The sequence below is a fragment of the Leptosomus discolor genome, chromosome 24 (assembly GCF_034619465.1).
Source record: "Leptosomus discolor isolate bLepDis1 chromosome 24, bLepDis1.hap2, whole genome shotgun sequence".
Classification (NCBI taxonomy): Eukaryota; Metazoa; Chordata; class Aves; order Leptosomiformes; family Leptosomidae; genus Leptosomus; species Leptosomus discolor.
The window spans coordinates 2834045-2969363 of NC_141414.1; the positions used below are offsets into that span (position 1 = coordinate 2834045).

General features: G+C 47.4%; 6 protein-coding genes across 7 annotated transcripts; 2 read left to right on the forward strand and 4 right to left on the reverse strand.

Moving 5' to 3' along the window:
* The first annotated feature begins 10359 nt into the window (after nucleotides 1-10359).
* Nucleotides 10360-24748, forward strand: TMPRSS9 (transmembrane serine protease 9). The gene is made up of 18 exons (XM_086477506.1): nucleotides 10360-10492; nucleotides 11365-11492; nucleotides 11947-12014; nucleotides 12424-12602; nucleotides 13830-13871; nucleotides 14867-15038; nucleotides 15282-15556; nucleotides 15733-15869; nucleotides 17056-17371; nucleotides 18214-18385; nucleotides 19800-20071; nucleotides 20762-20898; nucleotides 21471-21831; nucleotides 21921-22037; nucleotides 22683-22854; nucleotides 23181-23446; nucleotides 23965-24101; nucleotides 24587-24748. The coding sequence occupies exons 1-18, from the start codon at nucleotides 10369-10371 to the stop codon at nucleotides 24746-24748; spliced, it is 3237 nt and encodes a 1078-aa protein (XP_086333632.1). The 5' UTR covers nucleotides 10360-10368.
* Nucleotides 24749-27024: 2276 nt separating this feature from the next.
* Nucleotides 27025-27688, reverse strand: TIMM13 (translocase of inner mitochondrial membrane 13). Its single transcript, XM_086477617.1, has 3 exons — nucleotides 27535-27688; nucleotides 27338-27406; nucleotides 27025-27261 (listed from the first exon to the last, which is right to left on the reverse strand). The coding sequence occupies exons 1-3, from the start codon at nucleotides 27670-27672 to the stop codon at nucleotides 27163-27165; spliced, it is 306 nt and encodes a 101-aa protein (XP_086333743.1). The 5' UTR covers nucleotides 27673-27688; the 3' UTR covers nucleotides 27025-27162.
* Nucleotides 27689-35290: 7602 nt separating this feature from the next.
* On the reverse strand, nucleotides 35291-69262 carry LMNB2 (lamin B2). The gene is made up of 12 exons (XM_086477722.1): nucleotides 69062-69262; nucleotides 56544-56680; nucleotides 48359-48515; nucleotides 47523-47648; nucleotides 44957-45127; nucleotides 40349-40474; nucleotides 39929-40149; nucleotides 39095-39386; nucleotides 38476-38583; nucleotides 37489-37608; nucleotides 35971-36072; nucleotides 35291-35332 (listed from the first exon to the last, which is right to left on the reverse strand). The coding sequence occupies exons 1-12, from the start codon at nucleotides 69260-69262 to the stop codon at nucleotides 35291-35293; spliced, it is 1803 nt and encodes a 600-aa protein (XP_086333848.1).
* A 15855-nt stretch (nucleotides 69263-85117) lies between these two features.
* On the forward strand, nucleotides 85118-87736 carry RPL36 (ribosomal protein L36). Its single transcript, XM_086477532.1, has 3 exons — nucleotides 85118-85291; nucleotides 86902-87036; nucleotides 87606-87736. The coding sequence occupies exons 1-3, from the start codon at nucleotides 85199-85201 to the stop codon at nucleotides 87693-87695; spliced, it is 318 nt and encodes a 105-aa protein (XP_086333658.1). The 5' UTR covers nucleotides 85118-85198; the 3' UTR covers nucleotides 87696-87736.
* Nucleotides 87737-88911: 1175 nt separating this feature from the next.
* Nucleotides 88912-111342, reverse strand: LONP1 (lon peptidase 1, mitochondrial). 2 transcript variants are annotated; one of them, XM_086477388.1, is made up of 18 exons: nucleotides 110959-111342; nucleotides 108741-108829; nucleotides 108204-108323; nucleotides 105352-105580; nucleotides 104739-104800; nucleotides 104045-104174; nucleotides 103575-103658; nucleotides 101657-101877; nucleotides 99993-100131; nucleotides 97657-97835; nucleotides 96449-96536; nucleotides 94900-95022; nucleotides 94009-94125; nucleotides 93574-93714; nucleotides 93325-93490; nucleotides 92191-92399; nucleotides 90715-90879; nucleotides 88912-89251 (listed from the first exon to the last, which is right to left on the reverse strand). In XM_086477388.1, the coding sequence occupies exons 1-18, from the start codon at nucleotides 111340-111342 to the stop codon at nucleotides 89087-89089; spliced, it is 2811 nt and encodes a 936-aa protein (XP_086333514.1). In that variant the 3' UTR covers nucleotides 88912-89086. The 2 variants fall into 2 exon arrangements, with proteins under 2 accessions (XP_086333514.1, XP_086333515.1); XM_086477389.1 differs by lacking the exon at nucleotides 108741-108829 and having other exon boundaries at nucleotides 110959-110967.
* Nucleotides 111343-115225: 3883 nt separating this feature from the next.
* On the reverse strand, nucleotides 115226-129766 carry SLC1A6 (solute carrier family 1 member 6). The gene is made up of 10 exons (XM_086477723.1): nucleotides 129553-129766; nucleotides 128539-128676; nucleotides 127538-127742; nucleotides 126629-126671; nucleotides 125682-126022; nucleotides 123172-123405; nucleotides 121918-122112; nucleotides 121341-121475; nucleotides 118293-118396; nucleotides 115226-115257 (listed from the first exon to the last, which is right to left on the reverse strand). The coding sequence occupies exons 1-10, from the start codon at nucleotides 129764-129766 to the stop codon at nucleotides 115226-115228; spliced, it is 1641 nt and encodes a 546-aa protein (XP_086333849.1).
* Between the last annotated feature and the right edge of the window lie 5553 nt (nucleotides 129767-135319).

The window sequence follows — 135319 nt, forward strand, 5'->3', positions numbered from 1 at the left end:
TGTATGTATGGTGCACACAGTCTGTGAGTAAGGACAGGAGCTGTTTGTGGCATTCACTGGCTCACTCACAGCCAGATGTTTATGTTCAGAGATTGCTTCATTTTCCTGGCTCAGTGAACCTGCAGGAGGAATTTTAACCAGCCAGATCTTCATTGTTGGTGCTCAGGAAGAAACCTAAAACAGGTTTCAGTGGTCTGGGGAGATCTATGAGACAACTGGTGCCAGGAATGAAAGAATATGCTCTTACCAAAACCAACTTCAGGGAAGTCTCTATGATCATTTTAGAATTTAAAAATCTTATCTTTCCTTGCTTTGCTCTTTAAGCACACTGACTGCTAAAGTTTGCTGCTAATGCTGAAGCTCCTTGGGCTCAAAAGTGGCAATTTGGTGAGAGCAAGCAAAAATTCAGATTAAAGCAAAACGACTTCTCGGGTTTTCATGTGTTTTTTGTTTTTTCAAGGTGGCAGAAGGGTCAGTTGTGGGCTCAAATGTCAACTTCAGCACAAGGAGCCCTGTCCAGTTTTGGCCTCTGTCGTAGGTGTGTGTGTGTGTGTGTGTGATGCTAGATAGCCCCTGCCTCGCTTGGCCAGTCTCTTCACACAGGGATTGTTACCGTCATGGACTGGAAGGGCTATGGATGTCCGACTGAGGAAATGGGTGGGTTTTCGGAAAAGTGCTCCCTTCACTGTTTTCTGTGTGAGTGGGACGGTGCTAGTGAACTGCTCACCCACATGGTTTTACTGTGCGGGGCTGATAGGTTCTGGTGAGTGGGGAGAATCCAGTGCTGCTGGCGTGAATCACCAGCACCGCAGGCAGCGATTCTGTTTTCTGTTCTACTGGTGAAACGCTGCTGAAGCGAACGGGGGTTGTACCGCGAAGTGCAGGAACTGCCCCAGGGGCTGGGGAGAAGCAAGAGCCGGGTCGGCTCCGCGGGGCACCTGGTGGCGGGGGAAGGGGGCAAGCTGAAACCCAAAGTCCAGGGAAGAAACAAACCAGCTTGTCAAGGTGAATCGTTTTTGCTGCTCAGGCTGTGCCTTTAAGTGCCCCGTGTGCCGCCCCCTCCCCTCCAGCCTCCCCCGCGGCCGAGCGCCCGGGAGGCACCGCTGGGGCGGGAGGAGGTTTCGGGGCAGAGCGCCTGGTGGCAGAGGAGAAGCAGAGCAGGTGAGTCCTGCTCCTTCCTAACAGTCCTTTTGGGTTCCTTCCAGGGCTCGGGCTGCCTTGGCCCGGGAGCGAAGGGAAAATCTGCCCCGTCTCCGACACCCACACCCATGCGTGGGTGCTGCTACCCCGCGCTCCCCCCCCCTGCCGCGTCCAGCGCCGAGCGCGATCGCTCCCGGGGGCTCGGGCAGCCCCGGCTCCCCCGGCGGGCGGGGGGCGCTGCGGGTGGGAGGCTGGGAGGGCTTCACCCCCTGAATTTTACCCCCAGTGCTCGGGGAGTTCCTTTCGCTTTGCCGGCTCTAAGGAAACGGCTCGTTCCGGAGTTTATTGCCCGTTGGGGAAAACAGCTGATCCTTCATACAAAGTGATGTATGAAAATAACTGACCCTTCATACAAAGCGATAGGTGCAAATAACGTCACTGCTTCCTTTGTAGTTGCTACTGGCTAAATAATTTTCCTTACGTGATCCTGGAGGGCTTTTTAGTGTTTTTCGATGCCTTGTGACTCTCAAATGATTTGGAGGAAGTTGAGGGCACTTTGCACAAATGAATCGGTGATGCTGGAGGGGGTTTGTTCTGCTTGTCGTGCCGAAGGAGGCACACTGGCCATTGAGTGTCTCTGGAAGTTTGACACTTCTTCCAGTTGTACCCAACAGGTTCTATTTCTGTAGGACATTTCCATCTTTTGTCACCAGTGTGTCTTCAGCTGTACCAAGTGTGTGACCTAATGGATCAGCCTTGGTGGAAAGTGATCTCTGGACCCTCTTCTCTGAAAGTACTGGTTAAGGAGGAACATCTTATTTTCTTTAACACTCTGGAAACCAAACGCAGAGAATGGTGTATGTTATTTAAAAGCTATGACAAATTCTAGAAAGAAAGGTCAGGCTACTTAATAGGAAATGAAAAGTTCCACTTTAGCAATAATGTAGACCTAAACACTAAAATAAGCCACATTTATTGCTATGTGAAAAACGCTGGACACGGCTATGGGTGTGAGCAGTTTTGACCTTGGCATGGGACAAACGTAGCAACCTCCACGGGCTTGGAACAGCACCATCATTTGAGGTAGAGTAAGTGTTTCTGTAGCTGGATGGTGCTTTGTTCCCACGGTTGAAGGAAAGGGCTTGAGAGGCTGTCACGCTGCTTTGCACCCCCTTGTCTTCCAGCCTGAGCAGCCAGTCCAGGCATAGCCCCCCCCATATCCTGCCCAAGGGAGGTCCCGGTGGGTGAAGGGGCCACGCAGGGCAGCACCGGCCAGCGCAGGACCTGAGCAGTCCCTGTGTGCCAGCATCCTGCGGCCTGTGCTGGGGAGGGTCTCTTCAGGCAGGAGGGGCTGACCCAAGCTGTACGTGATCGCACAGCCTCAGCGCCTGAGTGTAGCAGGTGACGCAATTGCACATCCATACGTGGAGAGTTTCGTTCTGCAGCCTCTGAAGTCAATGACAAAAATCCCATTGACTCAGATGCTGTGAGTTCCCTGCTTGACTGGTATCTTTCACCATTGGCTGGTTTCTTTTCGTGAATTCTTTGTGGGAGCAAGCATTGTTGATGGCTGGTTTCAGGGCAGCCTGGGGGTTTTGCACCCATGAACGTTAATGCCTGCCTATCAAACTGTAATAAGGGCTGGAGCTAGGTACAAAAAAGTGTAATTTACACATCACTTCTAATGTATGTAAGCTGGTAAGAAAGAATAAAATGTGATTATCTGCAAAGTGAAGACATCTACTTTAGCCCCTGTTCCGCCAACAACTTCTGGTCCCAGGATTTCCACTAATTTCATCGGGACCAAGATTTTTCCCACAGCCTTTGTACTGGGCCAGACATAGCCTCCAAGGGAGGAGGGTGGTTGTCACTAATGGAAATGCCATGGATTAAGCATGTGAGTTTTCCTTGGCCATTCATGAGCTGAAAAGTATCAAATTATATAGTGTTCCTACTGTGAAAAGTAACTGGACAAAAATGGCATTTCCTTGCTTACTGGATACTTCCCATGTGTATTCAGTATTTACTATCAGTACCGAGCTGTCAAGCCAGCACAGTCAGGGGGGAGTAAGGCAGCCTTTATTTTACTGTGTGATCCACAGCTAAAAGTTTAAAAAGTAATTGCAGGTACAAATCTACCCAGTACTCTGTTACCAAAGGGAGAGCTCGGGGCTGAGCATCTCCAAGGTGGAAATGATGTTAGAGCCTTTGTTACCGGTGATAATACAAGCACCGGGGAGCTCAGCCTGTCTGTCATGTCCCAGCTGAGACCGCAGAGCTGGCAGGCAGGGAGAGGATCTTCTTACTTGTAAACTGAGAGGCACTTGAAGCCCAAGAGGGATAATAAACAAGGCCCACACAATGTCACTGGGCTTGCTGAGAGCAGGACTACAGCTGAACCAGATGCACCTCCAAGAGGAGTGCTGCAAGTTTGGGATAGTTACTGAACCGAATGGCAGAGCCTGGTAACAACTGGAGCAGGTTTGTTCACTTGCAGGCTGCTCCGGTTCAGGAGCTGACAGCGCTGGGTGCTCTTTGCTCACTTCCCTCGACAGAAAAGAGTGTCCTCAGCTGAGGGTCTGTAGCCTCTCAGGTGAGTGTTTCTTTCTGCGTAGAAATAGGGTGTAGCCTTTCAAATGCAGCACAGCCCCACTAAATGTGAACTACAGAGAGGTGGGAGACATGTCCAGCTCTACATGTCCAGTTACCAAAGCTGGAGATGGGTTAAAGCAAAAGCATTAAAGAAATAGAGTGTTGGGGGGTTCAAGGAACCAGTCTGGAGGCAGGAGATGCTCATGCTATGTGAAACAAAAAGGCTGTGTAAGTCAAACCTGGCTTAACTGTGTCTGCTGGTGATGTGGGCGGTTTGTTTTTGCTTGTGAAGGACAGTCTGCTCCAGCTGGGGTGATGCTGAGCAGCTCTGTCCTTTCTTTGTGTGTTCTACCAGGTGGCTGCTGTTTCTGCATGGGCTTTTTTTCATGGCACATTATCATCTTGTCAGAAGATTTAAGGGAAGACATATAGGCTCACCAGGAAGCAACAGTTTTATTCCAACACTCCCTTTTCCTTCTCTGGAGTCCCACTCACAATGCGGCCCTGGGGTGCCCTTGAGCCAGAAGGGGAACTGGAACAGGTTTCTCGGCCTCTCCGGGCTGACATGTCCTTGTGCTGCACCACCCCCCAACAGACACTTCTCGTTATAAATCCACTCCCCTAAGAAAATATTCTACCTTCTATCAGCAGCTGCTGCCACAAGTTGCTGAGCCCCATTTGCATACAACTAAATTCCCAACTGTAAGGAAAACATCACAAGGCTTGACCCCATTTTAACTGAGATAGTTGGGTTTCGCTGTTCTCGCCACCAGGCTCTGCCAGCAGACCTGTTTGCGCACCCACGTCTCTTCATGTCCCCTGGTCACGCTTCTGCTTTCACTTACCGCAAGTGACAGTCTTCTCTCTTCTGCTCAAGCTGGTGGTTTGGTGGCACAGATGTGGTTTGTTGTTCTGGTGCCTCTGAATTTGATTAGTGAACCCACCAAGTGAGGCACTTTCAAGTCTACTCTTTAGTTTTGGGCTTCCTCTTTCTGGAGAAAGGTAATTCTGCTTCTGCTGTTTGCCTACTCTGAAGCGCCACAAGTCTTATCTCAGTGATAAAGTCGTTAGTCCTTGACTCACCTTCGACCAAATGCTCATTACTTCCCGAGGTTGCAGGTGGATTTGCTGCTGATCTTGTTGTCTGCCTCAAGCAAGTCGCGTATTTTTCATACCACTGGCATCATTTCGCAAAGGCTCTGTCAGGGTGAGGGCTTAAAGGCATGACCTTAGACCATGAGATAATTTTACAACCCTTGCGTTTGAAGGCTCAGCAGACACTGTATTGCTGTGCTGAGAGCCAGACTACCCTGTAATGCGACCAACTTCATGTGGGGTACAGCAAATGTTTTACTAACGCTTGGTTATTCAAATGGCTGCAGCATTATCAGCTGCCCTTTGTAATCATAGTGTTGCAGAGAACCACCCACACATGCTAAAACACAGAAATGCAGCCCCAAGACTCCACAGCAGCCTGGGATCTGCCAGCTGGGTTCATTAGGGTTTTCTCACATTCGTGATCTGTAAATGAAGTGGACTTTTCAAAGCTACGGGTACCACTGTGTCTTTCCTGTGTTTTGTTCCCTGTTTCTTTCCTCTGATGAACAGAGTAAAGGAGAGGCTCGGCTGTCTCCTCGTGGTGGAGGGCTGCTGCTAGGGGCAGCAGTTTGAGAACTGGGGAGAGCAGGAGGGAGCCGGGGGCAAAGCAGTCTGAGACAGGGGTGTGAGCATTCCTGTTCTGAAGGGAGAGAGATTAAGTATGAAGAGCTGGAGAGGGCTGGGAAGGAGGAAGGAAAGGCCTCAGGAGGTGAAAACATGAAGGGAAAGACATAGCAGAGGCAAAGGAAGGGAAACATCAAGTAGTGGATTACAAGAGCCCGGGGAACCTGGAGGTAAATGAAATAAAAAACAAGCCCTTTTTCTGTGCAGTCATCAGCACAGTGCTGGGAGGTCACCATCACACTTCAACTTCAGGATCTGCCACATTTTGCACAAAGCCAATTTCTACCTAAAAACTGGAACCACCACAATTTGTGCTGAGTCGTGTGCTCTGGGCCAGTCTCACAGGTGGGCACACCACGGTGCTCGCCAGGCTGAAACAGAGACGCCTGCTGTGGGGAGGCTCTGATCTGTGCCCAGTGCACAGACAGACACCCAGGGTCTCCTGCCTTGTCCCCTTGTTGCTCCTGCGTGTCATGTGCCCCCAACCCACTGCAAGAGTGCACATGCATGTTCACACATGCACTCATGTGCTCACACATGCGTCCTCACACACACATAGGTGCTCACACACGTGCTACTTTCTTGTCCTCCTTGACAAGAAGAGCGGGTGTTAGTGACAGTTTGGCTAATTAGAAGAAATATTGCAGATAAATGGATATTTATACTATTGCACTTTATACTTTGAAGTTTCCCTGTCTGAACCAGTTGAGAAATAAAATACATCTTCCAAGAAAATCCTATGGAATGACTTAAGGCTGCTCTGGAGAAAAATTCAAGCTCCCATGGAGAAAACAAACCCTGAGCTGCCCAGAAGCAGAAGAGCAGAGTTGGTGGTCATCTCACAGGAATCTTGGCAGATCCTTTGGGAGAGATGGAGACAGTTATTTTAACAGGACAGTCCTTGCTGACTTCCTCTATAGCACATCTTACATGCCTTCTCTGCTACAATGGAGCAGGGAGAAGGAACCTCATAAGACAGGACTGGAAGGACTCTCTTAGATCACTGAGTGTCCCCCCCCCCCGCCCTGCTCTCAGGGGCATCGTATTTTATAACCACTCACAATATATAATCTGACAAAAAACCATAAATGTGCTTTTTCTTCTCAACATTACTGCTGGAAACTCATGCTCGTCTAACTCCCCTAATTTCTGCTCCCACCAACAAAATTTACTTTTTGCTCATCTGATTTTATTTAATGATGTTTTTCAATGTATGTAGCTCCTTGCTGCTCATCTCCATTATGCATTTATAGCTGGTCCTTATCTTCTTTCACTAAAAAAAAAAAAAAAAAAAAAAAAATTCTAGTCTCCATTTTGGTTTTGCAAGATGGGCTTTTCTATTCACAGGTCTGCTGTGTTTAACCCTGGCTGGCAGCTCGGCCCCACCCAGCCGCTCGCTCACTGCCCCCCATGGGATGGGGAGAGAGTGGGAAAAGTGAAAAAAGCTGTGGGTTGAGGTAAAGGCAGTTTAACAGGTGAAGCAACACAAGGAATTCGCTCGCTGCTCCCCATCGCAGGCAGGTGTGCAGTCCTTTCCAGGGGCCAGGGCTCCATCAGGCCTAACGGGAACTTGGGCGGACAAACGCCGTCACCCCAAACTTCTCCCCCTTTCTCCAGCTGCACATGCTGAGCATGACATGATAGGGTCTGGTGGAATATCCCTTGGGTCAGCTGGGGTCAGCTGTCCCGGCTGTGTCCCCTCTCAATTCCTTGTGCGCCCCCAGCCCCCTTGCTGGTGGGTGGTGTGAGGAGCAGAGCTCCTGTTCCTGTGGGAGCTCTGCCCAGCAGGGGCTGAAACATCCCGGAGTGACCAGCGCTGCTCCCAGCACATATCCAAAGCTCAGCCCCGACCAGCTCTTGTGAAGAAAACTGACTCGGTCCCAGACAAAACCAGCACAATGTCTTTTTAATTCTTTAACTCCCACCACTCACACAAAAAGAAAATAAACTTCCCTTATGCTAAGAGAGAGGGCAAAGAAGAAAAGTTTAGATTGTTTTGGGGAAGTAGAAGGCTTCTGCCTCTAAATATTCTATTTTTTCCAGTTAAAATGCCAGTGCAATCAATAATAGGAACTTCTTTCTAGGGTCCCATATTGCAGTATGACTTTTTATGTGCAGCCATGATTAGTTCAATCTAACCTGTATCATCAAAATAACACCCAGCCATAGCCAATTTTGTCTGTGATGTTAATTTTTTTCTCAGATGCATTTTTTCTACCTTTGAAGTGCATTGGTAGTAAGCCCACTATTGCACTGCCCAGCAGATCTGGACTAGATTTTTGATATTCCACATTCAGCATACTGCAAGAGAGCTGAGGACTCCCAAAACCTGTTGAAAGAGCGGAGGAGGGATTGCTCATGTGTATGTATTCAGATCACAAGGACCCCTGGAAAAAATGTTTCCTACCTGTCTCCTCTTAGCCAGAGTTGAATTGTCAAATGGGGATATTGTTAGCAAAGCACAGCGGCCCGAAGTGCCTATCCCTGCCAGGCTCAGTTGCAGCCGAAAAAGAAAAAAAAGAGGCATCTTGGACAGCCTCTCCCTACCTCTCCCCTTTCTCTCTGTCGCCTCACAGAGAAGTCACCTTTTAAAATCTCTTATCTGGAAGCTTCAGTTTAAAGAGCTGCTGACACCTCTTGGAAAACACTGAAAAGCTGTTCTGACACAGTGCTGCTGCTCCTTGTGTCCTGGGTCCCTTTCTGCCCTCTTTCTCTTTCATTGCTAGCTGCATTTGCATTAGAAAAGGCTGCTCCTCCCGGAGCCTCCCTGTTTGCTGAGGTCGCAGCCTGATTTATAGCATCAGTAAATAGCTGCTGCTGCAGCCCAACGAGCCACAGCATCTTCTGAACTGGTAGGAAGGGGCCAGTGCAGGTGTGACCAGTCAAGATGTCCCTCAGCAGGACAGAATTTGGGACTGATGAATGAAAAGCCAAGTGCATTTTATGTTCTTGAAGCTGTCAATATCTAGGCAGAGTATGAGAGATGAATTTGCCTTGCCAAGACTCTTCTGGTATGAGCTGCAAACCTGGTTTCCCAGCAGCTAGAGGCTGAGTCCTCAAAAACTCACTCTGAAGCCAAGGAACTTTGGACCTTTGGCCAAGGCAGCTGGACTTCCATCTGTTTCAACTCTCACCGCCCAGATCGTCTTAGATAGACTTTTGTGTGCCAGTCTGAAGGGAAGGGTTGTGTGTATTTGTCCTACCTGTGAGGAAGAATAGTAATCCAGAAATTTCATATATTTTAGGGCCAGAGGAGATCAGTGCCCTTTCTTGTCTCATTAGGCTTCTTGCAAAAACTAACATGACTGAAGTATGGCTGATCGAATAACTGTGGACAAAGCAGGATATCCCAGGCTGTTTCATTCCTACTGATACCCAGTTGTTGATGATGTGCAAAAGAAGGCCAACCACAGGCTGGCTTGTACTAGCAAAAGTGCAGACAGAAAAATGAGGTAAAAATGCTCTATTTTTGGCACTTTCAAGATCTTCTTTGGAGTACCATAACCCACCTGAACATCTTCAGTGTGTGACAAGCATTGACACACTGGAACAAGTCTAACAGAGTTCACTGAGTTGATCTCATGAGGCAGGAAAGATCACATGAAGGGACTTTGGTTCCTCTGCAGGAACCTTGTACCAGTTGAAGCAAAATACTGGAAGCTCCGGTGCCAGTGCTGACCACAGGGAAGGAGAAACTGCTCATCAAGATAGTAGTATAGCTGTAATTAAAGCACATATGAATTGCTCTGTATTACTAGGCACTGGGAACTCTCTGCTAAATACTGTGGTGAGTTTTGTCATCCATTGAATTTACTGACTGTGATTTTATATTTCCTTCACAGTTCTTGCAAAGATATGGAATAGCATTGAGCTATATATGAAACTTCATCCTTGAACCTGCCTTATAAACAGCTCCAGGATGAGGTTTATTACTTAGCCAGTTTTAATCCACATAGCAGATACCATGGGGACGTAAGTAGCCTAGTGTTAGGATTTCAGCAGCCAGGTCAGAATGGCCCAGTAGAAGCAGCCAAGGATTCTTGAGGTTTTCAATACCATTTGGCTTTGGTACATCCAGTAGCCAGAGTCCCAGGAAGGTCTGTCTCCAGAGCTCTGTTTAGACTGCAGAGTTTCCTGTTTAAGGATGTGGCTGCAGTCTAGTCTTGTTATTTGCAGGCCTGTAAGATGGCTCTGAGATAAATGTTGTACTTCCCAACTGAACTGTTCCACCTGCTGCTGCAGCGCCGTGACTCCTGAACAGCACCAAAGCATCTGCTGGTGACACTGGCTGGTTTCAGGGTCTTTACTAGGGGTGATGTCTGAGGCAGAAAGAGCAAGTCAAGATGTCAAGCCCAGTCCATACTCACAAACCCTCTTGCTGGGAGCTGACATATATATCATCATGCTATTATAGGTGGTAGGACCTTGAAACCCTGCTGCTAAAGCAAGCCTGGGGGCTGCCTGCTGAACAGCACGTACCGTGCGCTGTCCTGGTTGGACCCCAAGGCAGGGCCTGTGATGCTGGGACACTGGTTCAGCACTCACCCAGAGCTCATGTCACCAAAAGTGCCTGTGCAGAGCACAGAGATGGAGGCATCAGACTGGTTTGTACTCCCAACGGAGGCCATGCTCAGTGGTGGCCTCCTAGGAAGAAAGGGAAGGGGAACCAAGCAGGGAGGGGCCATGATGGTTAATGTGTTCAGGTCCTACAACCTGGATGTACTGGTAAAATCTGACTGCAGCCTGAGGCACATTCAGGGCATGCAGTGCGCGTCAATCCTTTTAATTCTTGTGATGATGCACTGGTTGGAGCTTCTGGGGCAACCATAGCTGGCATGTCACATTTCATCCCAGTGTTGCCCTTTTCCTCCTCTTTTTAATCACAGAGGCCATCTGTAGAGCTGCTCAGAAAGCATGGACCAGATAAAGCCAGTGCTAGGCACCCAGAGAAGGGGACTGAGGGCCAGCTGCTGGAAGGTAACCATTGCTGCTGCCGTGGTGGGCAGCGTGACAGCCCTCTACCTGGGGATCCTGCTGGGTGAGTGTGCATCTGGGTACATTCTTTCAATTTATCTGCACCAAAAAAAGAAATGGTCTGCACAGCTCACAGCCCTCATAGCAAAAGTTCTAAAGCCTTCTCCTGAGGACAAAATGCAGTCAACTCTCTCCACATACACACACAAACCCTAAGGCCTGTAGTCAACTCATGTTCTCAATATCTGACTTTAAAGCACTTTCTCTTCAGTGTTGCATGACATGTATGCTTTATTCTTTTCCTCTAATCTCACCCTGTGACCCCCAAATGTCCTGCACTGTACCTCACTGCCCCAGCCATCTCCTACCACAACCTCTTGCAGCCACTGACTATGGCCTGTTTCACTGTCCCACTCCAGAGCATGACCCACCATCTCCTTGTTTCTTCCACCTCCCTCCTGCTGCCTCTGGTGCCCCATGGCCAGATGCCACCTCAGGCCAGCGCCCTGGTGTGGACCCCAGCCTGACATGACTGACAGATCCCACCAGCACGGCTTTACTGTACAGCACCACTTTCTAAGCTGGCTTTGGTACCCAGCACGTCTTTCCCCAGCATGTTCCTGCCAGGATGGGGCCAATCTGGGATTGCACTGCCAGGTTGTACTCATCTGTTCATGAACTTTTGTCTCAAGCTTGACAAAATTCCACCATTTTCAAGTTCAAAATAGTTCAGTGCAAAATTCTCCTATTGCGTGTGTGCAGGGTAGCTCAGCACACTCATGGGGCACCCCCGAGGTAGCCAGGGGAGGCCAGGGACAGTGAAGCTGCTCATACCAGGGGGTCCAAAGCAGACAGCGAGGAAAGCTGGGTCCAGCCATGGCCCCAAATCTCCGTGTGTTCTTTGTGCCTCTGACAGACACTTTCCCTCTCTGGCAGCCTGTCACCCCGCGGGAGAGACCAGCTTTGAGCACACAGTGGAGCTGCGAGGAATCCCATTCAACAGCAGCTTACAGATGAAGAACTCGGACTACTACAGGGTGCTGACGCCCGCTCTTGAGAGGCTGGTGAGTTGATCTGGGCTTGCCAGGGCAAGACTGTGGTGGTTCCCCAGGGCCCAGCTTGACTGTTCCTCATTCAGCAGAATCTGGACAAGGGAAGGAGGAAAACAGGGATTTCTTCAACATCAGCAGGGTACACTGCAGGGCCGGGCTGCACTTCAAGAGGACCCACCAGGGCCCTAAGAGACATAGGCGGAGTGGGAAAAGTGTGCTCTAGTCTGTTCCTTGCAAAAGAGAGGTGGTAGGAAGGCATAAAAAGAGATGTGCTGCCTTGTGCCCTGAGCCAGGGTGGGAAGAGGGTTACACATGAGCTGGACACAGGTGCTCCTGCTGCCTACAGAGACTGGAGAAGGTGCTTCAGCCAGTTCCAGCTCCCTGCAAAATCCCAGGCGTTATCTAGTCCCATCTCCCTGGGGTCTTCTGCCTGGTAAGTGTGTGATCATCATTCTTTGCTTTGCAGTTTCTGTCCAGTTTCCAGGACTCTCAGCTGGACTGGAGCTGCACTGGTTGCACCATCCTGGGCTACAGGTGAGTGTAAGCAGCTCTCCCCGCAGACTGTGCAGCTCATGTTTTAAGGCATTTTGACAAGAAGGTGAGCTTACACTTAGTTCAAAACTAGTATAAAGAGAAACTGCTTTTTGGTCAAGGCTGCATTTTCTTCTGGGATCACACCAATGCTCTGGGTTCTTTCATTTGGAAATGGGGTCAGAAAGACACAGGAAAATGGCTGTGTTCGACCAAAGCTGAACTTTGGGCCAAAGAAGAAAAAAAAGCAAATTACCATTTCAGCCCAGGGCACATCTCCAGAGAAACCTGCGCCTTAAATTATTAAGAATTAGTTTTGTTTCCCTTGAGTTCCCTGTAGGCAGCTAGCACAAGAGCCTGTCCCTTGTACTGACCATGTAGCCAATCCACCCATTAATCCTCTGTCTTCCAGCAGGAATGGAAACTTGAGCGTGATCGTCCGTTTCCGCCTCCGCTTTGCCCCCCAGGATTCCCAGCCCCTGAGCTCTGCCGTGGAGGAGGAGGCTCTCCGGCATGGGCTGGTGGCTGCCCTGCAGAAGCAGGGTCTCTCCCTGGCTGCCTATGGGACTATATCCTCAGCTTCTCTTACAGGTATGCTCCTCCCGCAACTGCCAGAAGGTCAGAGCAAGGTGCCTTGTGATGGTCCTCCTAGCCACAAAGGTCACACTAGCAAAACCACAAACTGAGTCTCCGACAGCCAAACGTCTGCAGAGCTTTAGCTCTAGATGTTCAGTCAAGGCTTCATGGCCAGCAGCAGTGCTAGAAATGGGGGTGCTGCCAGGCACCCAAGCAAACCAACCAAAGATGCTCTGCCTGGCTCCCAGGTGCTACCAGCTTCACAAGACAGCGTCAGAAACGTGCCTAGATCTTGGCAGCTGGTCAGCAGATATTGGTAGGGAGTCCCCAGGTCCCCCTTCAAATCTAACACTGTCTGACTGCTCTCTGCCCTGCAAGAGCAGCTTTGGAGGCCTCAGCAGCAACAAAGCCTAAAGCATAAATTGCAGCTTCTTTGGCTTTTCTTGCAGCACCTGGAAACAGCCTGAGGGACAAGAGATCAAGCTTGAGGAGGTTAATTGCTGGGGTGTCTGTACCTACAAGTATGCAGCAGCCCTTAGGCAGTCCTCAGAACTGTAGCAATAATTTCTGCTTAGGTAGATATTTATGATACTTGAATTACTCTCTGAAACCACCTGACTAGAAGTTCTCCTTTCCTTTGGTGACTGTGGACTTGCCTGTGAGCGTAGGACTCGAGGTCAAGCGGATTTAAGAAAACATGGGCCTGGAAAACATAGACTCGTGGAATCATTTAGGTTGGAAAAGACCTTTAAGATCAAGTCCAATATCAAGGTCTGGGTTCTTCTGGAGCTTCCTCTGCACTCCCAGCGATGATGGGCAGGGTCCCTGTATCTTTGGGAGTCTTGTGCAGCCCAAATGGAGGGTGCACAGATGCCCCTTGGCTTTAGGCAACAGCCCTGCATAGCTTTAGCCTTGGAGACCGCTCCTGGGAGGCAGCTCACTGCCACAGCTCTTGGGAAATTTTCCTTGCACCCAGGATCACCCCAAAAGCCTGCAGGGCTGTAGATGGCCTCCCACACTATGCACTGTGCCCATGGGGGGGCAAACTGAGGAAGGGAACTGGGCCAGGAGCTCACCGCTGGCCGTGGGGCAGGGAAAGCAATTGCCCAGCAGGAGGAAAAGACAAAGCAAAGCCTCTGCCAGCCCTGGCCCGGGAGCAGCACAGCCCATGGGAGTACACAGCTCCTGTGCCCCCCGACTGGGTTGCCCTCACTGATCCTCATTCCTTCCACTTTGTCACAGGTCGCAGTGAGGTTTCCCCCCACAGACCTGGACTGAGAGCAGGTAAGAGCCAGGCAGCAGGATGAGCCACCTGCCCCAGCGTCCTCGGCTGCACTCCGCAGCCTGACCTGTAGCCTCCTCCTCACTGGTGGCCTGACTGCAGAGACAAGAGGTGTTTGTGGCCCAGCTTGTTCATAATGTAGTGGTCCAGGGCCCTTCACGCCTTTCCCCCTGCAAGCTCCGCTCTCAGCTCCAGCCCACAGGGGCTCTGGCACTGCCAAGGAGCAGAGTGACAAGGACACCGGGGTGGTTGCCCCTGGGGAAGCCAGAGGACGGTTGCTGGGAGGGCTGCAGGATACATGGGTGACTCAAGCCTTGCTGCCCCAGGGAGCTGCCCTGGAGACATGTTCACTTGCCAGAACACCCAGTGTGTGTGGAAAGAAAACCCTGACTGCGATGGCCAAAAAGATTGTGCTGATGCCTCTGATGAAAGGGGCTGTGGTCTCCTGCAGCAGGTCTTCTGGACATGGGGGACAGGCCACAACCCACTGCTGCAGCCCTTGATAGCTGTAACACCACTGGGCTTCCGGGCACTGAAGATGAGCCAAGGACACGGCACAACTTGTTGGGCCCATAGTAGATGTCTGCGTCAGGATGAGGGGGATTGTACCCTAGAAACACCTTGGTACCACCAACATCTGCAAAGGGTCATGACAAGGCCCACCTTCCTGGTGGGCTGACATGCTGGGCACGTGCCACATGCCCATGAGCTGCTGATGCAGTGTCTGAGCTTGTGAAACTAGCCAAGACACCTCTCTCCAGAATATTGTGCTTTAGAAGACTGTCAGGGAGGGCAATGGGCCAGTGCTTTGCAGTGCTCTTTTCCAAACCTGCAGGTTAAAGTCTGCCCTGTGACAGCCCTGGCACTGTTTTGCTGCTTGAGCATGTGCTGGGAGTGTGCACAAAGCTGAAGCAGCTTTTCCCACTTGCACCCGAGAGCCCTTCACTGGGGCACAGCTGGCAGGCTCCTGATGCACTGGCTCTCGCTTCCCTTTCAGGCTGCGGGAGCCGCCCTGCCATGCAGACTGCCAGCAGGATTGTGGGAGGCTCAGAGGCATCCAGAGGGGAGTTCCCATGGCAAGTCAGCCTGCGAGAGAACAACGAGCACTTCTGCGGTGCTGCAATCCTCACGGAGAAGTGGCTGGTGTCTGCTGCTCACTGCTTTACCGAGTAAGCTCCAGCCATGCTAGCTTGCCCCTCTGCCCCGCTTCCAAAAGCTGCCATATCTTCCGGCACAAACTCCCGCTGCACCACACTGCCTCATCATGCCCGGCTTCTTCCCCTACCTAAGCTCTTGTCCCGGAGCAGATGGCAGGATGGGCAGGAGGCAGCACCACCCACACCAGGCGGCTCTAGTTTGCAGGGCGGTGCTGTGGCCATAGGCTTATGCTGTCCCGGTTGTCTCTCTTCCAGATTTCAGGACCCAGCTATGTGGGCAGCCTACACGGGAACCACCTCACTCAGAGGCTCAGACAGCAGCACAGTGAAAATGGGCATTGCACGGATCATCCCGCACCCCTCCTACAACGCCGACACAGCTGACTACGACGTGGCCGTGCTGGAGCTGAAGAGACCTGTGACCTTCACGAAGTACATCCAGCCCGTGTGCCTGCCAGCCGCTGGGCACCACTTCCCCGCCAGCAAGAAGTGCCTTATCTCTGGCTGGGGCTACCTCAAGGAGGATTTCTGTAAGCAAAGCATGGCAGGTGGCAGAGGAGGCAGGGTGGGCTGTGAGCGGTGCAGCAGGCACCAGGGAAGGGAATGCAGGCCATGCTCTGGCCAGCCAGGGTGGGCTGTAACATGGGCAGCTGGTCCCATGCAAGGCTCCCTGTGGTGAGCTCATGATCACATCTGTCTCGTTTAGTGGTGAAACCCGATTTCCTACAGAAAGCAACAGTGGAGCTGCTGGACCAGAAGCTGTGCTCCAGCCTCTACAGCCACATCCTCACAGACAGGATGCTCTGCGCTGGCTACCTGGAGGGGAAAGTCGACTCCTGCCAGGTAAGATTTGCCCAAGGAAGCCAGCACACCTTCCTGCATGAGTCTTTTGCCCTTACAGTATGCACCAAGCAGCACTTCAAGAAGCAGTATCTGACCCCATGGTCATGGTCCATGTCCCCTCCGCAAGGTTTGAGGCCATGCCTTGGCCCCAAGCACAGATCAGGAACTGCAGAAGACAAAAATGAGAATGTGTTCTTTACTGCTTAGAGCAGGGCACTGGTGTTTAAGGGGCTCTTTAGCTATTTTAACTACTTTTCTCTACTTCCTGAGCTCTAACTGGGGCTGGTGCTACGAAAGTACCTGGCAGGTCCTCAGATCAAAATCCAGAAGGCAAAGGGCAGCAGCAGAAACTAAAACATACACAACGGTTTTTGGTGAACAACTTGGTGCTTTCCCTAGTTAGCCTTTATCTAGCCTGGAATTGCAAATGGCCAGCTGGAAAAAATTCTGACTATGAGAGGAGGACTATGATTTCCATGGCTGTCCCTGTGGTTTGGCAGGGCCCTTCATACCTGCAGCCACCACGGGTGCAAAACTGCACTTCTCTGGTGGTAGCACTTCATACTTCTGCACCAAATGCAGCACGAACACTGGAGAAGGGCCAAGAATGAATGATTTGAGGTTGGATGATGAACATAAGCCATCTGGTTATTCATTACTCACCTAGAGCAATCCAGCCTCTGGAAGGCGCTGCCAGCTTCACAGCCACAGGTCCTACATCAGTGACACTCACATGGCCCCACAGTACCAAAGCACTGACCAGGGAGCCACAGGCCAAATCAAGAAAACGTCATGTAAAGATTAGCATGGTCTCCCTGGGTTGCGTATCATGCAATGCAGACCCACCATCTGGCTGTTTAGGGGCTGCTGAGCTTAAACTTCAAGAGCAGCAGTTTAACAAATGATTAAACCAGTAGAAACGCTTATCCTAGATTTTATGGAGGATGTCCTTGTGCTTTTCTGGCATATCAAGGGCACAAGGCTACTGCTTAATAGCAGGACAGTGTGCCCACACGGAGGAGCACCCAGGAGATGCTTCACTTATTACTAGGTTGGAGTAAATAAGCAGAGGTGAGCTGGGATACACAGGGGCAGAGCACCCCAGTCTGGCAGAGGTACACTGAAGGTGGCCAGGGCGAGCTTGGCACATCCCCAGGGAAAGCTCACCATCTGGCTTCTCTTGCAGGGTGACTCCGGTGGGCCCCTGGTTTGCGAAGAACCATCTGGCAGATTTTTCCTGGCAGGAATCGTGAGTTGGGGAATTGGATGTGCTGAAGCCAGGCGGCCTGGGGTTTACACACGTGTTACCAAACTCAGAGACTGGATCTTGGATGCTATTTCTGCCTTCCCCACCTCCATAGCCCATCCTGGCCCTCTAATACACTCCAGTACTACCAGTAACGTGGTCAGCTCTCAAGAGCTCAACACCACCACCGGAGCAATCCCCACCACTTCACCAGCCCCAGCTGCCAGCGAGCCAGTGACTGCACTGAGACCACAAGGTATAAGCACCTTCAGGGTGGGTGCACCTTGACAGGAAGAGTGGCTGGTACAGGTCCAAATGTTGGGTTTGTTCTTCTGCTGAGCTGAAATGACCTTCAGTGGGGTGACCCACACAACCCATGCCTAAGTGCTAAGGGCCAAGGCACAAGTGACACTATCTGGCTGCCCTGTCTCAGCCCAGAGCAGCCTGGCAAAGCCACTCACTCCTGCGCAGAGGAGTTCCATGGCCTCCTTTGCTTCTGCAACTGCATGTGTAATTCCGTCTGCTGCCTGCTCCAGCAGGCCCAGGACAGGGTACTAGGGCACAGCAGCACCTGACACTGTTTAACCTGCTGACCACTCACTTTTGTTTGCCAGCTAAGGATCTCCTAGTGGTTCAACATTGATGGCTGCAACTTCACAGCAGCCACGCATCCTTCTCTCTGATGGGAAGGAGGGCCATTATCTATAAGGTGACCTGTCAGCTCCAAGGAGCCCTCCCAGCAGCTCTGCAGGGAAATATGAATGTAGGGAATTTTTCTGAATTTAGGATTAACTTTTTGTCTGGAATGGCAAGGCTAAGAGGCACAGAGCTGCTGGTTACCCTGCCTTCAAGAAAGGCACAGGATTAAGGATTTGCCAAGGGCAAGATGCAGAACAGCAGTTAGGGTGAAGCCCATGTATGGCTATGCATGGCCACCATCAAGGACCCTCTCCATCAGCAGGCAGGGTTTGGGTGGATGCCTCACACTTCAGCCCTGAACTGTCCCTGCTCAGACTTACTGGTTAGAGAGAGCAAAAGTCTCTCCCCACTTGTCATCTGCTAGGAGTACTCACAAATCATGCTTTGGCTTTTGTTCAGAGTGTGGAGGACGACCGGGATTCTCTAAACCCAGCAAGATCGTGGGAGGAACAGATGCTTCCAGAGGAGAGATCCCCTGGCAAGTCAGCCTGAAAGAAGATTCAAGGCATTTCTGTGGAGCCACCATAATTGGGGACCGCTGGCTGCTGTCAGCAGCTCACTGCTTCAATGAGTAAGAGTCCATCCCTGCTAGCACTGCTGTTCCAGCTTGCCTGCCCAGCGGCACATATTGGACATTAATTTTTGTTTCTGCTGGAGATTCATTGTAAAAGGGGTTTTGTGGGGAGGCTGGGATGAGGTAGGGAAAGGTTAAAGTAGCCTGGGCAGGGAGCAAGGACAACACATGTAGCAGGGGTGGAAAAGGACAGGTGCCACAAGAGAAGAGTTACTTAATGAAATTTAACCTTAAAAATGGGCTGTAATATAGGAAATAGAAACATGTGGTCAGCTGTTGAAGGGAAGATGGTCAGTTCAATCCTGCTTAGTTCTGTTAAACAGCAAGAGCCGAAGCCCAGATTTATAACTAACCTAGATAAAGAAACGAGTAGCAAGAGGATAATGCTTGATAAGAGTAAATATTCCTGCAAGCAGAAAAGGTGGGGACTAACTAGGATGAGTTTCAAGACAACCGCATGCATTAAATAGCTGGGCGATAAAGCAGCAAGTGAAACGCAAGGTAGCAAAGGCAAGCTGAAGTGAAGCACATCATAGCAAAAAAGCAGTGCTGTCTGTCTGCAGGGGATGGTGAGTCTCCATCGGCTTTTACCATTCACAAGAAGGTCAGAAATACTGTGGATATTGCTGTGAAAACAGCAGTTCTGTGGGCAGTGGCAATTAAGGAGCAAGTAAACGGTAGTAATTATTAGATAAACAACTGAGAGTACGTGGCTGGTAGCCCACAGCATACTGACTTCTCAACCATTGCATGCACTGCTAAGATAACATCATAAAAAGGCTAACATGAGACACAAGGATGAGCTGGGTGTGGAAGAGCATCCATAACAAGCACAACAAAACAGACCAGACTAGCCTTGGGTAAAGGGACAACTGAGTGGGAAGGGAGTATGTGATAGGGTCTACAGAAGGGTACAAAGCATTCCAGGAAAGCCTTCTTACTGTTTTTCTAAGATACCAAATAACCATGAAAAGCAGGTGGAAAACAATCAAAAGGAAGCAGTTCTTCATAAATGTCATTAAACTAAATGTTTTAAATTCACATGGGGTTAAAAAAAAAAAAAAAGGAATAAAACACAACTCTAGAAAAATACAAATAAACCCCCAAATCCATCAAGACCTACTGAATATAGACACACCATCTGTGTGCCTGAACACTCCTGAAATCACAAATTGCTGGAGGTGAGGAGAGGATTACTACATGTTTACTTGCTCTTCAGGAAACATCCAACATGTGCCACTGCTCATTGAGCCTGACTTAGCAGGGCTGCTCTTCGTGGGCTCTGCTCTGGTAAAGTTTCAAACATTGATAATTTAAAGTTGTCTGCAATTTAATTGTCTGCAATTTAAAAGTTAGAAATCATACTAGGCATATGTGTGTCAGCATGATGTTTAGGATTATGTATTTGTAGGACAAATCTAGAAGAGATTGAAGCCTACGTGGGAACAACATCACTAAATGGAACAGACGGGACTGCAGTGAAAGTCAATGTGATGAGAGTGATCCAGCATCCTCTCTTCAACCCTATTATTCTGGACTTTGATGTGGCTGTACTGAAGTTAGCAAGGCCTCTTGTCTTCAACAAATACATCCAGCCCGTCTGTCTCCCAGATGCTGTGCAGAACTTTTCTGTTGGAAAGAAATGCGTAATTTCTGGCTGGGGTGACCTCCAAGAAGGGAATGGTAAGCAGTGGTGCATTACCAGTTCATTTGCTCTGGAGCAGTGACAGGCTCAGCAGCAAAGCCTGTGCCACTGTGACCAAGACAGTCCTGGGAACATACAGAACAGGGGACAGTAACAGGGACAGTCAGGAACTAACAGAAACACAGGGCACTACCTTAAACGGCAGTTTAGAAGCCATCAGCAAACAAGAAAATTGAGAGCACAGCTTGGCAGGAACCAGGAGAAACCTGCTGGTCTCCCCTCAATAGTTCTCCCACGTTAAGCAAGAGGGGGCCGCTGCCTCAGTGGCCTGCTGTAGCTCTGGCAGGACAGTATGTCAGCCTCAGCAACCACGCTCAGTCACAAAGATACTCCAAGCAATTAGAAAAAGCAAAGATCCCACTGTAGGGAGAAGGCCTGAGCATGGCACGTGTGCTACCAAAGAAGCCCTACTGCCCCTTTAACAGTTGACCACAAGCTGTCAAGACAACAGAAACCTGCTGCCTGTGTGCAGTATCCTTTGCACAGATATGAAACTGCACCCTGGGGTGAGCCAGGAGCTTCAAGGCTGCTGACAGAGCAGCCTATATAGCACTCGATGCCTGTGGGGGATTAGAGCCCATTTTCCTGAAATACCTGTTGGGTCAGTCTAAAAGCCCTTAGTTCCCATTCCCTCTACTGCACTCGCAAATCCTGTGCTTTTCACACAGTTACCAAGCCTGAGATCCTGCAGAAAGCCTCTGTGGGCATCATAGACCAGAAGATCTGCAACTTCCTCTACAACTTCTCCCTCACTGACCGAATGATCTGTGCTGGCTTCCTGGAGGGGAAGATAGACTCATGCCAGGTAGGATCTAGGATTTCTCTACTCCTCTGTGGATTGTTCCAGAAGGGTGGGATAACTCACAGCATCTGCAAATCCTTGGGAAATACATGCTGAGCTGCTGTGGCCAGGCTGTAATCCACATGTACTTTAGCTCAAAAAACCCAGCCCACTGCCTTGAAGCTTTGGAAAAGTAAACAAAGCTCCATCAAGTTGAGCATGGCTTAATCCAACACCCTGCTGCTCTGTCTGGCCAGACTGGAGTCCTGGATGAAGCAGGTCTCCTCCTGGCAGTCAGACAGTGGTAGTTGGTGGTGGCTGTCCTTCACTTGTGGAAAGGTGCTGTCAGGAGCTATTAACTTTCATGACAAATGCTACGTGTGTCTGTGCAGCCAGGCTGAGCTATTGACCTTAGTTTCGGCCTCTGCACACTCATGTCTTGCACACGTACTGCATGTCAGCAGACGGCCCTGCAGGGCTGGAGAAAGAAGAGTTTGGGGCTTGCTAAGTCCTCGCAGTGTGGCTGAGAGGCAGCTCCATGGAGACCTGTCTTGGGGAGATTCGGCTGAGCAGCCATTGCCTTGCTTCTTCCTCAGGGAGATTCAGGTGGACCCTTGGCCTGTGAGGTGACCCCAGGAGTGTTTTATCTGGCCGGCATTGTGAGCTGGGGAATTGGTTGTGCCCAGGCTACGAAACCTGGTGTGTACTCCAGAATTACCAAACTCAAGGATTGGATCCTTGATACCATCTCACAGTTGCCCGGTCCTGGCACAGGCACGCCTTCCAGTTCAGCCATCACTAGAACTTCTACTGCAGCAATCTTCACCCGCCAGCCCAGCACAACAGCTGCAAGTCCAATCAACAGAACCACTCTGGGGATGAAGACAACCACAACCATGAAAGAAAACTCCACAGCTCTGAAAACCACTGAGCCTGCCAAACCCACCCAAACCCCAGGTAAAATTGATGACATTTGTTGGCATGTTGGTAGACCTCCAGCCCCAGCACATAGGGTACTGAGCAGGCCATGGGTTATTGCCTTCCAGTGGTGCCTTGTACCAGCCTCACCTTCAAGTGTTCCAGCAAGGTCTGTATTGGAAAAGAAAATCCTGAATGTGATGGCATTGTTGACTGCAGCAATGGCTTCGATGAGCGCAACTGCAGTGAGTACTGCTGTGCAGCCTGCCACTGCTGCCCAGACCTATTCTACATTACCTGGGCTCCCCAGTGCAACCCACCAACTTCACATGGGCTGTCTTGGGCCCCACATTGTGCACTGGGGGCTTGGGACAGCCCCTTGTGATCTAGGTCCTACTTGGTCTGCCAGAGCCTATAACGAGATAAAGCTGGATGAGCAAGGTCCAAACTTTCTGCCAGAAAACATGGCCTCATCTCCTATGCTACAATTATTAGAACCCATTTCCCAGCACACAGGCCTTGTGGCCGGTCAGTCTGCTAGTACAGGCTGGCAAGACAGCTCTGAACAACATGGCAGCCCAGAAGATGTCTTGACATCCCTGGGACTTCTTCTTGGACTGCACATTCCTTGCTGTGTGATAGCTCAGCCAGTCCATCCAAACATCCCCTCCTCATGTAGCATATCCCTGGAAGGTGTGATCTGTGACAACATGTGAAAGTTCCCAAACCACACCATGTCTACCAAGCCTTGCCTCAGACGGCTGAATTAAAGTTGTCACATCCTACTGCCCTGTGTATGTCTCCCCAGAAGGTACGGGCTGTGGAAAGACGGCAGACATCCTTTTCACTTATGGTTCCTTAAAATCACGGTGCCTCTTCTTCTGTCCCAGACTGTGGCCTAACAACTGCTCTGGCCTTCAGCAAGATTGTGGGTGGCAGCACTGCGGCTCAAGGAGAATGGCCCTGGCAAGTCAGCCTCTGGCTTCAGCAGAAAGAGCACAAGTGCGGGGCTGTCCTCATTGCCGACCGGTGGCTGCTCTCTGCAGCTCACTGCTTTGATATGTAAGTCTGAGATGGGCTAGTGAAGCCAGCTGGCTCTTGGCCTCACTCCTGTCAGCCTGCCTGCCCTTCCCCTTCCTCACAGCCCAGCACCGTGGCTGGGATGCTCTGCCCCACTGGAAGCACACGCTCCCTATTACAGATGTGCCCCTACAGTAAGCGTGAAGAGGAGTGAGTGGAGCAAAGCCTGGGTATGTCCACGGTGTGGTGGAGACAGGGGTCCTGGCCTCACAGGGTGTGGCCATAGTGCATCCCAGCCCCACAAGTGGAGGAACAGCCCTCCTTGTGAGACCATGCTCCTAACAGCCAGGTTTGCTGTCTTTCTGCAGTTACAGTGACCCCAAAATGTGGGTGGCCTTTCTAGGAACGCCCTTCCTGAGTGGCATCGATGGCAAAATGGAGAAAATACTCCGTATCCACAAGCACCCTTTTTACAACGTCTACAGCCTGGACTACGATGTAGCACTGCTAGAGCTGGACATGCCCGTCAAGTTCAGCAGCACCATCAAACCTGTATGTCTCCCAGACAATTCACACGTCTTCCATGAAGGAGCCAGATGCTTCATCACAGGCTGGGGCTCCACGAAGGAAGGAGGTACTGGCTGAGAGGGCTCCCTCACATCCATGGTGGCCAAGCTAAGTGCCACCTATCCTGCGAGCCCTACAATTCCCACTCCACTGCCCCAAGCACTCCCCATGCCAGGCCAGACCCTGCAGGACACACCAACCTGGGCAAGGCATGGTGTCACCACAATCTCATCCACAGCCACCATGCACTGTACTCCGCTATTTGGTGACACCTCTGCCCTCTTGCAGCCTTCCCAAGCTTTCTACATGGCAGCCATTGTGCTCCCCATCCCTGCAGCAGCTGCTCCAGCTGTGCTCCTGCAGTACAAGGACCACCGTGACACCATTTCTGTCTGGTCAGCCGAGCTGCCTGACAAACTACACACCCAAGGGACCTTCCTGTGCTTGCTCTGCTGGGGAGGAACCAGACCTGACTCAGGTCTCTCCCTTTGGCAAGCAAGTAAGGCTGCAGAGACCCCACTCCTACACATGCTGCTGCTTCTCACATACTATGCACCAAGCTAACAGTTATACTTGTCTCCTCAGGTCTCATGTCAAAGCATCTGCAAAAAGCAGCAGTGAACGTGATTGGAGACCAGGCCTGCAAAAAGTTCTATCCTGTCCAGATCAGCAGCAGGATGCTGTGCGCTGGTTTCCCACAGGGCACCGTCGACAGTTGTTCAGTGAGTGTGAGAACAGCAAATTATGTGGCTGGGACAGAGCAAACTTGTGCAAAGTCCCTGGGCTATATTCTCTCAGGAGGGTCTTGCCTTGCCTCCCCTAGCTCAGCTGTCTGTCCATCCATCTCCACTGGCTGTTGCCATTATCCAAGCCCATCCTGCATACACCTCATTCTGCTTGCCCCACCAACCTGTGGCAGAGGAGGGAAACATGCAGAAAGGTAATGCCAAGCAAGAGACCACAGGGATACCATGGAGCCCATTTCATGCCCCTGTTGTGCCTCTGAACATGCTCTTCCATGTTCCAGAACCCCAGCCTGCATTCAAGTACCTCACCGAGCAGTCCTCCAGCTCAGGAGCAGGCTCCTGGGGAGGTGGGGAACAGGACAGCAAATGCTTCTATGTCCCAGAAAGAAAGAACATCTCATAGCTGGGGGAGATGGGCTTCCTCTTTGGCTTCATACAGGACTGTTTTTCTCTCTCTGCAGGGTGATGCAGGTGGGCCCCTGGCATGTAAAGAACCCTCAGGGAAGTGGTTTCTAGCAGGAATCACAAGCTGGGGCTATGGCTGTGCCAGGCCATACTTCCCTGGTGTCTACACCAAAGTCACAGCTGTCCAGGGCTGGATTGCGCAGAACCTCAAGCTCTGAAGCTGCATTTCACCGCCCAGGGAAGACGACGAATGAGAGGAGTAACTGCCAGAGGATGCACTAACCCCTCAGCTGTTGTACATTTTTTTTTTGATGCTGCAACAGGGTGAAGATGGCCCGCAGGTACTAAGCAAATGCCAGTGTTGGGTGACCCACTGCAGTTGTGACACCGGGGCATTTGATAACTGCTTTGCATAGAATGGTACAATTCTAGACATTTTCTATAAATAAATGAGGCCTGTCCCATCTTAAGACCTGGCCAAACATCCTATGTATTAAAATGTGACCTTTCTCTTTGGAGGGGTGCCTGAAACATCTGCCAGAGACTCATGTAGTTGGGCTGACCTCTATCCATAAGCTGTCATCCCAAAGCCAAGCCAAGAGACAAGTGAACTTTGCCCCAGCCCACAGTTATGCCTGTGCAGAAGCCTCAGACCTCACTGCCTTGATGGAGCTGTGACATTGTACAACAGCTTTTGGAAAGGGCACGGTACTGTTCCCACTCAACGCTTGGTAGTAGTAAGCTCAGTGACGATCCCCTGGTCTCATCATTTCATCACAAGACAGGGCTAAAACACTTGGACTTAGGACTGCACAGGCCCTCACCTGTACTAGAGAATCAGGACAGGCTTCTCCTACACCCCCACACGCCCAGCTCCCTTTGCATAAGGGAACTGGTGATTTAATTGACAAAGATTACGGCATAGCAACACAGACCACTATGCTGGTTAAGCTAGGTGGGAAAAATTCAAAGTGCTGAGACAGTGGCCCAAGGATACAGCTCCCTCCGTGGGAAATCAGGTCCCCCTAGCCAGCACACGGCACTCAGACACTGTTCACAAGAAAAAACCGCTGCAGAGTTCACGTGTGAAGTCTTGGGCAGACTTGCAACATCTCATAGATTTGACCACCAAAACTGAACAACAGCTAGTACCCCAAACCCCTTCCTAGTCTTTGGCACTTAAGCTCTGCATTTGGGTCTAGCAAGAATTTTCTTCTTTCCCAACCCAACTGGCCATGAGATCCACCAGTTTCCCAGCTAGAGCACTAGCAAGGTAGAAGACCTGGCTTACAGGCACGGCTCAGCTCAAGATGGGTTCAAATCCATGGCTGGAACACTTGTGGGATGTTCCCATCAATGAAACAGGACTGCTGCACAGCCAGTACCAAGCATTCATACAGCCGTAAAGAAAAGCAAAAAGGCCCCTAAACAAATGTGGCTGGAAAGCACTTTATTTCCAAGTAGTCATTCTGCCGAATCTGGATGGGAAACTCAGTTCAGTTTCAATTAGTCCAAATATCCAGTTATGTCCTAATGGTTTACCTGGTGCGACAGCACTTTAGTCCCTTCATAGAAGTCACCACATTGGGAGATTAAATGAAATCAGGTTCTCCCACATCCCTCTGAATGTCCTAGTAGGGAAGGAGATGTCATCCTTCTATTCTGCCTCCCTGCCCCAGCAAACTGTGAAATATTTTATAAAAACCAGAACTTTCAAAGAAGGGATTTCAAAAATCTCACTAGAGGGGCATGGGCCCTTCTAATCTCCAACACCCTCTTCCACCTGCTGTGCACGCTGCTGACTACATGGCATCAACAACCTTTCCAGGAAAGGTCTGTAAGCTGAGAACAATACAGAGCACAGCCCCAAAGCAGATCTGAGTAGGCCGTTGTAGAAGTGCTCCTCCCTCAAAAAAAGGATGCCCAGAAGGCAGGCTCCAAGATGGAGTATCTGTGCCAAAGCCAAACCAGAAGTTACAGAACATCACAGCCACACAAGATGTCTTATTCTATAAAGACATCAATTTAAGTACTTCCCAGCCCTTTTTATCCCCAGCTGTGCTCACTCAACTAACTATTTGCAAAGCTGTGCTGCAAACCTAGGAAGAGCACCCCTGCTCCCCAACACACTGCTTGAGCTGAGTCAAAGCCTGAGCCCAAAAGCAAACTCCACATACAGCTATACAAATAAAAGTGAAGAAAGAGCCAAGTGTGGCACGAGGAACATCTTACGGCAGCTCTTCCACTAATGAAAAGGAACTGGGTCCATGCTTGCTTCCTGGGCAAGGGGACTGTGTTGCTGACTTGGCCCCCCTTTTCCACAAAAAGCTCCTTGCCCCTTGCAGCCCTTTCAGCAGGGATTAATCAGCTGCTATAGGCCTTTGCCAGTCTGGACCACTAAAAAGGGCATGAGGCAAACCAAGCAGCACACGTTGGCTCTCAAGGCTAGAAAATTCACTCGCTCCTGGGGATGGTGCTAATAAAAGCCAACGGATGCAAAAGGTTCAGCGAAGGTTTATTGCTCTGCCACGGCAGGGGCTGGAATGGCAGCAGGATTTCACCCCCAACCACATGGACTGGCTGCTCCTCCCTTCCCCACATGGTCCCTCCCCGGTCCAGGAGCCGGGGCGCTTCACATGTTGGCTCTCTCCCGCTGCAGCCGAGAGTTGTAGGCTCGGGAAACCGCGTTCCAGGCGTCCATGTACCGGTCCATGCACATGGCGATGCACTTCTGCGGGACAGAGGGCCCTCAGCGGTCGCCCCGGGGGGCGGCTCGCGGGTCCTCGCTTCTCCCCAACCACGCTCACCTGCTCCGAGTTGTCCAGCGCCCCGCCGGGCTTCCCGATGCACTTCCGAAAGCACTTGTCCGTCATGCGCTGCGGAGAGAGGCCGTGAGAGGGGCCGCGGCACGGCCGGGCTCCCCCGGGCCTTAGGGCAGCCCCTGCTGCCCGGCACAGAGCGGGGCCGGGGCGGCCGCCGCCCGCCCCCCTCAGCCCCTCCTGACCTGCAAGAGCTCCTGGGCATTGGCCACCGCGATCTGCACCTTCACCTGCTCCATGATGAGCCCCGGGTCCAGCTTCCCTCCACCACTTCCCCCGGAGCCGAAGTCGGAGCCGAAGTCGGAGCCGAAGCCGCTCTCCATGCCGCAGTCACCGCGGCCAGCGGCCCCCACGCTGCCGGCGAAATGGCGGCTCGCCGGGACTACGGCTCCCAGCGCGCAGCGCGGGCGGGGCGGCCGACGGATGGCCCCGCCGCTCCCAGAGCGCACCGCGCTGCGCGCCCGCTGCCGGGGCGGGGGCTCGGGCTCGGGGTGCTCCGCTCGGCGGCTGCGGGAGGCCGGGGTCGCGTCAGCGGAGCCGGATCTGGGGCAGTGCCCGGCGCGCCCCCCGCCATGCCCAGCGCGGGGCGGGAAGGGGCTGACCCTCCGCCTGAGGCTCCCGGGAGCGCCTGTCTGCTGCCGCGCCTCGTCGCCCCGCCGGGCAGCGGGGCGAGGCCGAGGCCGACATCCAGTGCCGGGATGAGGTTTGGCGTCCCCATCCACCGCGTCGCTTGCTATAGTGGGGCCGGGGGGGGGGGGGGGGCGGGGGGGCACACTGGTGTTTCCCGGGCCACCAGGTAGCCCCGGCCGCGCGTTCCCCAGCAGCATGGTGGCGGGCGAGCACCGGGCGAGCGAGCCGTCAGCCCAGCGCTGGGGTGCCGGTGACCAGGGCGGCCCCATACGCCGGGGCTCCAGGACGGGACTTGCCCCGGGTTCACCAGAGGCAGACACTGCCACAAATACGTCCTGACATGAGATATGAGCATTGGGATCTGAGCTCCCTACAGAGAGCAACTCCCCGGGGACTCTTCTCTGAAATGAAATCTGCTGTCCTTTGAGGATGATGGTGATTACCTCTGCCTTAGATGGCTTGGGTAAGAGATTTATACCCTTGAAGGCTGCATTAATTCTGCAATGGTATAGCCTCCATTGAGTAAGAAGACTATGGGAGTGGGTACAAGCAAAGGGAAGACACCACCAATACAGAGCTGCTTCAAGAGTAGATGTGATGCACGTGATGGCATTATGAGAGTGTCTTTACAAAATACAGCACCATTTACCCAGGCTAGTACAAGATACCACAGACCTAAACCGTGAATAGATAAGGAGGAAAGTGGTTTGCAAGTACATGGCACTGTTTATCCAGAGCAGCCATGTGTTTAGCTAGTAGTAAGACTAAGACTAGGAGATCTTGACAGAGATTCACCAGGCCTCGTAAAACAAAAGGTGCCATATATCTCAGCAAGTACAGACAATCGGGAGAACTTACCAGACTACAAAGCTCTGTTAGATAAGATAACTTAAAAGAAAAATCATTGAAAAATTTCCCTCAAAAAAGTCAAGGGAAGTCTGAACTTTTCAACTTTAGGAAACAGTGCGCAGGCTTAATAGCCTTATTAATATTAACTTTTCCATCCAGGAGATGCATAATGATATGATAATGAAACATACGGATGCATGATGCAGAGGGGGGTGCATGTTAAGGGGTAAAAATGGAGTATATGTAGTAGGCGGATCGGGAGGTCTGTGCCTTCCTAGTACCTGAGCCAATGGGGAACGGGAGAGGGTCCTACACAGCTGGGAAATTAGGATAAAAAACTTTTGAGACCCCACGGGATATGTCCAGTGGACTCTCCCTTTATTTGAATAAAGTTTATTTTTACAGGACTCCTCTTGTCTCCTTTGTGAACACTGAGCGCTGGTGCCAGGATTTTCCGCACGCAGAATGGAGAGCACTGCTATGTGAGACAAGAAACTGAGCATTACAGCAGAGCTAAAGCCAAAACTCTGCGCTAGCTAGAAGAGAGTATTGTAAACCTTATCATCCTGCCTGTGGGTCCGTCCACTTGAAAAAAAAAGAAGAGTCCTACACCTTTCAGAATTGCCAGCTCGTGCTAAAGAGGTAGTAGTTGCCTATGGCACAATTTGATTAGTACAGACTAATGAAGAGAAGCATGCTGGAAGCTGAGCTAGGCTAATGAACACGGGAGCTCACAGCAATGCTTCCCCCCGTTTCCTACTTCCCAAGAACAGACTGCTGCCAGGGCTCGGTGTCTGCTCTTGGTCCCTCACATCAGGATCAAGTGCACTAAATGGAAGTGACCCCTCCAGCGGGGGCTGCAGAAGTCAGCAGGGTGATGAGAAAGGATGGGGATGTTTATCTGCTCCAGCTACTCAAGTTCCCCCCTCTGTTTTTGTTGGGAGTGGTGCCATTGATCAGAGAGGACGGCACTCGCCCCGAGCACGGCATCTGCGTTCAGTCCGAAGGAAAGCGTTGGTTTGCTTTGTAGCAGGCCACGCCAGGCAGCTGATCTGGTTTAGGCGTGCCAACAGCTCAGTGTCTCCTCTGTCTCTACAGACGGGAAGGTCCCATGGGATGAATCACCTCAAACAGCCCATGTGGCCTCTGTGTTGGTTAAATGAAAGGAGGAAACAAATAAAATGCAAAACATTTATTTGAGTGTGTTGTACAAAAAGTTTCCAGTCATAAAATGTATATTACAAATCATTGAAAAAGACAAGACGTTTGGCATGCATATTCTAAAAAGGAAAAAAAACCACTTTGAAATGATAAAGTCTAGATCATTATGTAGTTTTCATAAGTTCCATGTGAACATTTTCATCATTTTGTATTTCAATTTGCAACCTCTCTCACAATTCCTTCTTTTAAAAACTCGAACCTTCCAAACACTCAGCTGCAGCAGCTGACCGGAGGTGGTCAGTTCGACTGACGAGTGACCTAGAACCACAGCTATCTAAATAAAGATTGTGTTAAAAAAAATTAAGAAAACAAAACACAATTTGAGTCACAAGGCATCACTGTTACGAAAATAGAGTTCAACTGTATTTTGTGCCCAAATGGAAAGCATTTTGGCTTAAATTTGTTTAAAATAGCTTATTGCTTGTAATTTTAGTGTAATGATGATTTGGGTAGCTGGAATACACAATAACATCTACCTTATCAACACAGAACACAGAATCATCACTTCATTAAAAGCTAACTAGAAAATTTGGAAGTTCAATAAAACGCCTTTTATTTTCCTGAACTCCGGGTCAATTCACTGCTTGTGCTATTCTGTACGGAGTCTTTCAATATTAAGCGTCCTTTTCACTCTCTAGACCTTAGCATTTCAAGAAAGGCATTATGTTTACAAATAATAATTGCATGTAAATATGGTCTTGTATAAAAAAAAACCTTTTAAATTATTTTAAACTGGTTTAAAGCTAAGCATATTGAAGGGCAAATAAAAATTCTGTTTCCCAGGCCATTTTAAGTGAGGAAAGAAAAATCCAATATAATTTGTCTTGACATTCAAACTAAAACAATGCTTTGAAAAATGCAATCACTATCACACCTTCCACTCACTGGTTCAAAACAAAGCTTTTTTTTCCTGCTAATACAGGGTTTGGACCCAACAGTGGCAATAAAATCCAGGATCAAATACAGATATACCTTTGTTTAGAAATAAGACTTTCAAAAGAAGATACAGAAAGAGAGAGAATGGCTTAACACTGAGGAAGTGAGAGAAGTGGCTACAAGAGACATAAAACATACAGCACACATGTTTTCCTACAGCATCAAAATGGTTCTGATGCGCACAAAAGAAACAGATTCTCAAATGTCTGGGGTGCAGGGAGGAGTTCTACAAGCCTCTTCTAACTAATCTCTGTTCAGGTTGCAGTTAAAGGGCCTTTATGCTGGATAAGCATTAAAAAGAAGAAAAAAGGGTGTATAAAAACAAAGATCCCTGAACTGAACATGAGGTGTCCTGTTGCTCAAGGATAAACATGCACACAACGTGATCTTTCACAGTACAGTCTGCTTCACGCTGCAATACAATTTTCATGATTAATGCAAGCTGCAGACAAGCTCATCTGGCTTTCACATTACAGGTCATGGGAAGCAAATGTTTCTTTTCTTCCTGAGACTTTTGATTCCTGCTACAAACACAAAGTATGCCAGCCAGCTTCCATCTAACAGCAAAACGGTGCTGAAGACAAGTGATCAGTGCATCAGTGTAAACTACTGGTTCTGTCAGGGCAAATCTAGAGCCCCAAACTAACCTCAGCCTGGAAATCAAGCTGTGCAGCAACAAAGGAATCATAGCCACTGCATTCCTTGGAATAAGTCACTGCAACCCAACAGCTAAAGCAAATACAGAAGCAAGGCAGCCAGAAATGGCATGAAGTGCCAGAGCCTCTCTGGAACCGTATCTCAGTCTGCAGGGCACCACGTTACCCCCGGCTCTGCAGATGGATGCACTTGTTCTGACACAAGCATTTTCACACTGTATGAACTTAGGAGTAGGTACTATGTGTTTATCGTATTTTATATGACAGTCTGTTATGATCGCTGATGAAAAGATGGGCTTAACTGTTCTGCTGCAGTTATGCTGTTATTCCTTCCCCCTCTTAACCAGTGAGAATACTTTAGGAATCACTTTTCCTATTTCATCCAGAACAAAGTTGTTTGCTTATTTTTCTGGAATAACAACATGGATAGTTACACTCAAGTAACTACTCTGAGAAAAGCTATACTGGTTCATCTCCCTATCAGAGAAGCCTTAAAATAATCTGTCTCCTGACAAGGCAAATCTATTTCTCCTTCAAGCTCTACACCTGATATCAGACACTGGAGTAGAAATGCTGACTATCCTCCACTTCAAGAGTTGTTCACATACAGGATCAAATAGGAAGAGAGGGCAAGAGGACACTGGATTTTATTTGAACCAAAAGCTTTAATTATCCTGAAAAAGGAGAAAAAAAAAATCCTTGAAAGACAGAAAAAAAAAAGAAAATGCCTTTTGGTTTGGTAAAGCCGAAAAACCTCCCAGTCTGGAGCACTGCCGTGACACTGAAGCTCAGCATCAAAAGCAAGAGAAAAGGACGGTGTCTGGAGCAGACACACACAGAAAAAAAGGTACGTGGAATACAGTAGATTTTCTGTCTTGTAATTTACAGCTAGGAATTATTTCTCATATTTTTCATAGCCTTTTAGAAAGCACTGCTGTGACAGAATCACCCCCATTTAGACTCTTGGTGTTCAGCTTTTCCCACCATGTCAATCACTGTTTTAGATGAACACTGGTATATACCTAAACATGGTACTGAAGAATAAACTCTTTCCAAAGTTAAAAGACACAGTTCCAAATTTAAGGACAAATTCTGCAGAGGTTACTGAAGGGCACAGTGCTCATCACAAGAGGTCTGCAAGCACCAGTCCTTAAGGCTACAAGAGACATTCCTAATACAGTAGCTGTTAAGAAAACTATGGCTCAGGTAGCAAAAGATTTTTGATCATTCAAGCTGCCTTTCCTAGCCCATTCTTTACAGAAAAAAAAAAATAAAAAAAAATTAAAAAATCACAGAAAAAATGCAAATAAACTACACACTCATCGCTTTAAGTGTTTAAGATCACAGAACAATCTTAAATTGTTCTTAAACAGGAATAAGCAATCTGAAAACTGGCCAATGTAAAAAAAAAATAAATACAGATCTTTAGGGAAAAAAAGCAAAAAGTCCTCAAACATTATGTAATTATAGAAGCTGTGGGTCAGAAAGGGAAATGCTGTCCAGTGGTTGGAAGGTGCATTGCAAAAATACTTTTAACATTGATTGCATTAATTTGCACAACAACAAATTTAGAAAAGGTAATCAATAACAGTATGTCTGAGAAACATAATTTCACTAGATACATTTTACAGAGAGATAGACATGATTTACTACATATTTAACCTTCTACTCAAGCAGAGTGGGAAAATTACATTAGAAAACCAGCCAAGTACATCAATGAAGTTATCCCATTAGCCCAAACAGCCAAATCTTCCCGCTGCCTTTTTGTAATGAATCTTCTGGTAACAGATTAAAACATAATTCTAAATTTCTGTTAGTTTAATTTCAGTAATTCAGTCATCCTGCTCAAATGAGAAAAGTAGCATCTGTGATTTATTTTTAAATGGCAAAATAAATCCATAAGCTTAAAAAAACCCCTTTTGTTCCCACCCTGCTTGCATTACAAAGCCATCAGTCGAAGCCACTAAACTGACTTTCTAGGTTATATCTGTCAGTCACAATACTGTTCAGAGAACATAATGTCCAAAAGCCACCGAAAACATCCAAACCTTGTAGCTTGTTTGAGGAGTCTAAACTACGTGAACGACAAGATCAGAGTTCAAGAGTGCAGGTAAAAACAGGATTCTATGCTGGCATCAAACGGTATCCAAATTCCGTATCCAAACAACTAGTGGAAAACTCATTTGCCTGTACAGTAGCCAATACATTCTTTGGAGCAGTCAAGTATTTTTCCTAGTGCTTAAACATGCACTACTGTATGAATACTAACCCTTACGGGAGTCAGAGTTATCTCCACAGAAACGCATCGGAAGAAACCTTAAGCTAAAGGGACACTGTCAGATTCAAAATTTCCTACTGAAATAAGAGTCACCTGCTACTCATACAAAGCATTTTTTCTAAAAAGCGTTATTCTCCCTCCACTTACTGTTAGGCTTTACTTTGAGCATTTGAACACTACAAAGCAATGCTTATGTCCTAAACAACAGCAGTTCCTTTTACTTTTTAAAAAAGTCATTAAACTATTTCTGTACTATTTTGCAAACACTGCTCCTTACGGTATCTGACAATGCCCCTTTGAATGTGAGCAAAGTATGAACAAGCTGCATCTAGGTCTGATTAAAAAAGTCAACATTTACACAGGGTAACCTTTAAAATCCCCAATATTTATCATTGCCAAAAGTAAAAATATTTTTAACATCTAAAATCTTAATCATTCTGTTTAATGTTGAATATGTCAGAAGCATTAAATGATGATGCTTAACATCATAAATACTGTACATCACAACTTGCGTCCATGACTTAACAAAGTCTCATTTATGACAATGTCAAAAGCCCCTGAAAAGAAAAGTTAAAACTCTGGTTTTGACACTTCCCTGCCTTAAGATGGCGTATGTATTCAGTGAGCAGAACCCACCATTCTCCATCTTCTGCAGTATCGATATGGAGCTGAGGTGCTGACAGACTCAGATGTTTTCACCACTGGGCTGTCAGACCCTGGAGCAGGACAAGACACCATGGTCCTGGGTTGAGAATGGCTAAAATGCTGCTTCCCTTTGTTACTCCCATTGGGGGAGCAGCATTCTCAACAAACCTGGGGTCTAATTTTCCTAAGCTAGGCACTGCGGAGGATACCAGGCAAGACACTACCATTTCCTAAAGTACGGAGAAAACACTACTGTGAATCTCTCCTGGGGCCCTGCAGATGAACACACTTTCTTAAACTTTTGGGTTTGGTTTTTTTGGTTTGGGTATTTTTGTTGTTTTTTTTACTTTATCCTGGTTATATATGCAAGTATAGATTTACCATACACTCAAGGAGTCTCATCCCATTTTAGCTAAAATTTTCTCTTTTTTGCTGCACATTGGTACGTAAGACTTTAAACTCTGTATGGGAAAAAATAACTGTATTCCAATATAGTGTTTCAACAAAGAGGGAAAAATTAAGAAATCTATTAAAAATTCTGGCAGTTTTGTTCAGTAAAGGTTTTTTTAAATTTTTTTTTTATAAAAATGTACCAAGGAGTAAACTTCAAAGAAATCAGATGATGCATATAAAAATAGTTTTCAGTGGCTCTGGAGGGAAAAAAATAGCAAAAATAAAAGGAAATAAATGAAAAAAATAGCAAATAATAGTTTCTTTTTACTTTCTTCACATCACTGAGCATCCTCTAGAGGTTGTTCTGGGATCCCCCTGAAATAAGACAGACAAAGTTGAACTCAGTTCTTACTAGCCTTTGATATTGTAAGCCTAGACTGGTTATTATCTCAATTGTTAAATGCATTTTTTTGTAGTTTAGTTATATTCAGGGAACTTCATAGCTATAGAGAAAGCATAGCACACGTCACAATCTTGCAGCAACAGAAACTCCCCCTTTCCTGGCTTTTAATAGTTGTATTTTCCAATGGTTATATTCTGCTGACAGCAAGAATGCCACGGACTCTTTCACAGGAATAGGAGGAACACCGACTGCTAAAACTAATCTTACGAACCCTAAAAATAGTTGACATCACTGCAGCACTGTAAAGCTGTGACCTGTCACATACTTCCATAGATACCCTGGCATCCTGACGCGACATTAGCCACTGCTTCAGCTGTGCCATTAGTGGCTCGTGCAGCAGCTCCTGGAAGGTCGCTCCGTTATACTCTGTGCACTGCAGTAATGCGGAGGGCTGCAAGGCATTCGGAGGCTGTCCTCTGCAGGCATCCGTCGGAAAAACGGATCAGGAAGCTTAGAGCTAGCAGAAGTTGAAGGGATCCCCCCTAAATCTTATGCCTGACTAATCCAACCAACAAGGCACAAGTTAAACATCTGGTCTGCATCTTATTACCTGTTGGTTGAAAAGGTCTTCCTCTCCAAACTCTGCTTCATCCTCTTCCTCTTCGTTCTCTCGCATGACTACTGATTTAGTAACGCTTCTCACCGCAACTTCCTACACAAAATGACAGATAAGGAGATGGCCAGTAGTCTACATCTATCTCAAGTTTTTGCTATACCATCAATGTAATACCCCTATTAAACTTCAGAAGGCTTAAAGCAACTTGCCCTAGATTGAATGTTCGCTATGTAAGCGAATGCTGATAATATCCTGCAAACCACAACAAAGGCATGGTAGTGTAATTTAACTTCAGGGATATTCTTTCATTACCTAGGGAGCTGAGGAAGCAGCCATGTTTCAGGTGGTCATTAGTCAATGTTATACAAGCTCACAGCAGACCCAGCTAGGAGCTGTCTGAAATATATCATAATGTGAGAAAAACTAAAGTTTCTCTGTATGGTTACACAGCATTAAGAATATGCCTAATTTCTACTAAATATTCTGTATCAATTGCATATATCAATTGTCAGGACAGTCTTTGAAACCAGGCATGAAAAAGAATTCTAAAACCCCAGAAAGCTTCCTTTATTACCAAATTATAACACTACTTCGTAGTAAGAAATTCTTCTGTGCAATTGCACCCTTGAAATCATAGGTACATAGTTCTACTTGTGAAAAAAGTCGACCTAAACATACACTTCTGAGCAGGGATACTAAAGGTAACCACCCTGGGAACAGATGTGGATTTGCACATTTTTCAGATACTAGTTTAACCACTTCTCTTTGAATACTAAGCCAGTTAGCTTGCTATTGGTACAAGTGACCTCCCTCCTACCTTGTCCTGTGCTGCTGTTCTGCACAAAGTATTTCCACAGAATTGGCACAAGAAAGGCAGCATGAAAACTGATACAGCTGTGGTTGTCTCACTTTCCTATTCCTATCAGATCGCTGGGATAATGGCACATTTATGAGTAACAGCCAAGCACAATCCTCCCTTACAGGAGTCTTCTGCAGGGACGGTTTTAGAAAAAAGTCAGTTGCAGGCAGATGTAAGACAACACAGAATACATAAAAACCTGTGCCAAATGAAAGCTTCTGATATACTTCCAGCACTGAAAGGACAGCTCTCTTCCTATGTTAGTATTTACATTGCACCCCAGAATATTGTAGGTGCTGTATAACATAACTTTGAATCGCCAGCAGCACTTGCTGTCTTTGTGGCATCTGAAAATACTCAAATTCCAAACAAGTTATCTGCTAGCAGGGTGCTTTTCTAAAACAGGAAAAAAAGAAGTCTATGGATATAATCAAGATGACCACCACAGTTTTCCAGAATTTCCCCAAAATCTCAGATACATACAGATATTTAATTATTTCAGTGTTATAAACGGTCTTATTTTAGAAGACAATAGGAGAGATCTTAAAATCAGGATTTAGTTGTGTGTCCCCTGCCCCACCCCCAAATTAAAGCATTTGGGAGATAACCCAGCCCACAGCTTTTTTTTTTCCCTCCCTACAGACACAGCCTACCTCTCCTTCAGCGTTTACGAGGTATGTGCGGATATTTCCTCCAGTGCCCCAGCTGCCTTGGTTCTTCCACACGAGAACAGAAGGGGGGCTATGAGATACGCCTGCATCTGCACCCCAGATCTAGCAAGAAAGATATTCTGTATCAATTTATGCACATTTTTAAATATACAAAACCCCCTAATTCTCCTACTTCTCTCTACATACCAGTTTTGTTTCTGAATTCCAACGGCAATTTTACCCTGCTTTTACCCACACTATCACTTGTAGTAAGATATTATTCTCAGTTTACAACAAAAAGTAACACTAGCCACAAAAAAATAAAGTTATCTAATACTGTAGTCATCATTTCTTTTTTGAAGATACATATTTCTCCTACCACTGTCTCAATGACTATACTGTATGGAGCCAAGACATAAAAATGCAGCTTGTAGAATATCAATTCAATCCTATATATGTATCTGAGCAATTGATGCTTAGGTAGAAATAGCTGGAACTAATAAAAATAAAGCCTTTTTTTTCTACTGAAAGAACATCTGTTGCAGACTGAAAACAGAATACAAAATTATAGAAAAGCAGCTGTTCTACTACAGATAAGTCTGAGAACATCTAGTCTTTAACTAAAGTCCACTAGACCAAACGGATGCTCTGAAATGTCCCTATTTCATTAAGAAGCTGAGCAGGATTAGTGTTCCCAACCTGGGCAACGGTGTTTGAAAAAAAAAAAAAACCAGCCCTTGACCCACCCCCCAAAATACCTTTTTCTTCAACTTTCTCTGTCCCTGAAATGGTCTTAAAATACTCAAGTGCTAATATAGAAATTCAATTTCTGTTCTACATTTTATAACTGAAATCCTGCTCTAGCTCTGAAGTGAAATCCATTAAACCAGAAGTTATACCCCAAATCAGGCTGTACCAAACGTCAAATTTGCAACTGCCACCCACCACTTCAACAAAAGATGTTGGTGACATACTGTAGGTTTAACTTACTGTTACAGTCTGCCCAGCTCTGAGGACATACTTCGGAGTAAATTTGTAAGCAATTTCTTCTCCATCTCCAATTTGTCTTTTCAGTCTCCAGTTACCCAAAGACTGATCCTAATGGAGAGAGTCATAGGTTATTTAGGGTGAGCAAAACAGAGCAAACAGGCATCAGAGCCTTCTCTAGGTCTCTTTGTTATTAAAATAATGTGAATATAAATTTATTTACATGGTGGTTAGACATCTGCATTCCAACTTGAAAGTATTTTTCTACACCCACCACTAGTCTGAAATGTAAATCCCCTAAGGTCATTCAGCAAAATTAAACAAGATACACATCACAAAAATAATTCTGCCTAGAGCTAGAAAAGCTATTTACATGAGCAAGGCACCAGCACACATGTTTAGACATCTGGGACACAAAATACGTTCTCTTCCTGCAGCAAACATCACACTCAGGCTAGCACACGCCAACATTCAACTTTCAAATGCCCCTGTTAATTATTGCAGGATGCTGCACTTTGCTCCTGCTCTCCAAGTGACTCCATCTACTTGTGCTACAAAAGGCTGCGTAACACTTCAATTTAGCTGCTCCTCCTTGTTTTCTGGGAGTTCTGCTGACACATACCTTCTCCGAGTTGTTCTTCAGTTGAACATATTTGCCCTCCAGGTCTATCTCTTCTATGCTGATGCTTCCTGTAGCTGAAGCTTGCTGGGACATTTGGAAGCTACTGCTACTACTGCTGCCACTAATACTTCCAGTGCCAATTCCACTGGTTCCACTGCCTGAAAGTTCCTCTGCTTCAAGACGTTTTCTCTTGCCTCGGGAAGAGCGAACAAGTGAAGTACTGCTACTGCTGCTGCTGGAGGTAGCCCGAGAGACTGTAACACGGGAGGAGGGACTTGGAGACAGCTTCAACCTTAACACAATCAAGCAAGCATTTTAATTAACTCACCCAGGGAACTACACACGAAGCAATAATGCTACAGCACACTCAGTAACCAGACTGTAATATGCCCCAAGCTGAAAGCAGCCTCGCTGTGTGTGTCAGAAGGACTGCGTATGAGAGAAGGGGGGGCGGCTATCCTTCCCTGAGAAATTTTCTGGTGGCATGATTAGGTGACAGGGAAAGCAGTGCTAGTGAGAGCAACACAGATCACTTACACTGGAGGCGGGGGTTATCTACTACTAAACACACTATTCTTGAACCACACCATTTAAAAACAGGAAAACACAGAACTATAAGCACTTAAATAAAAAGAGGAGATGAATGTCAAGCACAGAACAATAGTTCACTGTACTCTGAGATGAGAACACTTGCAAGTGTTCCATGCAACACACTGTGGTGTGAAGCTAATATGACTTCAGTGAAACAAAATCTGGGCAGTCCTGATAAAAAAATAAGCATAAGAAATGAAAATAACACCTGCTAATCCTAAGAAAAGTGGAATCTCTACGTACCTTTCCTCCTCTCCTTCCAGGAGTTTTCGGTAAGCACTGATCTCCATGTCCAGTGCTAACTTAACATCAAGCAGTTCCTGGTACTCTGTAAGCTGCAGCTGCATCTGGTCCCTCATTTCTGTCATTTCCCTCTCCTTTGCATCTAGCATCTTCCTAAACTTTTCCCGCTCACCAGCCATCATCTCCTCCAATTCACGGATGCGATCTTCCGCTGCACTAGCCTAGGTAGACAGCACAATGGAAAACCCAGTTGGCATCTATGTTGGTACAGCAAAAAAGTTAAAAATTCATCTCCCTCCCAAATGAACATAACAAAGATTTTTCTCCCTAAAATTCAGAAAATATGAAGGGACAGAAAATGTTAATATATCCAAACACAGTTGTCTGTACGATTGATGAAAGCAAATTTAGTCCCTTTACCTGTTTCTGAAGGCCAGAAAGCTGGTAGCTGAGCGTTTCTATTCTCATGCGAGCCTCCTTCAACTCCTCTCGAGCTGCACCAGCAGCTTTGTCATTTTGGTCAGAAGACAGTTTGGCATTCTCCAGCTGGAAGGCAAGTTTTATACAAGTCACTTGCATTGAGTTAGATAACCTGCAAATAGCCTTTTGGTAAAAAATAAAAGCTATTTAATCTTAAATAATTTTAAGTGGAAATATGGGAAGTTTATAACAAGGATTGCCTAATATTAAGGAAACGCCCTAAGGGCCAGGAAAATCCCTTTCAGTCCTATTCCTATAGGATTTGCTCATGCTATTAAAAAACCCCAGTCTATTAGCCCTTCCATTATATAAGCAGCCTTGTAGTTTCCAAAAACTGAGGTTCACGTGCTCACACTACCTGCCTGTTTGTTGAAGAACAATCACACTGGGTCCGAGCAAAGGCCGCCTAGTTCACGTCCTGGTCTAACAGCTCCCTGGATGCCCACAGACTAAGGTCAATAAAATATTCCATGGCTATTACGTCTCAGCTGGCCATCTGCAGCTCAGGGACTTCCCAAGCCAGAGACCGTATTTTGATGTTTACTGCCTCTCATGGATTTTTCAGGCAGGAATTTGTCTCTGCTTTTTGAATTTATGGGGCAAGGAGTTTAGCTATATATTAATGAAGAACAGCCTTCTTATGTGTCTTCCAAATTGGCCACTGGACATTCACTGTCCCTACTTCTACTGAAAAATAATAAACAATTACTCCTCATTCACCTTCTCCATGCTATTTATCATTGCACAGACATCCACTGCATCTTCCCCTTCTCTCATCTCTCTTCCCAGCTGAAGTTTTATTTTAAACTTCACTTTTAAAATTTATGCCGGACCTGTTTCATATTCTAGTGTTTGTTAGCCCTCTCTGTATTACTCTGTACTACCTTCTCAACAAGGACTAAAACTACCCACAGCACTCCAGGCAACATCCTGACCCAGAGGCAAAACAATGCTTTTGGTTGTATTCTCTTTTCCTAATAGTCACCAACATTCAATTTATTTTCAGGTTTTGTTCATTTCCCCTAACAAACAAGCTTCATTGCTAGTGGCTAATTTTAACCAAATCTGACTGAGCCACAAGGGAGCTCAAAGCTATTGCACAGCAAGGTTCATCAAAGCAGATAGCTCGAAAAAGCATCCTTTTCGTGCCTTACAGCTGGAGTTCAACCGTTCAGCTACACACCATGGAATCTACCCAGGAACTAAACTGCCCCAATTCTAAGAACTGTTACAGGTAGGACATGTTCTTTAGCCACACAGCACAAAGCTTTATAAAAATCAATCTTCATTAGCTCTGCTGTTCACAAGGTTCATACAGCCTTCTTCAGGCTACGGGTTTTGAAGGAACTTCGAGTCAACTACATACTCCATTACTTCTTATAAAGCTTAAAATTAAAAGTTATGTGAATGCTGACACCATTCCCTTCCTCACGCAGTGCCAAACCCTCAGATTTAGAATTTCTATTCCTTATTCTCAAAGGTCATGGTCAGAACAGAAAGTGAGCTTTTACCCAAGATCCTTTCGTCCTGGAGCAGCTCAGTAGCTACATTTAACAATCCACTTCCTTAACAGCTCAGGCTCTCTCTGAACAGGGACACATTTTTACCCAGAAATCCACAGAATGAAGCTCACAGCTATGCCCGTTTGTCCCTTCGCATTCCAACTTCATCCATAACCACCACGTGGGGAAAGAGCAGCTTAATTTGTTAATCCCCCTGTTCAAGTCTTGTCACTTTTTCATTCTCCAAGTCTGTATTTTGCAGACTTTTGTTTTTTGTTCTACTAGGCATCTTTTACCCTGGATCATCTTCAGACTGTGACAAGTCAATCCAAGTATCTCATTGCATAAAAATATCAGATGTTCCTAACTTCTGTGAATGCTGCCAAGACTACTAACTGTACTTCATTTTGTTTCTATTATCTATATCGTTGCTGCCATAAGAAATAGTTACATATTTTAGATCAATGTTTCTCAAACTGTAAATCATCAAACCGAAGACTTCAAAGGGACTCTCAGTGAAGGGTACAGGAGAACAACATTAGCAGCACCGTAATTTCTCCACCGCAAGAGAATTAGAAGTGGCTGCAATTGTCAGCAAGTATTTTCAATAAGCATAAAACTGGCAGCTGCCTAATTCCTTCGGGTAGGGCAATGAGTATTAAAAAACAACAAAGCAACAGACCTGTAACCAGCAATTATATCAATAACAAAGGTGCTTCTCCTCCTGTGTCTCCAGTGCTAGGTGAACTGGGATTTGCTAACTCAGGATTTGCCCAGGTGTGACAGATACACTTGACTCCTCACTGTACTTTGGTTCAGGCTGACTAAGGAGCAACAAGCCTCACATCCTGGGGGTGAACCGATGAGCTGGAAAGCCCCTGGCTCACGTACAAAGGATTGAAGGAGTCTTGAAAAATATTTCGAAAGGTGGTTTTGAAACCCAAAAGTGCAGGATAACCAAAGCACTGAACAAGATATCAGAGCTAAAACGAATACATCTATCTTATCTACACTACTGACTAGCAGCCAAGTACTTCACTCTATAAATATTACCAAGAGGATGGGCCCAACTGGACCTCTCCCTGAATGGCAGCTGGACCACAGGTGACTCCTCTTGAGCAGGGATGCCTCTCATAGGCTAAGATTCCTCACCTGAGACTAAGAGACTCTTCCTTACCTAAGGCAGAGATCCCTTACCCATGACAGATCCTCAGTAAGTGACTGGTAGCATGCTGAATTAACCCTAGGAAACATTACTAATCCTACTCAATAGGCTACTCAGTATTATTATAAACATTGCATGGATAATTCCATTAGACAAACTGTTGACCAGGTCTAACACTAAGGTTGAATCTAGTTGCACCTAGGCTCCAGAAGGAGTTTAGGAAGCAAGGGGGTCCACTCTGAACCTCACGACTCAATGGGAGAGTCCTTCCTTACTCTTCCTGTCTCTGGTCTCTGTGTAAATCATGCTAACTCAATTTTCTTTTGTATATTCCTTCCATGCAGTAATTAATAAGGTGAACCTTGCCACCAAACTTACTGAACCTTGTCAAACCACTGTTAAACTTTGTTAAGTTTCATCAAATTTATGGAACACTGTCAAATTATTGTTTTACCTCAATAAAACATACTGCTGCTTTGCTTCTCTCTTCAGTGAGGTGCATTCCACTCGTCCATGACAAAAGGCAGATAAACCAAAAGAGTGCAAATCTTTTTAAGAAGCCTAAGAAGGATTCTCCTGTATTGAATTATTCTTGTGTTCACATTTCTCCTCTACTCTGCTCTGGCGAGACCTCACCTGCAGTACTGCACCAAGCTTTGGAGCCTTCTGTAAAGGAAAGACACGGGCCTGCTCGAGCGGGTTCAGAGGAGGCCACAAAAATGATCAGAGGGATGGAACACCTCTCCTATGAGGATGGGCTGAGAGAGTTGGGGTTGTTCAGCCTGGAGAAGAGAAGGCTCCGGGGAGACCTTAGAGCAGCCTTCCAGTGCTTCAAGGGGGCCTCTAAGAAAGATGGGGCCAACCTTTTTAGCAGGGCCTGTTGTGATAAGACAAGGAGCAATGGTTTCAAACTAAAAAGGGGCAGATTTAGACTGGATATAAGGAAGAAGTTTTTTACACTGGCACAGGCTGGCCGGAGAGGTGGCAGACGCCCCATCCCTGGGAACATCCAAGGTCAAGCTGGACGGGGCTCTGAGCAACCTGATCCAGCTGAAGATGTCCCTGCTCGCTGCAGGGGGGTTGGACTAGATGGCCTTTAACGGTCCCTTCCAACCCCACCCAAATCATTCCGATTATATGATTTCCAATTTATGTACCATGGTTTTCATCACCAAAGCTGGTCAAAAAAGGTCCAATACCTTACCTGAAGTTTCCCTACCACCAATGAAACCACAACTGCATCTAGTAATTTTCCAATCCCGAACCAGCTTAGATCTTCAAAACATGTGAAGGCTTACATGCATTTAAAAGCGTATATGGGCTAGTAAGAGCATTGCAAAGGCCACAGTAAGAGTAAAGTGACAATACAACCTTGGACATGGAGCCCCTCTCAGTACGTCTTTATTGGTTTGCAAGCTCACTGCCTCCAGGCAAAGGCCCATATTGAAATGCACCCACTCCCCAAACTCTCCAGCTTCTTAGAGCCGACATATTGTGCCTATGGCAAGTCTCCACCACCTCCATTTTGTAGTAAGGATTTGATTTACTGACATGAACAAAAAAGCCCTTACAGAAAAGACATTGTCTAATGAGCTACTGCATGACATCCACTATTCCCCGTGTCCTCCGCAGTGACCCACAGATCCATGTGTTTTCTCACAAACTGGCCTCCCTTGGCTAAAGCCATTCCTAGCTACTACCTCTGGCTATAACCTCCCTGGAAATGCATCTGCACACAAGCACCAGAGGAGGCATCTGAAGACTAGGACAAAGCTTCGTCAAGTTATAATTACTTGTCTCCTTACAGATAGTAGGGCTGATAGAAATGGCTTTCTCTCAGCAGCTGGACTTCCTGTCAGTGCTGTGGAGAGCAGGAGTTACCTTGGCCTGATAGGTCTGCTCAAGCTCCATTTTGTAGAGTTTGACTTGTTCATCATGTTGATTTCGCAGATCCTCCAGGGCCTGAGTCATTTTGGATTCGTACTCCTGTTGGCGACTAGTGTCCACCTCGACCAAACGATGCTCATGTCGTTTTCTTGTTTCCCTTATTTCCTACGTGCACAATAAAAAAAGGGGACAATTTCCCAGCACTAGGGTAAACAGTACAAGCAATTATTCAGACAACAATTCATTACTTCAGTACTGATTATTTAGTATATAGGACCTACAATACTAAAGGCATTTAAGCCTAAAAAGTGCTGCAGGTACTAACCACTGCAAGTTACCGTTCTCATTTGGTAGGATATAATTCTTAAGAGTGATACAACTTAAAGACAGGTTTAATACTAGACATATACAGCTTAAGTAAGAAGCTATTTTATGCCACAAAAGTCAAAATGGGGGGATGGGAGGCAAAAGAAGAAAATGTGAATTTTTACATAGCAAAGAGAGATTCCATATGCTGCACTACAAACCCTTTCCTTCTTAATATACATCCCTACATCACAATAGCAGTATACAGGGAGTCAGATAAAAATAGACACCTTTTGTGAGCATTATATATACTGAAAAAATAATCATTATAGAGAAAGACTGCATCTTCAAATTTCACTTTTAAGCACATGCAAATGATGTCTCTTTTCCTACACACTGGAGGACCTCTACATGTTAGATTTTAATGATGTTAGCAATAAAGCAGCAACTCAAGCAACCCTGAAGACATAAATGTATTTTTTTTCTGGTCAGAGTTAGTATTAAGAAATTTTAATTTTTAGAGAAGTATGAGTTCTCTGTGCCTAGAACACTGGTCTCAAACTAGTGAGGTAAGACTTACTCATGCACTTATCCATGTTGAGCCCTGCAGAGACCTGGCCAGGCCTCAATGCATGGTATGACAAAGAAACAATTTCCCCCTTCAGGACAGGAACAACAAGCGAGTGGGGTTCTGAGTACTGGGAGGAGGCCTAAAGGTAGCAGCAGGGCCATGTGGAGGAACAGCAGGCAAGTGAAGCACTTTGCATGCCTAAACTGGAGTCATAGCAAGCTAACACAAATTCAGAGCGACTTTACTAGTTGTTTGCAGAAGTGCTCCACATCTAGAAACCGACTCTTAGAAACGTACCCTTCTACTCACAGCACTGTGCCCTGACGTGGTCTGGAAGAAGCTTTCCCTTCCGCAGTGAATTTTTATGCCGAGAAATCTAGCAAGCAGCAGTCTCAGTAACTGTAGGCAACGACCCCTCAGAGGCCACAAAAATATCGTGGGGGACTACAAAGTATGAGGTGAAGGGCTGAGCCGATCGAGGAGTTCAACACCACCAGAATTCGCAGGCTTCACTTGCCACAATCTCAGTCTCGATGTTCTAATGGAGCTTTGGAACCTTCACTGAGCCACATTAATTCACTAACCCAAAGGAAACCAATTCATTTTTCACACTGTGTATTGACTTGGTCCATACAAGGATCAAAGAGCTCCAAGGCTGGCTAAAGGAACAGCCCCACTTCAGCACAGTAAGCTTTAAGATTAGCTTCTGCTGTCTCATTTAGCTTCACCTTTAGTCAGCAGCAACACAATTCTCAAGAAGCAAAGACCGCGCAAGGGTCTGTCATCGCAGACATGTGCAGCAATTCAACTGCTCCAGTGCATGGAAGTGAGAGTGGTCAGCGCAACTCGGGGTGATTTACCCAGCTGGTTTCTTTGCCTGGCTCCAGCCCCTTTCCTTAGCTACACAGCCCTGCCCCATCCCTTAATCCAGTCTGGGCACTCATTTGATCCCATTTTAACTCAGCTACTAAGCTGGCAAAACTTAAACTCAACGAAAGTATGTTACTAGTTAACCAGGCTGAAGTGGTTTGGTGCATCGTGAGCCAAACATCACAAGTAGCCCAGGTGAGATGAAGGACAGAAGCATGGGGCAACTGCCCAGCAGCCACTGATTGAATGAGATTGCAGAAGAACCAAAGGTCAGAGTTGGTTTTCACAAGATGAAATAAACTGACATAAGATCGTGCTTCCCTTCCCCAGTCCCCACCTGTGCATTCCCACTACTTACTTTATAAAAGCTCTGGTCCTCACCAGAACCACTATGAGACAACTCAACTCACTGAACAGGCAGAAAACTACTGCTGCAAAAAGCAGGGTAATTGCATACTGTTCTCATCAAGGAAAACAAGTTATAGTCAGGTCCAACAACCACCAAAGCTGGTGCAAATAAGAAGTAGGGCCATGCAACCAGGTCCAGAGAGAGGGAACAAGACTTTCGCTTTCCCAGGGCTGTCAGCTGCTACATTAGCTCACCTGCCCATGGAATAATACCCTTGTTACTTAGCTCTCACACCAGCTCTGCCACTGACTTACCATGTAACTCTTGCAAAACCTTTAACTATTTTATTACTCCATCCATTTATAGCAAGGATAATACTGATTTTCCCCACCTGGACTATTTAGTAATTGCTCATAGTCAGTCTGAATAAAAGCTACATAAGCTTCAGACTATGTTGACAATACCTCCTCAAACACATTCTTCCTGAAATCCAGATCCTCTTGCAAGCTCTGGCACCTGTTCTCCAGGTCCACACGCATGAGTGTTTCCTTCTCCAACTGCTTCTTAGCCACAGCATGACCATCTTCAGCCTAGTAAAAAATTTTAAAGATAAAAGATTTCATTTTGTCTGGATCCTTACTTTCCATCCATAATCCCTTTATGGTCTTCAATTGGTATATTTAGACCAGTTATTCACAACAACAAATCTAATGTCAAGCCACTGATTTATTAAAAAAAAAACAACCAACAAAAAACCCCACACAAAAAAACCACCACCACAACAACAAAACACACCACAAAAAAGAAAAGTGTGTCTGTGCTTATGAATATTTAAAACAACCTCTCACGGTTAGATACCAGTTATTTAAAACATAGGATTATTTCAACACCATATGATAATGGAGCAGAGGATTATTAATTCCTCAAGCACAGTATGTTGCATGCTCTTCTTTTTCTTGCTAGCACAGGCCCACTAGGTACCCCAGCGTAAGTTCAAAATTATGCAGGACCTTACAAAGGACAACAGCTAGTAACCTGATACTTCATGAACGTAGAAACACTTACCGGAAATTTTTAAATAGAAGCTTTTGACTAGCAAAGTTTCTAAAACACCATGTTTCGGTTATTTTACAGAGATTGCTTAAATTTAGTTTTATATCCAAGAGGGCAGGCAAAGGTTCAGCAGTAAACAAGCTGGATCAATGATGTTCAGACTATAAACTAACTGCAAAGAAAGCTAACAAATTTTACAATACACAGCCTCTCCTGTGCTGAAGCAAGGAAGCACTCACTGCCGTACCTTAGCAAGTTGGGCACGCAAATCGGCCACCTCTGCTTCCAGACTGCGCTTCTCATTCAGGACAGTATTGAGTTCTGCTTCACTTCGATGGAACAGCACTTCAAGATCCTTAATGCGACCCTGAGCCACAGACAAATCTGCATCTTTCTTCTTGTAGCTGAAAACCCAAAAGTTAATTATACTTATATGTGGGTGCAGACACATCTCGAGAATGTCTTGGTTACAACTACATATATTTCGTTCTTAGACACATTTTACTAGGATTAGTGTGCCACTAGGTGGCTCCTAGAGTAGCCTGCAAATGCAGCTAGTAACAGTGATCATAAACGGCTCTTAAAACTAGCAGCTTGTACCAATGTGTTGTAAATACATTGCCTAATAAAGAAGAACATATATCATGGGCAGGCAAGGGAAAAACAAGAAGGCAAATCTGACAGCTAAGAGACGACAATAAAGCTGCTTTACACACAAGGTGTAAAGAGTATTTTTTCATCTCACTGCTGCACAGCATATTTAATAGCTGACATCTATCACTTTGGACTACAGCCCCTGAGGAGCATACATCTCCCAAAGAGGTCCAAGAGCATCCCTAGTGTTTTGTACTTGATGTGGCCAAGCCCATTCCCTAGGATGGATTCCCACACATAGTACTAAAGTAATCTCCAATGGAAATGTGGTCACCTTTCAGGAACCAACCAGTACTTCTTCAGCAGTATTCATTATGAGCAAAGCAACGCTGGTCACTTTAAATATGATTATTTGAGCTGTCATATCGAACTCACAGAAATCATGAAGGTCATCTTCCTCCTGCCCACCAAGTATTTGTCTTCCTTTTCCTAACATACTGACCTTCTACAGCTTCTCTAGGTGTGTGTCCTTATGTTATTAAAAAAACATTTTGTTAGGTAAAGTAATCCTTCCTTGCTGCAGGTTAAGCTCACCGTTCTAGCCTCACACTGATGACAAATAGCCAAGGAAGATAATGAAAGAATGTCAGAAATTGATAAGGGCCCTGAAGAAACAATACTATTGATAAGAGAAGCATCACGACTAGAAGTTGCCCTAAGGCAACCTATCCTCATTATAATAGAATTAGCATAGCAAAAAGACCCCCCACACCCACGGGTAGGGAAAGCCCCCTATCCACTAAAGCCCCTTCCCCACTGAGCATGAGCAGTACAATAAATGAATACTGTGTCTTTAATGGTAAGCAGAGAATGTATTAGCCAGCCAGCGATGACAAGAGGCAGGAACCAACCAGTGAATTAAGTTAGAGAACTGTTCTGTGCTTCGTAAAGAACACATAAGCTCTGTGACGCAGTAACAGGGGTGCTAGCTTTGTGGAGTTACCACCTAGCAGCCAGCTCTGCACAGACACGAATTAAGTATCTCAACTCTGCATTTTTTGGCTCATTGCACCCAAGTAAAGAACCCTGGTTTTTGGGACAACACCACCACTAAGAATGCAGAGAACGGCTTTTTGTCTTTTTCTCTTACACCATCTTAGAATTCATTTTTCTCCTTCCCTTTCCTCAAACTTCTCTTCTAGAGATCTGTAGTTTTCAGCCTGTGGTCAAGTGAGCTGCTTTTAAGGGCCCACAGAAATAACTCTGAAGAGGAGTCATACTTACCTATAGGCTTTAAAAAGCTCTGTATTTGGTCTACAACTCCAAACATGGAAAAAAATCACTACGTTTGCAAAGGAAAAAAAAACAACTGAAAACCACTGCTCTAGATTATACAAAACTTGCTCCCCAGCCCAAACCCTGAGTCTGGGTTCCCAAACTTCTGATCACTTGTACTGTCCTCTTGAATTTCTAATTTGCCCATAATTAACAAAATGTGATGCCCAGAACTTTCACCAAAAACCTGCTTTATAGGGTAACAGTGTGCCCTACAGACAGTATTTCTTTATATGCTTCAGCATGATGTGCACCTTTTTCTAACTATTTCTAACAGAATAAACTGACACACTTAGTTTGTGATACAATCTAGCTACGACGCTCATTTGTTCTCTCTGCATTCCTTAGTGCAGATCTCTAAATTTGTTTTCATTTAACTGTAACCAATTTTTCTTAATCATTCGTCCAGTCTGGCACTGTGAATCCTGTTCTGCAACATATGTGCAGTGTCTTCAAGCTCAGCAGCTTGCAGGAGACATACAGACAAAACATGACTTCTACTTAAAACAGTTACTTCACCGCAACCCGAAATTCTTCAAAATAGACTCTCCAGACACATGCCCCTCCACCACTATCATGTAGTAAAAGAAGCCACTGTGCTGTGTCACAAACACTCAGATCTGGAAACCTTCTGTCTGTGCAGAACCTAAAGGGCAAATGCCGCTTCACGCCGCCCATGAACACCCAGCCCACCTGCGGAAGGCAGCAGCGTGCAAGTATTCCCAGCGAGAAGTCTTCAACGTACAGCTTGACAAAGCACCGTAAAGAATTCCTGACAATGGCAAGTAACCTCTTTCATGAACACGGACACTGGAAGACACTCCAAGCTGCTTTCATTCACGTTATTATTTGCATTTGTAATTCCAACCTAGCTTATTGTCTTCATGCAAAAAACTGACAGGCTTTACAAAGGTGCAATCTGCTTTTGGGGGTCTCAGCTGCCTGGAAGTTACAAATGGCAGTCAACATGTCTGTTGAGATGGGCCACCATTCTTTGAAGGACATGAAGTTGGGTAACCCTCTAGAGCTCATTTTCCCAGAAAGCAGCCAAGTTCGCTCAAGGGAAATGCTGCAGTGACCCCAACATCTGCTGGAAAAGTAGCACAGCAAGCTGTAGACAATCCAGGAGACTCCTGAAGTGCACAGAGGAGAACTTCTTAAGCCAGGTAACAGACAGCCCTACTAGAGGGGATGCAATACTAGACCTGATGGTCATGAGCACAAGTGAGCTAAAGGGTGACATCAGGATTGGAGGCAGCCTGGGCTGCAGTGATTACACACTGGTGGACTTCACAGTCCTGAGGGATATGGTTCAGGCAAAGAGTAAAGTCAAGACCCTGAATTTTAGGAAAGCAAACTTCCAGCTCTTCAAGGAGTTAGTCAACAGGATCCCCTGGGAAACTACCCTCAGGGACAAGGGCATAGAATGGAGCTGGCAAATCTTTGAGGGCATTTTCCATGAAGCACAAGAGCTCTTGATCCCCAGGTGTAAGAAATCAGGAAAGCAAGGCAAGAGACCGGCATGGCTGAGTTGAGACCTGCTGGACAAACTAAAGGGCAAGAAGGAAATGCACAGGGAGTGGAAGCAGGGACAGGTATCCTGGGGAAGAGTATAGGGATGCTGCCTGACCATGTAGGAGGAAGGCCGGGGGCAGCTGAAGCTGAACTGGATGAGGAATGCAAAAGCTATTTTTGATTTGCTGAAGTTCTCCTTCATGCACTCAATGAGTCTCCTGGATTGCCTACAGCTCACTCTGCTAATTTCCCAGCAGATGCTGGGGTGGTTCAAGTCCCCCAGCAGGATGAGAGCCTGCAAATGCAAAGCCTCCTGTAGCCACAGTAAGAAGACTTCATCCTTAGGGTCCCCTTGATCAGGCAGCCTGTAGTTGACCCCAACAACCACAAGGTTCCCTTTGTTGCCTCGGTCTCTTAATTCTTACCCATAAACTTTCAACCTGCTCATGACCATTCTTCAGAGACAGCTCTTCACACTCGAATGTCCCTGCTCATTGCAGGGGGCTTGGCCTAGATGACCTTCCAAGGTCCCTTTCAAACCAAACCATTCTGTGATTGTACGAACCAACAGGGCACAGACACAAAGGCGGCTAAAGGCATCCTGGGCTGTATTAACAGGAACATGGCTGGTAAATCATGGGAAGTGATTATCTCCTTCTGACAGAGCACTTGGTAGATCACTTGTGTGTCCACTGCTGCATCCAGTTATGGACCCCCCAGTGCAATAAAGATGTTCATAAATTGGAGCAAGTTCAGCTAAGACCACCAAGGTGGTCAGAGAGTTGGAGTACATGTTCTGTTAAAAGAGGCTGAGGGAACCGAGTCTGACCAACCTGGAGATTAAGGCAGCTTCAGCAGGACCTCACCAGAATGACAATATGTTAAAAGAAGGAAAACGACAAACGAAATACCAGTTTTTCAAATACAGGAACTCAGACTCTAATATTTATATGGGTAAAATCAGACAAAGGCATCAATGAAGAGAAGTAGAGGGTACAGGCATAAGCACAAAAGAATTTGAAGATTATGAGTCAACCTGGCTTTTGTAAGGGGAAGGTAAGGGGGGTACACGGGGCTAAAACCCCTGCCTAGCAGGGCTCTGTGAGGGCCCTACCTCACCTCTGCCCAGAGAGGCCATCACAGATCTGGTTCTGCCACACCCATGCAGCTCAGAGGGGTCTTGGGAGACATCTCCAAGTCTGATGTAAAAGACTACCTGGAGCTTATCCTTCTCCACACATCAGCAGGCTCAGGAGCACTCAAAATGCAACTGTATTTAAGAAATTATTAGTAAATACAGAACAAGACACTGGACACTGTCACAGTACAATCACATCTTGAATACTCATGAGATTCCAATTCTGCAGTCTTCTTCCCCAAGAGGATACACTAAAACAGGAAAGATGTTGATTGAAGGCAAAAGCAGCTTCTGTAGAAGCAGCAACTAAGTAGGTAAGATGTGGAAAAAAAAAAGACAATCTTAGGAGATATGAAGAAGGAGAACACAAAAATCAGAGGATAAATGAACAAATGGAACTGGGATGCCGCATTCAAAAACATGTTTTTCTTCATACAAAACATAGGTAAACTCAAAATCCCCTCGCTCAGTCTAAGAATCCTACACACAGATACTGGTCACACTATGAAATGAAAACCCTGACTACACAGAATCCAACTGGACCTCAGGAAGTCCCTTAGCTGAAGGGAATTGCTGAAGACTGGAAGAGTATTCCAGAGAAACATTGTTATACATGCTCCATTCTTATACCATTCTCTAGATGCCTATGAGTGGCTTCTACCAGAGACAGATTACCAGGCTAGAAGGACTTTTGGTCCAATTCAATACAAACTGCTCTACAAAATGCCTTGGGACGCTTTTTGTTGACTTACTAGGCAAGACGATGTCCAATTATCACATGCACTAAAAAAAACCCAAAATATGTGCCAGGGCATCCAAACCCCAAGAGCTGAATTTGTAGTCACCCAGAACACGAGGGTAGTATGACTTGTCAGTATCTGAACAAGTTGCAGAAAGACACAAGCACAAGTGCTTGCACTGAAGTCCAGTATGCCGACAGACATACCATGTTCTTTCCCAGCCCATACACCCTGTCACAAACCCTTGTGTACCAGCTGAGGGTCCTGCCGTAGGCTGGTCAGCTGCTTCTCAAATCCATTGGAGTCGTGCAAGTAGACAGTCTCAGGCGCAAACTAAGATGAGCGTAAACCTCCAACTCCTTTGGACCCAAACTAGGCCTGATGTCACCACACCCAACCATATCCTGTAGCCTCCCTGGAGCGTCCTCAGTGCCTTCAAGGCTTTCCATGTTCACAAACCCAGGAGAAAAAAAGGAAGCAGAAGTCAGCTCCTGAAGCAGTAGGTTGACTGTATTTGGATCCTATAGCTAGAACAGCACTGCAAGCCTGTGGCTCAGCAACTAAAATTCAATTCACTCTAATGTTAAAGAAACATTTTCCAGATATCCTTTCAAGCTAATGTTTTCTCTACTTTGCCTACTCCAACCATCTCTCTTCTTCTCCTTCTCTCACATAGGAGATCAGAGGAGAGATCGTCCCAAGACAGAAGTCTATTATATACTGTCCCAGCGACCCAACCTATTCCAAGCAAACAATGAAGTAGAGTCCCTCCTGGCCAGCTACGCTCTCCTCTGTCATGTGCTTGAAAGAGAGACTGAGGCAATCTTAGTGAACATAAAATTACCACTAACCCACTCTTCCACTATACACAGTTCTCCAAGCACTGAAGCAAGCTTGGCATGCAAGAAGCACCATCTGTCTGCCAGCATGGGCAGGGAGGACTTCAGTCATGAGCTATGTGTCAAGGGGACGCTGTGCAAACCAGGCAAAGACACTTAAGAGCTGCATTTGCAAGAATCTCATTTAAAATCTGGCCACATCACAAGCATAACTTTCCACATGACCCAAGCTAGGCACCCTGAGAAGACTCCAAGTACATTACAAGTGTCTCAAGGGACTGGAAGTAGTTTGGTAGAAGAAACTTTCAAGCCAAGGAAGAATTCAATTCTACTCCTATGAACTGTAAGAACAGAGAGAAAACCCAGGTATGTTCTCCTCACATTTAGTCTATCTTAGAAAACAAACAAAAAAAATGTTTGAAATTAGTCTGGTAGAAATAACCAGTCATTGAAGTGACTGGTAAAGGGCAGTCCAAATTATCCAAACAAAGGGCAAGGGAGGTGACCCAAGGGAAAATACCATCTCCCTCACTTTAAGTGCACAACATTCTAACCACAAGGTATCTGTAAAATCTTAGTGCTGTCAAAAGCCTAAAGAATCAGAATCAGCTGGCACCAATTCTCATTAGCTGCCAAGTGAAGATACTTCTCACAAGGATACCTGAATCAAAATATAGAAACAAGCACCTTGCAGAACATGAGACATGAACCAAATTCCCAGTTACTGCTGCTGCTCTCTTTTGGAGCTTGCTTTAAAAGCCAAGCAAGCAGAGTATTCGCTGTCACCGAGACAAGAGAGACAACCTTGAGGGCCACATAACACTCACTGCCATGCAAAATGTTTTATCTGAAATAAATGCCAAGACTGCTGGCCTAAGGCTTTTAAGAGCGAAATCAGTCCCAACAGGAACATTGGGTGGCATTCATCTCGCTTCACTTTAGGGGTTTACGTCTGAGCTAGTTACCATCGGGTTTTTTACCGCTAACGAAGGCCTAGCTAACCGAGCCCATACATTTTAGCACACAGGTTGTCTGACCACACACAGGCATATCTTCTGGTATGAACTGTGCACCAAGTTCAATAGGCTCTGGAGTGACTTACCCAAACAGAGATGCTTACACTATAGCTAACCTGTATTTCAACAGTTATTTTAGGGGCAAAGTCCACAAAACGTCTCCGATGTCCGACTAACGAGAGCCCAGCACAGAAAATGAACACACAGTGATACAGAAAAGTTTACAGAGAAAACAAGAAATAATTCGCCATAGAACACCTAGCTCGTCAGAAAAAACACAAAGGAGGGAAACATTTAATTCCTTTTATAACCACTTAGATGCAAATGAAGGGACGTGGGAGACTTACAGTAGGCCTGTACTGGCACTGCTGGATTAAAAAGCAATTTTATGGCCAACAACATTCATATACAGGTGATACTTACTGACATACTCAGGAAAAAATCTCTAACTCCCAAATCTTATGTACTAAAATAGGTACCAAAATTCAATCAGAAGCAAAAGCAATTTTGCCACCACATATGTTAATTTTAAAATCAAGTTTCAACTGCTAAACTATTTGATTACAAAAAATCCCTAGTGGGAACAGAAATAATTGATCACATTTGGCTTCAGTAGCCAGTTTATTAGGCCAGTTCTCTTTGATGAAGACTGAACAGCAGTTTTTAAATTGTAGTTGGTACAGGGTCTTTTTCCAGCACCCCTACACTGTAGCTTCATGTGCATTCAAAGCAACACCGCTTCCATATTCCCAAATTGCTCAGGGTCATCCTTTTCCTTCATTTCCCCCATCAGTCAATACAATAAACCACACAATAAAATTGGTAATGTTTAAAAATTAACCTTCCGTGGCTGGGTCAATTTTAATCTAGATCAGTTTCTCAGTCCAGTTTACCTACCAAGCACTTGCACATGTGCATGCTCAGATAAGGAGAGGTACAATAGGATAGAAGCAGGCACAACTGATCATTTCAGCCTCTAGATGTCTGAATTGCTCAAATCACAGTATATTAATCTTATACCTACAAATACGTTTGTGTATATACTGGTTGGATTACCCGCTCTGACTAGCTATACCAACGAGCTGATGAATTTCCCATTGACAAGCCTATATCTTCTCAATGATCTGCAATGCTTCCAAAAGGCATTTTAAGAAGCATCAATAGCCTTATTCCCACTGCAAATATTGCCCATTCTAATTAAATAAATAACAAAAAACAAAACACACAAAAAAAAAAATCAGAGGACTTTCCTTACCTTTTATCGAACTCCTCGAGTTCTGCTCTCAGTTTTCCTATTTCAATCTGTAATCTAGCCCTCTCTTTGGCAGTTTCATCCAGAACTCTTCGAGCATCAGCCAGTTCAGACTCATAGAGACTCTTGATTCCACTCACCTAAGGGGGAAAAAGCATTCAGATATGAGAACATCCCAAAGACTAACTATCAAAGAACTGAAACACAGCACCAGGTTTCACATAGCTTTTTTTGAAAAAAAAAAGGTGTATGACATAATTTCTGTTGTTTAAGAACATTCCATACCAAACATTTTCATTTAACATGCACCTACAATTAGATGTTACTCAGTCACAAAGACAAGATTTATTTTTCATTCACAGTGGTCATAACAAAACACACTATGCTTGAAGTGTGCAAGTCTTCCAAAGAGATGAACTGAAGCAGATCAGTACGCTCTACAATCAGATCTGAAATTATTAACCTTCATTTCCAATACTGCTGCTTCGGAAGATTTTTTTTTAAAGACTTATTTTGTGGAATACAGGTCCGAGGCCCAATTCGATTCTGCTGCTCTTGCACTATGAAGCTAAAAAGAATCTGAAACTAGATGAACTACAGAACTGTGAACTGTTCAGAGATGAGCTTCCACTCCTGTTCTCTACCTCAGAGGATAAGGATCTATAGACCTCTCCCTGTCTCAACTCAATGTATTACCTAATCAGCTATTCAGACGGCAGCAAGGCACCTCAAAGTCTTCCACATCTTTATTTTTTTCTAGAATGCAAGATTACTTGAAAGGTGTATCAGATAGCTAAAACGTCAAGACCATGTAAGATTGTCACTATCACTTCTATGAAAGGATACCGGCACAACTATTACTAACGTGAATTCTGAAACTGAGCCATCAGAGAGCAAGAAGAGCCAAAGGCAGAATGTACCCACTTCAGGAAGAGAAATTTCATAACAAATCATAAAATGTAGAAACAAAGTAAACTGTGCTGTTCCAAGGAGTGCCTGTTTCAACATCAGAGTGGCACCAGTGACAGACTCAACCATCTGGTCTTCAAAAAGACTGATTAAAAGCACTCAGGATATAATTAAGTTCCTGATAGACTATATTATCATAATACTTCTGAAATTAACTAAAATATGATCGTATGAGGTTTACAAGCATACCACGTACCAAAGACGACTTGGCTGTCTAGCCATGCAATCTTACTTCTTTTCTTTAAAGAATTAATCCTTTCAAGCTTTATTCAACTTAAGTTTTTTGTTTGGGGTTTGTTTTTTTTTTTCTCCTCCGTAGCTGATAACCTCTGGCTATCTATAGCACAAGCCAACATAACTCTGTATAATCAGTTACAAAATTTAGTAAGTTCTACGAAGAAGTGTACCATGACTATGCTAAATTCTTTCATACAGAACACCACAATGTCAAGAAAAAAAACAACTGGGAGATTTTAAGGCTGTAAAGCCTTTCACTATGGATGGCCCTGGAGTGAAAATACAGTCTTTGCAAATTGCAATACAGAATACAACTGCCCGAAGGCCAAGCACTGAGTCTGCCCCATAAAGTACTGCATCTACAGCACTCCTCCTCCCTTCCTAAAGTCATCTGCCCTTCGACACTTCAATGTGCCAAAATCCTTGCCTTAGGACATCTACCCAGAACTTGGGGCTGTATTGCTGTAGAGACATGCTGAATCACATGCAAGATACAAGGACAAATCTCTTCCCAGTACTCCAGGGCACAAACTGGAATTGCACGTCAAGGTACAAAGGAAGAAAGCCTTTTTTCATATGGTTTTGTGAATACTTTCACAAAAAAGCTGTTGCTGGTGTGATACAACAGGCAGTAAATAATTTATGCTTTTGAGGCATTAGAGACCATACAGAGCTTAACAACACTAAAACAATATTCTGAACAGAGAATAAACTTAATGCAATGCCTGTGCAGAGAAAATATAGCTAGATGGAGCTAAAAATTGCATGATGAAAGCAGTTTCAGAACCTGTTGGTAAAGAGAGAACCAGAGACTGCTGCTTAATTAGAAAGGACTGATTCATTCACAGCATAACCAGTTGTGGTAGCTTAGTATGTATTTTTCTCCTGCATCATGTTAACCTCTTCTCTGCTCTTATTCCAGTAACAGACATGAGAAGGAAACACACAGGTCCAATTCACAATCCAAAGTGCTGGTCGAAAAGCCACTATCACTTGCATTTTCAGCTAATGCACTGAGCAGACAGAAGTAATTGAGACTTAAGGACAGCTTCCAGCACAGGGAGGCAGCAGACAGCTAGGAACAGTAACACCTTCAATCATTGGGGGAAAAAAACCCAACCAACCAACCAAACCCACCAAATCACCAGATATACACCACCAAAAACCAAACAAAAACCCTACCCAAAATAAAAAACCCCACCCCCCAAAAAAAAACCAAACCAAAAAGAACATTCACCAGTACTCTAACTATGGATTCATGATAACATTGATAAAAGTTTTAGACGATCAAACTGAACTGGAGGACACTTCAAGAGGTCTTTCTAGATCACAAAAAATAACATCCTGTTTATTTTCAGCACTGGTCAAGCAAAGAGACAATCAAATGCAGAGGTAGGTTCAAAAGAAAGCAAGTAGCGCCAGCTCAGCTGAGCTCGCCTGGTGTTATGTGCTTGACAACACTCCTAGCTCAAGACGGTTATTCACTGAAAGTATGCTACTACCCCAGCACTGAGAGAAATCCTGGGAAGTATTTCTGTTCCTTGAAACTGCCACCCCTCATCCTCTGTTCTGGTGGCTTAACTTACGTCTACTGAGTCTCTGAAAATCTCCAAAGTACAGTCCCAAAATCATCCCTGTTGAGTGCACACATATGATTTTGCTTTGTTTTGACTCTACAGACACTCTTCCGCCTGCTCGCTTTTTAAATCACTTTACATTCACTACTCAGTTTGGTCTCTAGTACAGTGACACTTCCAGCCATTCTTAAAAAGATGCCGCTAGAAGGTCCCTCCTGAGCCTCCTCTTCTCCAGGCTGAACAATCCCACCTCTCTCAGCCTGTCCTCACAGGGGAGCTGCTCCAGCCCCCTCAGCATCTTCATGGCCTCCTCTGGACCTGCTCGAGCAGGTCCATGTCGTTCTTACGCTGGGGGCCCCAGAGCTGGATGCAGCACTGCAGGTGGGGGCCTCACCAGAGCAGAGCAGAGGGGCAGAATCGCCCCCCTTAACCTGCTGGCCATGCTGCTCTTGATGCAGCCCAGGATGCGACTGGCTTTCCATGTGCCCTCGCATAGTTTCCAGGAGGACCCACTCCATGATCTTGCTGGGCATAAAGGCGAGACTGACTGGCCTGTACTTCCCCAGGTCTTCCTTTGTTAAAAATGAGGGTTATATTTCCCCTTTTCCAGTTGGCAGGAACTTTGCCGGACTGCCATGACTTCTCAAACACGATGGATAGTGGCTTGGCCACTTCATCCACCAGTTCCCTCAGGACCCACGGATGCATCTCAACAGATCCCACAGACTTGTGCACCTTCAGGTTCCTTAGAAGGTCTCATCACACTTCTGAGCAGAGTGCCGCCAGACAGCGTCTACCTGTCCTTGAACACTCCCAAAGAACACTGGACACCAGAGATAACCTGTCTGACTACATCTTCCATTTCTTGTCATCGTCTATCAGTAGAATCTGTCAATGCAAATTCCTTCATTTGTTGTTTCTCAACATTTGGTTGCATTACCACAACCCATTGTCTCCCGCTCCCCATATCCGAGAAAGACAGAAACTCATCCTTCAAGCCTATGCCAATCCTTCCAGTGTAAACCAGTAAGAAGAGCAGCTGGTAGCAAATGCAAAAAAGTACAGCGAACAAGGCAAACATACAACGATTCTTCACTCGTATATACTCCCAACTTCTAAAAATAATCATTTAAAAAAAAAAACCAATTCTGAGCCAAAAACTGCTTCCAGGCACTAAAACCGACCAGTCACCAAATACTGTTAATTTGTCTAATCCTTTTGTAAATCTCTTTGGCTTTTGGTTTCTACAACATTAGAGAGTATCACACAAGCAAAACTGGTAGATTAAGACCTACTGCTTAATAACTTCATTTCATGCCTTTAGTTTTCATCTTTTAAAAAATTCTGAATATTTGCTTCCTAGACAAATCTCTTTGTTTGGAATCGTGACTTAGAGACCTCAGGTTCCTTCTCATCTCTTCCAGATTTGCTCCTAGTCAGAATTATTCTGCTGCTCTGCTTATCTTTGTCACCTTTCCTTGCACACATTTTAAAAGACCTAGAGCCTGGAAAAAAGTTAAGAGAACTGCAAGCAGCATTCAAAATACAGAAACAACACTGATTTGCAGTGATTATTGACCACCAGCTACAAAGGAAAACAGGGACATTACAGGAGATGAGACAGAAAGTGCAGTAATTCCAGCAGGTTTCAATGAGCCCAAGCCGTAACCCAGGAGGTGATACCCGAGCTGTATTTTCATACGCTAGTAGCGAGTGCCATGGAGGGGCTAATCCAGGAGCCACAAAAGAAAGCAACTCTTCATCTGATTCCCAGCAGCATATAGGAAAAGGTTTGTCAAGATACTGTCAAGAAGTCAGTTGACTTGGTTCCACCATCCTTGCAGAAGCAAAAGAAGCCAAAAAAAGATAAAATGTATGACTGTAGCAATTGTTTCAGCATAGCAACTAGGGAACACTGAGGTGTTTGTTAAAACAAGTTAAAAAAGCAGTTAAGTATAAAATCTTTCTAGAAAGCAAGATATTGTATAAAAACATAATCATAGGCTAAGAAGAGCACAAATATTTTAAGAGTGTCAAAACAAGGAGGATATAAGACATAGTAAAGCATTTTTCAAAAAGCTGAGGTCATGTACAGACAACAAAAATAAAATTGATCATGACTTCTGTTGATCACAATACAACATGGCAAGACAAAAGAAGTTTGAAGAACAACTCATGAATGGTGTAGAAAGTAATTACTCTTGCTCTGCCCATAAAAAGGCATACGTGAGAGTCTACAGCCCCAAGTTGATCAGTTTATGTAGAAGAACCATCTAAAAAAAAAATGCAGTGAAAACATACCTTTTGGGTTGTTGTTTGTTTTGGGGTTTTTTTACTTATATTTGCACTAGAGGAATCTTTAAGATATTTCTGCACTTAAGCATCAGCTGGAAGTACCACAGAACAGATTGACAAAACAAACAATAACAAACCATCATGTTTAAACAGCTTTCTAAAGCCCACTTTTTGAACTAAATCAATCAATATGTTATTTAAGCTCCCACTTAAAGAGTTCACTTCATAGTAGAGAATCAGAAGATGGCTCATGCCATACAAGTTTCCAAAAGAGAAACTACATGTCACTAAACTCTGAAAGTCCATGTCTGTACAGTAGACCTTAACCCCAAGAACAGAATTACAGGGCACATGAGTAAGAGTCACACTGAGGAAGAACCAATGACTCATGTAAAATAAAAGTTTCACAACTTACTGGACTCACTTAGTCAACCAGGGAGCAGGTATTCATGACAGAACCGGTAAACAAAGAGAAGAGAAGTACTGGGTACATAAGCACAACAGAATGGGGGGGGGGGGGGGGGGGGGAAGAAAGAAGTCACATAGTATGGCTTTTTTAAAAAGTTCCTGGACAAGGGAACAAGTGCTTGTAAAGTCAACAAGCATTCAGAAACAGGAGCTTGAAATGAGCCAAGTCAGTCTCTGCCTGGACTCCCAAAGGGCTTGAACAACATTCCCCACCAAAGGCTCCTACAGATGCCATGAAGAGTGCAAGCAGGCATAGAGAAGGCAGCGGGGGGGGGGGGGTGTGGGGGAACAACACACCAAAGACATCACCTTCCAGAAATCGAGGTGAGGCTGATTGGCCTCTGGTTCTCCAGATCTTCCTTCTTGCCCCCTCCTGAAGATGACATTAGCTTTCTTCCAATCTTCAGGAACCTCTCCCAATCATCATGATCTTTCAAAAGTAACAGAGTGGCCTCACAATTATGTCAGCCAGTTCCCTCAGCACTCTGGTTCCACAGACTTATGTCCAGCTTGTTTAGATGTTCCCTGTCCTGATCCTCCTCTACCAAGAGTAAGTCCTTCTTGTGCCAGACTTTCCCTCTGGTCTCAAGGGCCCGGGATTCCTGAAGGCTGGTCAGACCACAAGGCGGCGTTGAGTACATCAGCCTTCCTTATGGCTGAGTTTAGTCATGACCTCTTTGCTCATCCATACAGATCTCCTGCCACCTTTGCTCCAGTTCCTGATTGGTGGGACAGACCGCTCTCAAGCTTGGATGAGGTTATCCTTGAATATCAACCCAGGTCTAATGGACCCCTTTTCTCTCCAGGGCTGTAACCCATGGGATTCTTCCAAGCAGAGCCCTGAAGAGGCTACAGTCTGCTCATGATATCCACGGTTGTAGTCCTGCTTTTTGCTCTGCTCCATCTTCTAAAGATCCCAAACTCCATCTCATCGGTCACCACCCTGACCTTAACATTTCTGACATTTCCTTATGTATTAAGTAACAGGTCCAGCAGAGCACAGTCCAGGGCATGTGAGGCTTCTTCCAGTTGACTGAAGGAGACCTTGTTTACCTCTTATTCTTGATCAGGTCAGTAGCAGACACATACCACAATGTCACCCATCTTGGTCTGCCCACTGATCCTGACCAACAAGCTCTCAGCTAGCTCATAACCTGCCCTTAGGCAGAGCTCCAGGCATTCCCACTGCTCTCTCATATGAAGGGCAACTCCCCACCTCACCTTCCTGAAAAGCCTGTACCCATCCATCACAGCACTCCAGTCGTCTGAGCTATCCCTGATCCCAATGAGGTCATAGATCTGTAACTGTCCACAGACTCCTCATTTCCACTGTTTGCTCCCCACGCTACACACATCAACACTACAGGCATTTCCAAGAGGCACCCAACGAGGAAGGGCAGGAAAGCTCTCCCCTCAAGGCTGTCCTGTAGGCACTCCCTTCTTTACGTGCCTATGCTTGGGCTGTTTCCATTTCATCCTTTTTTCTGTTACTTTCCCCACGACTTTTGCTTGCTTACCCCATCCACCACTTCCTCATCTGATCTTACCTGAGAAGAATTTTTCCCTCCCCCACCATTCCCAGTTTAAAAGTTCTTCTTAGCAGTTGACCAGCCCTGTTGGCAGATACATTTGCCCTACTTAGTCAGGTGGATCCTGTCTGTTTGAAGCAGTCGTCAATCCTGAAAGACGGTTCCATGGCCACAGAAACCAAAATCCTGCTGCCAATAGCAGTTGTGCAATCCAGTGTCGCTCTGCAGGACCTGCTCAGCCATCCTCAAACCCTTCCCCACACCACCTGGGCCCCCATGCCATTAACAATCCCTCAAAGCCACACAGTTACGTTCGATACTTTTCAGGTCACCCCTACCAGTACCACTGGCACCTACGTGGAAGAGCAGCAGGGATAACAGTCACACAGCCAAGCAAGCCTCAGTAGCCTCTTTACAACGCCCAAAACGCAAGCCCCTGGGAAGCAGCAAACCTCCCCAAATGACAGGTTAGGCCAGAAACTGAGCACCTCCGCTCTAAAAACATAGCCCCCCCACCTGAAGGCAATGGAAGAAATAAAGCTAAAACCTCAAAACAGAGTTCAGCAGGCAACAGGAAACAGGCTGCACCCTGACCCTCCACATGTCACTATGCACCCAAGCCTAACCCTTCCCGCCCAGAGGCCAAGTTCAACACCCTACAGATTGCACTGTGAATGTGCTTTTACCTTTTTTCCTCCCTTTTTTGCTGGCAAAAGAGCCTTCAAGTTTGTAATTGGGCCACACAGGGGACAGGGAAATAAAGCATGTGGAGAACAAGAAAACAGAGATGTTTCCATAGCACAGTCTGAAAGGCATGACTGACGAATGCTCTTTAACCTACCAGCCTGTGCTCTGAGCACTCAGCAAAGCTCACTGTCCAGCATTTCAAGGCCAGCCAGATGAACGAAGACCCTCCCACTTCAAAAAAGCTGCAAGATGTCCCTCAGTGAAGACATAGGGACATGCCAAGAAGGCAACAAACCTACACGCTGGGCAAGAAGCATGCCCCATCCAACCACAAGTGAGTCCAAACAAAATTTGGTGATGAAACATTAAACTTATTAACACATATTAATGTGCAGAACTTCAGCGTATTCCCACCAGGTGTGGCTTAATAGGTTCTTATTCACCCAGTTACAGATTAATGAAGGACTGCCAGTCAGCTACGGCTCAGGCTCACCAAGAACATCACTCAAGTTCTCAACAGCAATGAAGATGCGTGTTGCGTATCACCACCATCACCTCCCAGATGATGTCTGTAGTGCCAGAAGACCATTTAAGCCCATGTCTTGGAGGCTACAATTCTTAAATGACCCACCATCCACAGCAGCATCTGAACACGTATTTTGCAGGTGGCAACTAGGCAACACCAGACTTGCACACATCATGCTCAAGGCGGTAGCTCTGGTAACTACACATGGTGCACACAAAGACCACAGCAGCTGCAGTACTGGCAGATAAGTGGAGACCAGGTGAGACTACAGTGGAAGTTCTGATGGCTGCGACATACAAGATTGCAGCCACCTGCAGTCACACCCACAGAGCTGGGAAGACACAGGTGGAGAGAACCTCCTGCAGATATTGCCTTTGTCCCAGGGGCAATTGCTGGCAGTGGCCGAGGCTCCCAGGGATCTTCTCTTTTTTCTCCTTTCCCTGGGTGAGAAGAGTTGGATGTCCTCAGAAGAGTAGTAACCCCTCCCATGCCCACCAAAACATCTTTTCTGCAAGTCTGCAATCACAAGCACTGCAGGGGAGGGCAGGGAGTTAGTAGAAAGGGAAGTGAGGAGAGCTCTAAGACTCCTTCCCTCTTAGCCCTTTCAATATTCCCCCTCCCAGACTCACAAATTATTGTAACAGTAACCTCAACACAGTGAGAATAGCATCAGTCATATACTAGGGAGGCAGAAAAACAAAGGGATGATCTACATTTCTCTTTTGTCACAGGCTAAACTACACAAGAGGATTCATGCAAGAGAGCAAACAGAAAGAATGAGGACAGCTATAGGTTCCCCCAGCTACACAAGGCAAAATATTTTTTTATATTTGGCAGAGGGCTTACTGTACACATTTTTATTTCTCTAGAGGCCTGCTGCATACAAGTAAAGGTAGAACAGCATTGGACAGGGTTAGAAAAAGCAGGAAAAAGGGCTATAATTAGTAGAGTACAAAAGATCAATCTCAACTTCTGCAAATTTCCTTTTCTCTACTGTTAAGAGGTGGCAGCCTTACGTTCCTCAAAAAGAGTAACAGGAGTTATTTTGTTCTAAGTCCATGATGCAGCTGTGGTCTGTAAAACTAAGGAGACTGCCCAGAGGAGAAGAAAGTGGCTGCTTTCTTCTGTCTTCTGCAGACTGGCAACTAAAACAACCAGGAAAAAGAACATCCTGATCAGCTGATGATTAGAGAGTCCCTGGCAGTCAGTGACTATGGTCCTTGCCTGAACAGCATCAGCAGAACTTCTCTCATCGAGAAGATATTGCCTTAAACCAGAGCTTTGAGGACAAGATCAGAAATGCCAACCCTTTGTTCCAATGCACGCAGGGGTGGGGGGAGAGGATGTCAGTAATAGTCTCACCCCAGCCCCTTTCTCAGACATGGTCGCCGTGGGATACTGGAATCACAAGCAACAGACAAACATCTCTCTCACGATACTACATGCTTGTATGCTGCTTGTCATGGCAATCCTCAGCCTCCCATTCGCTTTGTATCATGGACCCATCACCTGCTCTCAAGGCACAAGTCTCAGCTGTTAACACAGAACCCCCTGGTGAGCAGTCACTCCTCCTTGCCATCCCACAACATCCATCATTCCATCTGCTGCAGTGGCAGATGATGTTCCCTGCCACTACTAGCAATATGCCAAAAATATTAGAGTATTTAGACAGCTAAAAAAAAAAAATTAAAAAAAAAAAATCAGGGTCAAATTTACACACAGTTGAGGACACCAAGGGGAATTTTCATCTTGAACACCTTCGGAAACAAAAATAGTCTATTTTAAGCATGTATAGCTAATAAAAACATATAACGATGTAGCCAGAACAGTTTGCCAGTATCACTGGACTATGCTTCACTGTGCTTCTACACAGAAGTTAAAGTTGCTTTGGTTTGGGGGGGGTGGGGTGGGGTGGTGGTGTTGGAAGGTTTATTTTTAATTATTTTATTTCATGCTGTGACTAATCATTTTAGGAACACAAATTCTAACAGTGTAACAAGAAAACTGAATTGTCAGCAGAAAATCCAGTTTACTAGATTGGCCCTGAAAGTGAAAGGACAGGATTCTCCCATTCCAGTAAACCCAAAATCTGACAGCCACCTGAAGTTTCACTGCCCCCACAGCCTTAAACCACTGTCCACTATCCTGCATCAAAACAGTAGGACTACAAAGCCTCCTTTTCTGGACATAAAGAAGAAATAAGCTGTCCTGAAGGGATGGGGGAAGTATTTAAAAAATGTGGTCTAGAGACTAGCTGAAGCATCTTACATAGTCTCTGACATGTCAAAGAAGAGCTTGAGGAATCCTGACAAAGTTTCTTAGCATATGTCTAAGAATTAGGACTTTTTTTGAAGTCTGGAACAAAAGTGAAGAAGGAAAGCTCAAGGGCAAAGCAAACAAAATATTTATACCAAAATCCTCAAGTTTATTTTCCCATTACTGCACCAGAGTATTTTTCCAGAATTGATAACACACAGAACAGCTATTATGAGTTGGTTTATGTTCATATTAACAACCTAATGAGATTACACCTATATTGTCTGCTTGTTCTCTTCTGACTCTTGTTACATGTGTGCCGTCAATAGAATCACATTCTGCCTCCTACATTTAAAATGCATGCTCCATCTAGCCTCCAGCAATCTACATCTTACAAGCTCCCTGAACCAGACATGGTTATTTTGTTTATAGCATGATTTCACACAGGACAAGCAATGTAGCTATATCTTATGTTTAGAAATATCTGGTTATTTTGAAAACACAGAAGTTACAGTATATCATTAAGTGATAAAAAAGGGACTTTAAAGGTACACCTAGTGCAGGTAGGCCAGCCACTCCCAAAACAAGACATTACCTTATCCGGTCTGTTTAAACTAAATTCAAACCCTCCTCCCACCACCCCTAGTATCATCAAACTAGACCCTTAAAGGGGAAAGCCTACACAGTGGCATAGCAACCTGCTGCACCACACAAATTACAGTAAAGGCTGTTATCTACATCTACAGGCTTTCCACTGAAGTTTAACTTCATCTCAGAGGTGGGCCACCCTACCTTGCACGCTGCCTCCAACAGATGGAGCAGAGGGGGCTTGGGCTGGTACAGGATGGGTGGGACTATCCCCAGCTGTGTCACTGACTACATCCTTCCTCCTTACGGGAAGGAGAGTCCTGGGGGAAAGCAGATACAACAGAAGAGGGAAAAGCAAAACACGGCTTAGGAGAAACGATCAGCTAGTTTTGCCTCCAAGATCACGGGAAGCTGATCAGAGTAGTTCACACCACAAGGATTTGGTCCCTAGCACTTGCGGGGACTAAGAAAAAATTCCTCTAGTGAGAAGCAAAGTTAGCCTAAACCCTTTCAAATTTTCCGTCTCATCAGCCGTCAGGATAGAGACCGTAAAGAAAAACCACCATCCAGGTTGCTACAGTTCACAGGACGGGTGTGCTCAGCACGGGGTCCGGCACACCGAGGCGGCTCCGCCTGCGCGGGAACAGACCACAAACGGCAGCAAAGCAACAACCCGCAGCGGCCAAGACCCGCACGCAGACCCGGAGGACACCGAGAACGGCACTTGCGCCGCCAGCCACACCTGGTGCGCCTCCAACCGCCACCCTCCCGCCCCAGGAGCGCCGCGCCCGCCCCGCCGCCCAGAGCCGCCTCCCGGCACGGCCCGCTCCGGCCGCCGCCGGCGTTCCAGGCGTCGAATCTCCCCTCGGTGACGATCCCGGCCGGAGCCGCCTTTAACGTGTCCCCAGCCAGGCTCTCTGCCCAGCACCGCGGCCAGGCAGCCCCGACAGCCCCCGAAGGGCCGCACGGACACAGGCAGGAGCTCAATTTCCACACGCGCGCGCGCACACACACACACACACAGAGCCGCCCTCAGCTCCGTCCAGCCCCCATAGCTCTCGGCCCCGAACCCAACGGCCGGGCGCTGCCGGAACCCACCGCGCCGGGTCGACCCTCACCCCAGGGCCAGCGCCAGGCGGGAACGGCGCGGCAGGAGGCTCATGGCGCCGCCGAGCCCGCGGCCGCGCGGAGCCGCCACAGCGCGCCCTGCGCCGGGCGGGCGGAGGCGCCGCGCGGAGGCGCCGCGCGGGAACAGGTCGGCCGAGCCGCTGGGCCGCGGACCCCCACCCCGGGACGAAGCGGGGGAAACGCCTCCAACGGGCCGCCGCTGCTCGCTCTCCCGCCCGGGAGCCGCGAGTGAGAGAGCCAGCAGGCCGCCTGGGGCCATACCTCCCGGGTGGTGACCTCCTCCTTCTCGGAGATCTTCAGCAAGAGCCGGTCATTCTCCAGCTCCAGCGCCCGCACACGGTCGATGTAAACGGCCAGGCGGTCATTGAGTTGCCGCAGCTCCTCCTTCTCCTGCAGGCGGGAGATGCGAGTCGGCGACAGCGGGGTCCCGCCGGGGGTGCCGCGGCTCGGGGTGCCTGACATGGCGCTCAATTCGCGGGCAGGCGGGCAACGGGCTCATTCAATCCAACCGCACCGGGGGAGGAGGGAGCGGTAAGATGGCGGACATCGCCTCCCCCGCCACCGCTGCGCCGTCTGGGAAATGAAGTCTCAGCGCAAAGATGGCCGCGCCGCAGGGCGCGCTAGGAGGCGCGGTCCCGTCCGCCCTCCATTTTGTGCGTTGCTGGGTGCCCGGGTCTGCTCGTCATACAAAAGCGTGTCTTATGCGGCCTGCTAAAATACAAATTAGGCTGTCGTGGTTGTGAGTAAAGCGCAGGAAGCGAGGGGGGCCAGTCTTGGAGGTACGGGTTTTTGGTAACAAACCCGGGAGGGACCAGAGCTGGGGACCAGCTTTGTTCCTTGCCCGCTCCGCAGCGGCGGGTGGCTGCTCCCAGCCCCGCGCTCAGCCGGGGCAGCCGCTCAGGCGGCGGCAGGTGCCCGCCGCCTTACGGGTGCCCGCCGCCTTACGGGTGCCCACCCCACAGCGCGTCCCCTGCGCTGCCCGGGGCTGCGGCGGCTGCTGGGTCGTCAGAGTCCACACTCGCCAAAGCCATTGGCCCGGGAGAGGCCTGCTGTGCTGCTCGTTGTCCCAGTTGTGTAGGAGCATGTGTGGTATTTCACTGACAGGATGCGTTTCCACGTTAGTTAACTAAAACATTGTTACAGAAACCTGATTTGAGCTGTTCATTAATTTATTTTGCTGTTAGCGCTGAAGTTTTAAAGGCCAAGGACTTGCTCTTTGCTTAAATCGGGGTGGAGAGTCTCAGAAAAAAATACCGATCTGCTCTTTACAAGGGTGAATTGTTAGGAGTGCTGTTTTGTAGATTTTAGAAATTTCTTCTGAAGTTTTAATGAGGTTGCAATTCCTCCCAGTCTCCGATCAGGCCGTTCAAGAAGGAAGCTATCCTGAAATCCCTTTGCAGGCCCAGGGAATGCAGCCAAATTTTGTACAAACTAAAATCCACTGAGAAGTTTTCCCTTCCTAAAGATTTGGAGTATTATTTTTTCCCCAAACATACTTTTACTGAATATACTTCTGTCAGCTCTTGCACATTAACCAGTATAAACTAGATTACCATCAACATAAGCTAATTCCTCATGTCCCAAAACTTTGGAAGCTGAAAAGCTCTTGCTGCTGTTGTGCCTTTCAGCTACCAGGGAAGGCTGAGAAAAGGGAGATTTTCTGCCTAGGAAGTAGAAAAAAACAGATTCAAAGTCTGTCATCCATATACATGGACAGCAAAGAAAAAAACGCAGTATGAGCATAATGCAAAGCAGTGCTGTGCATGAGAAGGCGGACAGATCTAGATAGAGAAGCAGGAAAAAAAGCAAGAAAACACTGCACACGATACATGAAAAAAAAACTTAGGGAACCAGGCTGAACAAATAAGTGTGAATGGGTTTATCCTCAAAATAAAACCTAGACAGTTCCCATATTAGAGGATATTGAGTACACCTCAAACTGGAAAACCTCAGAATAAATCCAGGAACTCTGGATGCTCAGTACCCTTGTTGACGAATAGCTGTAAGTCCCTCTTGCAATCACTGCATCTTCAGCAGCTGAGCTGTGTAAATAGTGGGTTTTCACCTGAGTGCATTTGTTTTAAAATATGCATCTGCTATGAAAAGAGTTGTCCTGGTTCCTCTGTAGACAACGGAGTGCCCAGCCTGCCTGGCTCGGGCATCATCTTAGCACTGACTTCATCTCTGTCTCCTACAGAGAGCTGAGGGCAGCGATTTCCATGCCGAGGCTGCGAAGCTGTGGGTGTCAGTGGGTACCGGGAGGGAGTTCATGAAAGGCAGCTGAAGGGACGGTAAGCCTACGGATCCCCACACACGCCCTTTCTGCAGGCATTTACACGACCTCCCTCTTTGAAGGCGGCTGTTACCAGATCCTTATCAGTGAGCTCCGGTAACACGGTATACAAGTCAGTGTGAAACTCCGCTTTCTGACCGGGTTCAAGTTGGTTTTGACTGGAAAAGGCAGCAGAAGGAAGAGACTACAAGTCCCAGAGTGCCGCGGCGGCGGTGCGCAGCAGGGAGGTCGGCTCCGGCCCCATCCCCCTGCCCGGGCGCGGCGGGGAGCCGGGACCGTCCCGCGGCCGCGGGAGCCGCCTCCTTCCTCATTGTGTTCCCCGCGGCCCGGGGTTTGAAGCGCAGGGCGTTTTTTGAATTTTGGCGCCTGCCTGCAAACTGTAACCAACTGCTCCTGGCTCGGCTCCAGCCCCAGCCCCGAGCCTCTCGGCAGAGCTGCCGCTGTGCAGCCTGTGTCCTTTCCAACATCGCTGCCTTCTCCCAGCAAAGCAGAGAAATGAGTGTGAGCATCAAGCCGTGCACTTAGAATGAGCTTTTTCTCTCTCGACATGCAGTTTCCAACACCAGCAAATATGCGGAAGACCAGTTACAAACTTTGGTTACGTTAAGCAGGAAAAAAATATTTTAGGAATGCTGAAAGTATTTTTGGGTTAGTGCATTTCTTGTGATTTGATGTGATACTCTGCACATCTGACATATTTTGGAAATTCTTTTAAACCTTTTTCCTAATTTCAATTGATAATGTAATCCAGATGTACATCCCCTTTGTTCATGAAGTTTAGCCCAAACTCTCCCATTATTTTGCTTGTCAGATTTTTTAGATAATGGCTTATAAATGGCTTTGAATGTTTCAAGAGTTTGTTTTGTTCGGGTTTTTTTTGCCTTCTAATGTAACAGTTATTTTCATAGTCCTGATATCAACTACGTTGCAATAAAATCTTTTTTTCTAAATATACTTCCAGAAATATGCCTCAATAATAATACCTAATATTTTTTACATTTTTTAGGAAGTCCCTTTCTTTAGCAGGAACCAGAACACTTGCACACTTTCATCCTTGGCACCTGTCTCCCCTCCTTGTTAATCGAACATGTAAGTTAACTTTTCCTATCTGTGCTAAAAAGTTTGGGGCTGGGATAGGGAGAGGAAGGCATCACGGAGGAGGGGAAGTGCAAAACTGAGAGCCCACTAGGCAACTGTGTTTTACAGGGAGTACAATACATGCTTTAGTTGTGGAATTAGCATCTGTCCAAATCCTAGTCCTCTTGGATCGCTCTGATGTTACAGGTTAGTATTGAACCAGAGCCTGTGTGGTCATTCATCTCCCAGTATTTAGCAATTAGTTTTTCATTAAGGATCTTGACAGTTCAGTGCTACTCAAAACAATTTTGTAATAAACTCCCTCTCTGCTTGATGAAGGTAGAATTTGTCAGCCCAGGACACAAGAATTTAGTGTTTAACAAAAGGACAATCTAGGGCTGTGTCAGCCTTACCTGCCTGGAGTGGCAAAGGGCCATGGCAATCCCTGGTGCCAAAGTCCCTGGGCTTTTCAGACTGGGAACCTGTTGGGAGCAAAGCAAGGCTCCTGCCTCAGTCGCTCCCCCAGATTTATTCTTTGTGGAAAGCAGAGCACAGGAGAAGGCTTGGAAATGCCCTGGGCTCAGCATTGGAGCTCTAGCTCAAAGGTATTTGCAATATATCTGACTGTCTGGGTAGGATAAGAATAAATTTTTGGGATGTCAGAGAATGTAGACAGCAATGCTAGGCTAGCCAGGCACTGCCTAGCACTGGAGTGCTTCTCCCATCAGATAAGTGAAGAAATTACTTACAATGCATATTAAAGGCAAAGGAAAACCTCACATGTCCTTTGATGCAGAGCACCTTCTCAGTTGTTGACCAGTTTCCTGTACAGTTGGGTGTAACAAGTTTTCCGTTGCTGTCTGGGATTTCATAATGACTCTGACATTTTCACAAATCTGGGGATGCAGGATTTCCACTGCTATTTCTTACCTCAGCTGCTTTAGTTTCTCAGCAGCTGCTGCTGTGCCCTCCCCTTTTTCATTCTACACTTTGTTATTTGTATGTCTTTAATAGCAGCATTATTTTTGTCTTTTCTACAGCCACCTAACTTCCCCTCTGCCTCCTGTTCATTATCTCACTCTGAACAGCCTGTCAATGTTTAATCAATTGTCTCAGATATTTTCATTAATTTCAGGAAGGGGCAAGGATTGAACACATAGCACAGAACATTTTCTTACCAGTCTAAATTCCAGCCTCAGCTTTAGTGCCTAAAAATTTACTAGCAATGACAGTAAGTCTGGAAGAAGCACTTAGACCTCACCACAGAATTCTGCTCCAGAATTTATGCTTTCATTGAATAAAATGCTTCCAGCAGTGTCAGGACAGAAAGCACCAAAGCAAGTAAAGAAAATTAATAGTATGCCATGTGTCATGGATGAGATCTTCCTCATCTGCTATGAGAAAGTTTGCTAAGAGACATGTAAAAAAAGAGCAAAGAGGAACACAGTGCACAGTTGTGGGATTAAAGCAAACAGACAGCAGGCTGTCTGTAGGACAAGGATTTTTTTCAAGGCAAGACACCATGCTGTGATGTGTAGAGGGCATGTTTATTTCTAATTCCAGGCATATAATGTTTGGCAGGAGCCTGGAACAATAATATTCTTCTGCTGCAGCATTTACCTCCTGACTGAGGCAGACCAACCCATATCACACTAGGGGAAATGTTAACCAAGCCTGTGGAGTAGAATCCAGGTTTGTGCTTGGGATTATCTACTCCTTTGTGGCAGGAAGGCGAGTGACTTTCATGGTCAGGAGGGCCTGGGTGGCCCTTTACACACTTGTACTGGAACCAGGGCTTGGTCTTATGTGACCAGAAAGAAATGAGAATTTAATTTAAAAACCCTCTCCCATTTTCCCATCTCAACAGAAAAGTGGTAAAGGAAGCAGCTGGGGGGGTCAGTGCTCAGGGCTCCTCAACTTTCCACAATTCCTCTTTGTCACTTTTCCACATGGTGACTTGCTTAGACTGCCACATGCTGAAGAGCAATGGAGAGGCTTTCTACAGTACAACTCCTTCACAGCCTTCATCAGGCAAAGGGAGTGTTGTAGTATGTGGCACACCACCGCCCTCAGTGCAGCATTAGCTACCGAGTCTTCCCCTCACTGGCTCCCCAGAGCTCAGGAATCCTTTGAAAGTAATAGGAAGACAGATTTCTTGGCACTAAAATACTGTGAAAACACCACTGGAAACAGATGAGGTGGCCAGGTAGGAATGATATCACCATTTCCTTCTAGTCAGGCAGTCTATAGAGATGGAGCCATGGGTGTTCATGTGCATAACTAGCTGCTATTTATATATGTAAAAAGCAGAATTAATCTAAGATCAAGGAAAGGATTATTCATACCACCTTTAATGAAATATTGGGCCAATAATCACTAACATGAAGTTTGACTTTCACATACAGAGCTGAATTTCATTCTGGTTCCTCTTTCAGGGCTCTGAAGATAAGAGACTCCTATGCAGCCTGCCAGGGCAGCCCCAGGTTCTCAGCGCTCCGTGGAGTCGAGGTTCACTCATAACACAAGCCAGCCCCTAGTCCTTTAGCCATTCGGCGGTTTGGAGAGTGTAGTGGAGGAGGGTGGGGCCTGGCTCTGAAATGCAGTTCCTCTGGGTTCACAAAGCTTGCTTTATCAGCCAGAAGCAATCCCAGCTCTGCTCTGAGAATCACTTAGATCATTGCCACTCCAGTGGAGCTGTGAGAGGGGAGCGTGCAGTCCTCACACCCCCCGCACTGTTATTATATAAAACCTGGCACCGATCTCCAAGCTAATGAAAACAAACCCAGTATTTTTTTCAAAACAACCATTTGGCGCCTAATTTTCAAATCCGAAGACCAACTGCAGCTGGCTCAGTGCCCATCACCATAGAGCTATCTACATATTTTCCTCCAGCAGCTGCAGTAACCTGTTACGAACCTCATGTCTGGCCAGGCTGGCTCAGCCTCTGTCACGGTCTCACTGGAGATGGGTTAAGATTTCAATTTTACTCTGTTAAACAAACAAATAAACCCCCAGTGTATTAGGAGCTCAGCTTTTAGCAAAGAAAGGTGAAAGCAGAAACTTTTGGGTCCTCTTTGAAAGATAATTAGCCCATCCTGCACTGTAACGTGAGAAATTCTGTATTCTGAATATATATAGAAGTGCTGAGATTCCTTAAGACAGAGCCTCTGTCAAAAGTGAAGTTTACAGAGTAAAACATATGTGAGAGGGGAGAAGACAAGTCTATGGAGATAAAGAGGTACGTGCATGGGATCAATCTCTCTTGTGCATGTTACATGATTAATAAAGGATATGAAAGGAATGCTTTCTGCAATTCCAAAGTGCGCTCCACTCAAGATCTCAAAGTATTTTACAAGCTTTATCGATTTTTATAATCATCTTGTGACAAAATTAAGACGACTGTGAAGATTACTCAGCTAATGTCTGCCTGTCTTGAGCATCATAGAGTGGTTGGTGGACCTGGCTTTCAGGTCCTATCAATGCATCTGTCCCATCAGAAAACATTTTTCCAGTCCACAGCTGGTGACAGCAGTGAAGTGCCAGAGCACAGGCCCAGTGAGACTTGTGTTGGAGCTGCCTGTCCTTGACATGAGGGACAGCTCCAACTAACCGTAAAGCTACAGCAGGAAGCCATTTGCTGTCCTGAGTTTGGTGCCTGACTGTGTGACCCAGGAGAGACCCTGCCCTACCCTGCTCTCGTGCAGCCTGTGCTGTGTACTGAATTTTGAAGGCCAGCAGCATTATGTCACTTCTTTCTCTACCACCAGCGCACTGTGGGTGGGTGTGGGTGGGTAGATGCAAGAGTCAGATGTTCTGGGCAGCCGTGAAAGAGATTTGCTTGGATGGAGTAAATGACCAGGAGCTACAGCAAATGAGGAGAAGCTTTAGGTTGACAGAGGTATTCACAGGCAACCTCAACACAGCTGATTTCCATTTCGGGTATGAGAATATCATAGCTTTGTAGGATTTAATTTCTTTTACAGTGTCTGCAGAAATCTTGCATGTAAAAGGAAAATCAGCTTCAGCTTGGCCCTGCCTGGTGCAGTGTGAACAGAGCGGCATGCCATTTTGCCTGCTGGAAAGACTGGGGCCATTACACAGTGGGGGCTGGAGAGATGTCATTGCTTGGTGGGTAACCCACCCAAGTGCAGGAATTTCAAAGCTGGGCCTGCTCTGACTGAACCTCTGAGCTCCCTCAAGTGCAAAAGATTATATATAACTCCATGGAATCCAGAGAAATGACTGGTGAGTTCAAAGTATTGAGCTTCCCAACCTGCAGAGAACTAATAAACGACATGAATTCACTGGCTGACAGTTCTTCCTGTGCACCAAAGAGACCAGGCCAGTTCTCCTTCAGTGCATCAGGAAAGATCGCCTCAGTTTACCTGCACAGTGTCCACCTCTGTCACTCTCAGTAGAAGGCATCTGCGGTACTGCTGTCATAAATGACTCAGGGCTTCATCAGCCTCTGGGGATTTACTCACACTGTTAATGGAGATGTTAGCCCCAGGTGTACTCCCCCTGCTGCAGTGTGCACAGCCCAATGCAGGTGTGTGCAACCCCCGTGGCACATGTGGATGTGTTCTTAATGCCTGCTTGGGGTCTAGCACCCCTTTGGTGGTTGTCTTGGAGAGTGGTCTACCTGAAAATGCCTGCCTGATGTGTGATACCTGGACTCTGTCTGCTCTCTGCCTAGCTTTAACCAGTGAGATCAATCTGGTATCTCCTGGATAAGGAAGAAGCGGCTGATAACTGGTTACACAACTGCTGCTGGGTTTGCAATTTTATTACACATTTGGAGTGGGAGGCCAACAAGTGCTGGGAACCTGCGAACTGCTAAATGGCCTCAGGTATGGAGGAAGGCAGAGAGATTGGTGTGGAGTTATGTGGTTAGTGAGGCCACTGGCAGCTTATACTGACTGATTTTAAAAGCAGTAAAGACAGTGATGCGTCCACATAGGGGAACACCACATGTATGGCTGACATCGCGTAGACGACCGGCACTTGCAGGAGTCAGCATGCTGATGGCTAGAAGTGTGTATCCACTTATCCATGCCCGTATTGTGCTGGTCTGAACTGGTCTGGAGCGGCAGAAGCTCTGATCTGTGCAAGCCTGTCACACCTGCATGTTGGATCCACCCACGATACCCCTCCTGCTAAGCAAATAGATTTTGATGACGCCTCACTCAGTGGTTCTGGTTTGGTGGCCACCCCACCCTGTTTCCCAGTGGCAGCAGCCATGTCTGCAGGACTGGCCTGCGGCCAGAGGGGAGCATACCTCCACCCTACATCTGGCAAGGAGCCGGGGATCCTTCCAGTATAGCGACTGGGCACCTCAGGTGCATCTTTGGCTGCATGACCAGACAGCTTAAGGAGAAAATCCTGTGTGCAGAATCTACGCTTATACGGGCCACCCATGGGCACTATGACTGCTTAGCCCTTCGCCTTTGCTCTGTCTTTACACAAATCTCGAATTCTGTTTACTTTTTAATTCAAATAGTTTTCTCCTCCCCACCCTGCACATTTCTCCTTTGGTGTCAACAACAAGAAGCACCCTGGCCACACCAACCAATTCATGGCCGATTTTCCTGTTCGTTCTTGTCAAAAATGCTTTATGAAAAAGAAATAGCAACATTTGCTTTCTACAGGACTCTCCCATTGGCATACATACAAGGAAGGACCGACACTTCCTTTGAAGGTGGATACCTCTATTACTCCCTTCTTCTCAGGAAACAGTCTTGCAGGGTTCTCCCTGCAATCCTTGGCCTATTGGTGGGTTTTCTTCCAAAATAACTCACTTTGAGAAGGACTTCCGTTTTGCAGTCCCACCATCTTCCTCAAGTCTTGCATCATTCTTGCTGCTTTTCTGGCTTCCTTTGGCTTGAAGACCTCTGTGACCAGTGGCTGCACCCTGCCCTGTAGCAGGTCACAGGTATGCCATGGACTCTGCAGATGTCCCCAGCCTCCAAGGATAAAGCATGGGCAGGTAACCCATTCATGCAAGCAAGGAGCGGGAAATGTTAGAGCTCTAACCTTTGCTAAACATGCTGCGTCATGGACACAGTCATGTACAAATGCTCCACAGCTGTCTGGTGGCATACAGTGCAAGCTGACCGCACAGCTGAGAGCCAGCTTGCATGCAGCTGCTCCTCTGGAATGGTGTCACTGGAGAAATGAAGGGGAGCCTCTGTGCTGGGGAGCCCTTCTCACCTCCAGCGAGGCATGCTGGTCAAAGCTCTCTCGGGGTGGGTAAGAGATGTGCCCTTGCTTAGTGGGACCAGGTCTGGGCAGGTGGTGTCCAACCACAGATAGTGCCAGGGCCTACCTCGGGGCTGTGGGAATGCCTCTGCCAGAGCGGTGAAGGATCCTTCATGCAGGCACTCTGCAGCTTGGGACACACCTCTGTCCCGTGCAGCACCTACCTGCACAGGGCACAGCAGTTCGTAGCAATTGTCCCATTCACTGGCTGTGACTGCTGCTCGTGTCTCTTGTCCATGCTGCAGACTGAGCACCTTTCCCCACCTTCCCCTCCGACCTTCTCTTCAACAGCCGGGTCCCTGGCACCCCAAGGGCCTCCATGCAGGCTCTCGTGATGGCAGCCCCTTCTGTTGTGCCCTGTTATGGCACAGCTAAGAGCTGCACCCTGGGCCTGGAGCAGCGTTCCTCCCAGTCCAGAACAGCATGCCCAGGTAAAGGAGAGCCATGGAGGGCCAAGCACCTGCTGAGCTAGAAATGAGAGCAAGCTCTGAACCTCCATCTGAACCTTGAGGTGCTCACAGACTCCCCTGAGATGCCAATCTGGGCTTCTGCCACCCTCCGGGAGGCTCCTCATGGCCGGGACAGCCCCAGACCCCACCGGCACAGAATGACAATTGGGCTGAGCTCACTTGGCGTCCAAGGGCTACCCAAAGGGGCAATGCACCCTCGCTGCCCCAGCCACACCATCCAGCCTTCTCCCTTGTGCTTGCAGTGACACTCAACTGGCCCACCAAGGGGCTGGGGCGTAGCCTCATCCCCATGGAAGGAACTCAGATCTATAAGGCATTTGGCCATTGGAAAACATTGGCTGTCTTGTAAAAGGCATCAGTAACACACACACATGGTGGTTGCATTTGTCCAAAGGGGCTAATTCTGAGAGAAATCTGTAGGGCTGTAAATGGCCTTTCCCAGCTGATAAGGGTGAAACTGTTCCACCTCCAGCAGCAGGAGCAAGCAGGAAAGGTAGGTGAGTCAGTATGGTCCTACTGAAGGGTGCACTGGCACAGGGGAGAAGCAGCATGTGATGCACCAGTACAGTGGCTGCAGGGGAAACTGAGGTCCTCCTATATGTGGTTGCCTACAAGAAGGCAGGAAATTTGCTTCTCAGTGACAGAAATAAAGGTGGTTTACCCAAGCGTATCCTTTTCACTTGGAAGTGATGAGCCATTTACAAGGTCTAAAGCTGAGGCACCTATAATTGCAGAAGTGAACACCAAATTAACGCATTCCATTGCACAGCAACAGAGGCGAAGTCAATTAGCCCAGACTGTAAATTCCAAGTGTTGTAAGGCCCAGTGCAGCCCCAGAAGGGTTAAATCATTTCCTTCAGCAGATGGAAGCAGCCTGCCTGAACTGGCAGCTGCAGATGGTTCCTCTGCTCAGGCAGAGCAGGCAGTTGGACTGGCCAGGTGGGTAAAAACCATCATTCAGCAGAAGCTCCAAGGAACAGGCATGGGTTGTTTTCCAGTTTTTCCTGGAGCAGGTGGACTCCGGAACAGATGCCAGTCTGTGGCAGCATGGGTGACAGTTTTAGCAGTAAGCCTGTGCTGTAAAAGAAGCCTTTGCATGAAACCTAACATTAAAAATACACGTAGCCTTCCCTGTTCATTGGTGTTACACGTAGTGATAGGGAAACTGCTGCAGGGGCTTCTGCCTTTCTCTCTCAGGAGTGCAGTTTTTGTGGCTTCTTCGTGCATGTCTGCACACATGCAGCTTCAGAGGGGAGACCACGGCTTGAGTGCAGCAGCTGGTGCCCTTGCTCACAAGCTGTGGTAGGAGAAGGATTTAGCCTACTGGGTTTGGTGGTAGAGGCTGTTGGTTTCTGCTGTGGAAAGCCTTGCAAATCATTAAATACTTCTGGGGGATATTGTCTGGACCCTAGTTTACTTACCAAGGCCAGGGTTTTCTTTGAGGTCAGGTTCAAACTACTTCAGCTGGAAGAAGCAAGGACCAATGTGAAAATTGCCCTACGATGTGCAAAGCAATGTTTTGTTTAAAAGTATGCTTAGACCTAACTAATAAACCACCACCAAAGAAAGTGGTTAGAATCTCTGATTGCATCAAAGGAGGGCTCTAAATCTTTGTCAGAGAGACAGGGAGCAGCACGGTAACTGCCTGGCCGAAGGCAGCCAGAGGTCATCCTGGCCGGGCTGAGGCTGATGCAGCACGTTCCCCTGTGCTGAGGCTTGCTTGGCAAACACGGTGTAGGAGAGAGACCAGTAATCATCTCGTGCAGCATAGTCATTCCAGTCAGAGAGGGCTGTTTTATTAAACGATGTAGCAGCGGGGACTCTGCAGTGGCCTTCGCCTCCCTCCCAAGAAGCTTAAGGAAGGGTGGGCCACATTGGTTTGGCTCTGGTTGCTCCCTGGACAGCCCCGTTACACACCAGGGACTCCTCCCCCTCCGGCACCTGGCCAAAGAGGCTGGATGGACCCCTTCCCCGGCTCTCTCCTGCCCCCTCAAGAGAGCACAGTGGAGCGGTGATGGCAACTACTACCAAGTGCCCAAGCAGTGCCGGCATAGCGCTGCATGGCTGTCAGAGGGGCCTTGCTCATAGTGCGAGAAAGAAATGCACAGAAACACGAGTTTCTGTGTCTGACAGCCACAGCCACTTCTTAGCTGGAAGAGAGATGTTATCATTTCGGCTGTCCCCACATCCCCTTTTCAGAGCCCTCGTCTATCTTGGTGCACAGGGGTATTTCCATCCTTGACTGTGAGGGGCTCAGTTGCAGAAATACTGTGTATGATGAACCCTGTGCAGAGATTTTTGCTGGTTGCTGTTGTGAGTAATTATTTCCTGAAAGACAGCAAGGCTCCATCACTTGGGGAAACACTCTGCATGAACACGTGAAGTCGAGCTAACGAAGCACAGAGCACACCTCAGTGCAGAACGAAACAGCCCTGAGCCTTGCAGAGGAGGGCCGTGAGGATGTTTGAGGCCCTACAGACTTTCAGGTGTTTGAGGTCCAGAAGCCTCCAGAGGGACAGCCAGGAGGCACTGGGGAAGGGGCACTTCCAGAAGAAAGCAGTGCAATGAGAGAAACAAGGTCTCATCTCAAAGGGGAGGCCTCTGCTCACCTGTGGGAACGGTGCTGGAGTGCTTTTGCACTGGTTGCTATGCATATTTTTGTTAATTAACATCTGACAGTAGCCTCTGAATTTAAAGTAGCCTGGATTTAGGCCTGAGGTTGAGCCTGTCTCCTGCCTGCTTGCCTCCCTGATGCCCAGCCCTACCAGCCTCCCTGGGCCTGCTGGCTCACAGGGTGACCCATGGTGCTTGCTAGAAGACAACTGGCAGAAAAAACATGGCTGGATCTTGGCAAATGCAAACACCTGCATCTTGCAGGGCCTTGGCCAAGGAGGGGTAAGACAGGAAGGTGGAGCACTGCTGGACTGCACCAGACTACAATTTCCTGACTGTCATCCTCACTTCTGGGGAGGTGATTAAGTTCATGCTTGGAATTACTGGGTTAAGGGCCTCCACCATTGCAGCAGCAATGGGAGCGTATCCTGTCAGAGCATCTTTAATCCGATGTTACATAGCAGCTTGTGGTGGGTACAGGCTCAACAATGACCCTCCAGGAATTCTGGCTCACCTAGCAGGAGGGAAGGGACCTCTGCCTTTCCTCAGTTGCAAGTGGTGGATCTCAGAAAGCGTGTGTCGCTTCTTGGCGTGACAGCATGCAGGGGGCTGGCTGAAAGAGTGATGCAGTGAAATGGACAGGTGGAGATGAGTTTGGACCTGACTTGGCTGCCTGCCTTAAAGGCCCATACCTCTGCAGTGAGCAGGATGAGCTTCAGGTTCAGAAGACATTGGGGGTTCAAGGCATCATTGTTCAGCTCTGTGAGGTGGACCATGGATTGTGCTGATTCTGTACTTGGAAAAGAGGAGGGACACTGAGATAAACCTCTTCTGTCTTGTGGCAAAGAATGGCTCTCTCTTTATACACCTAGAGCTGATGGGAGAAGGGCAAGGTGTTCACATGCTGAACTTTTCCTTCTTCCCTTGGTCTTCAGCCAAGTCCAGCTGAACTCTGGGCTTTTCCAGTTCTGACCCTGTGTGTCCTCACAATGCTTGTGTATGTCTCTTGGGTAGCTCAATGCTGCTTCCATCTTCCATGCTCTTCCTTTTTGCATTTAAACTCAATTCAGAATTCCCCATTCAGCCACTCTGGCCTCCTGCTGTACTTGTTCGACTTCTGGCACATTGGGATGGATCATTCTTATACTTGTTCTTCTCCATTGGTTAATCAGAAATTCAGGTGGCTGCTTCACATCTACCGTGACTCCTGCTTCTCCTCCAGGCCAAAAAAGCCTCATTCCTTCCACCACTCCTCACAGGACGTATGTTTCAGGCCTCAAACATCTTCATGGCCCTCCTCTGAACTCATTCCTATTTATCAATGTTTTCTTGCACTTCGAAGCCTGAACCTAGACACAGTACTCCATGTGTGATGTAATGGGTGCTGAGTAAAGGGAGACATCACTTCCTTTGACCTACCTGCCCTTCTGTTAATACAGCCCCGTATGGTCACCACAGCCAGGACACACTGCAGATGTTCAGCTTATTGTCCACCAGGATGCCCATGTCCTTCTCAGCAGAGCCAGTCAGTCCCAACCTGAGGCTTCTGATTCAGCCCCAACCGTGTGGTTTCCTTTACCTTACCTCCCTTTTTTCTCCCTCCCATGCTGACCTGATGGGGTCTTTGCTTGTAAGGGCTCTGGGAAAGCAGTAAGGCAAAGAGTGACCTGCTCCAGGCTAACCTGCTTTGGTGGGGGTGTTGGACTAGATGATCTCCAGAGGTCCCTTCCAACTCCTACCATTCTGCGATTCTGTGAGTATGCAGACTTAATGCAGAATTAAAAGAAAGGGGGAAATTCAGCTGTAATGCAAACCATTTGCAAATGCTGGGAATGTGGGAGAAGGCATTTACTGCTGTTGGAATGGGGCAAAAGCTCCTGGAAACTGAAAGACTGAATTTTCTAGTAGGCACTTGTGAAGGCAATGATGGGAGGCAAAGGGTCTGAAAGAACGTTTTCTTGGGGGAAAGGCAGTGTTTTGGGGGTATTCGATGAAGAATAGGAAGGTAAAAAGAGGAGAAATCCAAGGAAGGTTTGGGAACTGTACACCTATGTGTTTGCACATTGAGTGGAAAAGAAGAAGGTGTCATGAATGGAACACAGCAGTAGCCAGGGTGAGTGGGGGAAGAGCCCCAGGTCTGCAGCATGCTCTGTGGGGTGCTTCAAGCTCGCAGACCCAGCAGCAGAAAGCAGCCTCCTCCTCCTCTGGGAGTTTATTTCAGGGCTACCATGCCTGATGGTGGTCACAGAGACAAAGCAGGTGGGATCCTCTTCTTCTGAACGCTCAGAGCTGATGTAAGCAACCCGTTAGGATAGCTCCGGGCTATCCGGGCTCCACTGTCGGCAGTGGCAGGAGAGGTGACACCTCCTTCTCTAGCCTGGGGTGTGGGCAGCCCCTCCTGGGAGAAAACCAGAGCTCGTGGATGGCTGGGCCTCTAGCTGCCCCATGTAATAGTTCTCATTAGTGAAGATGATATCAGACGTGGGTTGATTTTAGAGGTGCAGGTAACAATTTGGCATTCTTAATTTTTTTTGCTTGACTTTCAGGAACGTTACAATGAAGAAAACTGGGGGTTCCTTTTGTCTGTATAGGACAGTCACCTTCACCCTGCAAACGTCTGTCCGTACTCTGCCCTCCCGTGGAGAAAAGCATTAGAGCTAGACCTGTATCACGGTCTCAGGGATGAATATTCCTCACTGCTTGAATTTGTGCCATGAGCGGGGTGACAGAGTCCAATGAGACTTCGTGTGTTGGCTGGGGCAACTGCCCTGGTCTGGCAGGAACAAGTCCAGCAAAGACTAGTTCTATAGTGTGTCTAATAGCAAGCTGTAAACTTCTGTAATTTGTTTAAAATTTCGAATTTTTCAATTAAATTTGTATTTTCAATTTTTAAAATCAAATGGAATTGCCTTTGAAAGCAGAAAACAGTTCATTGGTTGAACAATGTGGTTTTTCAGAGGTAAGGATTTGTCCAGGCAAGAAAATCCCATCTCTTACATTTCAACAAAATAGTTTAATCTGTTTCATTTGTCTATCAAACACAGGCAAATCCCGGCCAAACAATACGTGAGTTTGAACTTGTGGGAGAAAGATCTGCAAAGGCTGGCTGCCCCCCGAGCCCGGCCTGCCCCGCAGCCCGAGCTGCACGATCCCCGTACGAGTCCTGGACATCAGGGCCAGCCGCAGGCGGGTTTAACGTCTGCCCTCGCGTCTGCTTCGTGCTCGTAGGCCCGCAAAAAGCGAATTCCTCCCGCAAAAAGCGAATTCCTCCTGCACTCGCTTCGCCTTCTCGTCACAGCCGCGGCCGGCAGAGGCTGCTCCCCGCCAAGGCCCCCCCGCCCCCGCCAATCCTGGCTTTGGCCTGATCCGGTAGGAAAGCGGAGGCCCCATCGGGGCCCTCCCGGGGGCTGGTGACCCCCGTGCCCCGGGGATCCCCGCGGGCCCCCTCGCGGCGTCGCGGCCTTCGCTCCCTCCGCCGCCGGCGATGAGGGTACCGCCCTCCCGCCTCTATGGTCACGGCGCGAGATAGAGCGGCCTTATCACCGCGTGAGCGAGCCGGAAGAGACGCTGTCACAGCGTCGCGCGCGCGCTCTCTCCTTCCGGTGCGGCGCCATCAGCGGGGAGGCAGGGGGCTGCCGGGGATCCGCATCCATCTGCGGCGGGGCTGACTGCTCTCTCCCTGCAGACATGGCGATCCGATATCCCATGGCCGTGGGCCTCAACAAGGGCTACAAGGTGACGAAGAACGTGTCCAAGCCCAGGCAGTGCCGCCGCCGCGGGGTGAGTATGAGGCGAGTGAGGGCCGGGCCGGGCTCCGAGAAGGGCCCTGCCGGCAGCCGCGGGGCTCGGCCGGGGCTGGCGCCGGCGCAGGCCTGCCGCCCCTCCGGGCCTGCCGGCTGGCGGAGCTCCCGCACAGGGCTCTCTTGCTCCTGGACCTAGTTTTGCGATCGTATGTCCGGCGTGGAAGTGGGTACCGCCGGAGAAAGCCACCGATCCGCCTCCACGGGCGTCCTCGGGGTGGGAGGGCGGGCGGTGAGCGGGATGAGTTGCAGCCTGCAGGAGCTCGGGACCGCGGTCGGGGAGGGTGCGGTGCTGCGGCTCGGTTCCTTCTCTTGCCGCGGAGAGGCGGGAGGGAGCTGAAGCCGCGCACCCCTCGCCGTGGTGGGCTCGGGACCGTGGAGCTGGGAAAGGCGGGCCCACCTGCAGGTGGGAAGGCCGGGGGCAGCCTGCAGGTGCTGCTGTTTGACCTCTAACCCCGAGACGTCACTGGAGGCGAGGAAGAGCAGGGCCAGTATGTCCAACCGCAGTCGAAGGTGAATGAGCAGCGTGGAGTGGTTTAACCCTGGCCGGCAGCTCGGCCCCACCCAGCCGCTCGCTCACTGCCCCCCGTGGGACGGGGAGAGAGTAGGAAAAGCGAAAAAAGCTGCGGGTTGAGGTAAAGGCAGTTTAACAGGTGAAGCAACACAAGGAATTCACTCGCTGCTCCCCATCGCAGGCAGGTGTGCAGCCCTTTCCAGGGGCCAGGGCTCCATCAGGCCTAACGGGAACTTGGGCGGACAAACGCCGTCACCCCAAACGTCTCCCCCTTTCTCCAGCTTCACATGCTGAGCATGACATCATAGGGTCTGGTGGAATATCCCTTGGGTCGGCTGTCCCGGCTGTGTCCCCTCTCAATTCCTTGTGTGTCCCCAGCTCCCTTGCTGGTGGGTGGTGTGAGGAGCAGAGCTCCTGTTCCTGTGGGAGGTCTGCCCAGCAGGGACTGAAACATCCCGGAGTGACCAGCGCTGCTCCTAGCACATATCCAAAGCTCAGCCCTGACCAGCTCCTGTGAAGAAAACTTGGTCCAAGACAAAACCAGCCCACAGTGCGACAGCACATAGGCTGGGTGACTTCTGAAGTCCCTCCCCGTCTGCTTCTCAATGACAGGCACCCCCCCACCCCAAAACTGCCCAGTAATGACAGATACTGGGAGTTAACGAGGTTTGGTGAGCATGTGTGTTAACACAAAGGGTTAAGGCAGTTTGCATTTTTAATCCTGCTTTGATCACATGCTGCGTTTCGATGTGGTATTTGAGATGTGTAGCAGTGCAGACCCAGGATATCTAATGATCGTGCTTTTTGTTTAAAAAAAAAATAAACGATGGGTGCAGATGTGCAAAATTCCCAGTACTGCGGCTAAACCAAAGAGACCAGCACGACTTGTCACAAGTGCTGTGCTGCCGAGCGCCTGCCTGCGGGGTCACCTTCCTGGGACATGCTCAGAGCTTAAGCTGGTGTTGGGGCCTTACCCTGGGGTTTGCCACAACCCTTTGCAGTCCAGTTGGGGTAAATTGGCACTTCCGCTCATTAATTCATGTATTTTTTTCCCTCCCCCCACCCTGTTCCTATAGCGCCTGACCAAACACACCAAGTTTGTGCGAGACATGATCAGGGAAGTCTGTGGCTTTGCGCCCTACGAGAGACGTGCTATGGAGCTGCTGAAAGTTTCCAAAGATAAACGTGCTCTGAAGTTCATAAAGAAACGGGTACGTTGAGCTGGCATCTTAATGGGGATGGCAAAACCTCTGCTGTAGTTCACTTTCTGTTTTCTGCCCTTCCCTAGGGATACTTTTTGCTTTTTAACTAATTCCCTTCCTTTTTCAGTTGTTTGGGAAGTTACTAGTCTAATCCGAGGGAGCAGAGGGAATGTCCGTGGGTTGAGTGGGAGATGGAGGTAAAGGTACTTTGCTAACATGGCCCCAACCTACAGGCATCCAGACCAGCCTCGCTGTTCCTGCCCTGCGTGCAGACCTGGGGTGGGGAAGGGGAGAGCAGCGCTGGTGGAGCGGGCTCCCGTTAACTGGGGAATGTGAAATGGGGTGAAGTGAGGGTGGCTGTGAGAGCTGAAAGCAGCTTCTGCCTTGCCTCAGCTAACTGAGGCCACGGGCCGCTGAGGTGTGATGGCAGCGAGCGCCTGGCTGGCCGGGCGAGTTGGTGCTTACTGGGGCTTCGCCCTCCTGCCTGCTCTTTGAGTAGAGCACCCGCAGTGAACGCCTGGAGCAGCTGAGGCGTTTGGGCTGGGAGGAATCTGATGGCACTGCTCTCTGCCCTGCAGGTGGGCACTCACATTCGGGCCAAGCGAAAGCGGGAAGAACTCAGTAACGTCCTGGCAGCCATGAGGAAAGCTGCTGCAAAGAAGGATTGAGTTGTACAGCCCCTGGCTCAATAAAGTCCTTTCTCACAAAACCAGTAGTCGTTGATGGTACATCTGCCTCAGCCTGGAGGAACAGGGTGATCTTTCAAGGTTTCTTCCAACCCCTGAAAGTCTGTGTGACTGTGCTTACAAGGCCCTGAACTGCAGGAATCCCGAACCTGCTTCGCTCTTTTACCTGCAGATGCTGACACGGGCCTGTGGTACATAGGAGAGGGGAGTCCCACTGCAGGCCTTGCAGAGCTGGCCTGTCTCGGGACCTGGAAACCCCTGCAGTAGCCTGTGAAGGCTGTGCTACCTTCCACCTCCCAGTCTGTCTCCAGACCCAGATGGAGGCAGGAGACAAGTCAGTGGACAAAATCTGGTGTCAAAGGCAGTGACAGCTTTGCTGCCCTTCCTCCAGGCCCTTCAGCCTGTTCCTTGTGCAGCTTTTCTTGCTCATGCCTTTCCCCCTGTTTGTGGCCTGCTTGCTGCAGCGTGGTACTAGATCCTGAGAGACTTGCAGCCAGTAAGAGCTCCTGAACTTTAGTGGGATGATCCTTTATTCTCTGCTAAGGGCTACCTTGCTGCAAGACAGGACAAGTGCTGTTCTTGCTGTGCAAGGAAATGCAGTTCAGCTAGACTGGAGGTACCCGCTCTTCCCTACTTAAGGTCCCTTTTTCTAGCATTTGCTGAACGAAGTACTCCCGTTACCCAGCCCCAGCCTGTGTTCATTGATGCACAGCAGTTCTGCCAAGATATTTCATTCCTTTTCCCACTCGGTGACCATCACACAGCTGCTGCAGCAGCAGGCAGGCTATGGGGGAGCGCAGCGCTACCTCCTGAGCACAGTGCTCTCTTGTCCAGGTCTGCTCTCCCTAGGCGTGGAGTTGTTTCTGAGGGTATTGACCTGCGATTTAATCTGGGGAACCATGCCCCTCAGCAGCTGAATACACGAGTAGCTCTGCTGAACTGTCCTGGAATTTGTTCCCCCTCCAGCCTTACAAGCTGAGAGAAGGTAAGGTTTGAGAGCTACCCCTACACCAGGAACATTATGTGGGAGTCACAGCCCCAGCACTGGAGAGTTAAATGGTTTTCCCTAGGGATTATTTAGAATTGCAGTGAAATAACTGAAAAAATCTGTCATTAGAGGAGACCAGACTAGCTCCACCTGCACATTCCTTAAGTAAAATTCCACGATTTTATTAGAAATTCTTAACGTGGATCATAATTCAATATTAAGAGTGAGAAATACTTTATTCTAGCAAAGCCATAATTCATTTCAGCAGCTGCGCAGCAGCAATAGTTCGGTGTCCCATTTCAGGACTGCCCCCAGGTCATGCCATTTCTGGGTGGGGGGTAAGCATTAAGGGACAGACCACCTTCAGCCACCAGGTTGTGGAACGTCATCCTCCAGCAGAATCCAGCTTTGAAAACGCTATCTCGAATACCTCTTTGTAGTGCTCAACAAAATGCACTTCTAGTCCTTCTGTAATGAATCCAGCAAGGTCGTAATAATCCTTTTTATTCTCCGATGGCAGAATGATGCAGGTGACGCCTGCCCGCTTCGCCTGTGGGGAAACGGAAGTTAGGCAGGCTGCTGAGGTAGGAAGCAAGAACGAGCAGTTAGTGAGGAGCATGATCTGGCTTTACTTGGGTCCTTGGAGAGCAGCAAGGGCATTACTTACAGAAGATGGATCAAGTTCTAGAGCTCCCCAAGCACCAAAACACGCACTCCAGTCCCACCTTCTCAGCTGCAGGGACAGCCGAAGCAGGCGGTGCTCGAGTAGGACTGTGTTAGCACATGGGGGATTGTTTACAACAGTTCATACAATTTTACAGAGTTTCAGAAGTCTGTTCCAACTTGGGTGAGGATAAACCTTAGAATCAAAGGAAGAATTGGAAACAGCTTATCCCACATCAACACATGTGACCCACAGCCCGTTCTACAGAACCTCTAGGTATGGACACGGGCATCAGAAGGAGCAGACAGGAGCCCACGCATCAAGCGGCAGGTTTGTACTGACCACTGTATGGGCGATCCTGCATTTAATTTATCCCTGTGTGGCCACTCACGCCCCTGCAAGTGCAGCCAGTCATCAGTGCCATGGACGTCCCTATCGTGTGTGAGTCCTGTAATGGCTGCCACAAAACGGAATGCAAAATTACCCATTTTAAAGCCACATGAGGAAAAGGAATTGCATTGCACATGGTTGTGGCCCAAATGGATTTGTGGACAAAACACTGATGGGAAGCCCCAGCTCAACAGGCTACTGAAAGGGGGAATACCATTGTTGAGGACAGAAAACGCATGTGACACAAGGCTGATGTGGGCAGGAGCTGTGCAGACGAAAAGCACAGAGAGAGATTCAGTGTTTGGAAAAGAATTTTGAAAACTGCAAAGGGTTGAAACCAAAACAGCACCACTATAAATGCAGTGCTTGCAAGAGTGCTTCAGAGAAGTCTGTCTATATAGCTTATTAACCCCCCCCCCCCCCAAACAAAAGCCTGAGGATTAAGTAACTTGATTATAATGTGCAAAGAAAGAAACTTCATGGGGGAAAATGCAAGACAATAAAAGTGAGCTCCTTCCATCTAAAATAAAAACATCGTTATATCGATATGAAACTTTAAGGCAGTCATTCAAGCTGGGACTGGGGAACAAAGCCTTGGTGTTGATGCCTTACCGATACTGTCGAATCTACACCGGCTGCCCCCCTTAAAGAGGCACTTAAGCCAGCACAGATGATTGGACTGTACCAGTCTGAGACAGAGCAGACAGTACCTTCCACCCTTAATTCCACAGTCCAGTAGATCACCACAGATGTCCTGGCACAAAGCCTGGGGTCCCATCTTCCTCACAGCCAGAAACAGGCCAGAGCCCCACGCTCCTCCAGCGGGCTTCTCCACAGCACGTACTGAATCACTGCTTCTCCCACTGCAGGAGCAATCACTGGTTGTCCCAGTCACTGCTGAGCCCGACCCAAGGCTTTTTCCCACAGATGATGCACAGAAACAAGAGAAGAGCTCTTACCGCAATAGTCTTCTCCTTGATTCCACCAACAGGGAGAATTTTTCCAGTTAATGACACCTCTCCAGTCATGGCCACGTTCTGCCTCACTGGGCAATTCATGGCCAGCGACAACAAAGCTGTTACTATAGTGCACCCTGCACTTGGTCCATCCTTTGGTGTTGCTCCCTGTTTAAAAAAACCCAAACAAACAACAAAACTCACCCCCCTGCCCTTAGCTCATTCAAAGAGTAGCAAAGCCAGACAATACCTTTGTCATTGCTGTTTTAACATGGCACAAATTTCATGGGGTCCCACAAGGGTTTTTGTGGCAGTGTCACTGATGGGATCCTGCCATCTGAGCTGGCTGATCTATAACAGCTATGTCAGTCCTCACCTTACTCACAAGGAATAATCCCCGAGTCTACAATTTGGTTTCTGGCCTGATGCCACTACGATACTCATCAAGCTCAGGACTTCGAATAAGCAGTATAAGCAAAAAACAGAGCCTGAATGCTTTGAAGCTTTTTGTTGACCTAAGCCAACCATGGAAACAAGTAACAGAGGTCAGCATCACAAAAGGAAGAGAGCATCAAGAGTCACAAAACAGTGGAGGACAATACTGAAAATCATTCAAGGCAGAAAAGATCATTCAGTGTAGAAAGCCCAACAAAATCCAGGCCTAAACTAGCGACAGTCTGGGTTTATTTGAGATCAAACAGATCTTTGAGGTAAGAGCAGAAGAAATGAATGTTTGAGAGGGAGTACAGGCAGAGATAACATCTGGTGTTTTCTGATCCTCCAGGGAATGAAGACACAGATAGCAGCCAAGCACCTGTCCAGACAGAGCAAGCTGCAACAAGGAGACTCTGGAGTAGGTTAAAGCACGCAGTAGTTCAGAAGCAAAGCTTGGGCACGATAATAGTGCAAAATTTATCTTCAGTAAAGCACCTGCCCAAGCCTGCTACATAGTGTATGAGCCCCTCTGAGCGTTGTCTGCATTTATTTTCAGTCCCAACACTGGAAAAATGCAACCGCTGCCATTATATGGACTAGGAACCACGGCAGAGACCGAGAGTAGTGTCTTCAATTACGTGTAAGTGACCTGAAACCTTTCTGAAAGCCGGGTAACACAGAGACCTAAACTTTGGTTTCCTGGTAGCTGCACACAAGCTTTTCTCCAAATCACTTATCCCTATGCCATTGTTTCTCCATCTGCACAAGCAGGGCCAAAGCTACAACAGAAGTCTGAGATTCCTCACAGCATTATCCAAGCCCCTGTACTCTCACCACACGCTTGCTGCAGAAGGGAATGGAAACACAGCTCCTAAGAGCGCTTTCACAGGATCCAGAGGAAAAGGTCATCTTTTCTAGGTTTTACTGCTAAATGAGGGCATTCTGCACAACATGCGGACAAATTAAATGCTTTCCAGCTTCAGGTCGAGGGAGGCAAACCAGCCTAGCTGCTATGCATGCTCAGTGAATTCTGCATCAGTTTACCTCTGGCACATGCAAGTGGATATGGGAAGACATGAGAAAGTCATTGTTGGGGTCCTTCTGCATCAGAAAGGCTCTTGCAAACGTGTAAGCTATTTTGGCACTCTCTTTCATTACATCTCCTAGTTGCCCTGTTACTTCAAGGGACCCATCCTTGTTCTCTGTGTCTTTAGGTCGCCTCAGGGATGTTTCGACAAACAGAGTGGAACCTCCTATGAAAGAAAAGAAAAACAACATCCTGAGAAAAGTTAAAGGAAAATCAAACCATACTGTTTTGGTGATGCAGAAGCAATGTCAGGAATTCGGGAGGAGGGAGCTCTGATGAGACACTCTTGCTCTCCAAATCCCTTGAGGAAGGCCAGCTGGAAATCTCAACAGCACTGCACTGACAGCCTCCCTTCACTGCTTCTTTGGACTCCAACAATACAGATGCAACCCCTATGTAGTGGAAATGGGTTCAGGCTCTTTACAGCCAAAAAGCAAGACAAGCTCATACCATAACACACTTCTGGCCTGTGCAGCGTTCCAGTGTCAGACACCTATTTACCTTCTCCACCACACTGATCCTTTCCCTACTTCAGTTCCACCCCAGGTCAATCAGGGTACGCAGGGGTCATACCCTTTGCTGCATGTTGCATTTCCACACTGTGGTGACAAGCCCCCAAGTTACGAGGGGAGCAGTCCAGTGACTAGTACGTAGCCAGCTGCACCCACCCCAACAGAGTGCTGCAATCCCCGTGTCTGCCCTGACACAGGAAGCCAAGTCAGTGGTGCCACGTCATTGAAGAGACACAGCGTGCCTCGGCTGTGCCATAAGGCAGAATGACACCTCCTGCTTTTAAGACAAGGTCTCGTCCTCTCTGAAAAGGCTTACGCTTTCAGTCACTGCTGTTCCTAACGTAAGTTGTTCATAGGGGATGTGGAGAGAAAACATGCTGGCCTGAAGCTAAATGAGCCTGGGTAAGGGAATAAGAAAGGGTCCATTCTTCAGGGAAGAAGTGGTCAGGATCTAAAAGGCCACAGAAGTTAATTTTACTGGTGCCAGTAGAAGAACTTCATGGGACTCAGAAGGGAAAAGTCAGTTTTACTGTTGCATTCAATTTTTGAAAATTATATGGAAAGGTCGTTTTATCTCACCCATAGCTGTCCAGGCCAGACCCATCACCACTCCTGGAGGAGTGGTTTCATACATGCGATCCACAGTGAAGATGGGCTTTCCTACAAAGTCCTGCAGGTTTTCAGGTGTTACTTGGACCGCCTCTGCTTCTCCGCTCACAATTTTGTAGGCAGATTTCCTCAATACCTGAGTGAGACAGTAATATTTCTGTAGAACAAGCTGAGAAGGCTGAAGCACAGCGGTCACAGTTCCACACCACTTTCTCTCACCTTTTCTACTTGTTTCTGCAGATTCCTCACCCCGCTCTCTCTGCAGTACTGCTTGATGAGAACAGTCAGGACATCCGATGTGATTTTGGCTCTGTTTTCATCCAAGCCACACAGAACTCGTGCTTGGGGGACCAAGTACCTCTGAAAGAAGTAATCACCCACATCCTTCTGTTAGTGTTTGTGATAAAAGCCTGGTGGTTCCAGTTCACCCAACCTCATGCTGCTGTTGGCTCAATGCCATTTTCTGGAATTCACAGCCCATGGAACACTGAAGTCACTTTAACTGGGTGTTCAGATCAGAGGAATTCTGTCCAAAATGCCATGTGCCTAATGTTTTTGGACACAGCTGGATGTACAGATGTAAAAAATGTATGTCTTATCTGCCAAAAACATTTTATCAGATGTAATTCACAGCACATTAGTGGTTTCTCTTACCTCTGCAATTGCAAGTTTCTCTTCTGCTACATATCCCGATACATTGATCACTTCCATTCTGTCCCGCAGTGGCTCTGGAATAGTTTCCGTTACGTTAGCAGTACAAATAAAAAGTACCTGGAAGTATTACAAGATCCGATTAAGCATTTTTGTTAACCTCTTGCTTTACTCCAAGCAATAGTTCTTCAGTTCTGTGTTTCTCTGCCTGAAGGGCCGGAACAAGATCATCTTCTCTGCGGAATCTAGTTCTTATTACAGGAAAAGTTTTGGATTTTCGAACTATGTAGTAGGATGTTCCCTATGCCCAAAATAAACGTTCAGAAATACATACAGCACAAACTGGGAAAATGGAACGGTCTGACAGAGACCCAGAAACATTTTGCCTGGAGAGATCTAGATCTCCCTTCTAAGTTATTTCTACCTTCTGCGAAGTTAGCACAGAAGTGACCACATTATGTACATATATTTCTAATCCATCAATTCTGCAATTAATGTAAGCTGCACAAGAAGTGCAACAGTGTGCAAAGACAACCAATTTCAATAGCTTGGCAGCAGTTTGCAGCCACCTCACTTGACAGCAACTCTGCCAGTCATGACGTAGAAGAAAAACTTCTGCCTTTTCTAGCTGAGACCACACACCTTGGTGTCCCGAGCTCTACAGGGAGTTAGGGCTATAGGACATCTGCTGGTGACCATGTTCTCTTAAGTACGTACAGACCCTTTGGTTCAAGCCAGCTCCTGCAGACAGCCCTGTATCACTCTTGTCTCAATCCCATCTGTCTGACTTTCCAACTGACTAAAACGTCAGCATCTTCTCACAGCCAGGACATCTCTGCATTGATACACATTCGTACATCCCAGCTCTACAACCTCTGCAAAAGAGAGCAATACCTTTGATAAATCCACAGGGACATCAAGGTAATGATCCAAGAAATTAGAGTTCTGTTCTGGGTCCAACAGCTCTAGGAGGGCTGAGGATGGATCCCCTTGATAGCCTCTTCCTATTTTATCCACCTGTGGGAGAAAAACTTTAAATGCTCAAAGAAATTTTTCATCACAATAAATTCTCACACAAAGATTCTTTCAAGGCTCTGTCTGAAAACCTTCATGTGTTTGTTCAGAAACAGCCACTACCAGTCTATCAATCTTCTGTGTGTTCACCCAGGTCCCCACTATCTACCGCGTGAGCGTGACACACCTGACGAGACACAGCACTAACAGTGTTGTAGAGAAGCACTGTAAGTCTCAAGCAGTGGGCATACAATCAAAAGCAAGTGAGTTACTGTGGACTGGCTGGGTACTACTTGTTAAGCAGGGTACAGTCACAGACCAGAATACGTATTCCGCAGGGGGGAGGACTGCAGGGTGCCAGCTCACTCCATGTGCCTAAGACGTAAACTATCGCACGCTCCTTCCTCTGCCCCAGGCGCACAGTGCCTGCACACAGTCACTCATGGCAGCTCAGCCAGCGGCCTTGGCTGCTTTCACAGAATCACAGGCAGATAAAGACTGGTATGGACTTTTTGAGGCCAGCTTGTCCAACCCCACTGCTCAAGCAGGGCCACCTAGAGTTGGCTGCCCAGGACCATGTCCACGGTTGTCACCTCTTTCAGCACTGTGCATGTCCTCAGAAGGAGAGGGCACTACAGAGCTGCTCTCCACTGCTTTTTCTCCCTGAAGAGTGGAATTAAGTAGATGGACATAATGCAGTTGGCTACTAAAGCCAACGCAAGGGCTCCAACACCGCTTAAGCAGAAGTGCCACGACCTACAGGTTTCATTACCTTTCAAACCAAGATTCTCACTGGTTACATTACACTGCGACTCATTACCCAGTTTCTTGGTCCCCCAGCCCATCCCAAGACACCTGCTGTTGGTCTCTCGCAGGCAAGGCATACAAGGAGGCCAGAGAGACCTTGGAGTCTATTCTGAACGCCTGCTGTTGTGGACTGTCCTCATTTGCTTTTCCACAAAGCAGCAGGCTAGTAGCCCTGACTTGTTTATTCTCAAGTCAGACCACAAGTAAGCATCTTATTCCTTATAGCCTTGCTCTAGGCCTGCTAAGAGAGTGACTTTTGCTAATAATCACATGGGCAATAGTGGTTTTGTGGACACTGATGTACCCACACCCAGGTAAGGAACACAAGAGCTACTGAAGCCTCTGAGTATCCAGCCAGCTTCATCAGGATCCTTGTGATCCAAACAGCTGCGATTTAACGAGGAGGGTACAACTGAAACATTAAAACTGAAGTCTAGTATAGGAAGAAGAAACAAAGGTCTAAGACATCACTGTCACTCAAAGAACTTGAGAGCCCAGCCTTGTTTAAATAATAAAAAAAACCTGGTATTTTTAGGAGTTACTGCTTCATGTTTCCTATTGGGGTCAAGAACTGATACATGCTTTTAAGAGCAAAAACTGTAAGACAGACCAGATACATCACCTCATCAATCAGTATAAGTGGATTCTCTGTCTTGGTCTTCTTCAGGCACTGGATGATTTTCCCTGGCATCGCTCCAACATACGTCCTCCTGTTTTACCAGAGACTGTACTTAGGGAAGCGTTAGGAAGCACGGCACACGGCATACCACACAGCATGCATGGAACAGGGGTATCCTGATGGGGAACAAGTCTCTAGTTCTTCTACAACTATCAAAAGCATTCTCCATCACCATACTCAGCACCAAGAAAACAGTCTGTTTCTAGTAGAGTATGCCCAGACTGCAGTTTTTATCTTTAGTTTTAACCACTTTTAGAGGGAAGCAAAGAGGTAAGGCTGAGAACAGAGACATTTGAATAGTGACTTCTTGGTTTTTTGAGTAAAGAAACATTAGAAAAGGGAACGCTTCATTCTCTCACTTGATAGGGACAAGGAAGGAAGATCAGTGTAAATCAAAAGATGTGCTGAAGGAACAAAGTGCTAACAGCAAAACACAATCTTTCTTCTAGAGGGAACTGGCATCCAGGAACATGCAGAAGCAGAGCAAGAGGATAACAGCATAAGTGTTAGAGGCACAGAGCAGAGAACATGCTGAAAAGTATGTAAACCACTTCTCTCCACTTCTGTATCACAGAGGGCAGAGCCACCCAGGTTCAATTCACACTGCAGTCAGCTAGTCTTACTAGTTTGCAAACATGGCTAGTTTTGCTTTTAGGTGCATGTGGAAGGAAAATAAACCTGTGGGAGGGTCAGATCTACTAATTTTTCTGTTCATGTCTTCTTCTTCCCCCCATGAACATTCTTGCTCCCAAATTTTCCTCAGGCAGTACCTCCCCCCTGATTATTCAGAAAGCAAGGCTCAATCACATCTGAATATGTGAATAACCATGTTGAACTGTCACCGTTCTCTAGTGCTGGCACTTATAGACAGACATGAATTAGCATGTGGCATCAGCCCAATGCTTTTGGGTGGCTCACACAGCTTTTCAAAGATCTCCCATAAGCGTATACATGCAGCAGGGAGTGACTGCAGGGTTATGTTCAAAACTCCGCCCTTTGCTATCCTTTCCACCTCGTCCTATATCCCAACTCCTGTCAGCAAGGGCTGGCAGAACAGAAAACGACCCACATTGTCCAACTTCAGTTAGATTCCCATTTTGACAACATTAGTAAAAATTGCTGGATAGAGAAACTGCTCAAGTTACACTGACCTGTGTCCTTTTATTTCTGCTACATCAGTCATCCCTCCCACACTGAAGCGGAAGTACTCTCTGTTTAGGGCTCGGGCAATGGAGCGGGCAATGCTGGTTTTGCCAACCCCAGGGGGGCCATAAAAACAGAGAATCTTTCCCTGGGTGGATCCTCGCAGCTGGCTGACTGCTATAAATTCCTGTAGAACAGATGAAGCACCAGTAGTGAAGAGAGGGCAACGGCAGCAACACCAAAACATACTTGTTATCAGGTCAAGCAACAGTTACAAAACGACCATCATACACAAAACTGGTCCTCCAAGGCACTGGGGACAGCAAGGGCAGAAGCTAAGGAAGGACACTGGTGCACCTCTTTTCCCTCTGCTTATTTACAGACTCAGTTGTCCCTGGGTTTTGTGCTCTGTACTCATCTCACCAGGAGAAGCAGTCTCTCTCTCCACTGTCTTGCAGTGGGAAGCCAGACTTCTAGCTCTTCTGCCAGCTCTCCTAGTTCTCACCCAAGTACCTCAAGCTACATGTGAGCATCTCCTACTATACCGCTTCTTCTTTACTAAGTTAAACTTGCATCTTTCCACACTCCAACGCCAGGCAACCCCCAAATAACACTCAAGCAGTTGGGAAATCAAAAGATCATGGATCAGAACTGAAGTCTCTACTGCTCACACTTACAGTGGACAAACCACCGTGCAGATGGGCAGAGAGATGTGGCTCCCCTGTAACAAGCCAGTTATGGAGCAACGATGAGCCTTGATGTCTTCCCTCTACAGGACTGAGCTCCACAGCAACACAACTACAGCACTGAACGCCACAAGAACAACAGCACAAATCTAATTAGGGCTCAAACCTGTGTAGATATTTCTTGGTACCTTAAAATCATCAACCTCGCTTGCATTGCTACAACTGGGGCATCTCCTCTGCGTGGAATTAATCACATCAACAATCAAGGGCACAGACCTGTCTGATGCACCTCAATCTACTTCTGTATAAAGGCTGGGCCTTCTCAGCATGAGTAGTGCTGACAAGCACCATAAGAGACTGAACGCTCAACAGGGGTTATCTGCTTGCAAGTATGCAGCAACAGGCGTACCATAAATCATTCAAAATAATATATCAAGTAGTGGGATTTAGTCACAGATCTTGGGCATAACTATGGAAAGCAGCCCCCTTTGGCTGTCAGTGAGGAGATACTTCACAACCTTCATCTTTTTCTAGGAGTCACTAGAACAAAGAAATTTAGTAAAAGCAAAAATCCCAGGCTCTCCAAGAATTTACTGTTTACTATGTGTAATGACATCGTACTGTTAGCTTAGGAGATGCCTACATGGCTTCTGTGCACAGCAATTACTGAGATGGCCTAAGTACTGTCAGTGCTGTCCCCAAGGTAACACAGAGCTCTGCTATACACAGCATGTGGGAACAGTAAGAGAAATGCCTTACTACATGCTTTGGAAAGAGATGGCCAAGTTGAAGGCCAGCAACACTCAACGGCTTCACCAAATCTGCTAAGCTCTCCCCACAGTTAGTTAACGCAAAGTCAAGTATCTGCACCTGCCTCCCCTCCACTGGGCACCTTCCTGCACTTGCCCTGTGGGATACAAATCCTGCCAGCACGGGCATTGTCACAGGAAATGTCTCTCACTGCTGGAAAGCGTTGGCTGGCAACAAGGAAGAGCCTATTCCCCTCTACTGCAAAGGAAGGCAGTTCCCACAGCAAGTTCCTGAAGTTGTTGCAAGTATCTACTCTTACCTAAACCAGCCTCCGTAACCACAGCCAGCGCAGGCGGGACATCCTCAGGCAAAAGGGACTGAAGTTGTGGAACAAGGCAACACTGAAAACCACCCTGTCTGCTGATCAGGAGGGCTGTATTGCACAGACTATAAACCCTGCAGCATCCACCACAACCCTGGGGACGGGTAAAGGCTGAGGTAAATATGCATCTTAGCTAACTTCCCGGCCCCCCCTCTCAGTTTTAGAGTTAGGAGTAGAGCTTCAGGGTGTTTTGGAAAGGCAATAGCTTTGCCAGGCAAGTGGAACCATTTTAATAATCTCTGAACAAATTGATTAAAATCCAGAGACTGCTTCCCTTGGACACTTACTCGCTCAGCATTAAGCAGCTAAACAGTAGATTGCAGTTCAAAATCAGAGTATGACCTTCATTGCCACAAGTAATTAAACACATTAACTGATCATCAGAACATTCTGTTCTCCCATGCAGCCTTCTGTTTGATCCACGAATTAACACAAATTCAACGAAGAGCTGCAACCTGAAACACATCCAAAATGCCTGATGCTAAGCAGAGCGTGAAATGGGACACACTGCCTTTTGCTGCCTTACCAGAATTCGCTTCTTGACATCATCCATTCCGTAATGATCCTCCTCCAAAACTGCTCGGGCTCTGGTCAGCTCCAGGTTCTCCTCACTACACTTACCCCACGGGATGGATGTCAGCCAGTCCAAGTAGTTCCGTGTAACACTGACAGGAACACACAAATGAGAGTGATTTGACAACAACCTGCTCACGCCTTCCTCCACTGCCTTCCAGAACAACCTCATCCCAAACAAGTGAGGTATGAACTACTCATGGAAGGGAGACTATGAAAAGAACATCATTGTCTGGGCAGTAATTCCTAACTTTTCATTACAGTCTTCATTCTCTTGTGCCCTGTCCACCCCTCTCACAAATTAAAGCTTTTTTTCCACAGCTCTCGCTTTCCTGAGAGAAAGAACTCTCAACACACTATGCAAAGCCCTACATTTCTGCACACAAATTCCCTGTATGATTTTTTGGCATGGGGCTGGTTCCTATCTGAAGACGAACAGGATTGTTTGGAAGCTCTGCACTACTGTCAACTGTTTGGATCAGGTCATGAAACTTAAAAGACAGAAAACTAGTTTTCTCTGCTTCCCCAGTGGAAGACAATGTAAAGAAGAAAGATTCCTGGCTCAGAAGCAAGGAAAAATGGCTAGATATACAACAAAGATGTAAGGCTGGGAGATAAGGATGTTAGAGGGGAAGCTAAGGGTGGGGATAATCAGTTTAACCAGACCGCTCCTGAGGAGAGCACAAGCGCACGAAAGCAGCCCTCATCTGTTCTAGGACTCTGCACACTCAGATCTGGGATTCAGTTGCACAGGGGGGTCTGCGAGATGCTGTAAACATGAACTGTGCACAGTCATGAGCACAGAGCAGCACGGCCTCCCAGCGCCTGGCTGGTCCCAGGATTCACTCTGCGGCAATCACCACACTAACCCAGCTCTGGCTTTTTTCTCCCAAGTACTTGCTTTGCGAACTTGCTACCACTGTTACTGCTCTGAGGGAAAAGTACTGCACCAGCTGTGAAGCTGAGGGTGTCTCTCCTAGCTTCCTCCTCCTCAGATGTGATTATCGAGATGTTTCTTATCCAAATTACATGTCTGCCCTCAAAGATATGCTGTTTTAGAAGCAAAGATCCAGGACATTAAAGCGACTGCTGAATTGTACAGCACACACTGCCTCAACAGAACGAGGCTCAAAGCAAGCTCAGTTTCTGACAATCCATGTCATGCGTTATGTGGTAAAAGTTATTCGCTCCTTTGCAATTCCAACCCTGCCCCAAAACTTCAGGGACGACCTCAGGTAGCTTAGCCAATGTCACATGCTAGCAACCAGCTTCTCTCACATCTGATGATAACACCTAAGTACGAGAGAGAAGAGCCAAAATTAAGGGCTGAAGGAATCACTGCATGTTTCATGAGGGGGAACAAACTGCACAGTTCTCATCCACAGCATCAGGCTGCAAGAGAAGACCTAAAATGATCAAAAAGGTAAACTTTGGTAAAATATAGGAAATATAGAGAACAATCCTATAGCTAGGATGCGATCATATGCTACATTCAGGGAAAATAACTGTAACAAAAAGAGAAAAGAAACTCTGAAGGTAAGAGCTTCACAAAATTGCATTGATTTCTCTCACTCTCCCAACTAACCGTAACGGCAGATGACACAGCCATGCACTCACTTGAACTCTGAGGAGTGATTATCCAGCAAACCCAACTTGTTCAACTCTTCATCAATCACATCCATGACATGTTTTGGCACTACCAGCTCCTTTAGTCGCTCACGGAATTTCTCTTCTATAGCATCCTTGTCCTCTTTTTCCAGACCTAGCTCTTTTTTAATGATCTTCAGTTGCTCTTGGAGAAGATATTTGCGATGTGTTTGCTTAATCTTCTCCTCAACCTAGACAAAGCAACAAACAGAGGAACTATTCTGTTCCTGGTACAACCCATCAAACATGAAATACTTCCAAATACTCCCAATACTTCCAAGTACTTCTCAGTTATGCAACTGAACTCAGAAATCATTTGCAGCATGTTCTAATACAAAAAGTGACTCTATGACGTAACGCCAGCTCCCTCCACATCTCGATGGCCTCCACTGGCCATGATTCAGTACTTCATTGTTTCAAATAACTTTCAGATGTCATGCTGGGGACACCAAAAGCCAGGCAGAGTAAGCCGATGTGCTCTCCCTAGTGCCAAACAGAGGGGAGTAACCACCTCTCTCGACCTGCTGTCTGCACAGCTGCAAGCAGGGCCCAGCATGCAGTCGGCCTTCCTGGCCACAGGGACAGAGCGCTCACTCACGGTTGGCTTCCTGTACATCAGGGCCTCAAAGTCCTTTTCTGCAAAGCTGTTTTCTGTCCAGGTGGCACCCAGCCTGTCCTGTTGCACGGGGCTATGCCTTAACCCAGGTGTAGGACTGTGAATGTCTCTTTGCTGAACTTCAGGAGGGTTTGACTCCCCGAGGGACACCACTAGTAGCTGGCTGCAGTTGGACTTCATAGCGTTGACCACAACCCTTTCTGCCCAGCAGTCCAGCCAATTTTTCCACCCACCTCGTACTACATCCTTGCAGTCTGTAGCATCCCAGTTTGGTCACATGAATACCATGGCTGACCACAAAGTCCTTGCTAACGTCAAGGCACACAACAGCCATTGTTCTCCCTTTGTGCTCTAGGCCTTCTTCTCAGAGACGGCAATCAAGCTGATGAGGCACAGTTTGCTCTTGGGAAACCCCTTATGGCTCTTCCAAATCCTGTCCTCCATTTGCCTGTACAGGGCTTCCAGGAGGATTTTCCCCATAATCTTCCCAGGGATTGAGGGTTTGAGGTCTGTAGTCTCCTCGACTCTCTTTCTTCAAGAGGCATGGCATTTACCTTTTTCCACTTACAGGAACCTCCCCAGCCACCACAGTGTTTTAAAGATGACTGAGACAACAAAATAAGGACATTGATAAGCCCTCTCAGCATCCTTGGATGCATCCCATTTGGTCCCACAGTCTCAAACTTGCTTACGAAGTCTCCAACAATTCCTACCCTGGTCCAAAAGCATTTTGCACTTAATGAATTTTAAACCCCTCAATTACTGGGAGTTAAGAAATCCAGGAACTTTTGACTCAGTATACACAAATCTTTCTACTTCATATACTTAGTTACCATTTTGATGCAGTTACTGTATTTTTATTAAAACTTACAGCAGTCAGGAACTACTGCAGTTCCCAGTGGTTAGCAGAGGGTCTTTTAAAATAACATTGTGCTATTTGCACTATCACGTGCTATATACAGTGTTATGCTGTATATTTTTACACAGATGCTTGGTAAACTGCGGTTGTCTGGGATTTAGCTACTTACATGAAATCACAGCTCGGACACAATTTAACAGCAGATGCCGTAGCCTCACGTCTTGTTACTCTCACAAAGTGCATGAAAAACTGCATTCCTAACAGAAGAGGAATATAAACCCTTAACTCTAAAATAATCTCCCTTTAGAGTGTGTACCACTGTTTTGCTTTAAAATTCTTCACTGGCTGTGCTAAGCGCCACAGCGGCGGACACAACATAACAACACACAAGCTAGGCATTACGTGAGACTCACCTCCCTCCCGAGACGCTGCTGAAGTTTGCTCAGCTCATACTCCTTCTTTAGAAGGGAAAGGGCTTTGTAAAGCCGTTTGGGAATCTGGAAAAGATAGACACAAAGTGAGTTTTCAGACACAATACTCCTGTCAGCTCCCAGTGAGAAAGGGAGAATAAAAAGCTCCAACAGGTTGTCTGGGAGACAGCACCTGCAGATATTGAGAGATGAATCGTGCAGCGATCCCACAGCATGCAAACAAGGTGTGAAAGAAAATTATTTGCCCCCAAAGACACAGAGCATCCAGCCATTCCCTTAAGGCAGTTATTAATGAATTACATCCTTCAACAGGAACCTAGTCACCGACATAACCTATCGTCAAACAGAGCACTTAAGTTCCCTCTGTGCTGAGGCTGGTAAAGAAACTGTGACATGTAACAGACAGACTTTTGATGCCGTTAGCACAGCTTTAGTTAAAAGCTTCATCTTACACTGGTCTCTTCCAAGATGTCTTGAAGTTCTTGTGACTCCGCCCCCGTTAGTGCTGCACCCATGTCACTCAGGTAGATGGGGTTATCTACCACACGTTGTCCAGCCTGCATCATCTGGAGCACGGACTCTCTGAAAAAATGGTAATAAACCACAATGCTCTGTAAACTTTTAATTCATAGGGGAGTATCTTTGTTATTTACTTGTTATGACAGAGTAAAGAAATGATACACAGCTCAGTGTCATCGCAAAATAACTTATTTTTTAAAAGGTGACTAAGCCAATACTCAGTATCAAAACACATAAATCACTTAATAAAAGGAATGATCTCTGATAAATAAACCCAAGTACATAAAATGCTCTCTTAACAATCATGTAAGATTTCTGTGTGCCCATACTCTAAGACTCTTCCTATAAGACCATGATACTTATTGCAGTGAGCTTCACTTAGACCCAGGTCACCTGCCACAGGACTTGTCCTACCTCGTACCTGAGTTTCACATCAAGTTTTCAAAACTTTCCCCGTTTCCAACAACGGATGTAAAACTTAGATCCCCAAACAAATTCTAGGTGACAATTCAGCAAATACCTTTTCTTCTTCATTACAGCAAAAGGACAAGTAGAACAGACAATCTTAGCATACGGCAGCCTGAGAACACCCTGTTCCAAAAGCAGGGCAGCACGGGAAACACATACCTGTACAAGGGGTTCAAGGCAATGATGTCGCGGATTGTTTTGACAATTTCTGCAGTAAGCGCCTATAAACCCAACAAAAAGGTAATCAACAAACACACTGGAAAAGGCCAGACAAGGCCTCAGTACAAATATGACATTCCCCAACCTCTCCAGCACAGGAGCAGAGACATACAGCCCCGGCCACCCACCTGCAACGGTGCCTGGAAGGGTACTGGTGTCGGGGCAGTTATTCCCCCTGGGCGGCACGAGGGGCTATCGGCTGGCTGCCTGCACACACCGAACGCACCTGGTTCTCAGCCAGAGCGTGTCATCAGCCTGACCACCCAAACCACCTTGGAGCAAAGACTCGATTTGATGGAGGATATTACACAGATTTAAGCACAGCCCAACCTCTTCATTCAGCAACTTTTTGAAGTGAGCTAAGGAATTGAGCTGTTGTCATGAAAAAAATCATTATTTTCATATAATCCCGTCATGCAGTGACTGTGAGGAGGAAGAACTGGTTTCTGAAGCCTGAAATCAGACCCTGATTTTAGAATTCTTTGCTTTTAAGCAAGAAACGTAGGTGCAACTCTGCAGGACAAGTCCAGGCTTGTATGATTAATTCACTCACTTTAACCTCTTCTGTGATCTGAAAATCTTCATGAACCACATTCTCTACTTCCACCATGAGAACTTCCTGCGAGGAAGCAGCTACAGGATCTAGTACCACTTCCACAGCTTGGTCCTTTGCTCCAGGCTCCTCTTCAGCCTCTTTCTTAGAGCGCTTCTGTTTCCTTCTAATTTTCTGCTTGTTCTCAGGCTCCTCAGGCTCAACCTCTAGTTGCTTGTTTATACGAATCCTGAAAGCCAAAAGAAACCAGCCACAATCAATTCCTCTCTGTTACATGTGATTTCGGATCTTCAGCAGGAAAAGGAAAGAGTCTAAGTTGTATTTTCAGTAAACTAAAATTTCAAACTTTGACAAAGGTGACTGATTGCAGGTGTTTTGGCAAGATTTAGCTTCTGGTTCATTTTGTCAAAATAAGGCTCAATTTAGTAAAACAGTAATATTCAAGCAGTAGATACTGATCGGACTCAGTAAGTAAATATACAATAAATAAGCTGCCATACAAAAAAGTTAACTGACCACTGAATTAGCCTACTGGTGTGTGAATGAGAGGCCAAGGGCAGCTAACAGCACCTTTATCATAAGGTGTGTTATCTTAAATCAGCTGCAGAACTATAAAACCAGATTTGTAATGATTAAAAGAAAAATAATCTAAATAACGTTAGTGGGCATACACACGCACACAGAGCTCAGTATCACAGACTGTCTGACTCAGTCTGACTTCTCAGTGACGAGTGGCAGCACGTAAACAGAACAATTAATAAGGCATCGCTGTTAGTCTGCCTGCTCAGGAGCTCGTTTCTCTAGCTACATGAACCAACAGCTCTGATGGGGATTCATACCCTCTTCTTGTCTCTCCTGAAAAGCAAGTTCACTGTTTCACTTCAGTTCTGAGCATAATGTTCTGCTTTTTCAGTTTTCTGATTCTCAACAATCAATCTCTCTGCTTTAAACCACATCTGCTCCATTACCTCCTTTAATACTAAATATTACACACCATATGTATAACAGACCTTGAACCCATTCCATACCCAGATATTTGAGATTTTAGTCTATGACACAAGAGATTTCCTAGATTACGGTTTTGAAAGAGATCAAACCCACAATATATTCCACCCTAATTAATTGAGTATTAAGCCCTAAAACGCACAGGCTAGATCACATGACATAATCACATTCCAAAAATTAGTTTCCCTGTTACTGTTTTTAAGCTTTTCTGAATTCTGCCTGCCATGCATACAACCTCACGTCAGACATTTTCAATACAGATTATGACCTACAGTTCTCCAGAAACGGACCAAAATCTTGCCCTCTCCACTGGCTTAAAAGGTTTCCCCACCAAAGACAAGTGTAGACAAACACTCGGGAACTGCAACAGTCTTTGACAAGGTTGTCTTACAGCTGTGAATACAAAGTCCAAAAAACCCTTGTGGTGTAGCAGACTCCCAGCTCACAGTGCAACTGCCACTGTGCGCAGGGTGCAGGTGGGATTTTCCATGGGATCTCCTTCAAAAAATAAGACTCCCTCAACTACTCTGACTGTCTGCCACTAGCAACTTTTGACTACTCTTATCAACAGAATAGAGTCACAGACCAAAAATATTTTCTGGAGGGTGGGGTTGCTGGTGGTGGAAATCAGCTGCTGGGTAGAAGAACATCCTCTCGGCAGGGCACCAGGAACAGAGTTGGGCAGCAGCCTGCTGGCCAGTCAGCATGTAAACAGCTCCAGACTGGCTGCAGAAGCTGCTGTCCTGACCCAGCAGGCGTGCTAGAAAGTGCACGGGGAGAGCTAAGGGAGGGATTTAGAAGTTACAGGACCCACACTTGCAGGACACCACACTTCATTATCGTGGCTGCTGATAGAAGATTTTCCTTTTTTATGTTTTTTTCCCCATAAATGCGGCACGCTCCCGAGATCCGATATCCAGTGTGGTTCCTACGGACATGGCTGACCAGAGGTCTGTGTCTCAACCAAATAAATAAAGACCAATTCCCAACAGCTTCCAAGTTATAGGGAAATATTTCTATTCCAAGTAAACCAAAACCAACAGCTGCCTGTTTCCAAAATCTCATCAAACGAGGCCGTGCTTTGACAATGCAGCAGGAGGTCCAAGACTTCATTTGAAAAGGAGCTGACTTGCAAACAGGCCAATTCAGCTTTGAGAAGCACTGCCCGTGCTTTGTTGTCCAGAGCAAATGCAAGTGAAGCGAAGTGAGGAGGAGGCAAAAAGCAATGCTTCAAAATCCCACCCTGAATGTGCCTCCCCTTCCAGGTTTCTGTCCTTGTATTTTCCCTTCTAATGGAAATTAATTATTTGATGCTTTTAAAACCACAATTTTGTATTGTCTTAGCTCAAAATACTTGGCACAAATAGCTAAATCTATATTCCCAACAATAATCCTATTTGCTTCAATTCAATCCTGGGACAAGATCACATAGAAAAGACAGAATTACAGGTTTGGACCACTTTTTTTTTTTTTTTTTTTTTTAAAAAAAAAAAAAAAAAAAAAAGCCAAAAATACTGACTTGAATTAGTTCCAAAGAACTTTTTTCACCATTGCTAAACCTGGCTGTACTTGTCAAAGAAACTGCTAAACTTCACGAACCACAATGAACATCTGTTTGCCTCCTGTTACAATTTACATGAGAACGCCAGGCCCCAGCTCTCCCTGCGGGCGGCTGAGCTGTCCCAGGCTGGAGCACCCAAGCACTGCCAGGACACGCTGCAGTGACAAGGCGAACACTTGGCGTACACGAGTTGCGCAGGAAAACGCACCCACGTGGTGAACACAACAAGGGGATGAATCTGTTTGTAACGAAGGCTGAGAGATGCAGCAGAAGCCCAAGCAATTACCTGCGGTGTCCCATGACGATCATACGCAACTTGTCTCCCAGGTCCTGCATTTCATGAATCTGCACAAAAGTTCCCATCTGGTAGATTTCATTCAGGTCCTCCACTACATCAGACTCATTGCTATTGAGGGAAAAAAAAAAAATCGAGTAGACATTCAGATTCTCGAGGGCAGGTAAGATTAAAAAAGAAAGGACAATCACTGGCTGCAAAACATTAAACTAGACTCAGGAGCAAAGACACTTCACTTTATCCCCACTGTTACCACCATGGAGCCCCTTTCCAAATCACCCGACTCCCTGGATGGTTCCTCTCCCTCCCAAACAACAACAGCCTTTCCTAAAGCAAGAATCAAGCTCCTAGTGGTGCTGGCAGTGGCGATGAAAACTCAGAGTAAGAGGATGGTCCAAGCCTACACACAATTTCTGTAACACTATCCGAGGCAGGGAATTTCAGATCATGGCTTTTCGGGTAAATGCAGTCTAGTCATGGAAATAGTTTATTTTGAGATTTTTAAAAAGATCAAGAAAAATGACTTACTTATCATCCTTTTTAAGAAAAACACCAGCATAAGGCTGGGCAAGACGAACCTTCCTCCTCAGCAGCTCAACCAGCTTCTTATTTTTTACCTAGGACAACAAGTGGTATGAAGTCAGAGGCCGGTTTTCTGTAAGCTTTGCACCCTCGGCATGTAAGGCCAGGCGTGGTGAAACTCTATGACAGAATTATGAAGTCTAACCTCAGATTTTTCCAGTGTCGCCCTCATCAGGGGACTGTAATATGGAACTGAAGAATATCAGAAAAACATGAAATTGGAGTATTTTAAACAAGTCACTGAGTACATAAGACAAGCTCGAAGGCAGGGGAAGGCCTAATCTGTACAAGTTTTGTAAGCAAGAAACCTCTCAGTCACTTGAACAGCACTTCACAGGAGTTTCTGTTGCTATCTCTGTTCCTTCCCCTTCCATACCTGTATGTCCCAGTCCTCCAGTCCTGCTGGGGAGCTAGTCCAGTCTTCCCCATCAATTGCCTGAATTCTGTCCACCCATCCTCGTTTAAATCCTCTTCTCCAAAGCCCCCCGTTTGACTGCTCTCCTACACCCACCAGCCTGCCTGAGTTCCTGCTTTGAGTCCCAGCCAGTGTTTCTTCATGTTTTACTTTCTTAGTCCCCTCTGCTCTCTGCAGGCCACAGACCTGTCCCTGGCAGATGGCCCAGCACCAGTGGAACTGTTATCAGAGCAGGCTGAACCCTCAGGGACCAAGAAAATACCTTCTTGCGTATTTTGCTGTTGCATGAAGTCACGGTGCTGACCCCTGAGCGTTCTTTCAAAGTGATGGCCATGAGCTCCATTGCTCAACCCTTTGGACAATGAACAGCGTGGTCTTAACGGAGCAGCATGAGCAACACCACCGCTGTTGGTGTCTCTCCTAATCTGGGCACACCGATTTTAATTTTGCACAACGTCTAGCAAAACTATGTTTGCCAGTGTTACAGAAAGAAGAAAATTAATAATTCCATATTCACTGTAGGGACTTCACGTTGTCAGGAAATAAAGCATGAAATGGCAGCACAATGAATTTGCAGGGTAGGACAGAGTGTTTAACAATCACCTCAATGCAGACCCTGCTGACGTATGCATTGATGACTTATACCTAAGAGTGTCACATGACTGTGTGCCTAAAGACAATAATAATATATAAACTTCAACACATCTATAAAGACACTAAAAGCTGCACATACTAGATTTGGACATGCAGAAAAATACTACAGTAGAAAAAACATGATAAACAACACTACAGGAAAAGGGAAGTACTGATTAATTTCTTGTAACAAGTACTCCAAAATCAGAGTGGTAAAATACTAGTGAAATGCAAAAATACAAGTACTTGTTCCAAACGGTTGCATTTCAGGAGGAAAAAGTATTTCTGTCCGGTAAGCATAAAGCTTTGTTACAAAGCTTCTTATTACATTTACTCCAAGATCAAAGATCAAGTTTATGGCTCTTAAAATTACATATAGGGGTGCAGAGGGGCAAGATCACACTGAAATTCTGAGATTACCATCCCCATCTCTCAGCACCCTCTCTCACTGCAGCAGCGTTGCTCTGCTGCATTCATGCTTTTTTCTTGCAGCCCAGCTTACTACCTTCACAAACATTGCTCCTGGTGGTACGACACAAACCCCCAAAGCTAAACCAAGGCCACGTTTGCTTAACCTTCAGCAAAAGAACACAGGGAAGACAAAGAACTTGGAAAGAGTGTCTGGGTGATCACTGAACGTCCCCGTTAGAAGCGGCACTACTGACTGATGCAACACTTCGGAAACACGAAGTCCCAAACGATGCCAAAAGAAACCACTATTCCAACACGGTCAGCCAGAAGTAAACACTCGGAAGGCAGAAGGTCGCGGAGCGTTACGCACCTTACTGCCCTCCCCATACTCTCGGATTAAAAGAAACCTGTAAAGCCAACGCGTTCAGCTTTGGGGAGCAAAGCGCCGCGGTGTCACCAGAAGCTGGGACCAAGCCCCCGCCCCCGTGCGCACGGCCGGGCCGGGCACGTCGCCCCCTAATCGGCCCAGGACAGGCAAAGCCACGCTCGGCAGACACCTGCGGAACAGCCCCCGAGCCACCGCCCGCCCCACGGCCCCGGCCCCCCGCGGCGGCGGTCAGCAGCCCCCGAGCCGGCTGGGGCGGTGCGGGGAGGCCCGGGGGCGGGCAGGCCCCGCCGGGCGGGCCGGGCTCAGCGGCCCCTCACCTCGATGATCTTGATGAAGCGCGGGAAGACGGGGTTGCGCGTCACGGCAATGAGAGGGACGTTGGGGAAATGCTCCGGCACGAGGAGCGGAGTCAGCGCCGTCATGACCGGCCCGGCCCCGCCAGCGTCCGCCCCGCCGCCGCTACCGTCCTCGGCGCCGCCGCCGCCGCCGCCGCCCTCCAGCGCGTCGCCCCCCGCTAGACCGCCGGGGCTCCACTGATGCCATGACGGGCCGGTGCTGAAGGCGGCACGGGCCAGCGGCGAGGGGGCCAGCGGGGCCGGGGGGGCGGCGGCGGAGGCGGCCACCAAGAGGCGGCGCCGCGCGGGCCCCAGCAGCGCCGGCCGCCAGCGCCCGCACAGCCGCAAGCAGCGGGCGGCCGCCATGCTGCCGGCGCGCCCCAGCGACACTTCCGCCTCACCAGCCCCGCGGCAGCGCGCAGGCGCCGGGGACGCCAGGGCCCGCCTTGCGGAGGGGCGCGTGGCGGCGCGCACGTCCGAGCCCACCCGGGGGTCGGGGTTCGCGGCCCGGCCCCGGCCGGGCGGCGCTTTGTGCGGCGGGGCCTGGGCCGGGCGGTTCCCGCGCTTTCCCGAGGTGACGCCTCACCGGTGCCTCGGCCCGGACACCGCTGAGCCGCCCCACTCCCCGGCCGGGGTGCTGGGTGCGCAGAGGCCAAACCGTCCCGGGTGAAACGGGTGGAGAGCTGCGGTGGGAAGGGGCGTGCGGCCACAAGGCCAAAATTGAGAGCGCCTCCCGCTGGAGAAAGGGCCCTGCTCAGGCGATCCCATGAACGTGTCTTGGGCCACTGCCTCAACCTTTTCCCCGTCAGGCCAAGACCTCAGCGGTCACCTACACCTGGTTTCCCAGGCCCATGTCCAGATGGCTTTTGCCTGTCCCCGTGAATGGAGACCCCACAGCCTCTCTGGGCACCCTGTGCCAATGCTCGGTCACCCTCCCAGTAAAAAAGTGTTTCCTTGTGTTCAGAGGGAACCTCCTCTATCTCATTGCCTCTGCTCCTGCCACTGGGCACCGCTGAGAAGAGCCTGGCTCTTTACACCCTCCCTTTAGCTGTTAGTGTACGTTGGTGAGACCCTCCCGAACCTTTCCTGCTCCAGGCTGAACAGCCCCAGCTCTCTCAGCCGTTCCTTATCGGAGATGCTCCAGACCCTCCATCATCTTCAAGGCCCTTCTTTGGACTCTCTCCAGCGTGTCCACGCCCCTCTTGTGCTGAGGAGCCCAGAACTGGACGCAGCATGCCAGGTGAGGCCTCAGCAGTGCTGAGCAGAGGGGAAGGATCACCTCCTTTGACCTGCTGGCAACACCCTTAATGCAGCCCCCATCAGCCTTCTTTGCAGCAAGGGCACGTTGCTGTCTTGTGTTCAACTTGGTGTCCACCAGGACCTCCAGGTCATTTTCTGCAAGGGTGGTCCCCAGCATGTACTGGTGCATGGAGTTATTCCTCCCCAGGTGCAGAACTTTGCATTTCTTTTTGTTGCACTTCATGAGGTTCCTGTCAGCCCATTTCTCCAGCCTGTTGAAAGATTAAATGAAATTTAAAGATTCAAGGGAGCCTTGAGACATATTCACTGTAGGGACTTCACGTTGTCAGGAAATAAAGCATCAAATGGCAGCACAATGAAGTGGTATCCAGTGAAAGGACAAGAGGCAATGGGCACAAATTGAAATACTAGAAATTCTATTAAACAAAGAAAAGCTTTTTTACTGTGAGGGTGACTGAACACTTGAACAGATTGCCCAGGGAAGCTGTGGAACCTACATCCTTGGAGATGTTAAAAATCCAACTGGACAAAGTCCCGAGCAACCCGCTCTAGTTGACCCTGCTTTGAGCAGAGGCATTTGACTGTGTTCTCCAGAGATCCCTTGACAAAAATACCTGCACCACACAGGAGGGCCTGCATGGCTGTGAGGGCAGGTGGTGTGGACGTGATTGCATATGCACCCCGAGTCACTGACAGGCCTTAATGGCCCAGGGCAGCCTCACCTGGGAACCCTCCCTCAGACCTGCTCCGTCACCATGCTATTGCCTTATGGTCTGGACTCTTGGATGGCCCTGGCCATCATCTCTGAATCGGTGCTGCTTGCCTTTCTTGGGTAATGTGGGACTGGGCCCTGGCTGGTGATGCCCTTGACTCACTTCAGTTCCTGTCGCTCATGGAACAGAAGACAAGAAAAAAAGGATATCAAGAGGAGAACGAACAGCTTTGACTTTGCTCAAACACCTTGCCATTATTGCAGCATTTCAGCAAGTAATGCAAGCTCATTATTGTTTAAGCTTCAGAGACCTCTTCCACATAACCTTGGTTTGGGGTGGATTTCCTAGATGGAAGCATGTTCTTGTGTGATGTATCCTGCAAATGAAGTGTGCCTTGTGCAGCTTTGCCCGTTTGTGGGCGTATGCAAAAGATGGCATCAAAGAAAAAGCTTTAGAGAAAGGCCTTGTAAAAATCTGAGTTTAGTATTTGACCCATGGCATAGGCACGTGGAGATAAGGAAGTATAATATATACTGCTAAAAGTAATGTCCTTAACTTTGTAAGGTCATGGTCCTGAGGAAAAAATAATAGAAAAAAAAGTCATGTAAAAGCATTGTGGAAAAATTCCCTTTATTTTTCAAATATGCAAACTATCTTTATTAACACTGAAACTCACAGCATGAAGAAAAAGCCCTTGGGAATTAACACAGTCAAACTGCCAGAATGCTGTGAACACACTATACAGCTCTGATTTCCAGTTATCTCTTTCTTTCTTGGGCAGAGCAAAAGGACGTGCAACATCAGGGTAGTTTTCATGGGTAGATCTGACTCCTCAAACAATGTGCACGGATCGCATACGTAATGTGACACATGGCCTATCATCTGAAAATCCATATTCTTCATGAATTTTCTCTTTTAAGTTAACTTTTAAGAGATGTGTCCTAATCCAAGAGCTCCTCGTGTATGTATGCATTGAGATCGCTCTTTGTTTCATCCCAAATATTGCCCATCCAATCATTAGGAATAAATCTGTTTGCAAGTAGGAGAAACTTGGAAAATTTCTGCGAGTAGAAGCATCAGGACTGCAGTAAAGAAAAGACCGCGTAAACTCTCGAATATTTGATAATTTACAAAGATAGTTGATAAAATGATTTAATACTTTCAGTTATCCAGTTTTGAAGGCTGAGTTGGTACAAGGTCAGCATTGGGGTTGGAGCAAGTACAAACACTTTTGTATCCTTGGCTGAGCTCTTAAAGGCTGCCTCCTTGCCAAGTCGGATGCACTGGGGATGTGGGACCTTGGGGGATGCACAGGGAGGTCAAAGACAAAGTGGAGAAATTTCTCTATGCATTGAGAAGTTCTTATTATGTCACCAGCAGGTACAACTCAAAAGCAGCATGCATTGAGCTCCTTCCTGGTAAACCTTGCTTTGGAAGACTCACTAGTGGATGAAGTAAGATAGCCTCTGTTTTAAGGATGGGATTAGTTGAGTAAGTCTAGGTGAGCATCAAAATGAAGTGTACAGCTTTACAGAGTGAGAGTTTAACATTGCCTTTCCTTCTCGGATTAGCAACAAAAAATTAACTCTGTGTATATGTATGTTTGTGCACTGTGCCCCTTTCATATATATATAGAGAGGTGTGTGTGTATATATATATGTGCAAATTCCTGACAATACTTTACTGTTTGTGTGCTGTAAACAGATAATCCCAATCATAAACTGGGTAGCAACATGGGTAAACACTAGAGCTAAAAACTATCAGCTGAATTCTGAAATTCATGGGATACTGGTTTGCAGTATTTGAAAATGAGGCCTCTGCTTGTTTGTGCTCCATTAATCTCCTGTGGAAAGCAGGAAATCACAAATGAGAAGCCTCGGTGTGTACTGCCCTGTGGGAACATCTGAGATCACGTTGATGCAATGTGATATGGAGAGCCTCTTTTGTGATATGTTTGCATGTTTACAGCAACTGAAAACAGGTTAGGCTCCTGCTGGGTTTTATTACAGTATCATTAGGATCCTTCCAGATAGCTTTTAAAAGTGATCAGGCTGGAAGAACTCTTTGCAATATCTCTAAACCAGAAAGCACGTGCATATATTGTAAAGCCAGAAGGGGCCCTTATGATCATCTAGTTTGACTGTCTGTATAACCCAAACCATAGGACTTCCCAGAATTAATTCCCGTTTGAGCTAGAGTCCAATCCAACAGTCTTTTCTTCCAGTTCATCCATCAGTTTGCCCTTGACATGCAGGAAGTCTGTTCAGGATCAGAATTCAATGCTTTCTTGAAAAGTTGGACAAATAGTCTGAAAAAAAATAAAAGAAAAACAAGATGCGGTTCAGTATGGACAAATATAAATTACTCTACTTAGGTAACAATAAACAACTGCACAGACACCATCTGGGAAATTATAAGCTAGGCAGCAGTTCTGCTTAAAATGAGGTAGGAATTATCATATATTATCACTCGAGTGGAGTCAATGCTATCATGCTGTTGTGAAAAGGTAAAGCACTTTGGATTTTATAAGCAGGTCTGTTCTTACGAAGGTTTAGACTCGAGTCAGCTGAGTTGTGTTGATGATAAGCTAGTGCTGTCTTAGCCCACTATACATACAAGCTAATGCAATGTATCAGAAAGCTCTTTGGTTAAGATCCAGTCTTTAGATATAGCCATCTCATCAAAGTAAGAGTCTAACCTCACTGAGATTTAAGATAAGATGAACAGACTTTGCTATATGTATGCATCATGGATGGCTATCCTGGTCCGCTGATGCATAGCATGCTGTTAAACTCTGGTAACTGGAGTCTAAGATCTACATTTTAATGTACATGAAATATTTCCTCAGTGCTCAACACTGATAGATCTTTAGTGGATTGTTGAGTTGGATTTTAGCTACCCCACTTTAAGAAAGATGTGGAACAATGAGGAGAAAGTCCAGAGGAGAGGAATGTGAATGATTATTACCTGTGAGGGTATACGGGGTCTGTTTAGTCTAGAAAGGAGAAGAGCAGACATTATAATGGTATTCATACAAGATAAAAAAATTCTGCAGGGGAGGATAATAGCTTTTTATGCTGCTCACTTGCCCCCTGCTAGAGCAGATCTCTTGTCAGAATAAGCAACCTGCCTCCCACAGTCAGGAAACAGCCTACTGCCTTAGGCTCTGGAGCCAACTACTACTACATGGAGCTACAGTGCACTTTTAGTTACCCTTCTCTCTCGTCCACTTTTATGTGAAAGAGATGCATTTGTTTGTTTATCTCAGATTCCCAGCAATTGTCCAGCCCATAAAACCAGAATACTCTCCCTGCAGGTTGTGGAATATGGCAGCACCAGTACATAATCCTACAGTTCCTGAAGGACCAAAAGGAGTCTCAGGATCTGGCTTTGGACATCTGAAGAAACATGTTTTAGGAAGCTTTGTTAGTGCTGGGGAGCTAAGCACGGGCGGTTGTGTGGCTGCGGTTGACAAAGTTAACTCCAGCTGATGCCCCTGAGGTCTTCCTTTCTGAGGTCCACTTAGGTGCACCTCGGAGTGTACAGCCAGGGCTTCTGGATGAGAAGGATGAGTGTGGAAAGCCAGGGTAGAGGGGTTTAAGTGATATACTGGGTTTGGAATAATGAGCAGACCTCGAGTAAAAGCTGCCCGGTTTAGATAGTTTGTCTGTGCAACAGGAGGCTGCCTGCTGCTGTTTCTGAACTTGGCCATTTCTAAAGCAGGACAGCTCCGCTGTAGTACCCAAAAACTGTAGATCCTTTACATCTTCCTGGTTGTGTCTAGACATTCATGTTCTGAATGTTCCTGGACCTGGATATTATGGAGCAAGCCCTGCTGGTCCCGTTCACTGGAGTGAGAGAGACAGGCTCTGTTCCTGGCCATGCCAGGGAAGGGAAGTAGACCATGAATGAAGCAGGTCCCTACCTCTTGCTTGAGCCTCTGAGATGTTTTGGATGTCATATGGGCTTATGCCCAAGTGTGTTAAATAGAAGCTGAGCTCCATTTGGTAGCAACTGAGAAATTTATCCTGAATTTAGAAGTTTGGGGTCTGGCAAACTTGTACAAGTGCTGAGAAGTGATTTGTTGCTGCCCATAAAAGATAAGGAGCTATAGAAAGACAGAGATATTTGGAAGGACATTCTGGAGCAATGTGATTGAAGGGAAGTCACTCTGGAAACAGCCAAAGATGAGCAAAGGAACAGTTTCTCAGGAGTCTTATGATTAGGAGTGAAACTGTTTTCTGAGCAAATCTGGGGTGGCAGGGAGTCATTCCTGGCATGGAGGTACCACCCAGCTGCTCAGGTGGGCAAACTGTTCTTAAGCTTTGCATTTCCCTTTCTGATTTCACCAAGAGGAGAACAGCTTGCTATAGAGAAATGAAGTGAGCTGGTGTTTGGCACAGCTTGGTAGAGGGGAGAGCTGTTTCAGAGGCTGAATAATGGATAAAATACCTAATTTAATTGTTTGCTGCTTTCACAGCCCTTCAGCAGTTTCCACTACTGAAAAGCCTGTGGACCCCTATTGGTGCTACCAGACAGCACAGTAAGCCCTGTCCCTGCTGTATGGTCCCACATTCCTTCAGGAGCTGGGTGACTCTAGCGTCTGCAGCCAGGAGGGTGCCAGAGAAGTGAGAAGCTCTTAGGAAGCATCATCCACATATCTGTGCAAACACAGGGACTGTGAGCAGGGAGGACACTGCGTTTGTCATAAACACTCTTGCTTGCCAGTGAAGAGCTGAACAGGAGTGCTGGGGCTCTCCGGACATCTCCAAATGGCCAGCACTAAAAGTTTTACGTGCTTGGGGGAAGCCAGTGACCAAGTGAAGGCTTTGCAGCTGTGTCCTGCAGGGCAGAGTCATCATGGCAACATTTTGGTGCCACTCCACAAGGGGTGGTGTCCCCTGCTGACCTTTCCACTTGGCTGTGCTCATACTTTAGCTCAGAAATGAAGGAGCTCCTAGTCCAGCTCATTCACTGAGTCTTCTTTACTCGGGTCTAGCTCTTGGACCCCATAAGAATGACTAAATCAGGCTTTTGTGGAATAAAACTTTCTTTGCAGTTTAATTTTCTTCTCTTTAGTGCCAGTCAGAAAGAAACGGGGAAGAAATGGGATCAGGGAAGACTGCATGTGGCAGAGGGGGAGACAAGAGTGCATCTTGGAGAGCGGATCTTTCTCTGTCCTCCGCTATGGAGTTCTGTTTCAAGTCTTGGCGTTTTACAGTGTTAATCTGTGCTCTGCTGCCCGATTCCACAGTGCTGTCTCATTCCTGGGGTGCCTGCGGGTGTCGTTCTGTGGGCAAAGCAGGTGAGAGAGCTGCTTTTTCTCCTCTATCACACAATTACCGAGTTCGCAGTCCTGTGCATCCAGCTCATGCCGGGAGAGATGCTCCACTATGCCAGCTCCCAGAGAGTCCCCCAGGACATTGGTGGTTGTTCTAAGGCGGTCCCTGAAAAAATCAGAAAGGAAAATGAAATAGAGCTTCTTAGTAACAGCTAAGAGGATGAAGACTATTTCAAGAAACATCTTTAATGAAACTTTTTCTACTTTTCAAGTCACTCTAATAATAGACATTTTACATTGACAGGAAAAATTACTCCCAGAGAGCCTTCCTTGACTGACAGCCCTGAGCACAGGCTTTGCATTCAGTCCTGCTCTGTTGCATTCCCAGCAGTTTTGGACTTGCCACAAAACGAGAGAAACGTTGTTGTGGTTGCACATGGACAATTTCCTTTCTGTCCACGGAAGTTTCCCTTCATGTCCAGAAGGGGCTGCTAAGGCCTTTCTGCAGACTCAGATGAGCCTCACCACATCTGTTACACTTGAGATGCATTTTGTTTTACAGAAAGTGCAGAAATTCTGGTGTAAACCTATGACGTAGTGCTGCTGTGGAGCCAGATTTGCTCAACATGGACAGTAACCACTAAGACAAGGCACGAGATTCTTTGTGCAAAACAACAGATCTAACCCACGCTTTGTGATGGAGATATTCTCCACAACCACAAATGTATGTAAGAGCTGAAGCTATCACCAATCTACCATATCCTTCAGCAGTGACAACAGGTAAGACTTTTGGTACCTCATCGAAACAAGCCTTTCTGGGTAAGTACCAAAGTACAAGGGGTAATGTGGCATCTCAGGAGGCAGGACTGTGCCCAGCCGAGTCTGTTCTTATGCGCAGTTCACAGGAGAAGTGGAGGTGTTGGGCAAGACTCTGTTTCCGATTGCTCAGCCATGGCTGGGAGCAGACTTTGGCTGCTTTGGCTACAAACCAGCAATACAAGATACAGAAAAGCAGAGGAAACACTGACTGTGTATCCCTGAGTCAGGATTTTGATGTGTTTGAGAAGACTGAAAGAGTGAGCACTGTGCACAAATTCATTCTTCAATCTAGTTCCTAAGAGCACTCCTGAGAAATCACTTGTCCCAAGGTTTGAAAGGGAAAGCAAGCTGAACTGGAGCAATGCAGCTGACTACCTGCACCCATCTAAACACTCCTCAACTTTGTACAGCCCAGTGTCATCCCACTTCCCATGTCTGGTGGCACAGAACCATCACTCAGCAGTGTGAATTTGCTTGTTATTGGCACAACCTGTCCCTATCAGTCTGGAGACAGCTTCTGGGTGCCTTTTAAGATAAAGCAAACTAAGGACGCTCTGCTTGGTGACCAGGCTGATCTGCAAGTGACCTCTGATGCCTTGGGTCACTTAAGTACACTGTGGAGACTCCAGCATGGGCAGAGAGGCCTGCTGTGCTAAGGTCTCATGCATATTGCTAGACCACTCCATCATCTTTGGTAAGTCGTGGGGAACAGGAGATGTGTGTGAGGGCTGGAGGAAAGCAAGTTTCACTCCAGTCTTCAAAAAGGGCAAGAAGGAGGACCAGGGTAACTACAGACCAGTCAGCCTCACCTCCATACCTGGAAAAGTGATGGAACAACTTATCCTGGGCACTGTCTCTAGGCATATCAAGGATAAGAGGGTCATTAGGAGCAGTCAACATGGCTTCACCAAGGGGAAGTCATGTTTGACCAACCTGATAGCCTTTTATGAAGCCATAACCAGGTGGCTAGAGGATGGTAGTGCAGTGGATGTGGTTTATCTTGATTTCAGTAAAGCGTTTGACACCGTCTCCCCCAGCATCCTCGCAGCTAAACTGAGGAAGTGTGATCTGGATGACCGGGTAGTGAGGTGGATTGTGAATTGGTTGAAGGAAAGAAGTCAGAGAGTTGTGGTCAGTGGGACAGAGTCTAGTTGGAGGCCTGTATCTAGTGGAGTCCCTCAGGGGTCAGTACTGGGACCAGTACTGTTCAATATATTCATCAATGACCTGGATGAGGGAACAGAGTGCACTGTCAGCAAGTTTGCTGATGACACAAAACTGGGAGGAGTGGCTGACACACCAGCAGGCTGAGCTGCCATTCAGAGAGACCTGGACAGGCTGGAGAGCTGGGTGGGGAGACATTTAATGAACTACAACAAGGGCAAGTGTCGAGTCTTGCCTCTGGGAAAGAACAACCCCATGTACCAGCCTAGGCTGGGGACTGAGCTGATGGAGAGCAGCGTAGGGGAAAGGGACCTGGGGGTCCTGGTGGGCAGCAGGATGACCATGAGCCAGCAATGTGCCCTCGGGCCAAGAAGGCCAGTGGCATCCTGGGGTGTATTAGAAGGGCTGTGGTCAGTAGGTTGAGAGAGGTTCTCCTCCCCCTCTCCTCTGCCCTGATGAGACCCCATCTGGAATAGTGTGTCCAGGTCTGGGCCCCTCCATTCAAGAAGGACAGGGAACTGCTGGAAAGAGTCCAGCGCAGAGCCACAAAGGTGATGAAGGGGGTGGAACATCTCCCTTGTGATGAAAGGCTGAGGGAGCTGGGTCTCTTTAGCTTGGAGAAGAGGAGGCTGAGGGGTGACCTCAGGAACGTTTATAAATATGTAAAGGGTGAGTGTCAGGAGGATGGAGCCGGGCTCTTCTCGGTGATGGCCAATGACAGGACAAGGGGCAACAGGTGCAAGCTGGAGCACAGGAGGTTCCATGTTAACATAAAGAAAAACTTTTTCACTGTGAGGGTGGCAGAACCCTGGAACAGGCTGCCCAGAGAGGCTGTAGAGTCTCCTTCTCTGGAGACATTCAAAACCCGCCTGGACGCGTTCCTGTGTGACCTGCTCTAGGTGGTCCTGCTCTGGCAGGGGGTTGGACTGGGTGATCTTTCAAGGTCTCTTCCAACCCCTGACATTCTGTGATTCTGTGTGATTCTTTGATATGGATAGAGGTGTGTTTTAAGCTTAAGGACAGAGGTTACTGAGACAGCTTTAGCAGAGACATCAGGAGTACAGATGAGCTCTGTAAGCACTGGCAGGGAGCACACAGCGGTGCATGCTGCTGAGCAGAGAACTTACAGAAACCAGTCCACAGCGATGATCAGTGTAATGTCTTCAGTAGGCAGCCCCACTGATGTTAACACTATGACCATTGTCACCAGTCCTGCCTGGGGAATACCTGCGGCTCCAATGCTGGCTGCCGTGGCAGTGATGCTGGAGGGAACAGGAAAGCACAGCTATCAGCAAAGGGAAGAAAAGAGGTAGTCACATTTGCAAGAATGCCAGGAAGCAGCTCAAACTCATCGCCTTGGCAGCCTTTCTGCCCTGTCACCGAGCGGGATGGTGACATATGAGATATCAACACAGCAGCCAGGCTCCCCCCTGCCAGGCACACATCCATAACAGACTGTGCCCTGCAGCTCTAGACAAGGGGTGGCCGAGGCCTGGAAATGCAATAAGGGCTCAAGTGGACCCTCAAAAGACATGGTGCCCAAATCATATGTGCTTCTACATCTGGAGGCGTAGTACACCCTTCTTTTCTATACTTTTTTTGTCTCATTGTACCTTCTGAGCAAAAGAGGAACCTGACCACACCTCAGATAAGCCAACAAAACTGAAGCCCTCCCTGTAGTCCCAAAACTCTTTCAAAAGTCACCTTATGGTGATGATCTGCCCGAAGTCAAGTTCATAGTTGTTGACTTGTGCAATGAAGATGGCTGCAAGAGCCTCGTACAGAGCAGTGCCATCCATGTTAATTGTAGCTCCCACAGGCAGAACAAACCTCGTGATGCGCCTGTCCACACCATTGTTTTCTTCCAGGCACCTGAAGGTGATGGGCAGAGTCGCTGAGCTGAAAGGAATTTACAGAACAACATGAATTTGGTATATGCTGACTTTGGAAGGGGAACTAAGCCTCTGCCTGGTTTGTGACCTTACCCACCTGCTTTTTCACCCTGCCATGTGAGCCAGAGGCCAGAAGCTGCTAGGAGAATGAACAGCCTAAGCAAGGCTTCCTCAGATATGGTGCACGCTGCGGTTGCACACTCAGACATGGCTTTCCTCAGGGGTCAGGGACACGGTCTGTGTGACCCTGAGGCTGGTGATGCTGGTATAACACCAAAAGGAGGTGATGCTGGAGTATTCAGAGTACATAGGACAGAGCCTCAAGACCAAAACTCCTTTTCCAGCTATTAAAGAAACTGAAGCCCTTTCTCATCCCCCTCAGTGCATAAGGCAAGAATGACCCGTGTGTGAGAATGTATCTGGCAGAGAAAGCAGGGAATTATTTCTGAAAAAGAACATGAGCAGGAAAAATGTTGTGTTTCAGTGTGAGAATGCATGGGGGAAAGACTGTTATGTGCTTGCCAGGAAATGAATGTAGCAAGAATCACGGCACTCGGTGAAATAACAGCTACCTACGATCCCTTGCTTGGCTGTGTCACGTGGCAATGTGAGTCGTTGAACGTACAGGTGTTCATGCCTTTGTCGAGGCCTCTGGTGAGTTGAATGTCAGCTAGATACAGCATGTGTGCCTGGGGGAGAGCAATGTGCAAATGTGTGCAAGTATGTGTCTGTGTGAGGTTTGCATGTAGAATAATGCTGCAGTTCAGTGGGGTTTGATCTTTGTCCTGAGATCAGCATTTCAGTGCTGCAAGCAGAGTCACCGCCACATTTGGTAAGGAGGAATATGGGCCATGCACTGATGGTTAGTGGTGGCCGTGTCATTAGGGACTCTGAGCAGGGGAGTGGGAAACTTTCCACTCCCAAATGAGCTTCGCTGGGCCAGTGCAAAAAGCTGCTAGTGCTAGAAATTGAGAGCACAGTGCAGCACTGAGGGCAGTGGAGTGCTGAGAAGCAGCCCCAGAGTATCCACACCAGCCCCAATGCTACTCATATGTCGCCATCGTACCTTGAGGAGGTGCCCAGGGCCGTGATGAGGGCCTGCAGAAGCCCTGCAATGAATACCCAGGGGTTTCTGTGAGTGACGATGAAGTAGAGCAGTGGTAGGATGCAGAGGGCATGAATGAGGAGCCCGACGATGACAGTGAGTGTGTACATCCCCAGCTGGCCTCCCATCACTGCTAGGTCATCCATCTCCAGGATTTTGCCAGCAATTAAAAACATGATCCCAACTGGAGCATACCTGTGGCAGAAACACAAGGCCAATGCTCATAACTGGCACCCACACTTTCACACCAGCTTTAATGCATGCTGTCTGGACAAATCACCAATAAGCCAGCACACAAGAAATGCTCACTGAGCCTAATCGTTGGATGATACTGCTGGTTTCTTTTCTGAAAACCTGGAGAGAGCTGGGACTTGTCCATGACATGGTCAAAAACCATCTCGTTGCACTGTTGAGGACCCCAGTACTCTGTTGTGCACACAGCTCGGGCACTGGTGAAGGTTTCCTCCTCCTTCTGGGTTCCCTACACGTTTCCACAAGGCTCTTTGTAGAATTGATAGGAGAGGTTATGTAGAGGAGACTTCAGAGTCCCTTCCTTTCCTAACAGAGCTTGGGATGGGAGTATTTTTTTTTACTGAGTGGCACAGGGAAGTACAGGAGAATCAGGGAATCAGGGAGTAAAAGCAATAGTGTCCTATAGGCTCTGGTATATCAGCCTTGCTGTCTTCAGATGTTCACATTTAGGGATCAGGAACATATAGGGAATCCATATTTGCTGTAGCAAGGACTGGTCACACCACCACCTGTGAAAGCAGCCATGGCTTATATAAAAACTCACTTTGAGGTACACTGCTGTCCTTTCCATTCCTTATGGCTTTTCCCCCCCTCAATGACAATGAGCAGCAGTGAGGCTCCACAGAAAGGAAGCCATAACACAGACATGGAGAATATCATGGGCACTGAACTAAACATGGACAAGTAACTGGAGCAAAGAAAATCCCAGCTCCATGCCCACACCTCTCAGGGCTGGGCCTCTACAGCTCAAGAGCTCACATGCAATTCATGCACAAGGCTCAGAGGTCCACATGCCAAACTCCAACTTAGCCTAGGAGGTTTGGAAAAGTTTCAGGAAAGGATTTCACAAATATTTCATTTCCTCTGACCTTCCTCTTAGAAGACATCCTTCGCTGCAGTTAGTGACCAGATCTCCCAGGAAAAACAAGCTCCTAGGAGATGCTCTGCAGACTGTGGCTTCAGGAGGGAGTGCTGAGCTGCAGGTGACAGTCCTGCCTCCTATACCAGCAGGATTCTGTAAGTCAGGAGGTCTTGCCAGACACTACCAACTGTGTGCACATCGGCAGTTTCCTGAGCATAACTAATGTTCTATGCATCACACCCTGCCTTCTTTCACCGTAAGGGGGAGCTGAAGGAGAGGGTGTTGAAGGCACCTTGACATTGTCTCTGGGAGTAGTGTGTAGGTCTAATTGTTCCACCGTGCTCATACTCTCCCTTCTGTGCCATCGGACACCTCTTATCTCTTATTAGAGAAAAAAGTTCTGGCTCATCCATGGAAGAAAGACCCCAGAGGGGCTGGGGCTCCCCAGCGCTCTGCTATGAGCTCAGGGTTGTTCTTCTTCTTTGTGTCTTTCCGTGCAAGACCTGTCCCTCTGTGCTCGGGATGTTGCTCTGAAATACAAGACTGTGACTAGAAGACCAGGGAAAGGAAGCTGGAGTGATCTAAAATGGGAAAGGGTGTGGGGCTGACAGATCCCTTCCCTGTCATTTCCATGTATTCTGCCAGCCCCGCACCTCTCCTGTCTCGTGGTACCTACTGCAAACTGCTATTTAGACCTTGAGCCCTAGATGGGTAAAGAGCTTAAAATAACAGGATTTGGTAAAATGCTGCCTTCTAGAGAAGACTCGTCTGGGCCCTGCCTTGCTTATCTGGACCATGTAGCACAGGCAGCTACGCAGAAAGCAACAGGCAGCTGAGGTCTAGAGGAGTCGGGATGTGGGGGACCTCAAATTGAAACAAGGTAACTTGGAGCTGATCTTGTCAACCCAGCTCAGCTCTCAGAGCTAACACATACAGGTGCCACGCTGAGTAGCAGGGAAGTGGCAGTAGGTTATTGTGATTCATAGCTAAGTCAGGCTCCTGGAACATAGCTGTTGGTTGGACAAAGCTTTTGGTGGGAAAGTCTCACACCCTACCCCTGTTGGTAAGGCTAAGAGATCTTCCCCTCCAGCTCTCTGGTCTTCCAAGAATGTTTCCAGCAGCCTCAAGGAAAGCAAGTCCTGGTGTACCTGATATTTCTAAGGTAAAAACAAAAAACAGGAAATGAAATGTGAACAATATCCCATCCAGACTTTTCCCTCCAGCCTAATGGAGCCAAAGGAGAGCTGTGCCCATCTGCTTTCCCTGTGCATCTCATCCTTAAAGCTACCCCACTTCTCATCAGGTCAGCGGAAACTGCACCTGCAGACCTCCTGCTCCAACCGGCCGTGCTCCTCACCAGATGATAATGGCCACCAGCCTCATGATGGCTTCGTTGAGGCAGTTAAAGAACTCCCGCAGGGCCCGTCCCTTCTGCTTCATGCTGCCGATCACCAAACCGAAGCACATGGAGAATACTACCAGCCCCAGCGCGTTCACCCCATTGGCTGAGCCCGGGATGGGAATGACTTCTTCAAAGGTCAGCACCTCGGAGACAGTCCCCAGGGCATGAGTGACGTTCTCCAGGATGCCGGTAAAGTTCTCAGGCACAGGGATCTGAGTGGTTGTCACCTCTGCTGTGACATTGCTGCTGTGGAGGACGGTTCTGGTGAAGACCCTGGTGCTGTACTGCGTCTTGTACTGAAAAGACACAGATTATCAGATGCACTTGCAGGCCCTGGCTCAGGAGCTCAGGACAACATGCTAGGCTGCTGCATCCCTTCCTAAAGAAAGGCGAGTACTGCAAGTTCCTGCTGGCCTGTGTGGGAAACCTGCCTTGCCTGATCTCAAACTCCCTGGCTTAGTGCTTTTGTCAAAGTTCATAGAGCTGAAGGTCAAAAGACACCATTGGAGCATCTCACATCCCTAGGACTGAGATAGTCTGGCTTCTCTGGTAACCCTTTATGCTGCTTCCAAGGGCACTAGCACTACAGAGGAGACACATGCTTGAAGAATCTGCTCCCGTTTCACTGCCAGTCCAAGCCTGCTACCTGAGATCCCACAAACCCTTCCTGACTGTGGGGGATGGGATGGAGGTTGAAGCCCCCCATCTGCAGACAGCTTGTAAAGCTTGCATGGGGGCTGCTGTAATACAGACTAATGACTGCAGTGCCTCCTGGAGCAGGCAGACTTGGGGAAGTGTGAAGTATAAAGCAATTGCTACTCCATCCCTCAGAGAAGTAGGTTGGACCATGGTCTAGGACACAAGGCACAAACGGAAGTGATAGGCCAAGTGGGATTTCATACCTGTTTGAAGCAGGCTTCTACCAGGTTGGGTGGGAACATATTCCTGCAGTAGATAAAACAAGGAAAGAGTTACTGTCCTGTTTGACTAGCAAGAAAACAAGGGCTTCCTAGCCAACACCTCTGTCCTGGAGCAGTGTCTCAGGTCACAACTCTCCCAATGCCAGCTCAGGCTACAGAAGAGATGGGCCCTTTCTGTCTGAACTGACAGAAGATGGGAATATGCTGACTTGGAGCCAGGCACCCTCCTGCGTCTTTTCAGACTCCTGAAGGTTGTATTTCAGGTATGTGGAAAGAGACTACACACATAGAGCAGTGGGATATGGGTCCATTGTAAAAGCATCATCAAACCCAAACGAACCTTGAAACAACACCATGTTACACTTTTTAATATACTGCCTTGCTCTCAGCCTAACCTCTGCAGCTGTCATTTGAGCTCTCTGTTATCCTGTACCTCAGAAACACAGCATCATACCACTTGAGATGGTACAGCTTTGCAATTCACTGTGTAAGGTTGCAGCAAGGGAGGGAGAGACAATGTCTCGGGAACCACTTCCTCGATTTCCTTGGGTCAGTGAGGGTGGATATTTGGAGTAGCCTTTGCTGGGTGAATTTCTGAAGGGTGTGCAGCCATTGATAGTTTTCATCACTTGTTGAGCTGAGCACACCTTGGCCTCTTGCATTAATATCTCTGACAGAAGGGCTGGACTCCAGACCTCCAGGCCAAGCATTCAATCTCAGAGTGGCACAGCCAGTTAGCTAGACTGAGCTAGGAGTAGTAGGCTGGGCAAGAGTCAGCCATAAACCTCTTTCCCTGAGTGTATGCCTACAGCTGTGACACTTCAGGGCATTCCATGGAAAAACGTAATCTCCCTGATATGGTCTCAACATGAGAGCATCTTGTCCACCTACCTCACCAAATCCATGAAGGCATCTGTAGTCTGCACCTGCTCAATTCTGCCTTCTCGGTGAAGCTTGTCCTTAGATCCTTTTCCTGGGTGGATGATGATCACCATGAGGATGCCAATGAAGACTGCTATGATTGTGGTCACCATGTAGTAGACGACAGCCCGCATCCCCATCTTCCCTGAGGCTCTGCCATCCAGTGAGGCCATACCTGGGGATTCACACAGAGAGACAAGGTGAGAAAGTTTATTGCCTTAGGGGGAAGCCTGAGGAAGATTCAAAGTGTGCAGGGCACATGCGGGGGAGCTGGGGTCTCTATGAAGCACGGCAAACAAGGGGCAGACTTTGGAGCGCCAGGGTGATGTCGATACGGGAGAATGTGGCTTGTGGTTGCAAAGAAGCATAGGACATGGTGGGTCTTAGGCTGCATTTGGGAATATAGCAATTTCCTCCTAAAGCTCTCAGAAAGGAAATAATCCCTTCCCAGTACATTGGGCCTTTAAGTCCCTAATGGGATGTTTCAGCAGGTGGAATGCCTTGCAGTCCCCTCTGCTGTCTGAAGGCTTGGCTGGTTGGCATGTCTTCTATGGGGACCTGGATGAAACAAACTCTCCAGCCAGTGATCAACTTCAGCTCTTTTGGACTGGCACAAATTAACCTTCCCTAGGCTGGAGGAAGCCTGAAGCTGACTTGGGCAATGAAACTGCTGATATTTGAGGTTACATAGGATGTGATAGTGCTCAAGTGTTGGGCATTGGAAACACCACGTTGGGTCCTCCTCAGTCTTCTGAGAAAGCACAAGGCCTTTTGCTCCTATTCCCCACTACTGAGCCAGCAGGGGTGTGAGTGTGAATCATGGTCACTACAGCTGTAGGTTCAGCTTGTCACTATGAGGCAAGCTAATCCAAGCACCTCCAGTTGGGGCACAAAGGGGAACCCCAACAACAGCTAGCATCTGTCTTCACTGATTATTGCCTTGGCTGAAAGCAGCAGAAAGCACTTCTCACCTGTAATCAAGCTAGAGACAATGAGAGGAAGAACCAGCATCTGCAGCATACGCATCAGCAGCTCGCCGGGGAAGGAGAAATACTTGATCTGGCGATAGGTCAGCTGGTAGGGCCGGAGGGAAAAGGCCAGGATGATCCCTGTGAATCAGCAGGGGATGAGAATGGAACTGGGACAGTGTGATCCAGTGGTCTGTCCCTCAGTCCTACAGCGTGGCTTTTCTCTTTCTCATCTCCTTTCAGCTCCTCCTCTCTCCAAAGGAGCTAATGCTCTTTCTTTTTCTAAAAGGCTATGATCCACTTTTTATTGTGTGCTCTCTCTTTCCCTCTGACATGTTTATACGCACAGGAGCCTCGTGCTAAATCACAGGTCTCCCCGTTGCTCTGTCTGCTGCTCCTCTGAGGTCTGTTCCCAGGAAGCTCATGAACACAAAAATGCTGTGACCAGAGATATGATCTCCCAGTCTAACCTCAGTGTAACTACACAGTTCAGAGAGTTTCTCCACCCTGGTCTTAAAGCTGAGTTCAGCCAGTGGGTTAGGGACATACAGCCTGGATCAAAAGCTAGGGACCATCCACTGTCTGCTGGGCAGATTTATTTTGCGTCACATCACAGCCCTTGGCATCCCTTGCCCCTTCTGGTCCTGTTAGGCTAAAGCTGTGGGATGGGTCTGAAGAGCCCTTGTCCTGTAGCTGCACTCACAAGAAGCCTCTGAACACACCTGGACAATTTTTTGAGAGGATTGGTAGAGCTGGATCATCAAATCCTTTCTGTTGTAGATGGTTCCTAAGCTGCAGCCAGAAAGGATCAGCAAGGACTCCCTCACACACACCCTCTGCAAGATCTGTTGGGTTTGCACACAAAGGTATTCCTGACGTGGTCAGCACTTTGAGCTGTCAGCTCATCCGCTTCACCTCCTCACCCAAATTGTTACAATAAAAGAAAATCTGTGTAGAACAAAGCAAACATTTCCCCACATTTATAAATGGTGCCCAGTGTTACCACCAGCTCCATACCTAGTAAGACTGCAGCAATGGTGAAAAGGACGAAGGCATTTCTCCTGAAGAAGCTTTTAGCAGTGTCAGCAGTGATGCTGTGCATCCTTTTCTTGGCCCGCGCTGCCCGCTTCTGCACTGCCTGCCGCAAGCGCTGCACCCGGCTCTCGGCATTGAGCCGCTTGGCTGCGTCCTCATTGAGGAACAGGCTGTTGACGTGGCTCTGCTCGCTCATGGTCAGCCTGGCTGCTCAGTCCCCACGGCACGGCTCTGCCTGCGCTGGGCAGGGGGAAGCACAGGTGGGAAAGCATCAGCTGCAGCACCCAACACCTTGCCTTCATTCCCCCGGGGCCCTGAGCAGGTTTATTTAGAATTCTTAGGAGTTTTATCAGTTTGGACAGGAATGAGTCTTTATCACCTGGCAATAAAACCAGTTGCTGTACACAAACTGTTCCAGACACGACCAAGAAGCAAACAACATTTCTGATGTACCTTCTAGGTTGACAGGCCCCTACCAAAACAGCTTTCCCCATGACAGAGAGCGGCACTGGCTGTTTCTGCAGAAAGGAACATGATCCCTTTGCCTTCTGTGGAGCCTGAGGATAATGCTTTACTGACTTTCCTTTGAAGCACCACAGAACTTTCAAGAAGTATGTCTTGTTAATCTCCACTGATGGGGTTAACCCGCTGTCCTGTCTTCATAAATACTGAGATTGAGATCAAATCTACTGCAAAGAGGTAAATAAAGAACGAGTTCTGCTCCATTACCTCCTGGCTGCAAGGCCTGTAGCAGTCTATCGTTCTTTAACTGTTTATTTTTTACTATTATTCCCATATTCCTCAGGATAAAAGAACAAGGGGGCTACACAGGCATACCAGTCCACTCTGGAGTGCCAGAAGGCACCAGCAATCCAACAGTTCTTATCATTAGGAGGATTATTGCCTGACTATGCAGCTGCCATCTTCCTACTGTCATTGTGCCTTGACAGGTACAAGATCTGAAAATGATTCTTGTTCCCAGGAGTTTGCAAAGATAACACAAGACTAGATGAAACCAAAGAAGAACAAAGTCACCTTAGCACATCAGCAAGTGCTGAAAGACCCTTGGTGTTTCAAGTCAAATAAGAGCTACTCCATTTGCAATCCTAAACTTAAGTCAAAGAAACCATCACAACTGGGATTACATTCTTTATAAAACACACATCTGAAGTCTGCCATCTGGACTCAGATAAATCATCAACTGAAGACTTTGCCTTAAAGAGGATTTGTTCATGGTACAACGTTGCAAGGTCTTGTCCAACACACAGGTGGAAGAAAACCTCCATTCTGATAGAAAATGCATTTGCACAGATCCCAGAATCAGAATCACAGAATGGTGGGGGTTGGAAGGGACCTCTGGAGACCATCTAGTCCAACCCCCCGTGCTAAAGCACGTTCACCTAGAGCAGGTTGCACAGGACTGCATCCAGGCAGGTTTTGAGTATCTCCAGAGAAGGAGACTCCACAACCTCCCTGGGCCGCCTGATCCAGTGGTCTGTCACCCTCAAAGAAAGAAGTTTTTCCTCACGTTCATGTGGAATTTCCTGTATCCCAGTCTGTGCCCATTGCCTCTTGTCCTGTCGCTGGGAACCACTGAAAAGAGTCTGGCCTCACCCTCTTGACACCCACCCCTTAGGAATTTACAAGCATTTGTAAGATCCCCTCTCAGTCTTCTCTTCTGCGAGCTGAACAGACCCAGGCCTTTAATACTAATGCCTTCATAAGGTTCAGAGCAGTGGAGACACACTTGAGGCGGCCCAGCCAAGTCACTCTAAGCTGTCCCAAGGCTAAGCTGCCTGAAGGCCAGCGGCGAAGATTCTGGGCTTTTGCTGCAGAACCTTGTAGCACTGCTGCGGCCATCCAAACTCTTGGATTAGCAAACAGCATCCTGTGGATTTTGGTCCACTGATTCCAGCTTGATCACACATTCCCTTTCTTATTACACCACCCTGCCGTTATCTGTTGATGGAGCCAATACACATCAGAGTGGGTGAAAACTTTGCCTGTCTTCTTCCTTTTTACTGCCAGTCCTCCTACTTTTACAGCTACACATGAGAGAAAGAAACTGCAAAGTACATATTCTTTCAGCTCATTGAGTTTGTTCCTCCTTAACTCCACAGTAGGTTAAGAAACTATCAATTCAATCCCCTGTGCCCCAGAATAGACTTGTATTATTTATTTAGTAGCCTCCCAGATATAGGGTTGGAAAAACAAAATTATTAGCTGTGAGATTCAGTGAGCCAGGACTTTCGCACATCTCGTGTCCTCCTGTCTTGCCACTTACTGGCATCACTGGCCCTGCAAGGAAGACAACACCTCTCAGATCTCACCCTTTGCTATCACAGACTCACTGAATAATCCCTTTTGTGATCCATCTTATCTTCTTTTGTCTGCAGGATTTCCATAAGTCTGTCCCAGAGCTTAATGCCCTTATGGTGAGAAAAGTAATCATCTGCACTGTCAGCAGCTGGAGGGATAGAACAGAGTAGAGCAGACTCTTTCAGCTGGAAGGGACCTACAATGATCATCTAGCCCAACTGCCTGACCAATTCAGGGCTGACCATTTAAAGCATGTTATTAAAAGCGCATTGTCCAAATGCCTCTTAAACACTGACAGGCTTGGGGCATTGACCACCTCTCAAGGAATTCTGTTCCAGTGCTTGACCACTCTCTCTGCAAAGAAACGCTTCCTAATGTCAAGTCTGAACCTCCCCTGGCATGGGAACCTTTCCCACATGTCCTGTCACTGGATCCAAGAGAGAAGAGCTCAGGACCTCCCTCTCCATGTCCCCTCCTCAGGAAGCTGGAAAGAGCAATGAGGTCACCCCTCAGACTCCATTTCCCCAAACTAGACAAACCTGCTTCTCAGAGGACATGCCTTCCAGCCCTGTCACCAGCTTGGTTGCCCTCCTCTGGACACATTCAAAGACCTTGACATCCTTCCCAAATGGCGGGGCCCAGAACTGCACACAACACGCCGGTGAGGCCACACCAACACTAAATACAGCAGGAGAATCCCCCCTCTTGATCGGCTGGTTCTGCTGTGTTTGATGCACCCTAGGGTGCAGTCTGCCCTCTTGGCTGCCAGGGCACACTGATGGCTTCTCTCAAGCCTGCTGCTGACCAGTACCTCGAGGTCCCTTTCTGCAGGGCTGCTCTCCAGCCACTCCTCTCCCCATTTAGACTGGTGCTCAGTATTACTCCATCCTAGGTGCAGAATCCAGCACTTTTTCTTCTTTAATTTCACCCCATTAATCACAGCCCAATGCTCCACTCCATCTAGATCCCTCTGCAAGGCCTCTTGTCCCTCAAGAGAGTCAACAGCATCTCCCAGTTTGGTATCATCAGCAAACTTGCTAATGGTGCGTTCAACTCCTGCATCCAGATCATTGACAAATATATTGAACAGCACTGTCCCTAGAATTGAACCCTGAGGAACATCGCTGGTGATTGATCGGCAGACAGATATAGCCCCCTTCACTACAACACTTTGAGCTCTGCCATCCAGCCACCTTCACCCAGCGCACCGTGAACTTGCTCATCTCACAGTTGGACAGCTTGTCCAGAAGGATGCTGGGAGGGACAGTATCAAAACCCTGACTGCCCAGAAAAACTACATCCACCCTGCCTCCCCTTCATCCACTGGGTGGGTGACCTTGTTGTAGAAGGATATCAAACTGGTTAAACAGGATTTTTCCCTTTGTGAGCCCCTGTTGACCGTGCCGATGATTGCATTATTCTTTGGATGCCTTTCAGTAGCACCCAGTATAATCTTCTCCATAATTTTTCCAGGATCTGAGGTTAGACTCACAGGTCTGTAGTTTGTAGATTGGAATAACATTGCCTAGCTTTCAGTCAGCAGGGATGCAGTGCAACTTCTTACAGCAGAACAGATTACCGCCCAAGGCAATCGCTTCTACAAGCACAGAACCACCAAAGAAAGTTTCAAAGACTTTCTTACTCCCAAACCACTCACTCTTCATCAAACAACCCAGCACACCTTGCTAAGGTGAAGTGCCACCTTACTTTGACATGCAAAGATCCCATCTCTTCAGTGAAGTGAAAACATCACAGTGTCCTCTCTGAAATCACCCAGCACGGGGTTGCTACATTGAAACCAGGCTTGCTGCTCACTGTGGTGACCTGAGGAGACCTGCGTTGAACCGGGAGCACGGAAATGCAGACTCACCTCTCCTTCAAACCTCGCCTTTCCTAGAGTTGGACCATACCACAGCAATGGCATGAATTCCTGTACAGGGAAGGTGGGAGCAGAATCCATGCATATAATGGGACTCACCTGCTCTTTTCTCCAGATGTCTCCCTATCCATGTGCACTGGAAAATGTATTTTTGTGCAAACAAAAGGAAATTTCTATTTTGGTAGGGGAAAGTTCAGGATTAGTCTTTAGATACCATGTTCCACCATATGCTCAGCAGCCTTCTCAGAGCTTATTGCACAGATGGAACTCGCCAGCAGAACTTACTTCTGTGATGTCCTCACTCTCTTGCTGACTTGCTCCCTTTCTCCATCTGCATATTTTGCAATACAGAGGCCCCCTTCACAGCACATTCCCTCTGCATCACTGGCCTGAAATTGCGTAAACATTCTCTATTGCATCAGTTGGAAGTTCTCAGTCTACTCCAGTAAGTCATCAAAATACTCTTGCAGATTAATGGTCTGTCAATGGCTTGGATTTTCCTTCTTGTGAGGAAGACGGTGGCTTTGCTCTGTTGGTGAAGGTTCTCCTATTCATGGCTGCTTCTCCAGGCCCCACTCTGCCAGAAACACTGAGATATTTGAGATACCATTTTTGAAGGTAACTTCAAGGCTAGACCATGAAGCACAGGATATTTTGCAAGAAAATTCAGTGTTGCAAAACTAGTGCCTAGTTCCTGGCAATGTGGTTTCACATAAACAGTGGACTTCTGGCTATTTTAGGGATGTCAGTCAGAAGATGGTGAAAGTAAAAAACTGGGAAGGAAGACCTTTGCACTATATTTCTTTGTCCTGCTCTTCACAGATTTTTGTATGATTATCTTCCCATCTACCCAGGCAGAAGATTTCCAACACAGGGGGAGGAGGGAAATAGTGCTTAAGGACCTATAAAGAGCTAGAATACAGGAAATCTCTGGATCAACTGAGCTGCATCTGTTCCAGCTTGCACTGTATGTTGAAGAACACCCCTCCTCTTTATGCCTTGTCTCTGCTAAAGCAGCCAACACCAGAAAAGCCGAAACCGTCCTATGTGCAGCATCTTCCCATAAGTATGTTTTAAAGAGCAAAGGTAATAAAATCCTAGGTGAAGGGGAAGAGGAGCTGGCCATTGTACACTCACCAGGAGGCAGTTTTGCTGGAGGGCTAAGTGTGGTAGCATCAGGGCAGATTTGCATCCCCTTGTCACAAATTGCACACTCTTGGCCCCCATATGCACCTTTCTCCTTAAACACTGCTTTGTCCTAAAAAGGACGTAAGCAATGTCAGGAGATAAAACTCCTTTCATTTTCTGAATGGCATCCTAGCTTTTCTCAGGGGAGAAGGGGATGCAAATATGCCCATATGGTACAACCTACTGAGTGGCTTTTTGCCAGTTTGCTTGACATTTGCACCGTGCGGAATGCCAAGCACAGATCCGAGTCTGCCCGTCCACTGTGGTGGCAAGGACAGTGAGGAAACTGCCCCAGCAGATGGGCTGAGCTCTCTGCTCTGCATCCATCACTCTGTTGAGCCTGGTGGCACATGAGGACAGTCT

What these genes read in the sequence shown, in the direction of transcription:
- TMPRSS9 (XM_086477506.1), top strand. Translation starts at nt 10,369, where the DNA reads ATGGACCAGATAAAGCCAGTGCTAGGCACCCAGAGAAGGGGACTGAGG. An exon ending in CGCCCGCTCTTGAGAGGCTG is followed by an intron (nt 11,493 to 11,946) that starts GTGAGTTGATCT and finishes TTTGCTTTGCAG; the next exon opens with TTTCTGTCCAGTTTCCAGGA. An exon ending in CAGACCTGGACTGAGAGCAG is followed by an intron (nt 13,872 to 14,866) that starts GTAAGAGCCAGG and finishes CTTCCCTTTCAG; the next exon opens with GCTGCGGGAGCCGCCCTGCC.
- TIMM13 (XM_086477617.1), bottom strand. Translation starts at nt 27,672, where the DNA reads ATGGAGAGCGGCTTCGGCTCCGACTTCGGCTCCGACTTCGGCTCCGGG. An exon ending in ATGCCCAGGAGCTCTTGCAG is followed by an intron (nt 27,407 to 27,534) that starts GTCAGGAGGGGC and finishes CTCTCTCCGCAG; the next exon opens with CGCATGACGGACAAGTGCTT. An exon ending in CGCTGGACAACTCGGAGCAG is followed by an intron (nt 27,262 to 27,337) that starts GTGAGCGTGGTT and finishes TCTGTCCCGCAG; the next exon opens with AAGTGCATCGCCATGTGCAT.
- LMNB2 (XM_086477722.1), bottom strand. Translation starts at nt 69,262, where the DNA reads ATGTCAGGCACCCCGAGCCGCGGCACCCCCGGCGGGACCCCGCTGTCG. An exon ending in TTTCTGGCCTTCAGAAACAG is followed by an intron (nt 40,150 to 40,348) that starts GTAAAGGGACTA and finishes CTGTCTACCTAG; the next exon opens with GCTAGTGCAGCGGAAGATCG. An exon ending in AAGACCTTTTCAACCAACAG is followed by an intron (nt 35,333 to 35,970) that starts GTAATAAGATGC and finishes GTCTTATTTCAG; the next exon opens with GGGGATCCCAGAACAACCTC.
- RPL36 (XM_086477532.1), top strand. Translation starts at nt 85,199, where the DNA reads ATGGCGATCCGATATCCCATGGCCGTGGGCCTCAACAAGGGCTACAAG. An exon ending in GGCAGTGCCGCCGCCGCGGG is followed by an intron (nt 85,292 to 86,901) that starts GTGAGTATGAGG and finishes CTGTTCCTATAG; the next exon opens with CGCCTGACCAAACACACCAA. An exon ending in TGAAGTTCATAAAGAAACGG is followed by an intron (nt 87,037 to 87,605) that starts GTACGTTGAGCT and finishes TCTGCCCTGCAG; the next exon opens with GTGGGCACTCACATTCGGGC.
- LONP1 (XM_086477388.1), bottom strand. Translation starts at nt 111,342, where the DNA reads ATGGCGGCCGCCCGCTGCTTGCGGCTGTGCGGGCGCTGGCGGCCGGCG. An exon ending in CACTTATACTGATTGATGAG is followed by an intron (nt 95,023 to 96,448) that starts GTGATGTATCTG and finishes TTTCTCCCACAG; the next exon opens with GTGGATAAAATAGGAAGAGG. An exon ending in TGCAGAAACAAGTAGAAAAG is followed by an intron (nt 93,491 to 93,573) that starts GTGAGAGAAAGT and finishes TGTCTCACTCAG; the next exon opens with GTATTGAGGAAATCTGCCTA.
- SLC1A6 (XM_086477723.1), bottom strand. Translation starts at nt 129,766, where the DNA reads ATGAGCGAGCAGAGCCACGTCAACAGCCTGTTCCTCAATGAGGACGCA. An exon ending in GCCTTCATGGATTTGGTGAG is followed by an intron (nt 126,672 to 127,537) that starts GTAGGTGGACAA and finishes TATCTACTGCAG; the next exon opens with GAATATGTTCCCACCCAACC. An exon ending in CTGGTGGCCATTATCATCTG is followed by an intron (nt 123,406 to 125,681) that starts GTGAGGAGCACG and finishes TTTCTGCCACAG; the next exon opens with GTATGCTCCAGTTGGGATCA.